At 56.7% G+C, this 139,127-nt stretch overlaps 4 protein-coding genes and 1 long non-coding RNA gene across 20 annotated transcripts in view; 2 read left to right on the top strand and 3 right to left on the bottom strand.

Moving 5' to 3' along the window:
* Positions 1 to 457, bottom strand: part of SEMA6B (semaphorin 6B) — a 25,954-nt gene extending 25,497 nt beyond the window's left edge. The window contains exon 1 of the mRNA XM_082735256.1: positions 306 to 457. The gene's annotated coding sequence lies outside the window, so the exon portion shown is untranslated. The remainder of the gene's footprint in view (positions 1 to 305) is intronic.
* Positions 458 to 38,910: 38,453 nt separating this feature from the next.
* TNFAIP8L1 (TNF alpha induced protein 8 like 1) lies at positions 38,911 to 53,599 on the top strand. Of its 4 annotated transcripts, none has more exons than XM_082735473.1 (2): positions 38,911 to 39,015; positions 51,461 to 53,599. In XM_082735473.1, exon 2 carries the CDS (start codon positions 51,466 to 51,468, stop codon positions 52,024 to 52,026), a length of 561 nt encoding a protein of 186 aa, XP_082591599.1. In that variant the 5' UTR covers positions 38,911 to 39,015; positions 51,461 to 51,465; the 3' UTR covers positions 52,027 to 53,599. The 4 variants fall into 4 exon arrangements, with proteins under 4 accessions (XP_082591599.1, XP_082591598.1, XP_082591600.1 ...); XM_082735472.1 differs by having other exon boundaries at positions 38,912 to 39,015; positions 51,458 to 52,867; XM_082735474.1 differs by lacking the exon at positions 38,911 to 39,015 and adding an exon at positions 40,201 to 40,282 and having other exon boundaries at positions 51,458 to 53,599.
* A 1,548-nt stretch (positions 53,600 to 55,147) lies between these two features.
* Positions 55,148 to 66,331, bottom strand: MYDGF (myeloid derived growth factor). The gene is made up of 6 exons (XM_082735443.1): positions 66,067 to 66,331; positions 64,949 to 64,999; positions 59,196 to 59,257; positions 57,752 to 57,833; positions 56,867 to 56,939; positions 55,148 to 55,622 (listed from the first exon to the last, which is right to left on the bottom strand). The coding sequence occupies exons 1-6, from the start codon at positions 66,238 to 66,240 to the stop codon at positions 55,543 to 55,545; spliced, it is 522 nt and encodes a 173-aa protein (XP_082591569.1). The 5' UTR covers positions 66,241 to 66,331; the 3' UTR covers positions 55,148 to 55,542.
* Positions 66,332 to 72,000: 5,669 nt separating this feature from the next.
* Positions 72,001 to 110,979, bottom strand: DPP9 (dipeptidyl peptidase 9). 13 transcript variants are annotated; one of them, XR_014312945.1, is made up of 24 exons: positions 110,793 to 110,959; positions 109,777 to 109,829; positions 109,079 to 109,107; positions 107,491 to 107,581; positions 103,535 to 103,788; positions 99,285 to 99,397; positions 97,860 to 98,033; positions 97,610 to 97,778; positions 96,737 to 96,850; positions 93,963 to 94,091; positions 92,809 to 92,870; positions 91,078 to 91,178; positions 89,444 to 89,621; positions 89,110 to 89,272; positions 85,487 to 85,566; positions 82,494 to 82,646; positions 81,921 to 82,056; positions 80,148 to 80,293; positions 79,049 to 79,195; positions 77,630 to 77,782; positions 77,377 to 77,511; positions 76,835 to 76,977; positions 75,229 to 75,340; positions 72,001 to 72,896 (listed from the first exon to the last, which is right to left on the bottom strand). XR_014312945.1 is itself a non-coding variant. In XM_082735284.1 (24 exons), exons 5-24 carry the CDS (start codon positions 107,544 to 107,546, stop codon positions 72,804 to 72,806), a joined length of 2,676 nt encoding a protein of 891 aa, XP_082591410.1. In that variant the 5' UTR covers positions 107,547 to 107,581; positions 109,079 to 109,107; positions 109,777 to 109,829; positions 110,068 to 110,186; positions 110,793 to 110,913; the 3' UTR covers positions 72,001 to 72,803. The 13 variants fall into 13 exon arrangements, 7 of the variants coding, with proteins under 7 accessions (XP_082591410.1, XP_082591409.1, XP_082591408.1 ...); XR_014312946.1 differs by lacking the exon at positions 109,079 to 109,107 and adding an exon at positions 110,068 to 110,186 and having other exon boundaries at positions 110,793 to 110,947; XM_082735284.1 differs by lacking the exon at positions 77,377 to 77,511 and adding an exon at positions 110,068 to 110,186 and having other exon boundaries at positions 110,793 to 110,913.
* Positions 106,182 to 108,305, top strand: LOC309867119. The gene is made up of 2 exons (XR_014312987.1): positions 106,182 to 106,311; positions 107,765 to 108,305. It is a non-coding gene; the product is annotated as an uncharacterized lncRNA (long non-coding RNA).
* Positions 110,980 to 139,127: the final 28,148 nt, after the last annotated feature.

Genomic DNA, 139,127 nt, shown 5'->3' with positions numbered 1-139,127 from the left:
CCAAATCCAGCCCCTTCAAAGCGCTGCTCCTGGACCCCCCACTACACCGTTCCACACAGTGCCCCCCCCCCAAATCCAGCCCCCTCCCCAGCTGCGTCGCTGACAGATCCTCCCGCGACAGCGCTCCACAAACCCCCTCGCGGGCCAAATCCATCCCCCTCCCGGCGGCGAGGCCCTCAGGCCCCCATCCTAGTGCCCGACCGGGCCGCCCCAGCGGACGATTCAGCCCCCCAGCTGCGTGCCGACAGACACCCCGGGACTGCGCCGCCCCCAGCCCCCTCCCGCAGACGCCCCGGGGCGCTTACCTCGGAGCCGCCGCGCCGCGAGTGCGCGGGAGGGAGCGCGAGGGCGGGAGGGCGCGGGCGGGGGGGGGCTCCGTGCGCGCACCTGTCCCGGCCGGGCCGGCTCAGCCGGGCATCCCGCGCGGGGAGGGGGCTGGGGGCGCGCGCTCTCCCCGCCCCCGGCCCGCGGCGCCTCGCTGGGGGAAGGGGCTCAGCCCCGGCCCCCGGCGCGCTGGCGTCGGCTCCGGGGGGGGCGCTGCGCGGCGGCCGGACCCGGGGCGCGCCGCGGCCGCATCTCCTCCGCCCGCCGCGGCCGCCGCTGCGACTCGCGGCTCCGCCACCTCCGCCCCCCCTCGGGCACCGGCCCCCCCCAACCCCACCGAAGCCGGGCCGGAGCCACGCAAAACCCGGCCCGGAATTACAGCGGCGCGGAACGGAAGGAGGAGCTGGGTGGGCGGCAGGAGGCGCTGGAGGCGGAGGTGGGGGTGGCAGAGCGACCCAAGAGGAGGCACCCTGCTTTTGTCTACGTGGGGGCCTAATTGGGCCGCCCCCCCCGACTTTCTGGTCTCCTGCACGCTGACCAGACTCGCATCCCCAGGGTCCATCCCCAAGCGGACCCAAGGGGTGATGGAGATGATGCGGCGTCATGAACCCCTGGGTCCACATGGCCCCTTTCATCTATGAGGTCATTGATTCAATCCACGATCATTATGTTTAACAACACTCAATGGACACGTGAGGAAATTGAGCATAGGAAGGCGCCTTGTCCAAGGTCACTCAGTTAGAAATGGTGGGATTTGAACCTAGGAGAAAAGGCTGCAGAGATCATCCCCACGAGCAGGCGGTCCTCCGTCCGGTGCCCATATGGCTTGGTCCAGAAAGGCGCTCCCAGAGGGCTGCAGGCCTTCCTGAGCCAGTGGAGAGCACTCCTGTCACCTCTCTTTGGTGCTCCAAGACAGCCCGGTCTTCAGGCTTGGGAGACCTCCCTGTATCCCCCTGGCCCTCTGTGACCTTAGGACAAGACGCCCTAGGCAAGACAACGTCTCAGGGCCTCAGTAACATTCTCTGTCCAAAGCACCTCCCAGCGTGTGTGTGACGTGGATGCGTATGTCTTCCCCTCTGGACTGTGGGCTGTCCCGGTCCCTCTGGCATCTTCAGTATACAGTAAGTGCTTAACAAATGTTTTATTATTATGTATTTATCTGGCGACCTTTCTTGTACACACACTGCATGCCGGGCGTCTTCTCAATATATCCGTTCATCCGTTCCTCATGGAAGACCCCCCGCACCCAAGCTGGGACACTGAGGCACAGAGAGGTCGAGGAGCCTGCCTTGATCGCAGAGGGATGGGAAGAAAGCATGAGCCCTCTTACTGCTGGTTGCTGAGCACCTTTTAGGCAGGCCTTACCCACTATGTCCCATGCATGTTTCCAGCAGGCTGGGGGGCTCAGACAGGGCACGCGGCTTTCCACTGGCCATGCTTGCCGCGGGAAAGTGGGGGTCAGACTTTGAACCCTCCTCCTCAGGATACACAGGCTCCTGGGCAACCTGCAGCCTCCCCGGCTTCCGTGGAGACAACCCAATTCTTCCAGGCCCCAGGCATCAGCCAAGGGCCAGCATGAGACCACAGACATCCGCAGGCAGCCAGGCCTTCCTGCCAGTGGTTTTTCCCTGACCGGCTTTCCGGCTGCACCACTGTCCCAGGCAAATCAGCCAGCACCTGCTCTCTACCAGCCCTTACCCCCGTGTGCTGCCCAGCTGGGAAGACGGACGCCTGCCTGACCAGGGAGGGGGTCCAGGCTCTCAGGTGGGCGCCCAGGCTCTGAGCCCTCTTCTCACCGCCACACCGGTTCTCATGCTGTGCCCACCCCTCTGGCAAGCCCTCCCTTGCCCGTGGCCTTGGCCAGACTGAACTCCTTGGCGATCTATGCTTTCGACATTTATTGGACACTCATTGGATGCCAGGTCTTGGGCTGAGCAGTCAAACAGTCAGACTGACTCCCTGCCTAGAGAAGAACTAGGGCTGGAGAATGCAAGGTCCAGGTACAGGCTGAGCTAGATGGGGGCCCCGGGATGAGTGAGGACCACGGGGAGGTGTCCTGGGGGCCATAGAAGGACCACAGATAGATCTGGCAAAGCACATGGGGTGCGGGGCGGTGGGGTGGGAAGGTTATACTGGGCAGGGGCCTGCTTGGGACAAAGGCCCTGAGGGAGGCCCCACCCCCGCAGGCTGCCTCAGCTGCCACCCAGGCTTGGGAGGACATGAATGGGTCTTTCATGCCCTGGACCACGGCAAGGTCAGGCCGGGCTGCTCCCTTCCCCCAAGCCCTGGGCTCCTGACTGTCTGAGCTCTGACCTGGAGGAGGGTGGCAGGAAGTTCACAGTTTGCCCTCGGGGGGAGCTGGGGAGGCCCAGGGAGGGGAAGAGCCTCGCCCGAGGTCACCAGCGCCAGCAACACCCTCCTAATTGTCTTAGTCTGAGCAAAGCCTGCCCCTCTAGGCCTCAGTTTCCCCTCCTAAGCGGCCAGGTTGAGCAACGCGGCGCTCTCCTCCTGCTCCGACTCTGGCGCAATCCAGTGCGGGTTTTGTGGGCGCCCGCGTCCGCCGACACCTTCCCTGCGCGGCCGGGCTGCGGCCCCGGGTCCGAGGGGGCCGAGGGAGACCCGGAGGGGCCCAGGAGGCCTTGGGGGCCGCGGGATGGGCTGAGGCTGAGCCTGGCCTGCTGCCTGCGGGGAAGGGAAATCCCGCCCCGCTGCCTGCGAGCCCCCTCTGAGCCCTCCCCGCTTCGGCGCCCTGCTGTGTGACTCCAGCCGGTCTCTGCCCCTCTCTGAGCAGCCCTGGAGCGGGGCCGAAGGGCAGCGTCTCTGAGAGGTCGCCTGCGTCCCGTAGCCCCCCTGGCGGGTCCCAGCCTGGTTTTCCCTAACCGTGCGGGCCCTCTGCTAAGCCCAGGTTAGGGGGGTCGTCGCTGCCGGGTCGCGCCCCTAGCCCGGACTCGGGCCTGGGAATCCCCCGGGGGCTCAGAAAGGGCAGCTGCGATTGGCTGAAGCTGCGTGTGACGTCAGGGCCTCCCCCGACACCCCCTCCCCCCAGAGGCACGTGGGGGTGGCCGCGGCAGGGGAGGGGCCCGGGGTCCGGGTTGATTCGGGGTGTCCCCCCAGCCTGAGGCGGCAGCTGGGCAGCGCAGACGCGATTCTCCTCGGACAGATTTTTCCCTAGTCCCATATCCCCCTCCAGCCCCCCCAGAACGGCAGCTGCTCAGGCGGCAGATGCGCCGGCTAAATCCGCCCAGCTGGTCCCTCCGCAGAGCTAACCGCCTAGAACCCATTGTGGGTGGGTAGGGGTGTGTGTGTGTGTGTGTGTGCGCGCGCGCGCGCGCGTCACTGCACGCGCGCGCGCGCCTGGGGGCGGGGGCATGGTTCTGCCCCCGCCCTGCCCCTTATCCTTTGACCCCTGCCTCTTCACAGGGCGGGGTGGCGTGGGGCTCCGCTTCTGGACCCTTCCCCAAGTTCACATACCCTCCGACAGCTCTTGAAGGATTTGGGAGACCTAGTGACCAGAGAGGGTGTGGCCCTTTCCAGAGCACCCCTGGGCACAGCACCCCTGGGCTTTCGGTCCAGAAAATGCCCCATGCCCGTGCATGCATTAATGACAATGACAAACTACCGTTATCCGGCGCCTACTGTGTGCAGGTCCAGGATTCTACAGCACGGGTACTATTCCATTTTCAGGGGTGGAAACGGGCCCGGAGAGAAATGGCTTGCTGGCTCACATAGCCGGGAAATGGAGCTGGAATTTGAACCCGATGCTTTTAATAATTTCCAGGGGCTCAGGGACCCCTCAGCTTTCGGAAGGCTCGTAAGGCCAGTGACTTGCAGTCACTCACTTGAGTGAGTGGGGTCTTGATGGCCACCCCCTGCCCTGTGTTTGGGCCCCTCTGAGCCTGGCGCAGACTCTCCCTCCTTTGCTTCTTCAGCCCCCTTGGGTGCCACTCTCATCTGGAAGTACTGAGCATGGGGGGGGGGTCTTCCTGGAGGAAGAGGAAGTGTCTCCACTCTGAAATGTTGGGGGTGTAGCTGTCAAGGGCTTGAGGCTGCTTCAAATGTGTAGTTCTGCCTCTGGGCCTTTGCACTTGCCATTCTCCCCATCTGCAATATTGTCTCCAATATGACCTACGCTCCACCCTTCGGGTCTCAGTGCAATTGTCACCTCCACAGTGACAGCTGTGCCATTCCTGTCTGTCCTCTTACCCTGCTTTGGTTTGATTCATTTTATTTGTCACAACCAAATATGGCACATTGTTTCCCCCACAGCACTGTTTTGTTCCATGTTGAATCTCCATTGCCTAGAATAGTGCCTGGCACCCAGTAGGCACTCCATAAATGCTTGCTATTCAGAAATCTCAGGGATATGGGCGTGAATAGAGGGCTGCAGGGCAGAGGGCAGCCATGGAGAAGGCGCATATGGTAGTTCTGTCTTGGTGTATATATGAGAGCCTGGACCCAGGCTCTTCACCAAAAGTGACTTCACTTCACCCAAAAGTGACCTCCCAGACCCCACCTCCTTCTTTCTGCCTTTCCCCACACCAACCTCCTCCCTCCTCCCTGTTCCTCCAAAAGTCCTTCCTGCCTCAGGACCTTTGCACAGGCTGTGTGCTGGCTGGTGGAGATACTCTTCCCCCAGATCTCTGAGTAGTCCTGTCCCTCACCTCATCCCTCGCCTCCTTAGGTCTCATTTTTTTTTAAAATATTTTATTTATTTATTTGACAGAGAGAGATCACAAGCAGGCAGAGAGGCAGGCAGAGAGAGGAGGAAGCAGACTCCCTGCTGAGCAGAGAGCCCGATGCGGGACTCGATCCCAGGACCCTGAGATCATGACCTGAGCTGAAGGCAGCGGCTTAACCCACTGAGCCACCCAGGCGCCCCTTAGGTCTCATTTTAATGTTTGCCCCAACATGTCCCCATCTAAATAACCGCCACTCTTGGAGGGTCTGGGGGGCTCAGCTGGTAGAACATGTGACTCTTGATTGGGGGGGTCGTGAGTTTGAGCCCTATGTTGGATGTAGACATTACTGAAAAAATAAATCAATAAAATAAAATGGAAATCCCACTGAAGGGGGCGACCGTAAAAATTAATAATAATAAAAATCACCACCCTTTTCTCTGTTGTGATAGCTTTGCTGTACTTTTTACCGGTGGCATTTTTTTTTTTTTTATCATTTATTTGACTTTCTTCCAACCCTACCCACACTCCCTGCCAGTTAGCTGTGCCAGGGAAGGGCTGGAGTCTGCCTTGGTCTCCGCTTGGTCCCTGAGGGTTAGGACAGGGCCTGGCACATAGTAGACACTCAGCAAGCCTGTTGAGCAGATGAATGAATGAAGGCACCTGTGCGCTCTCTGGTGTCTGTCCTTGTCACATGAAGGGAGGAACCGAGGTTCAGTAGGGAATCCAGTGTCAGAAGCAAAATAGGGCAAGAGGAGGTCACCCCTTAAGCAGGGGAGGGGCACCCAGTGAAATAATAACTAAAGGAGCCCTAATTAAGCTCCTACAGTGTACACTCTAGGCTCCAGGCCCTTTGCACGTTTTCAGCCAGAACAGGGATTTGAACCCAGGGCCCCTGGTCTCAGAGCTTGTCCAGATCCCCCTCCCCTACAGAGGTTGTGTGCAAGGCCCCAGGCGCACATTAGGCCCTGAGCCAGGCAGTTAGTGGGGAGTGGCTGAGGACTGCCCAGCCTGACACCCTCTTTCCAGCCCCTCAGACCAGGGGCTGGGCTCACTGTGTCCGGCAGGAGCTAAAAGCGTCCTCCATGGGCCCAGGAAACATTAGAGAGAAGCAGTAGGATTTGCAGCCTGATGTGTGAGGAAACTAGAGCATTTACAGCCACTTTCTCAGCTCCTCCCCGCAAAGGCCCAGGTTGTCCCAGAACCCCCTCCTCCAAGTGCAGACCAGGCAAGGGACCCCCTGGTCCCCAGAAGTGAGAAGTGTATAGGGAGGGCTCCAGGAACCTTTGAGCCCCCTGGGGTCTGTCCTTGGACATGGATAGGAAACAGAGGCACAGAGAGGGCTCAAGTCCATGGTTCCTTGAGGGGAGGGGGGGGAAGTGTCCCATTATCCCTGTTTAAAACCTGCCCTCCCGGGGCTTTCTGGCCCGGCCCGGTGAACACACAGAGCTCCCTCCGTATGGCTTCTGCCCTGCTCCTTGCTCTGCGTGGGAAGATCCTCGTGTGCCTGGCTGGCGTTTGTTTCTCCCAAAGACATTCTCTGAGCATTTGGGGGAGCTAGGGCAGCTCTTCCCACCCTGTTTTCTTTCCTCTAAAATTGTCTCGTTAATCTATTTTTTAATCAATAATAAAGTAGTGACCTGCCCTTCATTTGGAGCAAGCAAGCCGGGGGTGGGATGGCTGTACTCTCTGCAGGAAATCCCAACGCCCACTACAACGTGTATGAACCTGGGGGCTGGTCTGCTCAGGAAATAGCCCAGACCCAGAAGGGGACATCCCGTGGGACCCCACTCCCGGTCCCCAGAGGAGTGCCGTCCACACAGACAGAGAGTAGACGGCAGGAGCCGGGCTGGGGCAGGGGGGGGGGAGCCCGTGCTTCGTGGGGACGGAGTCTCTGTTTGGGGAGGTGGAAAGTTCTGGAAAGAGACAGACGGAGGGGGGTGGCTGCCTGACAATACGGATGCGCTTAGAGCTGAATGTCATGGAATGGAACACTTACAAATGGTTAAAGCAATAAATATTACATCATGTACAGTTTACCACAATAAAAATAAAAGGAAAATCAAAACTGTTATGGAGAAAAAAACCAGACGGCGACAGTGGAGGGTGTGTGTGTGAATGACTTCAACTGGTGGCAATTCGGTCATTGTCACCAGGGCTCTCGACTCAGGTGACACTGACGTCAGCGTGTGGGGGTGCCAGTGGGTGGGCGCTGAGCTCACGCTCCTCTCCTATTCTTCTCCAACTTCTCATGGCTTTGTGCCCCCGCCCCCGGGGGGCTCCTCTGCTCTGGCCACGGGGCCTCCACAGTCTTCAGGAAACAGAGCTGAGCCCACAGGCCTTGCCCCGCGCGGATCTATTTCTTGAGGTAACGCTACCGAGCACCTACTCTGCACCAGGCTCTCCTGGGCGGTGCTAGGGGTACAGTAGGGACCAAGACAGAGCCAAGTCCTGTCCTGGCAGAGCGTGGGGCTCAGGGCAGGACGAAAATCAGTTGTTTAACAAGTATTTACCGAGCACCTACTGGACGCCCAGCTTCATGCAGTCACTGGGGGGCTCAGCAACGACCCGATCAGGGGAGTCTCTGGCCTTATGCAGCTGACGTTCCAATGGGCTTGACAGATGTGAAGCTGTATTAACACGTGAAACCTACTCTGGGCCAGATGATGCTAAAGGAAAGAAGATGGGGAGTGCTGGGGTGGGAGGGACTTGAGACAGGTGGTCAGGGAAAGCCTCATGGAGGAGGTGACATCTGAGCGGAGTCTCGAAGGAGGTGAGGGGAAAACCCGTGTAGGTGTGTGGAGGAAGGGGGTTCCATGTGGGAGGAATAGCCAGTGCAAAGTCTCTGGGGCAGGACCGTGCCTGACCTGCTGGGGGAGGCATGTGGCTGGAGCAGCCTGACCTTGAGCCAGAGAGGGGGAAAGGAGCAGGGAAGGGCGGGGGTGGGGGTGGGGCCAGGTGGTGCAAGGCACTGTGTCCCTAAGGGACCACTTTTCCCCTGCCTCAGGGTCTTTGCCCGTGCAGTTTCCTCCTCCTGCTTGCTGCCTCCCTTCTTCCCAGACGCACCCCACTAACCTCTCCTTTCCCAGCATAATTGTCTCAGCTTGAACCCTACCCACGCCAGACTGCAAGCCCCAGGGTCTTAGTCAAAGCTCTTGGGCTTGGTCACAGCACCGACACCGCCCAGCACAGAACCCCGCACAAAGTAGGCACTCAGTAAAGACAACGAGGTCCTAGGTAAGGTCCAGACAAGCTTCAGGGAAGCCTCTTTTTTTCTTTAAGATTTTATTTATTTATGTGACAGACAGAGATCACAAGTAGGCAGAGAGGCAGGCAGAGAGAGAGAGGGGGGAAGCAGGCTCCCCGCTGAGCAGAGAGCCTGATGCGGGGCTTGATCCCAGGACCCTGGGATCATGACCTGAGCCGAAGGCAGAGGTTTTAACCCACTGAGCCCCCCAGGCGCCCCGGGACGCCTCTTTGCATCCAGGGTTCCACAAAGCAATGGGCCAGTTCTCATATCATCCCTGCCCTGGAACTGCCCTGAGGCCAGTGGCTCCCCTTGTCCGGCCTCGGTTTCCCCTTCCAGAAGATTCCAATAGGCCGCAGTGGAGGTGGAGGTAAGAAGGTGACTCCCATGATGCCAGCGTGCGGTAGGGGGCAGGAGACCCCCGCCACGACCTCCGGCTTCCCTGGTGCTGCCCACTCCCCGACTTCCAGTTCCCCCGCTACTGGGGATGGTGGTGGAGAGGGGTGGGAATAAATACTCCTGTCACTTACATAAAACCTGCACAATTAGCATAATGACTGCGGGAGTCTGGAGAACCTGGCAAGGGAAATACTAACTTTAATGACGAACAAGGCAGGCAACCTCCCCATGGGAACAGCTTGTCCTAAGTCCACCCCCTTCTACAAATGGAGAAATTGAGGCCCACGAGGGTGAGGTCTAGCAGATCTCTGCCTTCTCAGGGCACCCGTGGACACAAAATAAGAAAACACATGAATGACTAAAATATCTCAGATTATTGTAAAAACTGGGCTCGGGGGAAGAATGCCTAGGACCCTGGGATCAGGACCTGAGCCAAAGACAGACGCTTAGCCACTGGGACACCAGGCGCCCAAGTGAGATGATCTGATTTAACTTTATAAAAGGTCCCTCTGGCTGTGTTTTGGAGACGTACACAGGGCAGGCATGGCCCCCAGGGGTCCAGGGAGGAGATGACAGGCACTAGTCTAAGGGAGCAACCCAGGGGCCTGGACCAGGCAGGGGCCATGGAAATGGAGAGAAATAGGAGAGGTATTTTGGATGCTAACACAAGGGACTTGGGGAGTGAAAGAAGAAAGAAGCCAAAAGGACCCCCAACGCTCTCCCTTCCCCAGCCTGGCTCCTCACCACCCCCCATCTCTCCCATTCTCTTTTGCGGTCAGCTCATATCACCTCCACCAGAAAGCCCTCCTGACTGCCCCGGCCGAGTTGAACTGCCTGCTTTGGCCCTGCCATGTGTTCCCTAAGAGAAGGAAGGAAGATGTCAGGCTTCTCGGATCTGAAGATTCTGATCTGACAACCTCATCATCCCCACTTCTGGGCTGAGAATCCTACCTGCACCTCCCAGCGACCAGGGGCCCAATGATGCTCCTCTTTTCTCAGTGGCGGTGGGGGCGGCGGGGGTGGTGATGGGGAGTTTGAGCCCATTAGGGAAACCAAGGCACCATTAGCTGCTTCCCTGCGCTGCTTTTCCAGTAGGGGTCCTGGGGCTTGGGGGCTTTGGCCCAGCTGCTGGAGCGGGAGCTGGACCAGGAGAGATCCGGAGTGGGAGACAGGCAAGCCCGGGAGGGGCTAGGAAAGTGTCTATTTTTCCTCCTGCGGCTGTATTTATAGATTCCCTTTGATGTCCCAGCGGTTGGCTGACCTGGTTCTCCGCTGCTGCTGCAGGAGGAAGACAGGTTCTTGGGGCTGCTTCTTGGAGCTGGGTGGTGGGGTGAGGGTGTGTGGGGGGGTGCCTGGGTGTGGAGAGCCTAGGTGTGCAGGGACTGGGCTCCTGGGCTTGAGAGGAGGAAGGCCGGGAGCCAGACTCCGTTTCCCTGTTTGCAAAACCGGGCTGTCAGTGTAGCATCCTCAGAAAGTTGAAAACCTGACTGATTACGTAAGAACGTGTTAAGGGTTGATTAACTCATCGTTCAGGGCACCAGTTAAATGGTCAAGCCGGTTCTAAGAGCGTTTGAGGAACGGCATATTTATCAGGGTTTTTCCTTTTAGAGATCATTAGAATAAGATTAGCTCAGATCCCAGCTGGCAAATGTCCTCCATGCCCCCAAATCCTGAGCGGGGCTCTCTTTTCTGCAATCTGCAAGTTCACGGTCACTTCCCAGGGCCTGGGTTCTCACCAGAGGCAAAGGAGCAGAGGTTTATTCCTGCGGAGCAAAGCTGCCCTGTAGAAGTTTCCGTGATGAGGGACGTGCTCGAAATCCAAGCTTGCCCCCACTCGGCCCCATCCACGGGAGCCAGCAGCCGTGGGGGCTCTCCAGCACTTACCCATTGGCTAGTGTGAGCGAGGACTTGGACTTGCAATTTCACTGTAGTTGACTTCCGTTGACATTGCACAGTCATCCGTGGCCAGTGACAGCACAGTGGGCAGTGCAGCGGGAAGAAAGTGATCTGTGGGGACCATTTTAGACAATACTCCCGTGGGACATCGAGAACACCTCCTGTTCTCCCCAAGCTTTCTGTATGTTTTCTTAACAGGTATAGATCGCGATGGTGGTAAGACGGCAGTGATCATCATAGCCCTGCTCATGGAGCTGCCCCCGGGGGAGAGGCGTCACTCCCCAGGCCCCCAAGAAGTGTCTTGTTGACCCCAGTGGGTCCCAGCTTTACAGCCTGGTGACTTTGGGCCAATGGCTTAGCGTCTCTGGACCTCAGTCTCTGCTTCGGCTCCAAGGGACTACTATCAAGGGTTCCCATGGCCTCACTGGATTTGGGGGAGAATTTGATGCGCGAATCCATCTCAGGAAGGTTCGAGGCTTGGAAATACGTGCTACTGGTAATCCTGGGTTGGCTTATTTCACCTCCGCCTCTGTTTTCACATCTGTGAAATGGGGGTCAACGGGACTGGAGAGCTCAGAATCCTGCCATAAGACAGAGCTCATTCATAGAAAGGCTGTAAATGGGGCTTTGGGCCCCCGGTTAGCACTGAGGAGGTGGTTATTACGGCTAATGGGGACAGCGACAGGAGAGGGGGGCCAGCTTCCCAAGGGCACACAGCCAGGCAGGGAGCTGAAGCGGGGTCTTTCCCGCTGCGGTTGGGAGCAGCGCCAGGCCTCTCCACAGGGTCAAGAGGGACGGCGTCGGGCCTCTGAGGACCCGGCGCCCAGGCTCCAGGGTTAAGCCCATACGGCAGCTGAACTTCCGTGCTTCTACTCCTCTGAAATCCCTGGGAAGCGAGGCATCGGATGTCCCGGAACAGGCTCCTGCTCTTGACAGGCCGTACACATGGAGGGACAGCTGGCGAGGACAGGCGGGCCAGGCAGGAGGGGCCCCTGGGAAGGGGGCAGCTTGGCCAGGAATAGAGGTCAAAAGCTGCCCTAGCGAAGCCACCTCCAGACAAGGGCCACGAGCCTCCTCTCCACAATCCTCCAGACCCCCTGTTCTCTCATCAACACTTGGCGAGTATTTATGGAGCGCACGTGCCTCTGCTGAGCCCGCTCCTGAGCCACCGTGCAACTGAAGCTCAGACAGCCATGGTCCCTCGTCCAGGTCCCACGGCAGAAAGCAGGGCAAAGCTGGGGCTGTAAGCCAAGGGGCTCTTGCTCCTGCCTCAGGGCCTTTGCACCTGCTGTCCTCACGGCCTCCCTTGAGCCCTCCCAATTAGCCTTTAGCCCCGTTTAGATGATAGCTCCCGTGAGCAACCTTCCCCAATCCACTGGCTTCTGAAGCCCTCCATCGCAGTCGTTTGACCCTCCAACCCACCAACCATCTCCCCCACTAGACTATGACCCCTTCCGGCTGGGGCTCTGTTCCCTGCCGCCAGAACAGGCTCGAACACAATAGGTACTTGTTGAATACTAAGATGTGGGGATGACAGAACGGAGTCAGAACTTCTACCCGCCCCTATTTCAAAATCAGTCCCTTGATGGGTAGGGAGGAGTCAGAGGTCTGCCCTGGGATTTGAAGGGGATATGCACGGATAGAGTCCTCCTGTCACTGCCTGATGTAGCCCTGGACTGGGTGCTCCAGATGGGAGGGGGTGTCTCTGTAGGGGTTTGCTGGGTAATGGGGCGGCACAGGGCGCCCCCGGAGGAGGGAAACCTCAGACGCACTGGATGTTCCAGTCGCAAAATATGTAGGGAGGGGAAGGGGCTCCGAGTGAGAGGGGCCTCGGGGAGGGGCGGGTGCTCGGAGGGGAGGGGGCTCCGAGTGGGCAGGGGCTCAGGGAGGGGAGGGGCTCCGGGAGGCTGACGGTGGAGCGCCTGCCTCCGTTCTGTTTTACCCTGGGGCCCCTGGACTCCCGGGTTAGGAGCGTGGCCTGTCACCGGGTTTCGCGTCCGTCCAGAAACCTGACCTCGTCCCCAGGGCTCAGGGTCTCCTCCCGGCCCGCACCCCACCCCCCTCCTCTCTTCTTGGGCCCTCCAGGCTCCCTCCGATCTCTTCCCCCACCTCCCCAGTCAGCTGTGTTCGTATTTATAGCGGTGAGGGCCCATGTCGCTTTACTTCCGAAAGGGATTGTGTCCCTTACCCCTGCCTTCAGAACCCCCACACCTGTTCCCGGCACGAGCCTCGCGGCCAGGGGGAGGGAGCGGCCTGTGGGACGCGGAGCCGCGGTGGGACAGGGGCACAGGCCGCCTCCCCGCTCTCTCCGAGGCCCCGCCCCCCTCGGAGCCCCCTTCTCCGAGTCTCCGCCGCCCCGAGGCCCCGTCTGATCTCAAGACCCCCTCCCTGCACACCAACCCCGAGCCGCGTTCCCAGGCCCCCAAGGCCCCCGGCCCCGCCCGCCCCGGCTCTCCTCTGCCCTGCCCATTGTCCCGGCTCCCGGTGCTGGGGGCTGGGCGGGCAGGGGGCTTGCGCGCAGGGGGCTGGAGCCCGCCCGCTGCCCACCGGTCTCTGGGCAACGCTGGCAAAGCCCGAGCGATGCTGGCCCTTCCAGCCGGGACACAGAGGCGGCGCGGTTCCCCGGGAGGGGCCACAGCTGGGGAAGGGGGTCCCAGGCAGCAGGCGGGTCTCGCGGCCCCGGGTTGGAGAGAGGTTAGTGGGCGCAGCCATGGGAAACCTTCTCCCTGCGCTGTCCCCCCAAGCCTTTTACCAGACCCCACAAAGGGTGCTGGGCACGCCGGGTTCCCCGCGTCCCCCACAACCTCACCGCTGGGTTCGTCAGCGAAGCCCACAGCGCCCCTGGGGAAACCGGCCCGGGAGCATTTTGGGGACAGGGCCTAGGGCTGGAGCCCCAGCTCTGCATTTAGGTAAGGCTGGGACTGGTCCGACTGTGTGCGGAGGCCTCCCGGCTCACCCCCTTCTCCTCCACCTGAACCACCTGAACCGTAGGGATCACCCCGAGCCCCTGAGGTGGGAAGACCCCCCAACTCTGAACCTGTCCGGATAATCCCTTGAGAGTGGGATCCCCGCCCCCCACCAATCCTGGGCCACAACTCCTCTGGGTACTGGGGGGCTGTGGGCTCCAGGCCAGTGTGGCGAGGGCAGCTTCTCCGTGGGAAGAAGGGACCCAGCTGTCCCCTCCACCTGTCCGGGCAGCCACCAATGTATGTGCTCCTGCCAGGACCCACCTTCCCATTGGGTCCCAACAGCCCCACTGGGGCGGATTTGGAGGGAGGCTGGGAGACAGAGGAGGGACAGTGGGCTGGTTTAGACAGACAACTCAGAATTTCTCAATAAAGAGCAGAAAAGTGGAGTGGTCACTGGAGAGGAATGTGGGATCAACAAAAAGGTTTTAGAAAGACGCCAAGTGTCTTGAACAGTGTAAACGCTCACCAAACGGACACTGCTAAATGTACTTTTATTAGATAATAATTAAAATCATTATCCTAATGACGGTTATTACCAGTTCCTGATGCTTTGGGCAAATCCCAAACAGCTCCAAAGTCTGTCATTCCCCTCAGCCCACAAAGGAAGGGCTAAAAGTAACAGCAGGCGCCAAAGGCTCGGAGCCCAGGGTCTAGACCCAAGGGTGTCCATGCGGAGGCGGCGTTTCTATTTTCATGCCTTGGTGGCAAAGCCCAGGAGGCTGCAGATTCTTGCCTCTCAGGCAAGTGTGGCGAGGAGCCTCTCCAGGGAGGATGAAAGCTGGAACCAGCTTCTAGAAGCTGCTCAAGCAGGGATGGCCCCCGATCAAACCAAGGTGGGGAGTTGGGAGTCCCCCCAGCCTGGGTTCCCCCAGTGACCAGTTTACAGGTTATTCTGGGAGGGGCTACATACCAGACGTGGGTCTGAATGCTGGTGCTTTTCTGCCATTGCACATTTATTGAGTGCCTGCTGTATGCCAGGCCTGTATGTGGGGCTCTGGGAACTCACTGAGGCTGTGCCAGATATTAATGAAAGAATCTCCCAAATACACTTGCAACAGTGCAAACGTCCTGGGGCCACAGGCCCTGAACAAGCCCGTTGTTTTCTTGTCTCAGAGCCTCATTTACCCCATCTGTGAGATGAAAATAATCAGACCCTCAGAGAAGCTACCTCTCCAGGTCACAGGCGCGCATGCGTGCTTTCAGCCACCTGTGTCGTCATTCTAGCACGCTCCAACGTCGACTTCTTTATTAGGCTCTACTCCCCTCCCCTGCCCCCATCCAGGGGTCAGCTCGGCTAGGACAGGCGTGTGCTGTAACTGCTGGGCCTGGCATGCAGTCGATGCTCAATCAGGACTTGCCAACTGCATAAATAATAAGCATTATAGAACACTGAATATACGCCAGGCTCTGTGTTAAGCATTTTGTAAATATATATATATATATATATATATTTTTTTTTAATATTCTATATTTTTAAAATATTTTTTTATTTATTTGACAGACAGAGATCACAAGTAGGCAGAGAGGCAGGCAGAGAGAGACGGAGAAGCAGGCTCCCCACCGAGCAGAGAGCCCTATGCAGGGCTCGATTCCAGGACCCTGAGATCATGACCTGAGCTGAAGGCAGAGGCTTCCACCCCCTGAGCCACCCAGGTGCCCCTAAGATTTTATTTTTAAGTCATCTCTACACCCAACGTGGGGCTCGAACTCACCACCCTGAGATCGGAAGTCGCGTGCTCTTCTGATGGAGCCGTACAATCCCACGCTGCGCTGCCTCTCTGCTTGGATCTTGGGGGCTGGGGGGCTGTCTGCGTGTGCACATGTCTGTGTGCATCTCTGTGTGCTCTTGGTGTAACCGAGTGTATGAAGATCAGACACACCCGGGCTCACATAGGCCGTGGATGAAGCCCTGTGTGTGCAGGTCAGTGGGTGCCCCAGTCCCCGGGGCCTGGAGAGGGGAGAACAGGTAGGAACAAGGTCCAGCCCTCAGACCTTTTTTTTCCCTCTCCTAGAGCAGGGGGCCCCCCTCCCACCTGCCGTGGGCTGGCCCCCCGCCCAGTTGCCGACCTCGAGAACCCGAGTCCCCCCGGGGAAGCAGGCAATCAATTAGAATTGGCAGCAAGGCCTAAGTAAAAGGCTTCCTTTAATGAGGAGGCTTGAAGAGCTGCTGCGGGCTGCAGCCGCTGGGCTGGGCCAGGCTGGGCCCAGGCCCCGGGGTCTGGGCTGGGGGCAAGGGCACCACAGAAACAAGACACACCGCTCTGCCCTCCCAGGGGCCTCACAGTCCAATGGGAGTGACAGGACACCAGGGGACCCGCACAGGGTGTTAACAGCTGCGATGGGAATGAACTAATGCAAGGGCAGCAGCGGCAACCAGAGGGGGTCATCAGATATCAGGGCAGGCTTCCTGGAGGAGGTGATCCACAGACTGAGACCTGAAGGATGCATAGAAGTGAGTCCTGAAGGGGGAAGGGAGAGAGAATACTGTGGCACAGTTAGGAGCTATTCCACGCGTTCTGGTTGTCTTAAGCAGTGTAACCAGCCTCTGACAACAAGCTAATGCTCCTCGGGAGATGTCCGCATCCCAATCCCAGGGGACCTGTGGATACAGCTTACCCTCCGTGGCCAAAGGAGCCTAAGCTGCAGGTAGAATTAAGGCTGCAAATCAGTCGGGGTTAAAATGAAGAGATTATCTTGGATTATCCGTAAGAGCCCAGTGTAATCGCAGGGTTTCTTATAAAAGGGAAGCAAAGGAATGCGAGAAAGGCCCCATGGGCTGGGAAGGCAGCGAAAGGGGGAGGAAGGGCACCAGCCCAGGACCGCTGGCCTTCAGAACCCCGGGGGTCGCCTTGACAGGGTGGCCTCCCTGAAGCCTCGAGGGGACCAGCCCCGCCTGCACCTGGGCTTTCACCGGCGGACACCGATGCCAGACTTCTGGCCACAGACCTTGAAAACACTCCCTGTGCCTTGTTTGAAGCCAGAACTTTGAGGCAAACCTTGGGGGTCCTTGGCTTGTTGCTGTGCAGCCCCAGTGTCTGCCCCTGTCCTCCTGTGGCCGAACCTCCGCGTGTCTGAATCTTCCTTCCCTTTCTCCGACAAAGACCCCACTCCTGGGATGTGGGGTCCGCCCTAAGTCCGGGATGACTCCGTCTCAGGGTCCTCCCCTAGGGATTACACAGATTATGGCTGCAAGGAGCCTATTCCCAGATAAGACCTTATTCTGAGGTTCCAGGTACAGAGGTAACGAACATGTATTGGATTTTTGTCTGTGTCCCCCTGCGAGATCTCAACTCCAGGAGAGGAACTCTGCCCGTCTTGGATCTCGCAGCGTCTCCTGTGGCCAGAGTACTGCTTGGCACACAGTAGGTACTCAGTAAGTGTCCATTCATTTGGCAAGCGATTATGGAGCGCCTACTGTGTACAGGGCCTGCTGGGCACTGGGACTGGTCCTAGGGAGTAGGTGACTGGACCTTGATCTTTCCAAACCTTCTCTGGAAAAGGAGAAAATGTCCAGTTCTTCATTGTTGCAAGGACCCAAGGCAAAGAGATCTAGGCATGGGGAGAGTTTGATCTCTGGTTTTTCTCTACATAAACCTGGGTACCAGAAGCCCTAACGGGGGCCTGGAGGCAGAGGGAGAGGGGATGCTGGTGGACACGGTCCTCCTGTAGGAGGAACGAGCCCCTCTGGGGGGATGAGATGGCGGATATCTGTCCCACCCAGGCCTGAACTGAGAGGGGGAGGCCACATTTATGATACTCTTACTGTTTGCAAACTCCTGGACATTTTCCCTGCTTCTCTCCAATACCCCACTCAGAGCCTGTGTGGGAGGGTGATGGCGGTGGGGGGTGGGATCCAAGGTCTACAGATAGGGAGGGATGTTGAGGGGTACAGGTCCATTGTCCCAGAAAACAGGAACTGAGTACCTACTATGTGCCAGGCCCTGTGATGGGAGTTCTGGGTTCACTGCAGTGGCTGAGACTGTCTGGTGGCCCTGTCTCCATGGGGCGGGCTTCCAGTCCTAGAGGAGTGATGGACTTAACACCAGGGATTTATAAGTTAGGATGATGAAGGTCATGATGGGGGACCTCCAGGTACTTTGGGGATGCAGGCAAAGCACCTGACCCAGTATGGAGATCAGGGAAAGCTGCCCAGAGCAGAGAGAACATGGTGCAGGGAGGGGGCACAGCATGTACAAAGGGCCTGGGGTGAGAACCAGAGAAAAGAGTCTTTGTAAGAACTGAAGAAAGGACTATAGCAGACATGTTGGTAAGGGTCCACTCATGCAGGGTGTCTGATTTATGATTCTAAAGTCTTTTGGGGAGGTTCATATTTGCCTTGAAAATCTTCTTCTATCCTTTGACTTTTAAGCTTATTTGCATCATTTCTTTTTAACACTTTATTATGTAAAATTTCAAACATATATAAAAGTAGAGAAAATACTACAAGAATCCCCAGCTACTCATAATCGATGTCAAATTTATCAATTCATGACTGATCCTCTTTTACCTCTTTTGGTATTATTTTGATGAAAATTCTAAACACCACGTAATTTTTCCATATGCAGATCAGTTTGTATCTCTAAAAGATAAGGACACTTGGTTAACAATTTAACAATACTTCCATAGAAGACTCAAATAGCCCATCAGTCTTTGAATTTCCAATTATGTAAGAAATGTTACAGTTCTTCCCCTACAGGTTAAAGCAGAATCCGCATAAGGTCCACACTCACAATTGGTTGGTTTGCCTTTAATTCTATAGATTCTATAGATTCTCATCCATCTCTTTCCTTTTTCTCTGCAGTTTACTTGTCGATAACGTAGCATCCTGTTTTAGGTGCGTGTCTTCAAAAACACATGAAATGGATTTTGTTTATTGCTGTTCCTATGTGTCCAATCTGAGAGTCTGTGCCTTTCAAGTGCTAAGTTTAGTCCACTTACATTTATTGCATTTACAGACATATGTGGATGTATTTTCATCACCTCCTTCAGCAGTCTTTTCTGTTCAATGTGACTTTTTCCTGTTGCTTCCTTTTTATCTCCTCTCCAACCTTCTGTTGAATTCGCTGAATTTTCTTTGCTTCCTTTTATATTCCTTCAAGCGTTTTGGAAATTATTCATTCTCTTCCTGTCCTTCAGACAGTCTCCCTTGTACCTTTCAAGCTTCATACTTAGCTTAGCATAGCAGAAGGTTGATCAATGACTTTTTGTATCTGCCAACAAGACCAGACCTTGGGTTTGTGCACCAGCCCCCGCACGCACCTGCCTCCATTCTCCATGCCACTCTTGAGTCCCATCAGGACTCCCCCAGGGATAGAGAGGAGAGTGGGGGACCCACGTGGGACATCACTGCCTGCAGGGATGGCGGAAGAAGTGGAGATGGATTCCAGAGGCCCTAACTCTTTGTGTGACTTCAGACAGGTCCTGATTTGGGCCTCAGTTTCTCCATCCGTGGGAAAGCATTATGTGTCCCTCCAGTGCTGACATCTGGGTTTTGAGAACCGCCCCCACCCCCGCCGCCACTGTCTTCTTTGTTCCCGCCAGCCAGGCAAGAGACTGTGCAGGCAACTAGAGTGTAGGACTGTGATGAGGGGCTTCAGGAGCTGAAGGAGAATGCTAATGTCATTATTTACTTCGCTGAGCTAAATAATCTTGGGAATTGCTCATCGGGGCCTGATAATTCGATTGGATTTCATGCACAATTAGGCCTTCAGAGCTGAGGCATTCGTACTCAAGTTCAGGGAAGAAGCCAGTCTCCCTGCCAGAGAGGCTCAAGGTGAGGGCGCAGCAGCGGGGTCCCCCAGACCCAGGAAAGGGTCAGATGTGCAGGCCGGCGGGGGGCCTGGCTGTCCCAAAGTCAGCGGGTCCAGCCCCAGTGTTGGAGTTGGCGACTGATCAGGTTCAACTTGTCACCACTCATTTATTACTTGATTTGTATTTGGAGATTTATATTTTTTTAAACCAAGTCCAGACAATAATATCCTATTAAGGCCACTTCAGTCAAGGAATAGAGTTAATGTTTTGTCATTTTTATCTGAGGTGTGCGTTTTTCTTCTCAGCATGAAAAAATTCAGAATGATCAACGTATTTATTGTTTTAAAGATTATTTATTTATTTATTTATTTATTTGACACAGAGAGAGGGAGACAGCGAGAGAGGGAACACAAACAGGGGGAGTGGGAGAGGGAGAAGCAGGCTTTCTGCTGGGAAGGAAGCCGAACGCGGGGCTCGATCCCAGAACCCTGGGATCATGACCTGAGCCAAAGGCAGTCGCTCAACAACAGAGCCACCCAAGAGCCCCTGGAATGATCAATTTAAAATCTAAGTCAGATCCATTCCTGCTCTGCCCATAGCCCTCCAGTGCTCCCACCTGCCTGGGGATAAAAGCTCAAGTCCCCCTTCCCCCGTGGCCCCTAGGGCCCTCTAGGACCTGCCCTTGTCCCCTCCCTGTCCACCCCTCCGCCTTCTCGCCCCCCTCACTCACTCTCCTCCAGCCACATGGGCCTCTTTGCTGTTCCTCCAACATCGCAGGCCTGATGCTGCCCCAGGACCTTTGCAGAGGGTGTTCCCTCTGCCTGGAATGCCCTTCTCCTATCTTTGCTTCTTCCTAGTGATTGGTCACCTACCCACACGTTAGCGCCTCTGCTCCGAGTGCCTCTCCTGTGCAGCCTTAACCCTCCCACCCAAATCAGAGCCTCCTCTCCCTTTCCCCTCTAGACAACCCTCCCCAAGCAACTCCAGCGTCCTTCCGCTCCCAGCCGGGCCTCCAGGGCTGGAGAGTGGTCTCTGCGGGAACCTCCTGAGCTCGAGGACCTGCCTGGGCAACCAAAGTAACTTCTGAGAGGACACAGAACAGCAAACCAAACGCATGTGATGTGCACGTCGTCACTGAGTCTCTAAGGTGGACCACAGTCTCCTGGATCTGCGCACGTCTCTCTCCAGCTCCCCTTATCTGTGTGGGTCTCTGAACCTCGGTGTCTCTCTGTGTCTGCCTCTCTCTCCCCTCGGTCTCTGTCCTTCCCACGGAGCAGCACCTGCTTCATTCACTGCCTCCTCTCCCACCTCCCTCCCCTTCTTCTTCTTGTCCCCCTCCCTGCCCCCTCCTCCCCCTCTCTGCCCTCCCCCCCCTCCGGCCCTCCCCCACTCCACTGTGGGCCCCCTGACCCTTCTCTCACTGGTTGTGGGTTGGGGATTGTCTGACCTTCCTCCAGAAGCACCCCCTTCCTCTCTCGTGAACTCTCTCTCCTCTCTCCGCTGACATTCTATTTTAGTCTTTGTTAGCAGGGATCTCAGAGGTGCTGGGCACCCTTCCCCAGCACTGCCCATCTCTGAGCTCCACATTCCCCTTCTCTACTGAGGTGGGGCCCCCTCTATTTCCGGGGCCCTCCATCTGCTCCCCGCCTCCCCAGGTACTCAACTTAGAGCTGGGAGGCGGAATTGAAATGTATCCTGTGGCCTCACCTTCTCCTTTTCTGGGGGAGTGGGGGTGGAGAGATCAGAGAGGGAAGGGAGCCTCCCTAAGGTCACACAGCAACTGGCCTGAAATGCCCTGCAGCCTCAGGTGCTAGTCCCAGGGGCCCGGCTTGCTGTATGACCCCCGCTGATTCAGCTTTCTCATCTGCTTGGGGACAGCGAGAGTGCCACCTCACTGGGTGACAAACAAGCCAGTGCAGGGAAGGTGACTAGGTGTATGAAAAGATGGGGTCGTGGGGACCACTATGGATGGGGACATTCCCAGGAAGGGTGATTGGGGGTGCATAGGGTGGGTGCAGGCAGAAGGGAGTGTGGACTGTGGGGGCTGGGGAAGTCAAGAGCACTGGGTTGCCTAGCAACAAGGCTGAAGCCGGCAGCCAGGATCAAGACCACTGATGTCCCAGGATCTGGGGTGGGGTGGGCACCCAGGATTCTGCTGGGAGGGGCTGACATAATCAAAGTGTGTGTGTGTGTGTGTGTGTGTGTGTGTGTGTGTGTGTAAACTCATTTGTCCCATTACCATTATTGAGCACCTACTGTGTGCCAGGTGATGAACACCAGAGTGAACAAAACAGACAAAAGTGTCTGTCCTCATGGAACTAACATTCCAGACGGGGAGAGGGAGGATTAGCAAGGTCAAGTGGTGAGCTGTGCTGTGGACAAGACAAAGCAGGGTGGGAGGGAGGGGAATTTTTATTTTAGACAGAGAGTGGTAAGGGAGGGCCTCTCTGAGGAGGTGATGTTTGAACACGGACCTGGAGGAGATGAAGGAGGGAACCATGCAGAGATACAAAGCAAGAGTGTTCTAGGCAGAGAGCAGACTTAATGCAAAGGCTGAGACAGGACTCTTTCTGGGTGATGAGGGATGCCTACACACACACACACACACACACACACACGCACACACACACACGCACACACACATTTTTACAAGCCACAGGATAATATTCTAAATCAAAACTCCTCTATCACTTTTAACAGTTGTGTAGAACTCCATGGCATGGGCATGAAGTGATATCCTTAATAAGCTCCAGTTCTAGAATGACCCTCCAAGGACCCCCATCTCCTGCTTTATCACACCCTTGTGTAATCTCCTCCGACTGGTGCAAGTGAGCCAATGATTCATTTCTAAACAATGAAGTACAGCAAAAGTGATGGAAAGTTACTTCTGAAATGAAATGGGTTATGTACGAGTGTAACTTCTGCTTCGCTGTTTCTCTCCTTCCCTCTCCCTGACTCTCTCTCTCCTTGGCTCTTCTTACCTGCTTGCCCGGATGGAGAAGGCCACCTGGCAAGAAACCGTATGCTGCCAGCATGCATGGGGCCGACAAGAAGCTGAGCCTGCCCCAGTTGTGCCTTCCGATGAGACCGCAACCCGGTTTCTCCTGAAATGTGGTCTTGTGAGACTCCGAAGCAGGACAGTCAGCTAAGCCACGCCTGGTTGTGGACTTGCAGAAACCATGAGTAGGAGGAACGTGTGGTGCTTAAAGCCTCTCACTGTGGGGTCATTTCTTACGCAGCCAGAGATGATTAAGACAAACAGGAAGGATTTCCTCCTTGGCATCTGTTTCGAGAAGGGGTGGGAAAGAGGTGGAGGGAAAGGCGGAGGCAGAGGCTTATGGGTGGGGACAGGCGGGAGGTGGCTGTCTGGGACTCAGAGATGGGGTAGTTTGGGCTTGGCTCGCAGGAGCCGCAGGCAGTTGTGGGATGGGAGGAGCCTGGGATTTGGATTGGCCACTCTGAGCGGGGCTGTGTGGGGATTGAGCTGTTGGGGTGAGAGCAGGACTAGAGAGGTGAGAGCCCGGGTCGGGGACCCCAGAAAGCCCTGTCTCAGCAGCCCTGACTCTGTGATTCCACTCCACATTTAACATCTGCTTCACCCTCCAACTACCCCCAGATCATCCTGCCCCACTCCCTCTGCCACCCGTGAAAGAGAATGGGATTGTATTTTTATAACTTCTTGTTTTTCCCCAAACTGAGTCCCATGTGCACTGGGCTAAATTTAAAATCGGATGGATGCAGGGTGATCCCGTTCACCGCCACTCCCCTTGGAACAGAATAAACGCCTCCATTCAGGTGTGGCATCTCCCAGGGTGCTGGGTGAGAGGTGCTTTCTGGCTGAGGAGCGCCAGGACTGAGTCTGGAAAATTCACACTTGGACCCCAGGGGCCTCCTCCTTGAAGCCTGACCCTGGTCAGCCTGCTCTGGAACTGCCTGATTGTGTATTCGTCACCTCTGTGGGGGTTTGCTTTTGCTGTCCCCTCTGCCTGGCACAACTTCCCCACGAGTCGCTAGGGCTGCCTCTCACCCTTCAGTCCCAGCTCCAGCATCACCGTCTCTGGGAATCCCTCTCTGACCACCTCAGCTCAGAAAGCTTCCCACTCACTTTCTATGCCCTCATTGTACATTTTCTTTATACACTTGTCATCTCCTGGAATCCTCCTAGGCTCATGACGTTGAGTCATTAAGTACAATTATAGGAACTGGACGTTGCCTGCCCATCCCTTTCAACATCTCGGTCACCCTCCCCAGATAATTCATTTACCACTCAGCAAACACTTTTTAAGTGGCTACTGCACTAGACCGTGTATCCGATGATTCCCAACCCTGCGTGTATATTAGAATCAGCTGGGGAGCTTTTCATTCCAACCACCACCTTCCACCCTGCCCACCCCCTACAATGTGGGAGATTCTGAATTACTCCATCTGGAGCTGGAGGCTGGTCCCAATGTTCCACCCCAGGGTAGAAGTTTCCAGGCTTCCTCATACCTCACAGCGCTCTGCTCACTGCTGCCACCAAGGTCTTTGCGCAACCTGGGCCTCTGCCCAAAACATCCTCCCACTTCTGCCCCACCTGTGTAAATCCTCCATTTATTTTTAATGTTTGAAAAAAGAAAAAAGGCGCAAAGATGAATTTAGCAAACACCTGTGTATCTTCCAGGCAGGACTGACAATGAAAGGTTAACACTTGTCTTAATTTGCGGCGGGTCCTTTTCATCTTGTAAGAAGGAAACAAGCCATCCGAACTAAGGAGGAGTCTCCTTTGAGCCCCGCTTCCTTGTACACAGTCCTATAAGCTCACGTGTGTGCGCTCTCACACATGCGGCCATGAACAGTGAATAGGCTTGTTTTGTGTATTAAAAATATGCATTAACGTACTCATATGGTGAATAGAATTCTGCAACTTGATTTTTTTTTCCTCCTCAAAAAAAATTTTTTAGAAGATCTTATTTATTTATTTAGAGAGAGCGCGTGAACAGGGGGAGAGACAGAGGAAGGGGGGCAGAGAGAATCTGAAAGCTTAGCGTGGAGCCCGTTGTAGGGCTCAATCACTGGACCCTGAGATCATGACCTGAGTCAAAAAAATCAAGAGTCACACACTTAAGTGATGGTGCCACCCAGGCTTGGCATTTTATTTCTGACTGGCTGGGATCCCACGGAAGCTCTCCCAGATACAGCTCTGTGACCTTGAGAACGTGACTTAACCTCTCTGTGCCTCAGTTCCCTCGTCTAATATAGGGTTACCTACTGCTGAATTACAAACCACTCCTGAACTTAACAGTTCAAAAAGACAAACCTGGTTTGTTTGGCTGGCTCTGCTGGTAGAGCCAGTGACTCTTGATCTCTGGGTTGTGGGTTCGAGCCCCACGCTGGGCACAGAGATAACTTAAAGATTTTATTTATTTATTTGACAGGCAGAGATGACAGGTAGGCAGAGAGGCAGGCAGGGAGAGAGGAGGGAGCAGGCTCCCCGCTGAGCAAAGAGCCCCCAGGACCCTGAGATCATGACCTAAACCTAAGGCAGATCTTAACCTACTGAGCCACCCAGGCGCCCAGAGATGACTTAAAAATAAAATCTTTTAAAAAACAAAATAAATGGGGCTCCTGGGTGGCTCAGTGGGTTAAAGCCTCTGCTTTCGGCTCAAGTCATGATCTCAGGGTTCTCGGATCGAGCCCCACATGGGCTCTCTGCTCAGCAGGGAGCCTGCTTCTCTTCCTCTCTCTGCCTGCCTCTCTGCCTACCTGTGATCTCTGTCTGTCCAATAAATTAAAAAATAATAATAAATTAAAAAAAAAATAAAAACCAAAAACAAAATAAATGAAACAGCAAATCCTTTGCAGCCTGGGGGGCGGACCTTCCAGAGTGGTCCGCCCAAATGTCTTTTGGGGGGCGGGGCCTCTTCATCACCTGGTGGCTGGCTCTGCCCCCCCTCCCATCTAGGGGTCTAGGAACAAGAGAGCGACTGCGGTGCCATCATGGCCTAGCCTTCGGAGACACTCACTGTCACTTCTGCCTTGCTGTGTCCATTAAAGCAAGCCGCCAAGCCCAGCGTGCCCTCAAGGAGAGGGGAATTAGGTTCTGTCTCTTGAAGAAACTGTGAGGAATTCACGGACCTATTTTCAAGTTGCTGCAGGCAGAAAACACAGACATTAATCCTCCCTGCAGTTTCGAGTGGCTTTCTAAGAGATGTTCTATGCCATCATGTCTAAAATGCTTAGCATGGTGCCTGGCCCATAGTAGGTGCTCAGGGAAGGTCAGATGTTATCACTGTATAGATCTAATTAGTTCATCATTGATTACCTTGTTCCTTCATGTGAACGTGCCTTCTTATTTTCCCGTTCTCCTCTTGATGGGCTTTTAGGTTAATTCCTGGTGTTAGTAGTCCAAACAGTGCTGCCGAGAACAGCCTTTACACATCCCTCTAGGTGCTTGGCAAAGTATTTCCCTAAGGACGATGACTAAAGATGGATTCTCTGGGGTATTGGTTGTGTGCAGTCAGTAAGGATGAAATGCCCCCCTCCCACCATCTCCATCCGTCCCCCAAATAGCAGCTCACCAGAGTTCATGCCTCAGGGCCTTTGCACGTACTATTGTTCAGTCCACTCTTCCTACAGATATCCACGTGACTCTCTACTCAGCTCCTTCACCTCCCTGCTGGAACGTCACCTCCTCAGGATGCCTTCTATAAACACTCTGTCCCTCTGCTAACCTGTTCCCTGTTTGTCAGGGAACTTACCACCTGTCATTGTAGTATGTTCTTTTTTAGATTGTTTATTATGTGCCTTCCCCCACCGGAGCGGCGATTCCGCGAGGACAGGGACTTCGGTCGGTTGTCTGCTCTGCTGCCTCCCCGGCGCCCGGAACAGCGCTGGTTCACAGGAGGCATCAAGCAGACACTGCTGAGTGGACATCAGGCTTGGATGTGGCTCTCTGGGGTCCTGAGACTTCTTCTGGACTTCTTCCTGGAGACTTCTTCTTCCCACGGACTCCATCCCGCACACCCCTAAGCTAACATCAAGTCTCCAGGTGAGAACCCACTTCCTTGCTCTTTCCAGCTTCTAGAAGTTTCCTGCATTCCTTGGCCGCTGGTCTTCTTCTCCATCTTCAAAGCCAGCGAGGGCTGGTCAAGTCCTTCTCAAACTGCGTTGGTGCGGTCCCGTGTTTCTTCTGTCGTCCCTCTTGTTCCAACCCTTGTGACGGCAGCGAGCCCCCCCGACTAACCCAGGACCACCTGTCCATCCAGGACTCTTAATTCCATCCCGTCTGCAGAGTCCTTTTTTGCCATAGCAAGGTGACATAGGCACAGGCTCTGGGGATTAGATAGAGGCATCATTGGCGGGGGGGATCATTATTCTGCCAACTCTAAGAAGACGCAGACATGGATGCCTTCACTCATGCTGCGAACACTTATGGAGCGCCTCCTGTATGCCAAGCCGTTCAAGGTGCGGGGGACCCAGCAGGGAACAAGGTAGACCATCACTCTGGCCTTCACGGAGCCCAAACTCTAGTGGGAGACATGGGCAGGAAACACGATCAGGGAGGCAGAGTGTCTGGTGTTGGCTGGCAGGGAGGGTCTGCCTGAGAGGGTGACATCTCAGCTCCCGGCCCTAGAATCTCGTGGCCAGCCTTGCGCAGAGTCCCGCATGGCCCTTGTCACACGCAGCGTGACTTCCGGGGGTGCTCGGCAGGGTATGAAATAACCTCGAAGTCCATCTGCAAAGACGCCACTTAAATGTCATCTGCGTCTTTCTCCAGTCTCAGCTGGGTCTGGGCGGGGGTGGGGCCCCCAGCACCTGCCAGCCCAGCCACGTGCCGCGGGACCCGTTGCTGCCGCCGGCCGCAACCAGCGAGACTCGGAGTCAACTGTATTTTCAGTCACCTCCTGTCTATGATCAGGAGGCTGATTTTTCTTTCACCTCTATGACTAAAAAAAAAAAAAGAAAGAAAGAAAGAAAAAAAAAGGGGAGGGTTTTAGAAACCAGTACATGTACTGATGTTCTAAATGGGTGAATGGGTTCCAGGGAAAATACGAATTAAGCCATCATGGATATAGGGAAATGTGAGATGGAAGAAACCATTGGCACAGGTCTGGGAAATGGGGCTTGTCCATTTTACAGATGGGGAAACTGATGCCCTGGAAAGGGAAGGACTTCCCGTGACCCCACCCCCGCATCCCCCCACCCCCGCACAGGCGGGCGGAAGCTCATTCTCCAGGAGGCGAGGAGAGATGGAGACCAGAAAGTATTCTGTCTTCTCTACTCTTCCTAATCTGTGGACAGGAGTCTCCCGCAACCTCCTCACCCTCAGTTAATGAGAAGATGATGCTCTATTGATGCTTTCTGGGAAACTGCCTCCCAGGCAGATGGCACAGCTCATGCAAAGGCCCTGGGGCAGAACCTGCCTGTCGTGATGGAGGAACAGTGAGGAGACCCGTGTGGCTGGAGCAGAGTGAGCGAGGGGGAGAGAGGGAGGAGGGGAGGGGAGGGAGGGGCGCAGCACATGGTGCAGGGCCTTGGGGACTGCGGGGAAGGACTTAGGCTTTTACCCCAAAGAAGGAAGGAGCTCTGGAGTGCCTTGGGCAGAAGAGGGCAGGACCTGACTTGGGCGCTCACAGTGTCCTCTGGTGGCCACCACGAGGGTGGCCATTGACGGGGAGGACAATGGCTGAAGGGAGACCAGTCCAGCTCTGTCTCACTTGCTGTGTGTCCCCAGGCAAGGGAGTTCCCTCTCTGTGGGCTCAGTTTTCTTATCTGGTAAAGAAGAACCTTAACAAGGCCTTCCTCCAGGGGCCCTGAGCAGGACTCCGAGATAATATGCAGAAGGTGCTTATTGCCCCAGATTCTGGCTGGGCGCGGGGCTGCTGAGTTATTATTTTATGGTGTCAGTGTTGTGCTCACACACACCCTCCTCAAGGTGGCAGGATGAGGTCAGCCGCACCCCCAGCTCAGGCCCCAGTGAAGTCACTCAGAGGGGTGGGTGTGAGGATGGTGATAGAAATAGATTTCCCACCTGTGCCCTGTGCCTCCAGGAGAGGGGAGGATGCGCGAACAATGGGAAGGTCACAGGTCCCAGTCTGACAGGTGCCATCCCCAGCACACCTCGCTGCCCAGGAGCTCCCTCCTACAGGAAGCCCTCCCAGATTGCCTTGACCCTTTGGGGTTTTGCAGGCAGCTGTTGTGAGGACGATCTCAGGCAAATAGTGAGGACCCCAGAGAGGCTGCCCAGACCAAGCTATGAGAGGGAAAGATGGTCAGAGAGGACAACAGGAGTGGCCTCCAAGGGGAAGGAACCTGCTGAGCTGGACAGGAAGTCTGGCATGCATGGGTCTGAATTCTGGCTCAGACTCTCTCTTGCTTTGTGACTCTGGAGAAGTCTTTTCTGGGCTCCATTTTCTCAGCCACAAAGTGGGGAAACAAGTCTCCTTAAGGTGCTTAACAAGTATTTAGTGAGAGGAAGATAGATCCAATCCCGGGGCCTCCCAGGCCAGTGGAGGAGATGGACGCGTCATGGGGTTTCTAGAATACAGGCTGATCATGGATGACGGGCACCAGGGGCTCTGAGAACCCCAGAGGAGGCCCTGATTCTGCCTGTGGGGGGGCAGTGGATGAGGGAGAAGCTACCTTCTCAGATGACCCCTGGGGAGTAAATGGTTCCCCAGGAAGGGGGGAGGGGGGAGGGGGGAGGGGGAGGGGCCAGGAGGTAAGGAAGAGGGGCTGTGGGCAGGCTCAGCCAGGACAAAGATCTGAAGGGGAGCGGGGAAACGCTCCTCTGGGTGACAGGGTTCTGGAACGCACCACTCCCTGGAGGAGAGCGCCCAATGCCATTGTCCAGGGTCACTGGGCAGATCACACCAGAAACCCTTCCAGAGCGGCCTGGCTCACAGCAGCAGTCCCGGTTTCTAGGCTGTGAGGTTGCGGAGGGCGGAGACCGTCCTCAGCTGCACCCCCAGCCGGCACAGCCCCCAGCACACAGTGGGTGCTCATTTTCCAGGTGACAAAGTTGTGGCTCAGAGACTGCAAGTCATTTGTCTAGAGGAACACAGCAGGCAACGGGCAGAGCAGGGATTTGAACCCATCTAGTCAAGTCTTATTGACGGAATAAGTGATTAGGGACTTGTAGGAGGGCTCGACAGCCACTAGAACTCCTTGGTGCCTGCTTTTTGTGTTGGGATTGGGACTCGGGTCCTGATTTTCATAGTCCCTGTGGATTCTCCAACCCAAATTCCATCTCTCGCCTGCCCACCAGCTCCAACCAACTCAGTCATTATGAGCTAATCGCTGTTTTCATACCTCTAAGCCTTTGCCTGTGCGATTCCCTCTTTCTCAAACACTCTTGTTGCCAAACTACTGTCTCCCGGAAAACTCCTATTCAGCCATCAAAGCCCAATGTCCCTCTTCCAGTACTACTGGGACCCTCACAGGTAAACTCCTTCTCCCTTCAGCTTCCTGAGCTCTGGGACCTCCCTTTGCTGGAAGCATCTGTGTAGAGCTCTGTTTCCCCAAGACCTGAGGCCCAGCTCTGGGGATGAGGCTGCACTGGGTCCTCCATCTCCCAGCACAAAACTGGGCACTTAAAGGGATGGGGACCGCCTTTTAGGTTTTTATTCTGGAGGTCTGTGAGGCTGTGGAACTTTTCTTGATGCATAGCCCCTGCGTTCCACACACACAACCCCTGCATACCTGTTGTGAAGGGCTATGGAGGAGACGTCTTTGCTGGATTCACAAGTACCAGAAGCTAGAAAGTCTGGGGGCTTCAGGCACAGCTTGATCAAAGAGTCTCAGAACTCACTCTCAGTCTATGACTTAGCTCTGTTGCTGCCCCGTGTTGGCTTCTGTTCAAGGGGACCCACCTGCCTGACTGGCCCTTGGCAGATCTCCCCCTGGTGTTGCCCATATCTGGAGTCCTTTCCTATAATTCCAAAATCAAGCCGCAGGGCTGGCTCCCCTTGGTTCGCACTGAGTCACAGGGAAGCAGGTGCTCCCAGGGGCCCCTATCTTCATGGCTCTTGCAAACACTTCCAATGCTCTGCATCGGGGCTCTCTCTGTGCTCAGAGCCTATGTGCCTGGGAGCAGCCCTCCGCCAATCTGCTAGAGAGTTGGAGGAACACCCCAGCTTCCTTGCTCTTGGACTTGGACTGGAGCAGTGCTGGAGCGCACTCTACAGTGTCTCCTCGAGGACCTCAGCAAGACTGAACCACAGGTGCCCTCGGCGACAGGTGCCCTGCCTGTGACACCCCACCTACTGGCCGCCTTCCCTCCCTGGCTAGCTTTTCAATCTCCTCCTGGAGCTAAGCAGATCTTGAGGCAAGCTTTTGGTTGCAAATAGTTCATCTGGGAGGTTGCAGTGGTTTTAAAATATGCCCACAAACCTTGCGACATTCCTCCTTTCAAAAAGTGAAGTCTAATTCCCGTCTTCTGGCATGTGGGCTGGACGGAGTGACTCACTTCTAACAAACAGAATGTGGCGGAAGTGACAGTGTGTGACTTCTGAGATGGAGTCATCCGGGCATATGCCTTCTCCTTGCGCTCTGGCGCTCTCTCCCACTCCTGGCCCATTCTGGGGCAGGCCAGCCACCATGTTTGAAGGACACTCAAGCGGCCCATGGGGAGGCCCATGTGGCAAAGGGCTGAGCCCCCAGCCCCCGTCAGCAGCCAGGTGTGGGAGCCAGCGGGGAAGCACAGCATAGACACGGTTGGGTCCATGCTCGCCAGCCGTCCCACACATCCCAAGGGGACACACAGGCCACATCCAGCCTCGTGTACTCCCCACAGTAGAGACATTTAGGAGCGCCTGGCATTTAAAAGGTTTAGATAAAGGGACACTGCCAAGAACAGCAGTGGGGATAGAATAGCACCATTTCCCTGAGCATCGAGAGCGAGTTTTCTATCCCACCCTGGTGCCTCCCACTCCCACCTTCAAGCAGGCCACTGTCCCTCAGCCCCAGGGGGGATGCCAGGCACGAGGAGGCTAGAGACACCTTCCACCTGCCATGCCAAGGGCTCTGGCCACATCATCTTTCCTTCCATTGCACACACCGTTCTACTTCACCGCAGGACCTTTGCACATCCCCCCGCCCCACCCAGATCTCTCCTGCTTCACTCCCCCTTGTTGAACCCACACATCTGATGAATCTCAGCTTTAGCGCTGCCTTCCCTCCACACCTGTCTCCTCATCCCCGCCCACGTCGGCTCTCCCTGTCAAAAGCCCTTGCCGTTCCTCGTTCTTCGTCTTTTTCCTCGCTTTGGGCATAATTTTAGATTTATGGAGAAGTCACACAGGCAGCACAAAGAGCTCTCTGCTCTTCACCCAGCTTCCCCTAATGTTAGAACCTTACACAACCACAGTACATTTGTCCAGATTAAGAAACCAACCCCGGGCACGATCTTGAACTGAGATTCCAGAGCTCATGGGGATTTCTCCCATTTCCCACTAAAACCCCAGCACGAGGGGTGCTTGCATGGACCGAGCCCTCACTGCCTTTGGGATCATTATCATCGTAATGATTATAAGATCATTACATACAATCGTATTGATTACATGCTACAGCATTATAATTTGTAAATGATTGCAGCGGTCCTGTTTCGTGGCCCCACCATGAAGGTGGTGAATTTTGTCCATTTGGCTCCCTGGTGAGGCAAAGCGTGTGCTCAGTAAACCTGTGTAGAATGCATGAAGGCCCCCAAAGGTGCCTAGGGTGGGAGAGCCAGGAGCCCCAGCTTCTTTTTCGGGGTTCTCATTGACACCTGGTGACTTTTTTTTTTTTAAAGATTTTATTTATTTATTTGACAGATAGAGATCACAAGTAGGCAGAGAGGCAGGCAGAGAGAGAGAGGAAGGGAAGCAGGCTCCTTATCGACCAGCAAGCCCGATGTGGGGCTCGATCCCAGGACCCTGGGATCATGATCTGAGCCCAAGGCAGAGGCTTTAACCCACTGAGCCACCCAGGCGCCCCCCCGGTGACTTTCTATAGGGTACAGAAACAGTCCTCATGGGTGGACCCAGCCAGTCCCCTGATTCTGCACAATTCAGCGTGGAAGGGACCTCAATAGCCCCGGCTGATGGAGAGAAGGAACAGACGGACAGACAGAGTGCCTCAGCCCAAGCCGGAAATGGTTCTGGGTGTGTGTGCTGGGGAGCGGAACCCGGTCCTTCACGGAGCCGTCTTGCCACCAAGTTGAGGAGGGCGAGGTGGGTTCTGCTGGCAGAGGATATGGAGGAGCCGAAAGTGTGCCAGTGCCTCCTTGAGAACCTACGAGAACACTTTGTCGGTGTTGCGGGGGAGGGGAGGTCAGGCACAGGGCACCCCGCTCAGGTCTAGGGGAGCCTGTTGGAACCGCTGCAGATTTTGGAGCAGACGCTGGTCTGAGCAAGGGGCTGGGACCTTGGGGGTTTCCCAGCCTCTTCCTGAGTGGGATCAGTCTGGGCTCCGGGGCAGGGCAGCTCCTTCGGTGGGGGAGAGGGTGGTGACACAGCCCTGGAGGGAAGTAGTGGCCTGAGGGACCTGCCTGCAGAGACAAGGCTGCGGGTTCCCAGGGGGCCCGGTGTGAGGAGGGAGGTGGGGGAGTCACAGCTCAACACCAGCCTTGTCCCCAACTCTGACCTTGACCCTTCTTTGCCCGTAACTTGTCCTCAACTCCGGCCATCTCCCCAGACTGCCGGCTCCCCTATCTTCCCAATGAACCCCCACGACTGTCTCCACCCCCGCTACCTCTCCCAGGGAAAGGCTCCTCAGCCAGGTCATCCACACTGGGGCTCCGCCTGCTGTCCACTCTTCTCAGAACGCCAACACTTCCTGCCCCATCCTATGGGGTACAGTTGGGGCAGGGAGTCACAGGGTACCCCCTCTTTCCCTACAGCCCCTCCTCCCTGGCCTAGCGGCTCCAGTCTGGCCCACTGCTGTCCACTCCACACTGGCTACTAGATGAATTTCCCAATACCTGAATCTCTCTCGGACTCTAACACCCTCCAAGGCTCCCCACTGCCCTCAGGATGAAGTCCGGGATTTTATCCCAGACTTTGATGTCCCGAGGGTCCCTATGGTCTGATCAGGACACACATACTTTGCCTCCAAAACTTTCCAACCCCAGTACCCTTGCTCAGGAGACTTCCCTTTCTGGGGAGCCTTCCGTCCATCAATGTCTTTACGCCTCCTCCCCGCAGCCTGGCCGCTCTGGGCCAGAGCTAAACCCCTCCCCCAAACAATAATTGCTGTCCTGACGCTGGGCGCGCCCTACAGGTTAAACACTTTCCTGCAACCTCTCTGCCAACCTCTGCAACTGCCCCCAGAAGACGGATATCGTGGGTCTGACTTACAGACGAGGAAACAGAGGCTCAGAGAGGACCTGCGATTCGCCCGCAGTCTGCAAGGCAAGACTAAAACGGGCCTTCCTTCCCACCTCTCCCCCGTGGCGAACTCCCGCTCTTAAAAGTATCAGCCTCCCCCGATCCCCAGTGGCGTCAGGTGACCAGTATGGGCTCCCCCAGCTGCCTGTGTGCTCCCCGTCACAGCCGTGTCGCTGCTGCCTGGCCTGTGGCGGAGGCGCCCGGGGTGTGCACGCGTGCTGGGGGGCTCCGCGGAGCAGCCACGCGGTGTCCCCTGAGTTTTACCAACGTCTGAACCTGACGCTGCGACCGCACCCATCTTCCAGATGAAGCCCCCGAGGCCCCGAGGGCTGAAGGTTCCCCCCGCCGGGAATGACGGAGGGGCTCTCGACCCGCAGAGGCAGCGGCGGCTCAGGCCGCCCGCTTCAGGACCGCACGCACCTGCCCGCACCCGCCGTGGGTCTCCGCACCCGCGCGCCTCCCACGCGCCGGCGGCTGCCACTTGCAGATCTGGCGGCCCAGGCGCTCCTCCGCTCGGCTGCCGGCGAGGGGGCGACGCAGGCAGAGGGCTGGGATTCCTGCGGCAGCCTCCAGCCCCGCCTTCCTTCTGCCTCGGGGGAGCGGGCGCCGTGACCCCGCGCCTAGGCTGAGCCCGAGACCCGGGAGGAAGGCAGCCCCCGCCGCTAAGTGCCCTCGGGAAGGGTCCCAGAGACCCCCAGGCTTGGGCCGCGGTGGGGGAACGGGCAAGGGTCGCCCCCTCTTGCCCTGCCCTCCTAGGCCTGCCCACTCCGTGGGAGGGGGTCTTGCCAGGCTGGGGGCACGGATGGATCGCGGCAGGTGGGGGTAGCCTGGGCTTGGGGCGTGGGGGGCGGGGCTCCTGGTCCCCGGGTCCGGTCTCCCAAGGCACCTGGAGTCGTTGCAGAAGCCGCCAGGGGGGCGAGGAAGGCCTCCAGGAGGTTCCAGGAGCGCGGGCTCCCCCCACTCATCTCCCACGCCCTGCCACCGCGGTCCCATTGCGCAGACGCGAGACCGAGGCCCAGAGAAGCGCTTCGCTTGTTCTGGGTCACACAGCCCAGCGGGGCGTGAGTCCTGGTCTCGGGGTGCAGGTGATTCTGGTTGCGTCTAGGGAGACTTGGACCTGAGGACCCTGCCCCTGCACGCGGATGTCGCGCGCTCCGGCCACCCGTTCCCGGGAAAGGGACGGTTCGGCGGCCAGAACTGCGCGCAGAACACGCCCCCTGGCGGTCAAGGCCGGAATCTGCGCAGCCGAGACCCGGCTCCGGGACCGGCGACCGAGCGCCTCACCCCCGCTGAGCCCCTCTCCCTCCGGAGCCCGCAGCTCCGGGCGGAGCTCCGACACCCGCTGAGTGCCCGCGATCCCGGCTGAGGCCCCAGCCCCGGATGTAGCCCTTTATCCCGGGTCGAGCCTCAATTCCGAGTGGAGTCCCTGACTCCAGATAGAGCCCTTTAGTCTCTACTGGCACAGCCCCTGCTGGGGAGACCTCAGGGCTGTTGGGGCCACCCAGAGGAGCTGTACATATTACAGAAAGTTCAGACTGCCCCCGGTTCTGATCCCACTTCTGCCACGACCTGGGACAGGTCACTTGCTTCCTCTGAGCCTCAGTTTCATCATCTGTGAAATGGGATTCTTGTATCACCGGCTGGATTTGAGGTTTTGGTGAAGTGATCTATGAAGAGTGCTCAACAGGGGCGCCTGGGTGGCTCAGTCGTTAAGCATCTGCCTTGGGCTCGGGTCATGATCCCAGGGTCCTGGGATCCAGCCCCACATTGGTCTTCTGGCTCAGCGGGGAGCCTGTTTCTCCTCCTCCTACTCCCCCTGCTTGTGTTTCCTCTCTTGCTGTCTCTCTCTCTCTCTGTGTCAAATAAATAAATAAATAAAATCTTTTTTTTTTTTTTTTTAAGTGATCAGGGCTCCTGGGTGGCTCAGTGGGTTAAGCCTCTGCCTTCAGCTCAGGTCATGATCCCAGGGTCCTGGGACCAAGCCCCGCATCAGGCTCTCTGCTCAGCAGGGAGCCTGCTCCCCCCCCCTCTCTGCCTGCCTCTCTGCCTTCTTGTGATCTTTCTGTCAAATAAATAAATAAAATCTTTTTTAAAAAGTGATCAATAAAACCCAGCTCTAATAATGTTATTACCAGGTGTGCTGTGAGGCACTTGGGAAAAAAAAAAATAGCTTTAGGGGCCCCTGGCTGGCTCAGCAGGTAGAGTGTGCAACTCTTGATCTCAGGGTTGTGAGTTTGAGTCCCACTTGGGATATAGAGATTACTTAAAAATAAAATCTTTTAAAAAAATTTAAAGGGGCACATGGGTGGCTCAGTTGGTTAAGCATTGGACTCGGTCTCAGCTCAGGTCTTGATCTCAGGGTCCTGAGTTTGCCCACATTGGGCTCTGCACTGGGCATGGAGCCTACTTTTTAAAAAAATGAAAAATAAAATAAAATAAACCCAGATTTATGAAAAACACGTGTAATTCATATACCACACAATTCACCCATTTAAAACATACAATTCAGGGCACCTGGGGGGCTCAGTGGGTTAAGCTTCTGCCTTTGGCTCAGGATATGCTCTCAGGATCCTGGGATCGAGTCCCGCATCAGGCTCTCTGCTCAGCAGGGAGCCTGCTTCCCCCCACCTCTCTGTCTGCCTCTTTGCCTACTTGTGATCTCTCTGTCAAATAAATAAAATCTTTAAAAAAAAATAAAACATACAATTTGGCGACTTGGGTATATTACATTATTCATTTTCTCAAACTGTGATAAACATATACCATAATGTTTACCATTATAATCATTTTTTAAAAGATTTTATTTATTTATTTGAGAGAGAAAGTGAGAGAGAGCATGAGAGGGTAGAAGGTCAGAGGGAGAAGCCAACTCCCTGAGGAGCTGGAAGCCGGATGCAGGACTTGATTCTGGGACTCTGGGATCATGACCCCAGCCGAAGGCAGTGGCTTAATCAACTGAGCCACTCAGGTGTACCATTATAATCACTTCTATGTTTACAACTCAGGGGGCGTTAAGCACGCTAACATTGTTGCAAACATCCTCACCACCAACCTCAACACAACTCTGTCTGCATGAAACACTGACTAAGGATTCTCCTTTCCCCAGGCCCCTGGTCACCTCTTTTCCACATTCTGTCTACAGAGTCCCCTTTTCTAGGTCCCTCAAGAAAGTGGAATCAGACAATACTTGTCCTCTTATGACTGGTGACTTAAGCTCATGTTTGCAAGGTTCATCCAGGTGGTTTGAATCAGAACTTCCCTCCTTTGGCAGCTGAATTATATTCAGTGTGTGGATGGACCACGTTTTGTTCATCTGTTTCTCTGTTGATGGACATTCGCATTGTCCCCCCCCCCCCCCGCCTTCGGCTGCTGTGGGCAATGCTGTTATAGACATTGTGCAAATATCCGTCCAAGTCCCTGCTTTCAACCTCTCCGGGTTGGTACCTAGGAGGGGAATTGCAGGGTCACATAGTAAATTTTCCTTTCGGAGGACCCACCAAACTTCTCCACATTGGCTGCACCTTCTTATGATCCCACGGACAATGTACAACTGGTCCAATGTCTTCGCATCCCTGTGGGCACTTTTGTCCTCTCTGCGGACCCGTAGGCCTTCCTGTTCCCATGTCAAAGATTCAGACGACTGAGGCTCAGAGAGGCGAACACTGGCGGGGAGATCAGGAAAAAGCTGGTTTTGAACCCAGCTTGGGTCACAGTCCACCCATGCCCACCCTGCACTCACGGAAACAGTCTGCTGTGGTTTGATGAGATGCTAGAAACAGTTCCCCCTGCCTCTTTGGCCTCATTAGCTACCCTGACCCAAAGAAGGGTTCCTCACAGTTTGGGGCGGAGGCATGAAGAGATGGATCTCTAACAGTGGGTCTCAAAGGGCTAATTCTTCCCCCTAGGGGACACTTAGCAATGATTAGAGACTTTTTTTTTTTTTTTAAGATTTTATTCATCTATCAGCAGAGGGAGAGGGAGACATTGTTGGGACCAGGGGGGGAGGGGTGGGGGGCTGCTGGCATCCAGTAGGTGGGGGGCCAGATATACTGCTCAACACCCCGCAGGGCCCAGGATGTGCCCCACAGCCAGAATGCAGGATCTGGATGGCAATCGCGCAGAGGATAGCAGCCCTGGACTAAGAAGAGGGCAGGACTTGGCTGAAGGCGAGTACTGGGACCAGTACTCCGGGGTTTGAATCCTGGCCCTGCCACCCATGTTTGTGTGTCCTCAGCCAAGTCACTGCCCCTCTCTGGGCCTCAGTTTCCCTCTCCGAAATGAGATAAAGGGACATTTCATTTCTCTTTGCCTCAGGAGCAGAACTCTGTGCTGAGGCTGTGGGTGTCCCAAGTGCACACAGGAGGAATGCCACAAACACTTGTCTGGTCTGCTCTGGCCTCCCTGGGCCCCAGCTAAAACTGGGACCTAGAGCTGGTTGCAGGGAGGAAACCGAGCAGCAGGGGAGCTGGGAGCCGCTCCTGGGCCCAGTTCCCAGGACTCACAGCTGCATCCTCCTGGGGGGGGGCCCAGCTGGCCCAGTCACCTCACCCGCTGGCGGCCAGGAGGCTCCTGCGTGTTCTGCCGGCTCATTCCCACGGAAATCGAGGCTGGATCTGCGCGTCCCCCGGTGGGGGGGGGGGGGGGGAGTTGTCCAGGGTCTGTCCACCCAGCGACCGCCTCAAACCTCACCTGAGGATTTACCTGAGCTCAGGGAGATTTATCTTCAACCTGGCGTCAGCTCAGCCCATCGAGGGCTGCAGGACTCTGCATTTTTTAAGGGGCTCTCAGGTGATTCTGATATAAAGGGTTCCTAGGGGCTGTGCTTTAGGATACGTGCTTCGGCCCCAGTTTCTAACACGCAGGTGGGTAAAGTGAGTCCTCGAGGGAGGAAGGGGCTTGCCGGGGCGAGTTGGTCTGTTTTCCTTTCGGGCTCTCTGTCTTTCTCCCTGCCTCCCTCCCCACCGGGTCTCTCTCTGTTTTTGATTCTGGATCTCCTTCCTCCCCTTTCTTTGGCAAACCACCCCCCTCGCCAGCCGCTCAACTCCGCATCCGGCCGGTTTCACGATTCCGGAGGAATCCCCCGGAGCCGTTCGGCCCCGCCCCAGACACCGCCCCCTTCCTGATAACTTGCTTTCATTGGGCTCTTCGTACACCGCCCGCACTGCCATTGGCTGATTCCACACCCTCGGCCCGCCCCCCCCGTCGTGGGCCTTTCCGCGAGGGCGGGGACGGAGCGGGGCCGCCGCGGTGGGCGGGGCTATGGGAGGGCGTGACCGAGCTTCCCCGCCCGCCCCGTCCAGTCCCTTCTCAGTCCTCCCGCACGAGTCCCGCGGCAGCCCCAACGGCCCCTCAGAGGCGGCTGTACGGAGCCCCAACGGTCGGACCGACGGACAGGCCCCGGAGAGCAGGTGAGGGAGCGATGCCGGGGCGCCTCCCTATCTCGGCGCACCTCGGGGGCCACCTGGACGCCCCGTCTCTCTCGCCCCCACGCGCTTGCACTCCCTGCCTACCCCCTGCCTATCGGTATCCCTGCCTGAGTTTCCCCCTGTTTCTCCCTTTCGCTCTGGGTCCCGTCACTCCTGCTGTATGGGTTAGGGGAACACAGATCGGGTCTGAACTGCCCTCCCAAGCGTGGGGCTGTGCTCTGGGACCAGCGTCCCCGCACCCCCATGGGGACTCTGATGGACTCTGCCCCTTTCGCTGTGCAGGGTGCCAGGTGCTAGGGCCGGATTCCCAGATTCCAAAGTCGGGAGGGCATTTCAGGTAGTGGGCAGCCTGGCCGAACAAAGGTGCGGTGATGGGAGTGTGTGTGGCTTCTGGCTAGTGCAGGCAGCCGGCAGAGCCATGGCCAGGCCCACCCAGACTGGCCACCTGGGAGCTTCCCAGTGGCCTGAAGCCTTGGCCTCAGTTTTGTCAGCTGTGAACTGGGACTGTAGCTGCCGAGGTAATTGGCAGGTGGCCTGACCTAGATCTGCGAGCATCACCGCCTCCTCTATCCTGGGGGGCTCTCCTGGAGGAGGGACAGCCCCAGCTGTAAATGGGCCTCCAAGGTTGCTTCCGGGGCATATCTGAGGCCAGCTGCCGGAGCTGGATGCCCTGCGGAGGCCCACGGAGAAGTGCGGGCAGTTCAGCCTAGTGGTCGTGGAGTTCAGACCCTGGAATCAGACCGATAGGCTCCTGTTCTGCCACTCCCCATGCTACCCAGCACAAGCGATTGGATTCTCTGAGCCTCAGTTTCCCGTCTGTAGAATGGGAAGGGGCCCAAATCCCTGGGGAAGAGGGCTGCTTCCAGGGTCAGTGCAGGAATGTGGGCCCTGCATGTCTCCTTCTGGTCCTCTCTCTCTCCCCTTCACTCACTCTGCTCCAACCAGACCAACCTCCACGTTCCTCCAAACTCCAGACGCGGTCCTGCCCTGGGGCCTCTGCGTGGGCTGTTCCTTCAACTGCCCTGCCAGGTCCATGGGCACCGACTTTAAAACATAACAAGTTGCCTAGATGGGCTGGGCCAAGAGACTGCCAGGCGAGGGCTGGGCAGCTGGGAGGAGCAGAGCGGGGCGGCCCTGGGACGCGGTACCTATGGAAACCAGAACAAAGACTTGTCGCCCCAGCCACACAAACACCTGGGCTGTGCTTCTCCCACTTGGCAGGCCTGGTGGCCCGGGATGCTGGTAGTAGGTGAGTGCCCAGACCACTGGGGGGCTGCTAGTGGAGGGCTTGAACCCCTCTCTGATGAGAGTGGGAGGTCCCTAACTGAATAGATGAGTCAGACAGGTGCAGATTGGGAGCCCTATGGGGTCCCCTGCTGCTGCATGGCCTTGGGCAGCTCAGATGCTCTCTGAACCTGTTTCCTCATCTGAGGCCTGGGTAGGACAGGGGCCTTTTGGTTGCTTGGTGATCTGATATGGTGGGTTTAAGAGGCTTCGGTGTCCCTGTCTGTCGAATGGGGCCAGGAGACAGTGCCTGAGGACAAAGCTCCAGCTGTTGTGGCCGAAATGTCCCCGCCCAGAGTCAGAGGCTGAGTAATGGCTGAGGCTCGTCCAGGTACAGCCCCAGGTATTAGAGACTTAGGGGAAGGGGTCTACAATCCCAGGTGTTAGAGACGGAGGTGGTTGTCCACGGCCCCCTGTGTTAGAGACAGGGGGTTGTCCATAGCGCCAGGTGTTAGAGATTGGGGGCTGTCCACTACCCCTGGTATTAGAGATGTAGAGGCAGGGGTCCATAGCTCCAGGTGTTAGAGACATAGAGGGGGCCGGGTCCATGGCCCCAGGTGTTAGAGACTGGGGGAGTGGGCTGTCGACGGCCCCCGGTGTAAGAGACTTAGATGTGGGGGTCCACAGCCCCAGGTGTTAGAGATGTAGGGGGGGCAGGATTGGGCCACTTACACAGCATGTGCACCTCCCCTGGGCAGCCCTTACCCCCACCCCTCCCCCACCAGATAACTCTCTGGGATCCCCCACCTGAGCTTTCCCGGAAGTTCCTCTGTCCCTGTCCTTGGGATCATCTAACACTGTTCTCCAGACCTCAACTTCCATTTCTGTCCAATGGGGTAGTGGAAGTTGGGGAGCATTTACCTGGGAGAGCCCCCACTCCACAGGAGGTTACCCAGCACTCCTATGTGACCTTGGGTTATCTCTGTCTCTCTCTGGGCCTCAGTTTCCCTGGCTGGACTGTGGGGCCTTTGGAGGAGCTCTCAGATCCTAGACCCCTCTAGAGCTGGGAGGTCATTTATTCACTCAACAGATTCTGAGCCCCTCTGTGAGCCGAAGCCTGGTACAGGGCGCCCACGGACATGGCACTGGCCAAGGCCAAGTCAGTGTCGTCCCTCACTTGGCTCACAGATGGGACTTGGGAAACACAGGTGATCATCCAGAAATCTCATTCCGCTTCCCTGTAACTGCATGAACTCAATGGAGACAGAGGGATGTGGAAGTTAGTTTAAATGGGGGATCTGAGAGGGACCCCTGAGAAGGGGACATCTGAGCTGAGGCCTGAATCCTAAGAAAAAAACAGCCACGTGGAGACCTGAGAGAAGGGCCTTCCAGTTAGAGGACGCGGCCCATGCAAAGGCCCTAGGGCAGGCCTGGACCGGGAGTGTTGGAGGGACAGTGAGGAGACCCATGGGACTGGAACAGAGCGAGTGAGGGGAAGAGGGGGGGGGAAGGGGGTGAGGTCATGGTCCTGTGGACTATGGGAAGAACTGGGGCTTTTACCTCCAAAAGGGGAGCTGTGGAGGGCTGTGGGCAGAGGAAGTGGGTCCCGAATCTGGCGATCACCGGCGCCCTCTGGTGGCCTCTTTGGGGAGGACGGATGGGGAGGCGAGAGAGTTTGAGCCCGAAGGAGGGCCCAGGGTTCAGGGAACTAGGATTCAGGCAGCAGAGAGGGGAGAGGTGGGTGGAGCTGGGACTCCCCTAGGGGCTGCAGACACACTGGTGCCCCATGCGGGCCTCCTCCACTTGCTGTGAAACATCTTTTGCTGGGCCTGAGCCGCGGCCTGGCCTGGTCTTTTCTGTAGGGGGTGGGCTGTGCTCTCCTGTCATTCCTGCTCGGTGCCCAAGCTCTGCTTCCGTGGAAGTCTGACCATCACTGGCAGTGTCCTGGCTCCCCCGGCCACCCGGCAGGTGGCCAGACCCGGCTTATCCTTGGGGGGGCCCTGCCAGGGCTCTGGAGAACCTGTTTGAGAACCACTGAGGCCCCCAAGCCCCTCAGATGAGCAGATTTCTCTCTTCCTTTTGCCATATCCAAATTGGGCATCAACTGTGAGTTCTGAGCGGTGATTGGTAACAGCCCGACACCGCGGGGCCCTGGTGTCTCATGCGGCACAAGGACAGTGGGGGCATTTGCTGCTGTGGACAGAGGCCCTCCTGGGCCACCGCAGCCGGGGCTTGGAGAGGTGAGATGGAGAGGCCGGCCCGGCCCTGCTGAGCTGGTCCATCAATTATTGATGCCCTTTGTGTGGGACATGAAGAATTCATGCGGCAGGGATGGGCTCCCCGTGGCCCCGGGGCCTGCTGTCCTGGCCCAGCCCGGCTCATGAGAGCCCCTGCTTGCGGTTTTTTTTATGGCTGGGTTGTTAAACACAACCATTATTAAAAATGACAGACTATGAGCTTACATTGTATTTAAAATGAGGGTATAGAATAGTATTTGGCAATAAAAAGGAGGGAAGCGTTGACATGCGCAGCCCCGCGGACAGACCCCGAGCCCACAACAGGCAGGGAGGGAACCAGACAGGAGGCCACACAGGGAGTGAGTCCATGCGTGTGACACGTCCAGACCAGGCTCCTCCACGGACGGGAAGGGGGTTCATGGGGGCCGGGGGCTGGGGAGTGACCGCTGGTGGGGGCAGGGTTGATTTTTGGGGTGGCGGAATGTTCTGGAGCTAGATAATGACGATAGTTGCACGACTCTGTGTATATATGTAAAAACCACTGAGTTGTACACTTTAAAGGATGTGTTTTATGGTGTGTGCATCATAGGTTGATAAAAGTCATAAAAAAGCAAATGTTATAGTCAAAAATCATAACTTCCTACTTACTCTACCGTATCTTACTACGATCTGTACTCTTGAGGTCGTTTTTGTCTCTCGGATGTGGCTGGTGGAAATGGCGAGCAGCTCTTCCCAGTTCCACCTTTGCTGACATCAAGTTGGAAGCTTGAAATTGGCCCCTGCGGGGGGAGCACGTACACCATGGAAATTGGCAACTACTACACATCGGGGTTTGCTTTATTGTCCTGTTGATGGTCTAGACCAGGGGCTGGCATACTTTTTCTATGAAGGCCCGAGAATAAATGCTTTCAGCTCTGTTAAGCCACACAATCTCTGTCCCGTCTACCCAAGGCTGCCCTTTTGGTGCAGAAACGGCCCTAGATGGTATAGAAGGATTGGCTGCGGCCATGTGCCAATAAAACTTTATTTACAAAAACGAGCAGTGGGCCATGGTTTGCCAGCTCCTGGCAGAACTCAAGAAAGTGATGAAGAGAATGCCAGGGATGAGAATTAAATTCAACAGTGTGTCGGGTCCACAGTGGTTTCCTTGTGAAAAGCACAAGAGACTTGAGGAGACGCTCTCCGGCCCCGGGGTCGCCTGCCATCTGGCTCGGCACGGACTGTTGCTCTCGTTGCTGATGAATGCAGTTTTCGTTCCCCTTGTTTCACGTTTGTCTGGATTGTTCCCATAAAGGAGAATGTCAGGTGACACCCCATGCCCAGAACTGCACATGTTTGTCAACCGCATCTGAAAGCCCAACGATCCATCCCAGTTTGGCGAAACTTACGGAGAGCATTTTGCGAGAATCGATTTGGCCGTGGGACTCAACCCGGGGTTGCAGTGTGCTCAGTCCCAGTGGGATGGGGGAGGGCCGGGAGGAGTCTCCCCACTCCCAACCTCCAGGGCCTCCCAGCAAGCAGGGCCCGGGCAGCTTTCCAACCTCATTTCCCGCCCGTATTACCTGTGCTTCGGTTTGCATTCATTCATCAGTTAGTCATTCAACAATCCTCTGATGACGATCCACTGCCTGCCCAGGGCTCGGTACTGGGGACCCTGCCAGGACTAAGACAGACCCATTACCCACCCTCATGGCCTCGAGCCTAGCATAGGAACCCTGAGTCATGAATCCAGTACAATGAACTGTCACAAATAAGCAGGGTGAGGTAGAGACCGGGGGTGAATGATTCGGGAAAGCCTCTCTGAGCAGCGGGACCCTTATGCTGAGAACGCCCCCCGCTCCCCAGCCCTGGGAGAGGCACAGCGTGTGCACGGAGGGGATGCGTGAGGCTGGAGCCCACTGAGCAATGGAGAGACAGAGGGGGTTGTGGCTGTAACGGGATAGACACTGGCCTGGGTTTGGAAACTGAAGGGACTGGAGGGAACAGGGTCCACTGGGAGGACGCCATTCCCCGGTGTGTGCCCCTCACCTCTCGGGAGGCTCAGGGACAGTCCTGCCTCCTGTCTTTGCCTCTGCAGGTAAGCGATGTTAGAGCAGCCCAGAGGTTCAAGATCAGGGTCCATGGCCAGTTTGCAGGGTGTTTGGGAGCTGGAGTGCCCACACTGGGGAACAGGACAAAGGTCCGAGTCCAGAAGGCCTTTGCCTGGGGTTGGCAGGAGAGGTATGGGCTGGACTCCACAGCTCTGGGGAAGAATGTGGACCAAGGACTCTGAACATGGACACCCATTTCATAGATGGGAAAGCTGCCCCCAAGGCCATGGGGCCTGTCTGGGGTCCTTGTGGGGAGATATCAGGGCTGTGGGAGGACCCAGACAGTGGCCTTCACTATCGTCACCGCTCCTCTAATCCACCAGGCACAGTCCTGCCCCAGGGCCTTTGCAACAGCTGTTTCCTCTGCCGGGCTCACCTTTCCGTCAGACCTTGTCTTTCCATTCCCAGCTTTGGCAGCTCCACCGCAGAGAGGCCTTCCTGACCGTCCTGGCCAAGGTCACCTGCGGTCCCCGGCCACCACTTCCCTGTCCTCCTTGGCTCTTATCTCTCCCTGAGATTTTCCTGTTTGTATTTGTGTTCACTGGTTACTGGTGTCTCCTCCTTTCAGCAAGGTCCCCCTCTTAGGGGACTATTTTGGAAATTTGGAGGGCTTTCTTTTTGCTTGCGGTGCTAACAGGACATTCTGGCTTTGGGGGGCAGGGAGCAGGGACACGAGGCATCCAGCCGTGTGCCTTGAGTAGCCCCCTGACGCTCACAGCTTCCTCATGTTCTGCTGGAACCAGACCGTTAAGTGGGCTTTTGCAAGGTTTTAGTCCTCAGTGACTGTCCCCGAATTGCAGCTCCTGGGTAAATTTAGGGTAGGGTGGAGCTCTTTTTGAGAGGAATCTGTAGCTACAAGTTCACTGCCGTGCCCCGTAGGCAGATCTCCGAGAGATGTGCTCTATCCTCAAGCGTGGAGGGCCTGAGTTTCAAAGGTGGGCAATTCTTGTTGGGCAGCCCTGCGGTGGTAGCTGCCTACTGTGTGCCCGGCAAGGCAGAAGCGACTTACAAACCTTAACTCGTGTGACCCTTTTATTTCTCTTTGTACTACACTATGGGCCAAATGCTGATTTTTCTTTTCTTTTTAATTATGGCTTTTTATTTTTTAAATTTTTTTTTATTTTTTAAGATTTTATTTATTGATTTGACAGAGAGAGAGAGAGACAGCGAGAGAGAGAACACAAGCAGATGGATGGGAGAGGGAGAAGCAGGCTTTCCGCAGAGCAGAGAGCCCGATGTGGGATTCGATCCCAGGACCCCAGGATCGTGACCTGAACCGGAGGCAGGTGCCCAATGACTGAACCACCCAGGCACCCCCAAACCCTGATTTGTCAAATGTTCAATTTATTTAACATTTTAAATATGAGGCATAAAACATACATAGTAAGGGGCAGAGAGCTATAAAATATATATACTTGGTTTTTATGGTTTTTTTTTTTTTTAAGATTTTATTTATTTATTTGTCAGAGAGACCATAGGCAGAGCGGCAGGCAGAGGCAGAGGGAGATGCAGGCTTCCCACCAAGGAAGGAGCCCAATGTGAGACTCGATCCCAGGATGTTGGGATCATGACCTGAGCCAAAGGCAGCTGCTTAACTGACTGAGCCACCCAGGTGTCCCTAAAATATATACACTTAATATATATAGTAAGTGTTCAGTTTGATGAGGTATAACCCACATACCATAAAATTCACCACTTTAAAGTGCTCAACTTCCAGAACATTCCCTCTCCCCAAAAAGAAACCCCATCCCCATCAATAGTCACACATACCCCTGCCCCACTGACCATTGTCTGCCTTCAGCTCCTGTCCCCACAAGCCCCCTTCCGGTCCACGGAGGAGCCTGGTCTGGGCGTGTCACATGCGTGGACTCACACCCCACGTGGCCCTCTATGTCTGGTTCCCTCCCTACGTGTTGTGAGTTTGCGATCCATCCCCGGGGCTGCACATGGGGGCGTCTTGCTCCTTCTCGTGGCTGAGGGACATGCACGTAGGGGGTGCACATGCTGTGTGTGTCCCTTCACCCATTGAGGGACACGTGATTGGCCCCACTGTTTGGCTGTATGAATCATGCTGCTGTGCACGGGCGCGTGCAAGCTTGCGTGTTTCATATGTTCTCATTGCTTTTGGGGAGCTACCTAGGAGCGGAATTGCTGGGTCGCTTGGTAAGGCTGTGTTTGTTTGAGGAGCAGCCAAAATGTGGGTTTTCACAGCAGCCGCCCCATTTCCCACTGCCCCAGTTTCTCATGACGGCCTGTTGCTGTAGTCACAGCCCCCCCACCGGCAGGGGGGTGGGAGGCGGTGACAATTTTGACAGGCATCTTCCTAGCAGCCAGTGAGGTTGAGCAACTTTCCAGCTGCTGGTTGGCCATTGATGTTTCTTCTTTAGAGTAAGACTAGATTTTTTTTTTATTGAGATATAAATTCACATGCCATAACCCATCCCTGGAAAGTGTACACTTAGATGCGTGTTAACAAAATCACAGAGTTTTATGACCATCAAGCTTGATGGCTTTTTAAAGACCATCTGTAAAGACCCAGATGGAGGTCCTAGACCCTTCCCCAATCAGTCTGACTCAGAATACCACCTTTAGGGGCACCCGGGTGGCTCAGTAGGCTAAAGCCTCTGCCTTCAGCTCGGGTCATGATCTCAGGGTCCTGGGATGGAGCCCCACATTGGGCTCTCTGCTCAGCAGGGAGCCTGCTGACCCCTGCCCCCTCCTGCCTCTCTGCCTACTTGTGATCTCTGTCTGTCAAATAAATAAATAAATCTTAAAAAAAAAAGAATACCACCTTTATACCATCAGTTTATGTTTTTAAAGATTTAATTTTTTAAAGATTTTATTTATTTTTGAGAGAGAGAGAGAGAAAGGGTATGCATGAGTTTCGGGGAGGGGCAGAGGGAGAAGGAGAAGCAGGCTCCCGCTGAGAAAGGAGCCCAATGCAGGGCTTGATCCCAGGACCCTGAACTGAAGGTAGATGCTTAACTGACTGAGCCAGCCAGGCGCCCCCTATTTTGTTTTTAAGCTGGCAGGTACAGGTAGGCAGTGGTGTCTGCAGACTCCATTCCAGGGAAACGGGGGACCTGAATTATTTTGTAATAAGGTGGCCAGCATCTTAAAAGCTGGAGTCCCCCAGAAGGCAGGGACGAGATCTCATTTGGTCGTCCCGATATCCCCAGTGCCTGGCACACAGTTGGTGCTCCCTAAATGCTCGCTGGCGACTGAATGAGTGTTCAGCCGAGCCCTCCATCCTCTAGCAGGCTTATTTAGCTTTAACAAAAATGGAATGCTCGGGCCCTTGGTGGCCAGACCAGGCACACTGACCATCTGGCCCTGGAGCCCCTCGGTAGTTCCTGGGAAGGCATTGCCCCAGAAGGGCCGAAATGGCTCAGCCTGGCCGCCTCCTGGCTTGCCCGCCCGCGGACCTGGGGGAGTGTGCAGGAAGGAAGGAAGGCCGGGGTTTATTTTCGTCCGTGGCCTGCTCCCCTGGGATTGTAGTCATCTCCTTGTCTGCCTGCTTGGATCGGGGGTTTCTAGCAGAACAATGGGTCAGGGAGAAGGGGTCACGCAGCTGGGCTGGCCCAGGTGTGAGCAGGTCTGGGGGCTGGCTGGAGGGGTTAGGAGTGTGGAGGCCCGGATGGAGTCTGCAGCTGCCTCCGCCCACCCCCTTTTCCTTCTGAGCTTAGAAGGAAGGTCCTGCTCGGGGCCCAACTCCCCTCCAGAACCAACACGCTCAACCAGCACGTGCAGATTGGACCAGAGAGGGGCAGAGCCCCTCCACCCTGCCCCCGAGGGTCACACAGCAACCGATAGGCAGCAAGGCCTGGGCTCCAGAGCCCTTGGGCTCCAGGGTGCCTGGGCCTCCTCCCTGGACTCAGGGAAAGTCCTTTCCCTCTCTGAGCCTGTTTGTCCATCAGTAAGCTGGGGAGACTGAACCCAAGGCCTTAGGGGTCCCTTCTCATTTCTGATGTTTGCGGATGTCCTTTCCTTCATGCATTCAGTAAACACGTATGGGGTACCTGCTGTGTACCAGGCCCTGGGCTGAGCACGGGAGGCACTGTGTGAACAAGGGAGCCCTGGCCCCTGGCTGCACTGTCAGGCCAGGGAGACGAACTGTGAAATCAAGGTGTGCAAGGCCAAAATGGGAGCATGCCTGGGGTGCTATGGGAGGCTTCCAGGAGGAGGTGACTCTGACACTGAGACTTAGCTGAGCAGTTTACAGGATGAGTAACAGGGAGAGGAGTGGTCCCGGTGCAGGGAATGGAATAGAACATTCTAGAGAAACCAGTGGGAGGGCATCTGGGAGGCACAGGTACTCCTTTGGCAGCCTGAAGCTGCTGGGGTCCTTTTCCCAGAGAATGTCACAGATAAGTGGGGCTACACCTTCAGGGAGCTGAATGGCAGAATTCTAGCCAGTGGCATCCAGCCCCTGGCCCAGGGGAAGCTCACAGCCTGGGGTGGGCATTGGGGTTGGCCACAATCTTCTGCCCTAGGACAGAGTTAGTTCAGTCTTTCCCATTTTACAGATGGGAAACTGAGGCACAAGGCAGTTATGTTGCTTGACTACACAGTCAGATCTGGGAGCAGGTCCTAAATAGTGGGGCTAGATTTGTCAGTAAAACAGCTCCTGGCCCTTGAAAACTCGAGGTGATCTGCAGGCACCAAGTGGGGAAGGTGGAAAAGAGTAGGCCTGCAGAGGCGGTCATTTGCTGTATTGCTGTGTGGCCTCGAGGAAGTGGCTAAGCCTCTCTGAGCCTATGTAATTTCTTCAGCAAACTGGCAACCAGCCTACTGCCTGGTGGAAATGATGAAACGGGGCCCACCACGTGGTGCTGAGTCTGCAGCGCCCCCCCCCCCCCCCCCGCTCTGGCCCAGGCCTGCGTAACCCCACATGCTGGGGATGCTGTGGGGGGCAGGGAAGGCAGTCCTGCCATTCCCTGTGCCCACCCTGACCTCTGAGGGCAGGCGAGGGGGCAGCCCAGGGGGTGGGACTTCTCTCGGGGTGTGAGCTCACACAAAGACGGGCTTTGTGGGGGCTCTGGGGGCTGAGCAAGCACCCCCGCAGCCTCCCTGGTCTGGCCGCCTGGGGCCAGGGTGGAAGTGCATTTCTATCACTGGGACACTGGGTGAGGGCTGGGGGTGGGTCTCCGGCTCGCCTCATTCATTTTTCTGGAGTCTCCAAAGACACAGCGGGTAAGGAAGCAAGCCCCTCTCCTCCCCTGTTGGTTGGGGTGAGGCTGGCCAGCTGGGGAGTGAAGGCAGGCGGGGTGGGGCAGGGCAGTGTTGGGGGAGTCCCTGGGGCACTGCGTGGCCCAGAGGAGGTGCCTTACCATCAGTGTGGTTGTTCGGGGATGGCTTCCAAGCTGAGCTGAGGGATGAAACTTCAAGAAGGCGGGGGCCTGGGAGCCAGGGCTCCAGGGGCATGAATAGGAGTTCACTGGGGAGGGTACGGCACCTGAGGCGTGGGACCGGGTCTCGGGAGCCATGGGAGCTGCTGGCTGGTCCTCGGAAGGGAAGGGTCATGCCCAGATATGCAGGTTGGGAAGAACTCTGGCCCGCCCTCGGCTTCAGAGCTCAGGGCATCTGGAAGTCAGCCATGGGGACAGGTGTGAGGAACAAACAGAGATTATAGTCAGAGGCCTGGTCACTGTGCCCTAAGAGCTGGCCTGCCATTCTTCTTGGCCATTGTCCCGGCCCTTTCCTGAGTGGAAGTGGTCTCAAGTCAGTGTGTCTAGATCAGAGGTGTCACTAGAACAATGTGTTTCTAGAAACCTCACACATGGCCCTCACCCCTGGTCCCAGAGCCCAGGCTGCTGTCCACCTGACTCATTCCTCACTGGAGGAGGGCCTCAGGGCTGTCTGCTGTAAACATGCCAGGACAGTAAGGCTGGGGAATTGGTAGTAACTGGGCTCCTCCACCCTAAACAGCCCAGGGCTTGGGGCCTGGGGCCCCCATCCTACTGAACTGCAGGATAGGGTGGGGAATGACAAGCTGGACTGGGGGAGAGGGGATGGAATCGGCCTGTGATAACTCACCTTGAGCCTCTCCTCAGCCCACAGGGAGGATATGTTGGGTCTGTGGACTGGAGAACATCCTGTCCAGATTTCACCATTATACATTCACTCTTTTGACTTTACCCTTCCTTCCTCCTCCTCCCTCCCTCTTGTCCTTCCTTCCTTTATTTTTATTTATTTTTAGATTTTATTTATTTGAGAGAGAGAGCACAAGCAGGGGGAGTGGCAGAGGAAGAAGCAGACTCCCCAAAGAGTAGGGAGCCCTATGCGGGGCTCGATCCCAGGACTCTGTGATCATGACCCAAGCCAAAGGCAGACACCTAACCAACAGAGCCACCCAGGTGCCCCTCTTTCTCTTTTTAGAAACGAATTCCCTTAGATCCCTTAGTGTCCTCTGGGTCCCCATCTTTTCAGTGTGACTGTTTTCAAGGGCTTTTCTGTGTAGTATCCTGCCTGTTCTTGTGCTCTATGCTCTAGCTCCTCTGGGCTGCAGAGTGTGAGGTCTGCCGTCCCTCTGCCCACCTTCTCACCAGTCCCTCCCTCCTCCAGGAGGCCTGCCTGCATCCCTGCCTCTCAGGGGAGCCCCCACAATGGCATCTTGTAGCTCCTGAGGGTGGGAAGGGCCACGTGTCCCTGACTTGCCTCCACCCCGCACCCAGCCCTGGCGCCCAGCAGGTGCTTCTGGCTGGTGTGCCAAACCGCAGGCTCCCGTGGGTGGGGCTCCCTGGGGCTGGGCCGCCCGCATGCGCCCATTTCACAGACCAGCACACCATGGCAGCAAACACAAGGGGCCTACCGGGAAGGTCCTGGAAGGGCTGGGGGCCATGGGGACTGACATCCGTGTGCCTCTCCTCCCAGCAGGGCCGATGGACGCCTTCAGCACCAAGAGCCTGGCCCTGCAGGCCCAGAAGAAGCTCCTGAGCAAGATGGCGTCCAAGGCCACAGTGGCCGTGTTCATCGATGACACGAGCAGCGAGGTGCTGGACGAGCTGTACCGCGCCACCAAGGAGTTCACCCGCAGCCGCAAGGAGGCCCAGAAGGTGCTCAAGAACCTGGTCAAGGTGGCGGTGAAGCTGGGCGTGTTGCTGCGCGGCGGCCGGCTGGGCGGTGAGGAGCTGGCGCTGCTGCAGCGCTTCCGCCAGAGGGCGCGCTGCGCGGCCATGACCGCCGTCAGCTTCCGCCAGGTGGAGTTCACCTTTGACCGGCGCGTGCTGGCCGCCGCCCTGCACGAGTGCCGGGACCTGCTGCACCAGGCCGTGGGCGCGCACCTGACCGCCAAGTCCCACGGCCGCATCAACCACGTCTTCGGCCACTTGGCCGACTGCGACTTCCTGGCGGCGCTCTACGGCCCCGCCGAGCCCTACCGCTCGCACCTGCGCCGCATCTGCGAGGGCCTCACCAGGATGCTGGACGAGGGCAGCATATGACCTATGACCTCAGCGCTGGGTTTCCTGCGGGGCGACGCCAGAACCTCCTTTCTCCCATCCAGTTCTGGCCAAACCGCCCCTTTGGAGAGGATGCTAATCTGTGGGAGGCAGTGGCTTTAAGGACTCTTGTCGCCTCCCCATCCACCCCGTCTCGGTCTCCTGGGTAGAAAAGCTCAGCCGGCCAGCCTGCGGCCTCCCCGGGCACCCCAAGACTGCTGCCTGCCGTAACCACCTGACCTGACCTGACCGGCGCCACCCCTCCAGCCACCAAAGGCCCCAGAAGTTGGCACTTGTCACTTAATGACATGAAGGGTCGTGGGGAACCAGAAGGAAGTGTTACAGGGTGAGTTACATCTCCCCACATTCTTTGAAGTTGTAGCCCCCAGGACCTTTGAATGGGACCTTCCTGAGGAATAGGGTCATTGCAGATATCATTAGTCAAGATGAGGTCACACTGGTATATGGCTGGGCCCCCCGTCCTTGTAGGAAGGGGAACTTTTGAAACTGGGGGGGCCGCCTGGAACGGCCCAGCTGACACCCGGATCACAGGCTTCTGGCCTCCAGAACAAGAGGGAACACCTTTCCGTTGCTGCCACAGCTGGGCCGGGGGGCCCTCGGTTCCAGCAGCCCCAGGAGCCCAGGAGACTGTTGAGGGGGGTCTGCTGTCAGCAAGGATGCCTTGATGGGGCTGGAATCGCAGCCCAGACTCCCACGTGGGAGGGGAAAGTGCATGTCCCTGACTCGGGGCTCCAGGGTAAAGCCATCTGTGACGCATGCCCATTTGAAGACGATTATCTCACATGTTTGGCAGACCAGTGGCAGCTGTGACCAGACCTCATAGGCAACGCTCAACGGATTTGGGCTTTGGCGACACCAAGAGGATGCAGTGATGCTCCGCTCAGGGTGCAGATGGACGGGGGGTTGGGGGGTGAGGGGGCGTGGGAGTGTAGCGGCGTCCTAGCGGGCAGAAGGTGCACCCTGGCAGGCCTGGGGAGGGGGGACGAGGCCTGCACACCTGAGAAGACCGGTGTGGTGGGCCCCATCCGGCATTAAGGAAAGTGCACGTAACCATCTAGACGTGCGATTTTCCCCCGACACTTGCCTGAGCCCGCACTGGCCGTGGGTGCGCTGCGTCAACCTCGCCCCTCCGCCCGCCAGTCCCCACCACGCCCTTCCATCTCCCCCTGGCCCCCTGCCCGGGCTAACAGAGCACCATTGCTCCAGGTGCGCCACAGCCTTTCTCTGGTTGGGTGTCTGCTTCCCTGAGAAAGCCAAGGTTCTCCCGCCGGGACCCAGCTGTTCCCACCCCTACCCCACCCCCTAAGGCAAACTGGTACTCCCATCTTCCGTTCGAGACCAAACGTGTGTCCTGAGCACCCGAGAAGCCCCAGCAGAAGGCAAGCCTTTGTCCTGGGCTTTGCACCCTGAATGCATCCACGTGCACACTGCTTTGTGACTGGTGCCCCGCGGGGCTGTCCGGCCTGTCCTCTTTGTAAAATTTTGAGGTTTAATTTAGAAAAACCAAAGAGCACTACAGAACTGTTTCAATAAAAGCACGCAACTGTTTGCATTATGTGGGACTAGCGAGTAAATTGCTGTTGCTAACAGCTTGCTTTTGCCCTCCAAGGGCTCCTGCTTTTCAAACCGAGCACGTGTGTAACGTCACACGCGTCACAGGCCCGAGGTCCTTGCTGAGAGGTTCAAGGTCCACTCCCTGGGGCCTGGGAGGGAGGAAGTGTGGGCCTGCAGAGCTTGGCTCCGTGCACGCAAACAAGGGAGGGTTTGGCTTAGCTCAGTGAACAAAGACCCCAAGGCCAGGGTGGGTTCCCTTTTGAGTCCAGCGGAAAGATCTAGAAAGATGCCTGCAAATGGCTGGTGGGGGCGAGGATGACTAGTTTGCATCCGGATGTCCTGCCGTGTCCCAGGACCCAGGAGCCACCGCTATGCAACCTCGAGGAGTCCCCAGGATTCAGAAGCGGTCAGTGATTCCAGGCTGACCATGGACACATCTGTCCCTCCTGCCGGGGTCAGGCCCACAGGACTTGCAGGGATCCCAGGGGCCATGTCACTCCTGCCAGTTTCCTGCTGCCTTGTTTCTGCAGGTGGCCCTGGGCAGCCCGCCATCTACAGGGTGCTGTGATGACACACCCTTCGGTATTCCGTCCACTGAACCCCAAAACCGGAGTGACAGACCCTCCCTGAGGTCCCCATACCTGCCAGACCTCAAAGTACATCCGTTCTTGAGTGGGGCGAACCCCCTGTGGACGCATGTGCCCTTGAGCTGGACAGTGAGTGATGGGGGGGTCTTCCTCCCGAGTATCTCCGGGGCTGTGGGGGCCCCTGCCGCTGCCACACGCTGTGATCACCGCTGTCCGTCACGCTCCCGTGCACGTCTACGGGACACAGTCCCACTCTGCTCCCCGCAGGTGTGCGAACTGGGGCAGGAACCCTCACACCTGCTTCTCTGGCAAGTGGGGTCATGCCGCGCCCAGGTCCTCGTGTTGGCATGAAGGAGGCGGCCAGGCGAGTGAAAGGGGAGGGGCCCCTCCGGCGATCCCAAGTTGAGATTCCGATGAGCCAGGATTCCGATTCGCAGCCCACGGCTTCTTTTCCGTCCGTTTGCTTGTGAGAAGGCTTGGTCGGAGGGCAGGCGGAGGGGCAAGCTGGGGTCAGGCTCCCAGGCCCCGCTGCTGGGGGGGCAGGACCTTCTGAGCGGCTGGGGCATCTCGGGGTTTTATCTGTTTGCCCGTGGGTGTTTGTGGTTGCTGCTGTTTTAAGTTGCGACCCGCAATCCGACTTCAGAAAGAGAAAGCCAAGCAGCCGGGTGCAGGAGAGGTCTGTCCCCCGCACTCCCCGCCCCCCATGGGGGGTGACCTGCGGGGTGGGGCTGGGGCTGCCCCATGAGCTCGGGGAGATCCAGGTTCACAGCCAACCGCCTTGGGACCCCGTGCATTTGCGCCTTCAGAGGCATCGTGCCTGGAGATTCCAGGGGCCTGTGGCGACATCCGTCACCGTCCCCAGCAGGGCACGCGGCTGCGGATGGCCAGACCCTGCTGCTGCCTCCGGGCCCCGGCCCCAAGCACGCAGACAGGCTGGCACCAGTGCCAGTTGCCACGGTGGCTGCTTTTCAACCATCTGATTTATTTAAATATGAAGAACATTTCATTTCTCCCCAGTTAGCCTGGAAGAAGGTCCCCTGGGAAAACTGTAAGAAAACAGCTGGTTCGGGCTCAGGGCAGCTGGATCGCTGTCCCTGGGAGTGATCCAGAGCCCGGCCTGACCCATGGAGAGACCCGCACCGGCTTCCGGAAAGCCGCGATTCCCCGGGGGACCCCTTCACGTTCCCCAGTGCCTTTTTTGATAAGAAAGACGGGCAGAGGGTCCCAGACCCCCGCTCCATGTTCAGAGGACATCACCCAACAGCCCCCCTAGAGAACCAGTAATGCGCCAGCTCTCCCAGAGCCCAGCTCCTTCAGCAGAAACGAGGAAAAGCCGCCCCCCCGATGGGGCTCCTGGTCACAGCTCACTGCGGGATGCCTTGGCCACAATCACCAGCTTGGACAGCTCGGCCTTGAACGCCCCGGGCCTGTGGGACACTGCAAGAGAAGCACGTGGTTGGGCCCCACCACTCCAGACACTTTGCATCCTGGGCGGGGTAGGAGCACAGCCCCCGGAAGTGAACTCGACATGGAAAGGCCCCCAGCCCTGAAAGTCTTATGGGTGAGGAACCAAAGAAAGGAGAGAGAGGCTGGTGGGCTAGTCCTGAGGGCAGCAGGAGGCCTCAGGAACATTCAGGGTGGGAAGAGCCATGGTCATTTCTGCCACAGCCAGGATGGATGGGGGTCGGGGGCGGGCTGCGTCACCTCCCGCTGGCACTGGTGAACTTGTCTAAGGCCCAGTGGTGCCTTTCAAGCAGGACCTGGGACTGTGGCCTCCACCGGCTCGTCCCCAGTGGCTCAGCCCTGCCCTTCTGCTGTGCACCCAGAGGTCAACGTTCTGCTGGCCGCCCCGTCTCCTGTCCTGGACCTCTACCCGGAACTGGCCCACACCCTCCAGGACCTGCAGGTGGGGCAGGGCTCCTTCCAGACCCAAGGCCCCTCCTCTGAAAGCCCCACTCTCCGCGCCCCCCGCCACTCCCATGTCTGGTGATCCCCACAACCGTAAGGATCCTTCTCCTCACCTCTGGTGTCCCTCGGGACACTCAGGGCTCCCTACGACACGGTTCTACTCCCGCGTCCTTCGTCATCATCGCTCACCCCCGTGTTCTCACGCACGGAGCCCCAACTCCGGAGCTTCCCTCCCCTCTTTCTGCTCAGCATCTGCCCCCGAGGGCTGAACACAGCTCAGGACACCCAGGGGCCCCCCCGCCAGACCTTAGGGGTTCCTAACCCCACTGCCCAGGCATCGAAGCTGTTCCTAGTCACAGAACCCAGGACAGGTTGTGGGGATGTCGCAGGGGTCCCCTTCTGCGCAGCAATCTCACTGAACGTCCTCAAAGGCCCCAGTAGATTTTCAGGCCCCAAGTAGGGCTCGGCCTGTCCCATGAGCTAAGGCTGGTTTTTACGTTTACGTAGTGTCAGCCGAAATCAAAGGAAAATGGTGTTTTGTGATCTGTAATTCACATTTCCGTGTTCTTAAGTCGAGTTTTATTAGGACGCAGCCATGCCCGTTCGGTGCCCTGTGGCTCATGGCTCCGCTCACCCGGGTTGAGTGGTCTCCGCAGAGCCCTTTACAGAAACGGGGTGCAGACACTGGGCCGTCACCTGTTCCTCTGATGGGGGTGCTGCCCCCCCTTCTGTGCCTGAACCCGGGCTCCATCTCCACAAACCACCTTACGTACCTGCCGTCTTGGTCACTTCAAATTCCTCGCTTTTCAGGGGGACGTCGCTTTCTCGCTCAAATGCAGCCTTCGACTGAAAGAGCAAACGGAAGCGTCCCCACCGGGAAGGCAGGCCGCTCCTCCGGCTCCTCCCGCTCCCGAGGGCAGTGCGGGCTAAAGCGCTAGCGCGGGGCTCTGACGCTCTGACTGCAGGGCGGCGGGCACCGCTCTCTTAAGCACGTGAGAGAAGCCTGCAGGGGCGGCAGTTAGTCCGCTTAAGAGATGGTCAAGCGGCTTCAAACTTGTGCCTTTGCTGCCGATCGGAGGAAGGTACTTTCCCCTTCGGTGAACAGAGGCAAACCCGGAAGTGGCACAGCCTCCCCACTGCAACTGCACAAATCAGACTCTTTCTCTCTTTCTCTGGGCTCAGTGAGTTTCCCGGCCCGCGGGAGCTCGGGGGTGCAGCGAGCAGCGCTCCGCGGTGGGACAGCTGAGAGCGGCCCGCTCCGTGCGCCCCGTGTGCCACCAACCACAAGGCACCGGAGCCGCGGCGCACCAGGCCCTCCCCACATGGGCAAGCAGGCTGCCCCTGCCTCGGGTGCTCCTGACCTTGCTGTCCCCTCAAGGGTCTGGGCCCCTCCCTGCTGGCATCTCCGGGGCCGCGCCAGCAGGGGCACTGGCAGGAGATGGCGGGGGAGGGGTGCTAGGAGAGGGGCCAGGCGGCCGGTTCCCGCAGAGGGTCTCTAGGGGTCAGCAGGGTCCCACTCTGGGCCCCGCGCCCCGTCCCTGGCACGTCCGGGCCCGGGGGTCTGCGTGGTGTCCCACACCTCACGGCCCGTGCCTGTCCCCGCACTGCCCCGCAGCCCCGGCGGGACGCCCCGGGCCGCGGCCCCGCGCGGTACTCACATAGGCCATGCCGTACTCGATCTCCGCGCCCCGCACCTCTGCCCTGAACTGTGTGAAGTATAAGTAGGACTTGCCCTGGGGCCTGCAAAGGAAGGGCAGGCAAGGGGGTCAGCCCCGGCCTCCTCAACATCATCTCTTCGTTCCTGTTTACTAGAACATTCTTTTGGCTCATTTACTGACAAGTCTGGTTCTCCTTCTGGGTCCGAGCTGTTTTACGACAGAACAAGCGCTTTTTCATCGAGCGCCAGGAACCAGGGCGTGGCGACATCCCGGGCAACAAGCAGCACAGGAGTTAACTGGGCAGAGGAGGGAGCGAGCAGAGGGCAGGGGTCCCGGCGGGTGCAAACGGGGGCATTTCTAGAACAACCAGGTCAGCATGGCCAGAGCAGAGAGGAGCTGCAAGGGGGGATGCGGGCAGCGAGGGGGCCACAGGGTAGAGCCCCGCGTCGCCGCGGACAGGGATGGGGTGAGGGGCAGCGGTGCGGGGGCCAGGAGAGTCCTGCTGGGGGCGCGTCAGCAGGGAGGCGGGGGAGGTCCGGGGAGCCTCCCGCACCCTCCACGCCCCAGCAGCTGCGCCAGGCCTGCTCCGCTGCCGTGTGAAGCTGGAACAACAGCCCGTTCAGCAGGTCCTCTCGCCAAGCGGGCGGCCCCCCAGTCAGGGGGCCCAGTTAACTCCCAGTTATCTTCTGGGGCCGAGCGTATCCACAGGCCTCTGTGGCTCGGCGCCGGTGCCCACGCGCCATCATCAGGATGGCCCCGGAGAACTCCTCTGCCTGCTGCCAACAGGGGCCGGTCCACAGAGTGGGTGAGACCGTCTCCAGCACCGCCTAGAAGCTCCTGCTTCAGACAGCAGCAGGCAGGGGACTGTGGGGTGCTACCCGCAAGCAGAACTCGAACACGGGTGTTCTGCCCCGGCCCTCCATGGGATCTGCGCCCCTCTGCCGACCCCCAGGGGGCAGGGCTAGGGCGCGGACGTCTGTGAGTCCCCCGGCATTCATGCACTGCACCAGCCCTACAAGCATCGCGGGCAGAACCGGATCCAGGCCCCAGAGACCCGGGGGGCAGGGCCAGGATGTTATGCCTCTCCGGCACCCGCCCCCACAGGCCTGAGCACCCCGTTCCCGCTGTCCCTTCTCAGGGCCACCGCTCACTCATGTCGTAGCACAGGGCAGGGAGACAGAGGGGGACGGTGTGGGGAAGCCTGGCCCCAGCCTCCCCCCCCCCCGGGCCCCGTGTCCACGAGCTTCCCTGGGGGGCCGTCCCCAGCAGGGTCACCACGCCTCTCCTGCCTGCACGTGGGTGACCACTGCCCCCAGTCCACGCCCCGCAGGGGTGACAGCTCCCGCACCTAGAGTCACCGCAGGCACCCACGCTCTGCAGCCCCAGAGAGGCGCCTCCTGCAGGGGAGACAGACATACACCCCCCACAAGGGCCCCAGGCTCACCTCCAGATGGTGCAGGTGAAGTGCTGGTGGTCCTCACTGGTCCCCAGGCTCATCTGCCACTTCTGGGGAGAGAGGAAAGACACAGGTCAGTCCAGGACGCCCTCCAGTTCTGCAAAGGCAGCCAACCTTCCCTGGGCCTCCCGGCTGCCGCCTGGCTCGGGGGCAGGCGGACGCCTCCGGGCGAGACCACAGGGGTGGGCACGTGTCCTCAGGCGCCTGTCCACACCCACAGGAGATGCAGCACTGAGCACTGAGCCGGACTGTCAGCTACGGGCCGGGGTGGGCTCAGCAACGGTCACAAGCGTCCCATTCTCAGTGGCAGCCATCAATGACCGGGGAGGCCATCGGTGGGGGGGGAGCCGGAGGCACAAATCTGTGCCTTGGGCTCACTTTTGCTATGAACCTAAAACGGCTCTAAAAAATAAAGCCTATCAAAAAAAACAAACCCTAAAGTAAAAGGAGACCCTATATCCATGCTTGCTGGATCGGGACCAAGTCCTCGGAGCAGACACGAGACTGCAGTGCTCACCGGGTGGGACCCGGTGACTTGGGGCACCAGGAAGCTTTCTACGTGATCTTCTTTTGGAAGGGTGTGAAAGTGTTAGCTTTTTTAAAAAAAATCAAGAAAGATTAAGAGTCAGACACTCAGCTGACTGAGCAACCCCAGCGTCCCTGAAAATTCGAATTTTTAAATGACTCTCAAACATACCACTACCAGCTTTTTCGGATTTTCATGGCGCCTGCAAACCTGGCGGGTGGACACGGGCAGTCCCTGTGGGCTCTGGGGTGCCGAAGGCGCCTGTATGTTTTGCTAGTAAAATGGGAGTTTGCGGTCCCCTGCCTGGAGTACTAAGATACTGGTACTCCTGGTGCAACATCAGTTTCTTCGCGAACAAAACAGACCATTTTTAGGTTCATCATGACTGGAATAAACAGTCCCCCAGATGCCGTCTGCCCACAGCAGGGAAACGGGAACCAGGGACTCTGGCTCGGCAAAGGGACGGCTGCCGGCCACACCTACGGACGTGGCGATTTTTCTCCCTCCTATCTAAAAACACCTGTCTGTGGCTCAAAAGCCTGTGAGCACCTGCAAATGGTTTTTAAATATTTTATTTATTTATTTATTTGAGAGACAGAGATCACAACTAGGCAGAGAGGCAGGCAGAGAGAGAGAGGAGAAAGCAGGCTCCCCAGGAGCGGAGAGCCCGATGTGGGGCTCGATCCCAGGACCCTGGGATCCTGACCTGAGTCAAAGGCAGAGGCTTTAACCCACTGAGCCACCCAGGTGCCCCTGGAAACGGTTTAATGCAATGAAATAGATCCGAGAGGTTTTCCACGGCTCTGAAAAAGCTCTTGAAGAAGAGACAAATGTTGAAACACTGGTTAAAAAATTACAAATGCAAACAAATTTAAAACCCAGAGTTTCTTAGCAAGAGGGTCGACATCCCTCTGAGCGGCCTCCCGGTTCCGTGAGCCTCGCCGCCGTCTCGGGGCTGCAGGGCGCGGTGCGCAGATGGTGAGGCTCGGGTTTGGGCGTGGAGTCATTCCTGCGAGTGTGTGTTCCGGGGACAGCCTGAGCCCCTGGGGAAGTCAGCCCAGGAGTGGCCGGGGATGACAGATGACACTTAATTGGCGGTTGTGATTAGTTTTTATTAAGATATAAACGACATATGGAGAAATGCACCCCTTTTGGTGACAGTTCTAGAAGCTCCGACAAATGCTTCCAGCTCTGTATCCACCATTAATGAAGACAGACCAGATCTGTGTCCCTGGGTCCCCGCCCCTTCCCTCTGCAGTTAACTCACTCCCACAAATCCTTGGTAACTGCTGGCCCCATCTCAGAGTTGTGCCTCTGCAAGACCGTCCCCAGCCGAACTGGGCAGTGCGCAGTCTGGCGTGGTTTCACTTAGCGTGGGACAGTGGAGAATCTTCCACACCACCGGCCGTGTCCACAGGTCCTTTATTCAATAGCTCGACTGAGAAATATGGACACGCTACACAATTCACCCTCGTATGGTGAACGATTCTGCGTTTTCTAGCATGTGCAGAGATCTGCAACCATCCCCATGATCTAGAACATTCCATCACCCCAGAAAGAAGCTCTATCCCTTCCCCGCCCACCTGAGTCCCCTTCCCATTCGTGGATGGGCCTGTTCTGGACATGTCACACACGTGGGCTCAGGGTCTGTCCCCAGGGCAGTGTGTGGGTGCCGCGCCCCTGTATACAGCAGTGACACTCCCATGCGTGGTAGACAGATGGTGTGCCTCCGTTCACCCACGGACGGACACCACGGTTGTTTCCGCCTGTGGGCCACCGTGAATCCTGCTGCTGTGAAGGGTCGTGTACAGGGTTTTGCGTGGGTAAGTTTTCATTCCTGGAGGGCAGAGAGCTCACAGTGGGAGTGCGGGGTTCTATAGTGAGCGCACGTTGAACTCTGTAAGAGATGGCCTGTTTGTGTCCCCACCAAACACAGCCAAGCTCCCCGGCTAGACATCCTGTGCCTTCTGTCACCTGCCAGCACAGCCCTGGCCTCCCAGGTGACCCCCTGCCGAAGTCAACCATCACCGAAGGAGCAGGCGCGGGCTGTGCTCCCTCAGAGGCCCTAGCTCCACGCTCCGTGCACCCGGCGCCCCTGCACACCCCCAGCCCGGCCACGGGTCCTCCCGGGCACCAACCAGACGCTGGGGCTTCCTCTCTCTGATGAGGCCTCTGCAGGAACGCCCCCGGGGCCCTCCGCGGTGTCCCGCGAAAGCTACAGAACATCTAACCATGCCTGCACCTTTGCTGAGAATCTGGCCGCCATTCACTTGGGAGGCGGCCGCAGGACAGCCACCAAAGAGCCACCCCTCCGGCTCATGCAGCACCACCTGCCCAGGCGCTCGGCTCCCTGTGGTCCTGTCACCGCTCTAGATGGCCTGCAGCTGGGACAAGTCTGAGCCACGACACGTCTGCTCTGCGTAGAGCTGATTTCCTGCGGGATGTACCCCGTCTTCCAAAACGAATTCCAGCCGACTGCTGAAGTATAGTTTGTGAGCCAACCGCTACTCCAGGACAGGGCTCCGGTCTGCGGCGGCCCCGGCCAGTGTGTGTGAACTTGGCTCGCTCACCCGACGCGGCAGCGGGCTGTCCACATCTAAGAATTTAAGTTCAGTCGGAGGAGGCAGGGCAGGGGTCCACACACTTGATCTCTTCCAAGCTGCTGGTGACCCTGGGTCAGGAGCACAGAGCAGTGGATGGGGTCTGTTCCCCAGGGACCTCGGTCACTTCCCAGCTGGGGGAGCCTGGGTCTCTGTGAAACGGGGTAACACCAGAGCACCGCGGCCTCCTGGAGCGGTGGAGAGGGAGAAACGGGATGTGCGTGTGTGGCTTAGCACCGCACAGACGCCACGGGAGAGCCACTGCTTTGGGTCTGATGGGTTTTGGCTCACGATGAGGAGGAACATTCCACCACTTGGCTTCATCCCACAGTGGAGAAGACCATCTGGAGAAGCAGTGAGGCCTGGAGGTGAGGTGGGAAGGGGCGGACGATTGCAGGAAGCCTGGTGGCCGGGGGTCACCGCTTGTTTGCTGCATTTTGTTAACATAACGTCACCGGGAATCATTTACTTACAAACAAGACCTATCCGGAGCACCAGAAGTCGCTCTTGCCCAATGGGTTCCAACGAGGGGGAATTCTGTCCTTCACGGAACACTGGGCAATGTCTGGACATGTTTCTGGAAGTCAGGGCTGGGGGCTGGGGAGGCTGCTCGAGGCCCCGGTGCCTGGGAAAGCTCCCTCAGAGAGTGACCTGGCCCTGAATCCCAGACGTTAGCGGTGCTGTGGGGGGACAGAGCCGCCCCTGCCCATTTCAACATGCTGTCCCGAGGGGAAGGAGAGAGGGGCTGCGAACCGGCCTGCCGCGAGTGATGCGCACAAGAGCGGCTCCCAAGCAGCCCCCATCTCTCCAACTCTGCACTGTCAGCTGACACAGCGCTGCACACTGTTCCAGAACGACAGTACTTCCTAAAATCTGGTTGCCGGGGAGGAAAGAACAATTAGGGACAGAACGATGGAGGGGCGCCTGGGTGGCTCAGTCAGTTAAGCATCTGCCTTCAGATCAGGTCCTGATCCCAGGGTCCTGGGACTGAGCCCCGCATCGGGCTCCCTGCTCAAGGGGGAACCTGCTTCTCCCTCTGCCTCCTAACCCCGCTCGTGCTCTCTCTCTAAGAAATGGACAAAATCTCCAAAAAAAAGAGAAGATAGTTTTTACTGATTTTTATAGTGATGCTGAGTTCTTCCTTTTCATTTTTCTTTTATTCTTTCCAACGACATTGAGCAGAAAGTCTGTGTCTTCCCGAACACCTGCGGCTCTCCGGCCCGACAAGACCAAGCAGCGGCATGCAGACAGCACTCCAGGCCAACACTTTATTCTCGGGGTGCCTTCTGACAGCACGTCACTGCTAGTCTGTGGCTGCGGCCACTGCTGCACGCCAACCTCACCACCTTACAACCACTACCATTTCTTCTCTGCCGGTTCTGGAGGCCGGAAGTTCAAATCAAGGTGTCCCCAGGCTAGGCTCCCTCTGAGGGCCCTGGGGCAGGATCCTTTCTGCCTCTTCCAGTTTTTGGTGGCTCCAGGTGTCCCCTGGCTTGTGGCTGCGCCTCCGTCTTCACACGGCCTTTTCCTGTGTGTCTTCTCTTCTATCAAATCTCCCCTGAGTGTCTCTTGTCAGAGAAGCTGCCGTTGGATCTAGGCCCCCCTGTTTAAACCAGGATGATCTCTTCATTGCAAAATCCTGAATTTACTGTGCAAATATTTTTTTCTAATTAAAGTTACATCCATAGGTTCCAGGAATTAGGATGTGAATGTATATTTGGGGTGGGGGGTTATTCAAGTCACTACCCTGGGTGATAAATGACCACAAATTTAACAGCTTGACTGCACTCCCCACTGCTCAGCTCTCCGTCCCCGAGGCAAAGGGTGGCCACGGCGGGCCCTCTGCTCAGAGCCTCCCCGGACTGGACTCACGGTACCAGCAGACTGTACCCCTGACTGAGGCTCAGAGTCCTCTTCAAACTCATGTGCTTATGCTGGAATTGAGTTCCTGCAGAGGTAAAACTGCTGTTATGCCGCCTGCCAGGGGCTGCCCTCAGCTCCTAAGAGCCACCTGCCCTCCTGGCCCTGCGCTCCCCTCACAGCCAGCCATGGTGAGTCACTTTCTTCTTATGCTTCAGATCTCTTACTATTTCTCGGCTGCCAGCTGCTGGAGAAAACAGCCACCAAGAAATGGGGACCTCAGTCCTACATGGCAAGGAACTAAATTCTACCAACAGCTTGAACGAGCCTGTAGATAAGACCCCGCCGGCTGACAACTTGATTTGGGCTTTATGAAGCACCCAGCTGAGCTGACCGTGGCTTCTGACCTCCAGAATTATGAGATAATAAATGGGTGTTGTTTTAAGTTGCTAAGTCTGTCATGATTTGTCACGCAGCACAGAAGGCAAATAAAATACTCCTAAGAGAGGCTCATGGGCATGGCTTGTCCATATCTCCCAGGCCTATTTCTACCCAGACACTTGTTCACTCTGGAATTACAGGGGTGATCTGCCATCACTTGTTACCTTGAGCATTACCTTTATTGGTGAGACAAGCATAGTTCAATGAGTGTAAGTTAATTAAGGTATGACCCAATCCCACTGCTTCTTGGAGAGCATCTCTCCGTGACAGTGGATACTGCCGTACAAAAGCACGTGGAATTTTGAACAACTCACCTCGTTGGTCCCTCCTTGAGAAGCGTAGGTGAACGCACAAGTGTATTTGTCCTGGAAAATGGAAGGTGGAGAAAAGCTTGTTAGGAGGTGATCCTTAGTGCTTATGATGCAGGATGCCCTTCTGAGATCCAAAGTCAAGACAATCCGTCTTTTAAGCATCTGCACTAAGCGAAAGGAGGCAGCGCAAGATTCCTGGCTGATGTCCCAGGAGGCCCGCCCCACAAGTCCTCCCAGTGTCTACCGACATAGAACTCCCCTACCTGCCCCTCTGTTCGGGTGCTCCTGAGTCAGGACAAACAACTCAGGTGGCTTCTGGGGGATGAAGAACAGGAAAAGGGGTAGGGGGAGGTCCTACACCCTCCAAGCACCCACCCATCTAGACACATGGACTTTGGAAGCAGGTTGTGGACACCAGAAAACCCATCTCTGCCCTGTTGTGGGCATCAGACAAGGGAAAGCTTTTCTGAGCCTGTTTCCCTCAACCGTGAAATGGTCCTAGCAAATCAAACACTTGGCACAGTATCTGGCTATAAGGAAGTACTCAATGAACAGCATCAGTGGGCATCCCTTACAGACAGGGAACGCGGAGGTGGGAGGGGAAGGACTTCTCCAACAAGCTAGGGGGAGGGGGGGCTAGACCCAGGCCTGCAGACCTCCAGATGAGGTCTTGCCTCACCCCTCACTGAAAGAGAGGGAGGGCCTCGTGCAATGGAGAAAAAGAGCAACGTCCGTCCACTTCCTCCCTCGTCAGAGCTGCAGCGGGGCTGACCTTCGGCAGAGCCTGGAGGCGAACTGCCCCTCGGCCTCCTCTCTCCCCACCTCGGGGGCGGCTCAGCCCTCCAGTGGCCGGGGGATCGCCTGGTCTGGGAGCGAGGGCTGCCTGGGCACGCTGGGCATGGGAGAGGAAACAGGCACAGACGCTGGGGACCCACCCCCTCCGAGTCCCCGCACTCCAGGACTCCCGGCTCCTCTAAGCTCAGACGCGCCACAGTGGTGACCGCGCCCTCCAGACCCCCTTCTCAAGTCAGTCTCCGCCCCCCGAACGTCCGGGTCCCCTTCTCAGGACCCGCCCCCACGGGCGCCACCGCTCAAGCCCCCGGGGCGGCAGCGCTACGTACCCCCGGGCCGACGTTCTGGGAAAAGGAGTGCACGACGCCGCCGGGCCGCACGTCAAACGCTACCGTCGTGGGCTCGGACACCGCCTCCGCCGGCCTCAACGCAGCGGCCGCCAGCAGCAACGCAGCCCACAAGCTCGCGCCTCCGCCGTTCCTCCTTTCGCTGGGCGCCGCCATCTTGGGATCGGGTCCGCAGGGCTGGGGCGGCGACGGGACGCCGCGAGGGACACGTGGGGCATCCGCTCGAGGCCACGTCGGCGGCGTCGCAGCCACGTGACCTGGCGCGCCCCGCCTCCCCCCCCCCCCGGACCGGGCCTGCCATGTTGGGGCGGGGCTTGGACTTCTGGGAGGAGACCCTGGGGAGAGTGGGCCTGGAGACCAACCGTGCTGCAGACTGAGCCCACAGCTCTTCCACTTAGTAAATGTAGTAAGTTCCATCTGGAATGAGGGAAATGGACGATGACCTCAGTTGTTACCCCCAAGATCCCTGGGTGGATCTGAAAATTAGAGGAACCCTCGTTTAGGATGGAGTGGAGAGGCCGGCAGGGAAGGCTCTGCACCCTGTGAGTCCGTTACAGATCCAACAGGAAGGCCAGCCCCTTGCAAGTCCATAGTATGTTAACCACTACCTTACGGCCCTTGCAGGAGGAAGGGAATTTTCCCCTGCCCTGGCAACAACCCAGCCAATGAGAGACAGCCACAGCCCAGCCAATTAGAGGCAGCCAATGAAAGAGAATCACAGCACTGCTAATGAAACACAACCAGAGCCCAGCCAATGAAAGACAGCCACAGCCTAGCCAATGAGAGATAGTGACAGTACAGCCAATAAGAGACGGCCACAGCACAGCCAATGATAGGCAGCCACAGCCCAGCCCCGCCCAGCCCAGCCAATAAGAAGTCACCACTCCTGGCACTGAGGGCAGGGGATTTTTGATTATAATAGCCGCTCCCCACTTGCTCTTTCTTCCGTTTAAGAGTAGTCGTTTCTTTTGTTCTGCAGATTTGCCTCCTGTTTTCGCTGTAGCTCGCTGGTCGTGGGTTGCAATTCCTTACTATTCCTGAATAAACCTATTTTTACTGGTAAACTAACTGGCAGTTTTATTTTTTTAAGGTTAACAGATCTAACAGCTGGTGGGGGAAAGGATGATGAAAAACAGGATTTTTCTATAGGCTCAAAGTATTTCTCCCCAAGATGCTTATTAGTTATAAATGGAAAAATAGCCATTTTATAATGAAGACACCATCTTTAACCCAGTGTCACCAATGAGACTTCAACAACTGAAAAGACATTTTCAGCTGCAGCTCTAGACTTCCTGCCCCAAGTGCATGAATGACTTCAATCTAATTATAAGCAAATATCCTACAGGATCCCAAGCTGAGGGACATCCCGCAAGATAACAGGGCAGTACTCTTCGAAAACATCATGAAAGACGCTTGAGGTACCATCACAGAGTGAAGAGACCAAGACAAGAAAACACAGTATGGGATCCTGGATAGGGTCCTTGTCTGAGTTCAGTCTGTTGTAACAAAAGTACAGCAGACCGGGCAAACAAACACAGGTCTAATTTCTCATAGTTCTGGAAGCTGGGAGCTCAAGATCAAGGCGAGTATCTAGCAGGCATGGTGTTTATAGGCATCCCTATGCTCCTCTTTCCACTGTCCTCACGGGGTGGAAGGGATGGGAAGCCCTCTAGGGCCTCTCCCATGAAGGCACTCATCCCATTCGTGGGGGTCCACCCTCATGAGCTAACCCCTCCCAAAGGCCCCACCTCTCCATGCCATCACATTGGGTGTTAGCTTTCAACATACGTATTTTGGATGGACGTGTTCAGTCCGCAACAATCCTGGACCAGAAAAATGGCCTCTATGTAGTAGAAAATAGGATTGTATTGATGCTAATTTTCTAGCCAGAAAATTAGCATCAATACAATCCTATTATCTATTATCCTTAACCTGATTGCACCATGGTTATGTGGTGATGTGACCATTAGGGGAGGCTGGGTGAAGGGTCTCCAGGAGCTCCGCACTATTTCTGCAGCTTTTCTGTGAGCCTAAAATTGTTTCAAAATAAATTAAAAAGAAAATAATCCGTACATTGGGGGTTGTCAGGAAAATTAGCTGAGGAAATGCAGGTGAAATTTCTAAAAATAAGAATTCTTAATACAAGCTCCCTCCTGCCCAGACACATAACTTTTTTGTCACAAATTGCTTAAATTTTCAAGAATACAAGAATGATGAGGTCTGTAGTGTCTGGAATTAAGCTTGTTTTCTTAGTCCTTCGTTTTGTTTTGTTTTTTTTAAAAGATTTATTTATTTATTTGACACACAGAGAGAGATCACAAGTAGGCAGAGAGGCAGGCAGAGAGAGAGGCTAAAGCAAGCTCCCTGCTGAGCAGAGAGCCCGATGCGGGGCTCAATCCCAGGACCCTGAGATCATGACCTGAGCTGACGGCAGAGGTTTAACCCACTGAGCCACCCAGGTGCCCCTTTCCTCGTCCTTCTTGACTTGAAAAGATAGAATCCAGAAAGAAATTAGCAGAGGTAACCCCTAAGCATGGCTCTATCAAAAAACCTTTCAGGTTCTCAAATCCCTTTAACTCCCTCAGACACAGAATGAAGGTCAGTTTCAGGGAGGTCTGGAGGGTCTTCCAGCAGGCTAACGGCTCCGCAGCTAACACTAATTCCAATACTGATGTCCTTCGGGTATGGGCAGCCTGTCCTAAATTGGCCTATCTGCTCACATTAAGAAATTTCTTTCTCCTTGCAACTGCCTGCTCTGGACCCATTAGAAAATGGCTCCATAAACTGGATGATGACAGTCTTATTCTGTGTTTCACACAGCATGGTCCTGTTGGATGTCTTTCCCATTACCTCACCTGCTGTGTTTGACCTTCAGTCCATCACTCTGAAGGATTCAGTTAATGGCCAAGAGCTGTTACTAACAAGATACTTCAGTTGTGAGCTGTTTGAGTCTCCCACTGAAGATAGGGAGGGCTGTGTGTGCATGTTTTCTTTTCAGAAAGACTGAGCCCAAACCTCTTTTGTTTTTCCTTTTTTGCCTCAAAGGGAAAAAAAATCACAATGGAGAGATTAAAAGTAAAAAAAATACAACTGCAACAACAAACAAAAACCACAAACCATTATTCCAAAGACCCTGCTTTTTAATCATGACATGAAAACTAGCAGTCCTTAAGGAAACCATTCGGGGACACAAATATCCATGGACATCTCTCTCTCTCTGTATTCAGGGCACCATAAGCGGCATAGGTGTGGATATAACAGGATTGCACGGAGGAACTCCTTTCTTGAGAATAAACGGTTCTATATTATGACTGTGGTGTTGGTGACAGGAATCTATACAGGTGACAAAAAGGAACAGACACACAGTCACCAGTGAGCACATGCAAATGCTGGTAAAATCCATATAAGGTATGGAATCTAGTTAATTGCACTGCACTCATGTTGGTTTCCTGATATTGACAACGTACTGTGCTTAGGTAAGATGTAAGATGTAAGCTGCGTGAAGGGTCCGTGGGACTCTTTACTGTTCTGCAACCTCCTACATGTCCACAGTTTTTGTTTGTTTGTGCTGAAATACCATAAACATGTTGGCAGACAAAGGCCAAACTGGGAAGTCTCTGCATCCAATATGACACAGGCTTTTATGTCCATCACATATGGGTTCTTGCCAATTATGGAAGAGATGAGCTTTTCCAATAGGAAAGCATATGCACAAGCAGCCTCAAACAGTGCTGGGACCCCCCCCCCCCCGCCACTGACGGATCAGATTCCCCCACCAGTGGAGGAGAAAAGTGGCCCACAAAACAGTCTGGAAGAATCAAATGTCTCTACCTGCCACCTCTGAGACCTTGACCTCCTGCCAAAGGACACTTGTCCTTTTGTAGCTGCCCATTATCCATCCTCCTTCCTGTTGGCGCCCCACTTCCTTTTCCAGACCTCTTGTCAGGTAGGAAGGTGAATGACTGAAGCTATGCCAACAGGTGCTGTTTCATGGCAATCTGAATGCCGACTGAGTGAGGCAGAAGTAGAAGGTTCTCAGGAAGAGTTCCTGCTTGGAGACAAATGCAGGTTTCCAGCTGCCAAGGCTCCTGAAGCAAGCCCAGTGCCCTTTGCCACAGGTTTCTGTCCTTCTGTGATTTGTGACCAGTCCCCTCCTCCACTTTGTTGCACAGAGGTTTAAGAGAAAGGCATCTTATTCTCAGGACTGGGATTTTAGGGACGCCCGAGTGGCTCAATTGGTTAAGCAGTTGCCTTTGGCTCAGGTCATGATCCCAGCGTCCTGGGATCGAGTCCCACATCGGGCTCCTTGCTCAGCAGGAAGCCTGCTTCTCCCTCTGCCTCTGCCTGCCACTCTGTCTGCCTGTGCTCACTCTCTCTGAACAAAAAAAAAAAAAAAAAAAAAAAGGGTTAAAGGACTGGGATTTTAAACATTTCATTGGCTGAGCTCCCTACCCATAAAACACATTGAGATTGACATTGTTGTCTCCAATATGGATGACAAGGGACTGATTTCCTTCATATATGTAAAGAGAGTCCACAAATCAATGAATCCAATAGATCAAACGATCTATTGATCTATAGCAATGATTGCTAGTCAACAAGTGTCTCAAAACATGAAAACATCCCCACACATAAAAGAAAGGTGAGTTCAGATTACAGCGAGATACCATGTTTCACTCCTAAGATCTGTGAAGATAAAAATATCTGATAGCAGGTACTACTGGCGAAGGAGTGGGGAAGAGGCACACTTCACCCTTCTTGGAGTGGTTTACATTGAGGTGTTCTCTTTGGAAGGCAATCTGGCAGTACTCTGTCAAACTAAAGAGTATGCCTTTTGATAATTCTAGGAATTTACCCTATGAACTCAAACATATGCCCAAAACATGTGCAAGACTATTTGTTACAGTATCACCTATACTGGGGGTTGATCAATAACAGCCTGTGGGTTAGATCTGATCTGCTGCCTGGTTTTGTAAATAGTTTTATTGGCACCAGCCAAACACTCCTTTACAGATCATTGGAGGCTGCTTTTGAACTAGGAGGGCAGAGTTGAGTAGTTGTACCCCAGGCTGTCTGGCCCACAAGGCCTAAAATATTTACTCTCTGGCCTTTTGCAGAGTAAGTCCACTGACCCCTGATTTAAACAGAAAAGCCCAGAATAACTGATTATCCCTTAACATGTGCCTGGTAAAATAAATTCCGGCACATTCAGAGGGAGGAAGAGAATTCGGGTGTTAATAATAGAGACCTGGAGGTGATCGCCTCTCTGGAGGGAAGGCGTCTTTTCTCTGTGTATCCTTTTGTGCTACGCTTTAACTTGTTACGCCATTAAAAATAAAAGCAGGACTTCTCCAAGTCCGGGGAGGGTGAAGGTGCCAGGAGAGGCCATCCTGCTGTTGGGAACTCAGGTTACCAGTGTGCAGCCGGCCTCAGCTCTCCCTAGGTCTTGGCTGCTGGGACAGACGGGAATGGCCTGCCCTCCTGAGCCTCTGGTCAGATACTAGGTAAGTGAAGGCATCCGGGGCCGGGTAACGGGCCAGAAGGCTGTGCACCATGGCTGGAGCTGTTAGGAGGAAGCCTGTGGGCTGGACCGCCTGCCCAGGACATCCCGGGCTGGGTCCCTAGGGGGACAGAGCGGGGCTGCATCCCAGAACGGTCCTCCCTGGCACCCTCTGATGAGGGGCAGGCCATCTCCGGGACCTGGCGCCTCCCAGGACCCCGCGGGTGGGAGGAACCCCCAGTCCCAGCCCCAGGCTTGGAAGGAACCTCAGGCAGGCCTCGGCGTGTCCATCTGGAATCGTTTACTGAGTCCACTTCTTACGCGCATAATTATAAAAGAATAAGAATCGACAAAAATATTTTCTTTCCATAATATGTAGAGGTGGTTCGTTTCAGGTGGGTTTTTTTGTGTGTGTGTTGTTTTTGCTTCTTTTCTGTTTTTCTTTTCGCCCGCCCCGCAGAACGCTTGGCAGGGAGGAAGAGGCAGGAGTAAGGATAACCCTGAGGCGGGGAAGGGTCCACTGCCAAGGCCGAGCCCCGGGATCGGGCGGGACTGGCGCTTCAAAGCCCGCTGAACGCTCAGGGGCAGGCGGGCGGCTGCGGCCCGCTGCGCACGGCCCCCCGCCGCACTTGGAAGAAGGGTCGCCCCCGCCCCCACAGGTGCCGGCGGCTGGCTGGGACTCTGGGCCGGCGGCGGACCCCACGGCAGGTTTAGGCCCCCTTTGCTTTGTCTTTTAAATAATCATCAAAAAACGCCCCCCACCCCCCAACAAAACACACTCGGACGGGGCGGGTCTGGAAGGAAAGGCGAACGCATGCTTCTGTGCGGCCGCTGCCGGGCGGGGAGGAGGCCCGGCCCCGCCCAGTGTCCTCGGGGTCCCCGCCCCCCCGGGGTTCGCGGTGGAGTTGAGGCTCCAGCTCCCGGACGACATAGAGGGGAGGAGGATGGCCTGAGGAAGTGCTTCTTGGATGCGGGGCTCGTCTCTCCATCCTGACAGCCGAGAAGCAGCAGGCGAAAAACCCAGGAGCGTTACAAAAAGAAGAGGCGTGGGGGCAGCGAAGGCGGAGGCTGGGTTTGGGGGGCGGGGCTGCGGGGGCGGTGGGAGGGGCGCCGCGCCGGGGGGCGGGGCTGCGGGGGCCACTGGGGCCCTCCCGCTGGCTCCCGGGTGGCGGCAGCGGCAAAGCCATTGTGCTCTGAATGTGCGGCCGGCGGCGAGGGCTCAGAGGTGTTCCTGTAGAAAGTGCAGCAGTGTGACTTCGTAGTGCTCGCCGGACTCAGGGCAGCGAATGCTGTGTCTCTCGTTGGGGTAGATCTGGGTGGACAGAGAAGGCAGGGCTGGTGACACAGAGGGACCCTGCCCCAGGCGATCGCTGCGGGGCATCCTGCCCCTGCCCCCCACCAGTCCCCAGCTCAGGGCGGCTCCTGGGGGGGCTGTGGAAAGAGCAGGCACCCTGGACTGATGGACCTGGGTTCCATACTCCCTCTGCCCCTGCTTCCCCCAACTCGCTTGCTGTGCACTCTGGGCAAGTGACAACCTCCCCGACCACAGCCACCAGCCTGGAAAACCGGATGAAGACTGTGGACCTCTTGGCTGGCCAAGCTAGTCCCCGGAACACAGAGCCCGGGCATATTAGGAATGGTGCATCCAGGAGCCCACCTCTCTGCCCCAGGCTAGGAGCTGTCCCCGACCTGGGGAGGTACAGTGAACCCACCTCAGCGGGGAGTGGGGGGGGGCATCAAGTCTTTGAGACCCTTGGTGCTGTTCTTTGGAGCCACCTGCATTGGACCCAAAGGCCGAGGGAGGACCGCACCTGCCGTGCCCCACCTCCCATGGCAGGCCCTCCGCCCCAGGCTCTGCCAACTGTTTCCTGGGTCCTCCCTCACCACCTGAGGGGGCACCGTCCCCAGAGGGGAGCCCAGGACTTGATGCCAAGGGCCACCCCCAAGGAATCACCCAGTCCCCGAGACCTGGCTGAGCCAATGTCCAGGCTCAGTGATGGTGGGTGACAGTGACAGGAACTTTTTAGATCTTGCCTCTGACCCTTGTCTCAAGCTGGGTGGGACTGGCTGGTACCAGGGCCAGGGAGCCCGTTCCTCACCTCTCCCTGCCAGCAAGATGGGTTTGTGAACCAAACCATTCCTTCCCCTCCAGGCCCACAGCCACTGTTCCAGTTCGCTACTCTGGAATACAGCCAAGGGCCCAGAGGCCTCTCTTCCTCCTCCCTTGCCTCCTTTAATCCATCCCTAGAGGAAGTACAAATCTGATCATACTGCCCCCAGCTCAGACCTCTGCAAGGACTTGCCAGTCTGGCATCAAGACCCAGTCTCCTGGGTCCCGCTGGGTCCAGCCTCCCGAGCTTCACGCCTCCCGAACTCAGGCACCAGCACTGCCTGGGACAGAGACCCTTCACACCACCCTGGGTCTGGCTGCCTGGTTACTTCTTCCTCCTTCTGGCTGTGAGGAAAGGGAGAGGCTCTGTGTGGTTTCCTGCTGTGCTCTCAACCCTCAGGCCAGGGCCTGGTCTACAACAAAGGTGATGTGGGAACCAGGAGGACCCGGGACCATCAGCCTCCCAGACGTCTGTTCCAGGGTACCTGGGACCAAAGGGGGTTGGTTTGGGGTCTGCCCTACCTCCCTCACCCGCTGCCCTGCTCCGGCCTCAGCGGAGTGTCTCATGTCACCTCCAGCTCCTCACAGGGAGGCAGGGGCACAGGACTCCTGTTCCACCCTGCGTGCTAAATGCTCTCCCAAGAGAACCCACAGTTTCTCCATCTGTCAAACCGCAACATCGCACTCCCCTGAGGGCAGTGTGGGAGGCTTCTGAGAGGCAGACACACTGGCCCTGGCGCAGGTGATAAAATCTGCCCCTCTCACCTCTCCTGCTTGGCCAGCCCCTTTCCTGCCAGGGCGACTGAATATGGCTCACATCCCAGTGGGTCTCATGGGCCTCTGTCTGGAGAGGGCTACAAGGGAGCCACCAAGGTCCCCGCGTCTCACGGACCAGCCCCACCCAGCTACTGCAGAAGCCCCGCCCCTCACTCCAACCTCGGCTGTCTCCCAAGGTCCCATGTCTCATGGACAAGACCTTCCCCTATGGTGGAAGCCCCGCCCCTTGCCCAACCCCCCCCCCCACGCTGTGTCCTGGCCATCCCCTTGCCTTGGCCCCCAACTCCGTTCTGCTTCCTCCATCCACCCTGGTCTCCAGCCCCAGGGGAGGCCTCCGACACTTTGCCGTGCCAGGTGTTGAACCCCGGACCTCCCTTCCCTGGGCTGAGCTGGGTACCCCCTACTCTCCAGCGTCCTTCAAGGTCGCCTCCTTGGGGAGCTCCTCTCTGATCCCAGTGACCCTGAGATGCTCTCAGTGCTCTGTACCGTTCCTTCCAGGCAAATTTCTCAGGTTAAGGTAAAATGGTGTCGGCTAATTTCTGTAACACTGACCTTCCTCCACCAGACTGAGCTGGGAGCGGGGCAGGCGCTGGCCTGTCCCCTCAGTGTGCCCGGCGTTGAGGCACCACCAGTGACCAGTACATGATCGCTGACTACATGTGGGGACATGGGGGGGGAGCCCTGCCTTGGGGGGCGGCGCAGCGGCAGGTGACGCCGCCCCTCCCCACCTGCGGGCTCCTGGAGAGGCGCCACCTACCTGGAGCTGGTAAGGTTTTCCGGCCCGGATCAGCTGGGAGACGAGGAAGTTCGTGTGGAAAAAGTGCACGTTCTCATCCAGGAAGCCGTGCAGGATGAGCAGGCGGTTGGGCCTGGAAGACAAGGCTGGGTGAGGGTCTGAGGCAGGGCCCTTTGCTCGCGCCCAGCCCTAGCAGCAGGCGGGACCGCAGCTCTGCAGCGCGTGGTGGGCAGAACTGAAAGCCTCAAAGCTGGGGGTGTGGCAAGCAGGGCTGAAGACCCCCCCACTTCCTTCCAGGCAAGGAGCAGAGCGGCGTGGGAAGGTTTCTAGAACAGTGCCGCCCCACAGCACTGCAGGGCGATGGAATGTTCTAGACCTGCCCTACCCATTGCATTCACCACCATCATCACCACATGCAGCTACTGAGCACTGAAAATGTGGCAGGTGTGGCCAAGAGCCTGTCATTTAAAAAAATTAGATTTTTTTTTTCCCAGCGAGGACGGGGAGGGGCGGAGGGAGAGGGAGAGCGAGCCCCGAGTGGGCTCTCCGAGACCTCCCGAGCCTGGGGATCTTGACCTGAGCTGAAATCAAGAGTCGGACACTTAACCGACTGAGCCAGCCAGGCGCCCGAACAAGTTTGATTTTTAAACATAATTTATTGAGGGGAAATCTACAAAACTTCAAACTCCCTCATGTCCAACTGAATGCTTCCGGGGCATTTAGTGGATTCACAATGTTGGGGAGCAGCAGGTCTATTCAGCTCCAGCAGAGACCCCCGACCTTAGCGGTCTCCCCCGACCCCCTGCCAACCAGACAGTCCGCGTCTGTCCCATTGGGAGTTACTCTGTCAGTGGCTGTGAACCCACGTGAACTGACATTCCGGGGGCACATGGGGGCTCCTGGCTCCCGGACTGGACGGCACAGGCCCAGAGCTCTGGGTTTTCGAGCTCAGCTGTCCCCAGGCGTCTCCGGAGAGCCTGGGCCGCACTCCAGCCCACGGAAAGCGGCCTCACTGGGAGAGGGGGAGAGGGGCCCAGGCGGCGCCGGCCTGCACGGAGAGCCCAGCACGGAGGGCAGGGGCCCAGGGAAGTGGTTCACCAGACGGAGCCACACCAGACGGCGGCAATACCATGCTTCCCTTCAGAGAAAGAGGCCGATGGCGAAGCATGACATGGTATATGCCTCAGCCAGTCCCACGGCCCCAGATGACCATGGGGACCCGTGTCCCGAGCCACTGCATGTCAAAGTCCACAAAACAGGCCGATCTGGTTCAAGACCAGGCAACAGCCCCACAGCTCGCCCCGTGCTTGGGGAGTGAGGGAGGCCTGCGTGTGCAAAGCAGCACGACTCTAGACCCTTCTTTCCATCATTCTGAGGGCAGGCCCGAGCCTCCTCCCTCCCAGGGCACCCTGGGCGCCAGCCTGCTTCCGTGAGCAGCAGTGACACGGGGAGGGCTCACGGGGGTGTGAGGCGGCCGCAGAGAGGGAGGCCTAGGGCCCGCCAGAGAACAGCTAGGATGTGGGAGACGCCGCGGCCGGTCTGCCCCAGCAAGGGCAGGGGCCAGAGAGGGGCGGCAGGAGGAATGGGGGCCTTGGCGCCCGCCAGGCTGGGGCGGTGGGGGCCTTACTCGTTGGGCAGCTTCTCCACGTGCAGAGCTACAGAACCCGCCTCGTAGCCCAGCTGGTTGTTCTCCGGGACGTCCATGTAGCGCTCGGTGTAGCCTGTGTCGTAGGCCATCCACACCGTGACCGGGGCGCCTGCGATGGCCACCTGAGGGCCACAGTGGACAGAGCGGGGTCAGGGAGCCAGAGACAGAGAGAGAAGCAGAGGGAGAGGACAGGAGAGGAGAGAGAGAGAGACACACACACGGGTCAGGTCTCAGGAGCCCTCGCTCGCCTGCCGGCGGTCCCGGGGCCTCCCCCGAAGGACGTGAGGAGTGGGCATGCACACGGGGGGCTGGCGGGGAGGGGCCCTCAGACTGTGCGTCCCCCGCGGATCGTGCGTTGCCGAGGGAGTGCGGGTGAGCTGAACGAGTGCGCTCAGGCCGGGATCGGCCCCTCCCTGGTCCCACTGCCTTCCTGCCTCCTCCTCCTCATCGCCGCCCCGCGGTGCCCGGACAGTGCTGCCGGCCTGGGCCCCTCCCCCGACGCTCTTCACACCGTGCCCCACCTCTGCCCATCCGAGGCCGGGGTCCCGGGCTCAGCCTCCCACAGAGAGCTGCTGGCGGGGTTTTGTGCAGCCGGACGCCATCCTGGGGTCAGCAGTGGCGGGCAATGAGGAGGGGGGCTCGGCCCCATGGGGCTGCTGCGGGGAGAAACAGCCACGTGGCAAGGCCCCTGCCGAGACGCCTCTCCGGGGGGGCGGGCTCCGAGGGGGCACAGGCGGGTGCCCGCAACCAGGAGGGGGACGGGGCGGGACCCACCTTGAACACTTGGGGCTTATGGATCAGCCCCATGAGCGAGAGGAAGCCTCCGTACGACCACCCGTGGATGGCAACTCGGCTCAGGTCGATGAAGCCGTACTTCTCGGCCACAAACTGCAAGCCCTCCACCTGGTCCTCGATCTCCACCTGGCCCTGGGGGACGAGGCCGGGCACCTCTCAGAGGCCTCCTTCCGGGTGTGTGCCCTGCTGTCCCACCTCTGGCCCGTGTGGACCAGCAGCAGCTCCAGAAGCTACTCCTTTCTCCAGACCCTGTTCCAGCCTGCTCTCGGGGATGGGGCGGGGGTCAGAGGGGCCCGGCTTCAGTCCTGCCCTGCCACCTCCTGGCTGACCCGGAGAGGGTCCCATCTCCCCTTCTGGGCCTCAGTTTCCTCATCCCAAAGCTAGGACGTCAACGCGAATAGGACCACTTTGCAGTGGGCGCGAGGAGGAAACGAGGTGGTGACCGTCCTGCACTCGGAGGCCTTGGACATGCTAAGGCTAGACGGACAGCGGCTGTCATCACCGTCGTCATCCTCATCACCATGACCGCCATCCTCACCGCTGTCACCACCCTCCACCACTGTCTCCATCCTCACCCCCGCCCCCACCGTCGTTCCCACCATCACCGCTGTCTCCATCACAATCCCCAGTATTCCCACCGTGAGCACCGGCGGCCCCACCCTCCTCGCCTCCGCCACCGACACCACCATCGTCTCCATCCTCACCACCATCACCACCATTCCCCTCAACGCTACTGTCTCCATTTTCCTCACACCATCATTCCCATCATGCCCACCGTCTTCTCATCACCCCCACCACCATCTCCATCCTCACCACCACCATCATCATCACCACCACCATCACCATATCATCATCATCACCATCATCATCACCATCATCACCACCATGACCATCATCATCACCACCACCATCACCATATCATCATCATCACCATCATCATCACCATCATCACCACCATCACCATCATCACCATCACCGCCACCACCACCATATCATCATCATCACCATCATCATCACCATCACCACCATCACCATTATCATCATCATCACCATCACCATCACCGCCACCACCACCATCACCACCATCACCACCACTTCTATATCCACCAGTCCCCGGCTGGTCCAGCCACTGGGACTTCCTGCTGACGGGGCCTACACTGCTATGTTTGGCTCATCTGGGCCTCAGGCACCGGGACGGGTGCGTCTCTGTCTCCCCATGGGGTGCGGCTCAAAGCACAGCATCAGAGTGGACATTCTCCTTGGTTCCAAAAGGCTTCCCAACTAATCCTGGCATCCTGGCTGGGACTGCCCCGAGGAGGTGTTCCAGAGCTGTCCCCGGGCCCCAGGGCTCCCCTCACCACACAGGGAAGGCCCCGAGAAACTGTGAAGACATGTTACCATTTGGTTTTTCAGGGCCCCTTCGAACCGAAGCCCTCGCTGACACGAGCCCCTGCCATCGATCACAACCACGGCGTAGCCCAGGGACGCCAGCGTGTTGAGCCGCAAATACTTGATTCCTTTGAAGGAGTTATTCACCAGCTGCACCTGGGAGGGGAGAGCGGGCAGGGGCCGTGGAGCTTTAGGGTGAGTGGCAAGGACTCCAGGGTGACAAGCCAGGCAGGAAGGGCTGCATGGGCCAGAGGGCACGGGGCCGGGGCTGGGGTCTCACAGCCTCATCAGGGCTGCCACGCTTTGCTGTGAAGGCTGTGGACGGCCCCAGAAAGCTTCTAGCCACAGGGGAGTAGAAGCCCAGGTGGGGGCCCCTCCACCGAGCCTGCGCTCAAGACGGACCCCTTCCCCAGCCCTTCCCTGGGCTCAGTCCCTGATTTTTTTCAGCCCCGTTCTGCCTCCCCTCTATCTGTAGCTTTCTCCAAAAACAGACAAACCCCGATGCTGTTCTCAGGCTAACTTGACGTAAAACAGTCTCTCACTTTGGCACTACTGATGTTTGCTGCCTTATCAGCCCTTGGCCTGGGGGGGGCCGTGTCGCCTACTGCGGGGCACGGACCGTCCCAGGCCCCCACCATAGCTCTGATGACTACACCTGTCCCTGGGGATCCCCAAATGTTCCCTGGGGGACAGCACACCCCCAGCTGAGGAACCACCATCTCACACAGACCCAAATGCCAGTCTGCCTGCCTGGACCTGTCTCGTCCCCTTCTCAGAGAACAGGGCCCAGGGTCCATGGTCACCTCTGTCCCCAAGTATGTGACCAGGGGTGACAGTGGGTCACTGCGGGGCAGGTGGGCCAGACAGACACCTGGGGACTGGGGGGGGTTCCCAGAGGGACAAGGGAGCACCAGCAGGTGAAAAGGGAAGGGAGCTACGGGAGAAGGTGGGGTGCACAGACGCCCAGAGGCAGGGGAGCGAGGGCCCCCAAGGACCCTGTGTGGTCAGTGGGGCTGCGGCCCCTCACACGAACCCTCCTTCTGGCCTGGCTGGCACCTGAGTCCTGGCACGAAGGAGGGGGGCTGTGGGCGGCAGGGCTGACACCAACCTGGGGGCCTCCGTACACAAAGAGGACCGTGGGGTGCTTCTTCCCAGGCTGCACAGCGTGGGGCTTGTAGATCATGCCGTAGAGCCGCACGTCTGACCGCGTGTGGAAATGGAAGATTTCTGGGGGCACGTAATCCGGGGGGCAGCCTGCGGAGACAGAGTGGCTGTGGCTTCGAGGGCCGGAGGGCACCAGGGAGACACAGGTGGCAGAAACCCACACTCTGCGGCCCCCCGGCCCTTGGCTGTGGTGGGGGATGGGGGGCACCCCATCTTCTGTGCTTCGTGATGGTTTAAATCAGAATCCGAGGGCCCCAAAGGACTCTGGGCAGGCTGTGGTCCCCCACGACACTTGCTGATCTGATCTCCAATGGGGGTGGCCACGCCTCTGGGGTCTGAGCGACAGCCAGTGCTATTGTCTGCTTCTGACTGTCCCCTTCAGTGCTGCCAAGCGACCCTGGTTTTCTGATCACGACAGTGAGGCCATTATCCTTCTTCATGATTACCTTGACAGTTTATTTCGGTAAACAGAGAAAGTCAACTAAACAGAAATACGTCAACGGTCATGGAGGCTGAAGACAGCAAGTGCTTTCTGTAAAGGCTCAGACGATGAGTACTTCTGTCTCTGTGTCTTAACTACGCGGCTTGGCTGTCACAGCCCTAGCGTGGTTATGGACAGTCCCTAAATGCCCGGGAGTGGATGGGCTTGGGGCGCAGGCCATGTTTGCCCACTTCTCATGGAGGTGAGCTACACACATGGCAAGACCGGCAATTTCCAGACGTGGCACCTCATTCCACCTGCCCAGAAGCCCAGGGCTGGGCACCAGGACGCAGGACTTCCCACTGTTGTCCCCCTTGCCGTGCTGGGCGTCCTGGTAATAAGACTCACCCTTCCCTCAGTGTCCTCTCTAACCCCCGGCCCAACACCCGGCTCGGGGTTCCTGTGCGGTCCCATTCTGCGGTAACATGGGGAGATTCAGACTGAGTGAGCTACTGGCTGGAGCCTTCTCACTGGGTCCCGGAGGGTGACGACCTAACAAGACGCCTCCCGGCCCACAAAACATCCCACAAACGCCAGGGATCCTTGCTTCCTACAATGTTCTAGTAATCTAACAAGTGGCCAATCTGGGGTCAGGGAAGGGTGTCCCTTTTAGTGTGTGATCCCCGTGGGCTAGGCGCTGTCCAGAGTGTCTGGTTTTCATCCTACAGACTGCCTGCCGTGGGACCGTTTCAAAGAGAAGGGCCACATTTGAGGGAGACTGACTACAGTTCTGCAGCCAGCAAACAATCTGGGGTCACCTAAACAGAGTTTGGGCCATCCCTTAAGCTCCTGGGCAAATGGGTAAGTTGCCTCCTGTCCCCCAAGGCCGAAGGCCGCGCTCTTGCCCAACCCCCAGCTCCTTGCAAAGGCATCGGGACGTGTGCCCTGCGCAGACACCCTTGGAGACAGCAGCCCGAGGGGATGAGGATGCCCCACACGGGGACCCCCAGGTCTGGCAGCTGGTCGCTCTGTGCCATGTTAACCACAGTGCACAAAGTAGAGACTGGCCCAAGTGGCAGGGCGCACAGGACAGGTGGGGTCACTGGTAATGGTCAGTGAGGAGCTCTCAGGGCCCCTGGGCCCCTTGCTGCCTCGAAGCTGCCGGAACAGCCCTCCCTCGCCAGGGTCACTTCACAGGGCTGCATCCCATTTTACAGACAGGCAAGCGGAGGCTCCCGGGGATGGCCGGGACAGGGAGACTTGGCCAGGGTCCCCAGGGATGTGGGGGCTACTCACTGGCCGCCTCCATCATGCTGGCCCAGAAGTGGGGCTGCTTGTGCAGAGGGTCGTCGTCCGGACCGCTGAGCTTATAGACGTGCACGCAGGGCGGGGTGCCCACGCTGCTGTAGTGGCTGATGAACATGTCGAAGTTCTGTAGGCAGGACGGGGCGCTGAGCACCGCAACACGCGCGTCCTTCCCGACCCCCCCGGCCGCTTTGGCTCCCCCTGCCCCCATCAGCCGCCAACCTATTTACTGTCTTTTCCCTGTGCCCTCACTCCTTTAAACTTCGAAACTTCCCCTCACATGAGGTGGGCGCTAGTACCATCGCCCCCATTTCACAGATATGCCAACTGAGGAATCTGTCCCCTGGCCGGGGACCCCCAACACCCAGACCCCAGTGGTAACTGACAGACCCAGGCTCATATCCAGATCCTTCTGACGCCAGAGCCTGCTCATGGTGCTGGTTCTACAACACCTGGACCGGAAGCAGCCCTGGGCATGGTCACTGCCTGATAATCTAGAACGTTCTGACAGGCTAAGGATGGGTGCCAGAGTGGTGCCCTCAGGCACATCGAGGGAGGGCCCACCTGGCTCATGGAGCAGCTGTGGGAGAAGCCGGGAGTGGTGAGGCGCACGATCTCGCCCGCGGTCTCGTAGCTGACCACGTAGAGGTGGTGCTCCAGGGGCGTGTCCTTCGTACCTTGGAAGTACACCAGCTTCGTCTGCTCGTTGACCCAGATCTGTGGGGGCACAGGGGCTCCTCGTGAAGCAGCCCCAGTCCGGGCCTCGGACTTCCCGTGCCTTTGCCGCTGCGGGGGCTGGGGCAGGGACGCAGGCCCTTCTCCTGCCCCCACAGGGAGGGCCCCGAGCTCTGTGGCGGGGACATTTGTTCTCTCCCCAGTGGGCTGTAGCACACCGGCCGGAGAGGAGCTCGCTGGGAGAGAAGCGCCTCTCGGACCTGGAGGGGAAGGGGCTGACTGTGCGTCCCCAGGTAGACTTGAAATTGGAACCGCGACCCCAGACAGCCCCTTCTGGGCACGCCCAGAGCTGCAAGGGCGGAGCAGAGGGCACAGTGACTAGGACAGAGGCGGAGAGAGGGGCTGGCCTGTGCCCTAGGGCCCATCTGTCCCCGGAGCCCTGGTCCCCAAGGGGTCAGCCCACCCCTCTGACCCAGGCGCTCGGGGCTAAGAAGCAGCACCTGCCTCCTGGGTGAACCCGCCTCAGACCCCGGTGTGATGTTTAGGTGCGGAGGCCTCGGGGAGAGCGGGAAGGAATCCTGCTCTGGGGATCGGAAGAGCCACTTACGGCCTCTCTGGGGCTAACCTGGCAACACGGGGGCCAAACAGTTAATGGTGTGTTCTCTGAGGCAGAAACTCTGCTCTGGGGACCTGCCCCCGAGGGCTCCGCCTGGGGATGACTTCAAGGAGGAGGACAGACACGCTGTGTTCTTAACGTTAAAAAAGGAAGATGACTTGAATGTCCAAAATGACAGATGGGTTTCAAAATGATGGCACACTTCTCTGCAGCCACATAAAATCATATTTTCTTAAAGAAAACAAAAACACCCCAACTCCTCCAGATCCTCTAAAACGATGTCCTGTGGAGGGGCGTGCGGCTGTCGGAGCAATGTGCCACTCGCGATCTTGGGGTTGTGTGTTCGAGTCCATGCCAGGAGCAGAGATGGCTTAAGTAAGTCTTTAAAGAACAAAACAGGGACGCCTGGGTGGCTCAGTTGGTTGAGCGGCTGCCTTCAGCTCAGGTCGTGATCCCAGCGTCCTGGGATGGAGTCCCACATCGGGCTCCTTGCTCGCCAGGGAGCCTGCTTCTCCCTCTGCCTCTAGCCTGCCACTCTGTCTGCCTGTGCTTGCACTCTGTTTCTTTTTTTTTTCTAACAAATAAATAAAAATCTTTAAAAATAAATAAATAAATAAATAAATAAAAAGAACAAAACAAAAAACCCTAGTGTCTCGTGGACATGTGCGCACACACAAACGCTCCGCGGGGGTTTTCGCCCTGGTCGGCCACCTCCGAGGGGACAAAGCTTCAGGAGCCTGGGTGGGGCGGGGAGTGAGAGGGTCCCTCATGTCGGGTTACTTAGAACGGTTCAGTTTGTGCAACAGACACTGATGTATGCTTTGTTGCCGTCCCTTTCAAATGAACGCAGGTTTTCTAGAAACAGAGCATGTCTCTGGAAAACCCCCAGCCACGCGCAGTCACCGGCCAGTTTGTCCCCAGGACCAGGGGAGAAGATGCACATAGGGACGGGGGCGCGCCCCGGGCGCCTGGATCCCCCCCACCCCGGAGGCCCCCAAATAGTGCGGACGGCTCAGACCCACGCCCTGCCGGTGCGCACAGCCTCTGGAGGGGATGTGAGTGGCCCGCCTTTCCCTCTGTAACCTTGAATATGCTGTTGTGGTGTCAGCGAGATGTCCGTTAACAATAAAAATAATAAAAAAAAAAGCTGCCATAGCTTTTTTTTTCTAACCACGTGGGTAAAAACCCAGGCATGCAAGGCCCGCAGGGCTACGGGGCGGCAAAGGGGAAAGTTCCAGCTGGCAGGTCTGCCAGACGCTATGCTGGGGGCTTTGGGTTACTTTAAAGCAGGGTCCTCATCAGAGCGGTCCTGCCCCCTCCTCCCGGGGACATGTAGCAACATCCGGGGACATCTGTGGCTGTCACAGCTGGGATGAATGGGGCTGGGGAGGCTCTTGCCGCCCCATAGCAAGAATCCACTAGAGCAGAGCGAACGAGGAGGCAACCTTCAACCCTTTAACTAACCTCCAACTCGCCTCACATACGGGAGGGGAGTGTGAGATCGGACACCTGCTTCTGGTCTGAGCCAGGCGTGCCACCTGGACCTACCGCTGTCCCTCCTCATGGGCTCACTCAAGTGTGTACTGACCACTACTTCCCCTGCACGAGCAGCTCTGGGACGCACGCATGACTGGACGCATGCTAACGTCTCTCATGTCTGTCTTTGGTCCAGGAGGCATTTATGCTGGTGTGAGGTAGGGATCCGGGAAGTCTGATTAAGAGCTCACGCCATAAAATTTGGAATTTTGTAGAATTGGACCCTGGTGAAGAAGCTCTCGTCAGAGGCAAGTCTTGCCGTGTTTTTATGCTCGTTCACTTGGGCGAGTGGAAGGTACACCACTTGTCTCTGCAGCTGTGTCTTTGTCCCCAAACCTCCCAAGGACAGACACTGGGGCAGGGCCCGCTGGATGCCACAGGACAATCCCACAGTAGGCAAAGTGTCTCATCAACTGCTCTCCCAGGGAGAGGTGATTTCATGGAGCAGGAGAAGGCTACAGGAATGCAGCAGGTGCACAGAGGAGCCCCCACGTCCTGGACTGGGCTTGTCTCCAGCTGGCCAGAGCCCTGTGGCCCTGGGCGTGCTGGAGCAGTGGACGGAGCTGAGTGGAGCACAGCAGGAGGCAGGCGCAGCCAGGAGGGAAGAGAGAAGCCACAGGCACACGGGTCTGCAGGGAAGCTGGAGCGAGCGTACGCAAGTGTCTATGCATGTGTGCATACAAGCGTGCGTGCGGGGCAGGTCGGGAGGGTTGCAAAGAGATTCTGGTACCTTGGAGCCGTGCCTTGCCAAAACCTCCCATTCACCGCTAGTCAGCGCGATCTCCTCCTTGATGGGGCATTTAAATTCATCTGGAAGTAAGGAAAGGAAGAGATGAAGGGGGCCCCAGGCAGGCGTGAAGGGGACTCAAAGGCCCTGAGGCTAAATTCCACTTGAGCGAACTTGTCCCAGAGCCCCGTGCAAGCCGGGCCAGGTGGGAGACGAGAGTGAGCTGCCTGAGCCCCAGCCACGGGACAGAGCAGAGACCCGCCACGGAGGCTGTGTGCAGGTTCTGGCCTCTCCCAGGGAAAACCAGACAGCTGTGTTCATATTGGAAGCACGGGTATTAGAACCCCGCAGAGGCCAAACCATCAACTTCAGGGCTTGCGACCTGTGACCTCTCAGCACAAGTCTGAACTGTGGAAAACCAGATCCTGGTTAAAACCACTATGGCTGGGACACCTGGGTGGCTCAGTTGGTTGAGCAGCTGCCTTCACCTCGGGTCATGATCCCAGCATCCTGGGATCGAGTCCCACATCGGGCTCCTTGCTTGGCAGGGAGTCTGCTTCTCCCTCTGCCTGTGTTCGCTCTCTCTCCCTCTCTCTCTCTGACAAAAAAAAAAAAAACCCACTATGGCTGAGGGGCGCCTGGGTGGCTCAGTGGGTTAAGCGTCTGCCTTCGGCTCAGGTCATGATCTCAGGGTCCTGGGATTGGGTCCCGCATCCGGCTCCCTGCTTCTCCCTCTGCTGCTCCCCGCTTGTGCACACGCACTTTCTCTAACAAATTTTAAAAATCTTTAAAAACAAACAAATAAAAAAAACCCACTTTGGCTAATCAAAGTCTCGGCTGAGTTCTTACGACATACTTTTTGGATTTTTGGGGGTAGATCTCAGTTTTGAATTTCCGCCAGGTAAATAATTACGGGAAGCCTGCTGGCACACAGTCCACATTTATTGAGACAGTTTCCGAGTGATGGCTGTTTCATTCTGGACAGCTGGGTCTGGGAGGGAGAAAAGGCTCCACCTGTGTCCCTCACTCCCATGGAGGCCAGACACGGCCGACTGGTCACTCGTCCAGATCTTTTGTTTTAACCTGGAAAGCTCCGCCAGTTTGCGTGTCGCCCTCGCACAGAGGCCCCGCTCCTCTTCTCTGTATCGGTCCAGCTCTAGCACGCGCTGCTGCGGAGGGCGCGCATGCAAATCCTATCGGTGGTGCCTACAGAAGGGGCAGGGGCAGCAGAGCCGCAGGGCACTACCGTTAAGAGCCCTGCTTCTGCTCCGTCCTCCTGCCCCACTGGGAGGACCCGGGGCGCTCCCCGCTTGCAGCCACGGTCCCTCAGTCCTCTGGGTACAAGCTGGCACCTTTCTGTGGAGGGGCTGCCGACCATGCCCACTCGGCACCCCCCACCCCCCCTTCTCTCTCTCTCAAGGGGCCCTCCGCTGCAAAGGACACCCCGTGTGGCCCGGACACACCGCTCCTGCTGGTGCTGTTCCCGCGTCTTGCCGGTCCTCCAGGCTCCTGACCCTCCTCCGCCCCCAGGCCCACCCATGGCACCTCTAACGAACTCATGCCTTTTGGTCCAAAGTGACCAAGGTCTCGCCTACTCGGCCGTCCAGTTGGCACCTGGCAGGCCTGAGCCACATGCCAGGAAGTGCAAGCGGGGAGGGCAGGTGGGAAACTGGGGCGCCCACCACAGAGGCCGGAGGGGCACCTGCCACGAGCCCCAGCCCGCGGCCACAGAGGCTGTGACGAGGCTGTGCCCAGTGAGGTCTCCCGAAGTAAGATCAGGTGGTCCGGCCAAGTCAGACAGACAAATGGGAAAGCACAATACCGGAGAGCCACAGAGAAAGCCGCCTTGGAGATGGCCTAGCCAGCCTGTGCTGACTGCAGTACACCCCAGGTGACGGCGGTGGCAACACCCAGAGAGGGCAGTCGCTCTTCTGTCCCTGTCTTACTCGACCCCCATCAGCTTGTGGCTTTGCCTGTTCCTGCCCCTGGCTCGGCTCCCCTGACACCTCGCGCTCTCCGTGCCCTGGGCGGCACTGCCTCAGGCTTGTCGGCGGGGCTGCCTCTGAACTGGGGGCTCCCCTGGGGAGATCTGGCCCCGGGGGACACAGGGCGATGTCTGGGGACATCTGGGGCTGTCACAATCCTGGGTGCTCCTGGCACTGAGTGGGTGGGGGTCAGGGAGTACTGCTCAGAGCCCGGGACGCCCCCACTGAGGACAAGCTGGCCCGGGGTCCGTAGCACTCGTGGGGGAGAGCCTGAGGGGCCCTGGGCTAGCTCACCGCCCACACTGCTTCCCCGCCCAGACCTGGCCTTTTGCTGCTCCATCCTGTCCCAAGGCCGAGACGCCGTCTGTGTGAGGACGCCCACACGCCTACTGCACATGCATCTGCTCCCCAGAACTTCAGGCATGTGGACCCGCCCGCGCAGCACAGCCACTTCTGGGCACTGCCACGTGAACATGTCCAAACCCCAACTAGACGTTTCTCTCGGAAAACTGCCCCCCCGGTCTCCCTATCTTACGCGGCCCCTCCCCATCCCTCCAGGCACCCGCGCCTTTCCCCCTTCTCTCTCCGGCCGATCCACCACCGCACCACAGGGACTCGGAGGTCGGAGTTCATCCAGCATCAAAGCCACCTGCGTCAGTCCAGCCTGCTGCCATGACCCATCCCTGTCACCTCCCCTTGCCCCTCAGCTGTACCCCACAAGGCAACCCTAGTGATGGCTTTAAATTGATATAAGATCAATGGTAAAAGCCCAAGTCCTCCCTGAGGACCCGACCCCGCACCAGCTGCCCCGTCTCCTCTCTGCCCTCCCCTCCTCCGTCTCTCCCCCTCACTCACTCTGCTCCAGCCACAACAGTCTCCTCTCAGCTCTTCCAACACGGCAGGCAGCTACTGCCCCAGGACCTTTGCACAGGCTGTGCCCTCAACCTGGAATGATCTGTGGGGCTGCCTCTGCCCCCTGTTCTAGGTCTCTGCTTCATAACACTATCCACAGATGTCCCCTGACCTCCCATCCTAGAAAGAAGGCCCCTCACTCTCCAGCCTCTTGTCCTGGGGCATCTGCCACCACGCTCATTACTCTCCATTGTTTTTGGATTCTTGCCCATGTCTTCCACTAGAGAGCTCTGTAAGAGCAGGGATTTTCCTTTCTCTCTGAGTAATCACACCCCTGGCACCTAGAGCAGGGGTTGGCCACATTCCCTATAAAGGGCCAGACAGCCAACATTTTCAGCTTTGCAAGCTAGATGTCACACTGCTGTCACACTACTCAACTCTGTCATTGTGGCATGAAATCAGCCACAGACACTCTGTAAAAGAATGAGCGTGACCATGTGCCAATAAAACTTTATTTACAAAAGTAAATGGGGGGCCGGATTTGATCCGTGGCAGTGGTGGGCTAACCCCTGGTGCGTAGCAGGTGCTACACAGATAACACTGACTGAATGAACGGTTGCCTCTAGTAACCTCGCCAGGCAGTAAGGGATGTTCGGGAAAGGCGGGCTTTTTCCTCATCCTGCCCCTCCCTCATGGAACTGGTCACAGGGTGGGGTCAGTGAGTAAGCAGTGCCCTGAGCCCCAGACAGCTGCCTGGGTGATCGGTGGTGTTAGTCAGGCTTTGCTCACCTTCCCCAGGGCTGAGAGGCTCACTCCAGTCGTAGCCACTGGGCTTTAAGATGGCGGTGACCTTGTACAAGTGGCAGAAGCCAGTCTTGCACTCGTTGGCACGAATGAAGCAGAGCTCATCCTCTCCCTCGGACTGGGGGAAGGGATAGAAGATGTCATGGACCTGTCCGGGAAGGAGAGAGAAGAGGCATGAAAAGGTGAGGCTCTGAGGGTTGGCTGGTCTCGTGTAGAGGACAAGCCCGGCCCCCCAGAGACCCCGGCCTGCCCCAGCCTTGCCCCACTGGGGATCTGGGGCCCCGGGCGGGGTGCACACCCGGCAGCTCCCCACCCTTACGTTGATCCACACATCGGTGACCTCCTCATACACGACGTGCGGCTGGACGTTCCTGGGCACTGCTCTGGCGAAGGCCAACCGCTCCTCCGCATTCTCGGTAACGGGGATGAACAGGGCCGGGGGCAGCAGGACGAGCTGAAGCCGCTGCTGGGGCCGGTCCAGGAACATAGCCCAGGCGCTGAGAGCAAGAGGGAGAGACGGTGAAGGCCTCAGGGCCCAGCAGGGGGAAGCTGGGTGACAGACGCCTCCCCCCCAAAACTTATGTGGGCCCAGAGCCGTTCCTCCGTATTGTGCCCTTGATCTAGTGAGCCCGCAGCACACAAAGGTTTCCTGCCAGCACATGCCCTCAGGGGAGCCCGGGGGGTGACAGGGCCCTATAACCCGAGTATTCTGGAAACATGCCGTGTCATCAGACCTTAGAGCAGCATTTCAAAAACGTGTGCCCATTTCTGCCACATACGTGGTTCTTTACTGCCCATTTTGCTCCGAACGAACAATGTTCTTTCGTTCTTTCTCTTTGGGAGAAATAAATTGTTTATTCTGTTGAATAACATGAATCTTTAAGGACCTGAGATGGAAGCGAACGGCAACTTAAAAAAAATCCTGTTGGTTGGGGTTCGGGCAGCTGGCTGGCTCAGCCGGTGGAGAGGGCAGCTCTTCATCTCGGGGTCAGGACTTCGAGCCCGTGCTGGTGTAGACTGCTTAAAAAAATCTGGTTTGGGAGCTCCTTTGTCATTATGTTCTATCCTCAGAACAGCTGCTTTGCTGGGGCGGGGCACCTGGGTGGCCCAGTGGGTTAAGCCTCTGCCTCCGGCTCAGGTCATGGTTTCAGGGTCCTGGGATCAAGCCCAGCAACGGGCTCCCTGCTCAGCGGGGAGCCTGCTTCCCCTCTCTCTCTGCCTGCCTCTCTGCCTACTTGTGATCTCCCTGTCAAATAAATAAATAAAATCTTTAAAAAAGAAAAAAAAAGTGGCTTTGGAAGAGACTTTGAAAAACCGTTTTCTGTGCTCTTTCCAACTGTAAATGGACAGGTCTGCAACGGCGGCTTGTTAGTCCCGCAGGTGGGAAACCTGGACCCCGGTGTGGAAAATCAGCAACAGAGACCACGCCAGCGAAGGATGCCACGGGCACGTGCGCGGCCACGGGCACGCCCACGAGAGCCTGCAGCCTGCCACGGGCGCGGAGCCTCCGTCCAGGCTCTGAGCCGCACGTGTGGCCGGAGGAGCGCGCTCTGTCTGGCAAAGGGCCACCGGGCGGACGGCTCCGCTGGGCCACGCGCTTCCTCGGGCACCGGCCAGCCTCACCGACCGAGCGTGAAAGCCGCAGCAGACGATCCGTACACAAAGGAGTGTGGCCACGTGCCCAGAAAACCTGATTTATGGGCACTGAAACGTGCCGTTCGTATCCCCTTCGTGTGCGATGAAATGCTCTCCGCCTTCGGATTTTTTTTTAACCCTGTTCATTCAGAAGCACGAAAGCTGTTCTCCACTCACGCGCCGAAAACCAGGCGCGGGGCAGATGGGGCCGCGGGCAGCGGTCTGCGGCCCTGTTTAGAGAGGCGTGTCCTCGCCATGGCAGGACAGTCACCACGTGGCGGCAGGGAGAGCCCTCTGTGCCCTGCTGGCGACACTCACTACTTGCCGTCCCGGGTCCACCCGGCCCTGGCGATGTACTCCACCCTGGGGAAGAGCGTGCTGAACGGCTGCACCAGCTCCTTCTCCTGCGTGGCCACGATCTAAAGGGCAAGCAGAGTCGGGTCACACTCTGACCTGCCCACACGCTGCCCAGATGGACGCGGGCGCTTCCGGAGCGGACACGGTGTCCCCCGAACCCCTGTGCTGGAGTCCTGACTCCTGGCACCTCCGAATGGGGCCGGCTTCCGAAAGAGGGTGGTTGCCGCGGTCATCGGTCTAAGTGGTACCGGAATAGGGTGGCCCCAATCCCAAAAAAGGGGTGGTCTTTGTTTTAAGTGGGAGGTATGGGCTCCGGGCCGCACAGGCAGCGATGGCTCCTGCAGGGAGAAGGCGGCCGTCTACAAGGCAAGGAGGGAGGCTGGGAACATCCTCTCCCTCATCGCCTCAGGAGGAGCCAGCCCCGCCCACATCACCCTATCAGACTTTCAGCCTCCAGAGCTGGGAGACCATGCCCTTTTGTTAAGCCCCCAGGACGCGGTACTCGGTTAACCACAGCCAGTGGGCTGGAACCAAAGGGGCTCTGGTCTGGACTGTGACCGCAGAGCCAGGCAGCCCTGGGTGACAGGGACCTGCAGATGTTGCAGCTTCCTGGGGGCTCGGGGTGGGGGTGGGGGACATGACCTCCAGACGGCCTAGGGGAGAAAGACAGGCAGGGCCTTGGCGTGGCCCCTGCCCCTGCAACTTCCCAGCGCCTGGTCCCCAGGGGGCACCAACCATGCCCACCTCAGGACCCAGCTCGCTTGCCGGGCCAGGCACCCCTGCAAGAGCTGGGAGAGGTTCCACCAAGCCAGCTGGTGTCAGGTGTGTGTCCCATCTGCCATAATGTTCAGAGGAAGGGTTGGGTTAGGGCCGCATCATTCCAAAACCAAATCATGAAAATAAGGGTAGCTTCCAGTTTGTTCTGAAACCTCACACGAGAAGTCATTCTGACAGGGCACCTGGTAGGTTAAGTGGCTGCCTTCAGCTCAGGTCACGATCCCAGGGTCCTGGGATCAAGCCGCGCTTCAGGCTCTCTGCTCAGCGGGAATCCTGCTTCCCCCTCTCTCTCTGCCTGCCTCTCTGCCTACTTGTGATCTCTGTCAAATAAATAAATAAAATCTTTAAAAAAACCAAACAGAAGTCATTCTGACAAAAGTGTTCAAGAGTGTCCTCAGCTTGTCTACGTGCTCTAAACACCAGCGTGGGGATGTTTCTCTTTCCAGGCCCCTCATCCTTCACAGTCATGGCCTCTCCCGCCCTCCAGACTGTGGGGTCCTGACCAAGTGCTCCCTGGGTGATGCAAACACTTGTCCCGACCCCAGGTGACAGAGAGAAGCACACGGAGCACTGACAGGCCCCATCGAGTTCTACGTGAGGATCTGCCCAAACGCTGGGGGGTGGGTAGGGGAGTGGCCCGGGTCAGCTCGAGTCCCCCAGATGACCACCCAACGGAGCTCTCTGTTCTGGAAACCCTCACGGGATCTTCTGCTCAAAGAAGCTCATCAGCAGGGCCGCCTCGAGTGGAGACAGGGGAGGCCGGGCTCACCGCTCCTGAGACGGAGGCTCAGTTGGCCACGGAGAGTACCTGCCCTTGGAAAGGGGGTAGTGGCCTTGCTGATGCCGCCCAACTGTCCCCCGACCCCTCCTCTCCTCAACCCAGAAGCTTCTCCTGGGCACCCTGTCCACTCTCACCTTGCCCCGGCCATCAGTCTGAAACTCGGCCAGCTTCAAGGCGATCTTGGGATTCTTGCTGCCTACAGAAATGAGAGGGAGGTGAGCCCGCCAGGCGTCGCCCGCGAGGGCTCAGAGCAGGTATCTGGCGAGGAGGTGCAGGGCGGTGCCCCAGCAAGGCCACAAAGCCCATGTGGAAGGGAGGGGTAGAGGGGACTGGGTGTCCAAAGGTCCCTATGTGGGTGTGTGAGTCACCCCTCTCGTCCAGGCACAAAGTCCCTCAGGCAGTCCCCTCTGACTTTGGACCTGGACCTTGTTCCCGACAGCACTGTGACAACTGTCTTTCCCACTTAAGAACATGAGCCTGTGCAGGGGTGGGGAAGGCGGGTCGTGCGGAGACAGGGACATAAGGAGTGCACCTCCCTGCCTCGGAGAGCTTGACAGTTGGTGGCCGAGACAGGACACAATCACAACAGAACCATCAATGACGCAGTGATGTGGCCTGTCCCCCACGAGCGGTCGGGAGGCAGGTGACTGACGGGTTGGGATGACCAAACGGCACTTTCCAGAGGTGCGCTGGGGCCAGGCTCCAGCTGTTTCTGCGGCCAGTCCCAAGTCTGGCCTGCATGGCCCCAGCACCTGGCCGGGGGCATCTGAGTGTCTGCTCTCCCGTCGGCCCCGTGGTGGGAGGGGGCGCGGGAAGCTGCTGACTCCCACTTACGGCAGGGGTTGCAGACGCCACTGGAAGGCTCTCTTGGGCACGACACGTAACAAGTGCTTGCCGCATGCTTCCGGGGAGATCAAAACCAACCTGAACCTGGCCCCGTGTATGTGCTGTGTGCAAATCACTACGTATTTTTAAAGAATTCAAAGAATGTTTAAGGGGTAGGATGTTTGCTGGAGAAATCGGGACTTTTGGCCTCTTGAGAAACGGGGCAGACTCGAATCTGTGTTCTCACGATGTGACAAGGGTCTGACACGACCTTGGACAGGGCCTGCACCCCCCCCCCCCACTCCCCAGTCTCCTGAGCACCGAGGCAAAGAGCAGGTACCATCTATCGTGGCCCTGGTCCCGCCATCATTCTCGACCCGGCCGGCTTCTCTGGGTCCCGTGGGGCATCCCGGTTGGGGCACGCCTCCTTTGCGAGGCTCAGACCGCTGCCCCGCGCCCTCACCTGTCCTGGGGTATCGGTAGGAGTCTGTCTTCCTTTCTTCTAGCGCGGGTGAAGGGACGTGGATGATCTCCACCTCGGACTCATCAACCTCCTCGTACAGGATCCGGAGCGTCTTGCCGCCGTCTGAACCTGGGAAGGGGTAGCAGAGGCTGCCGGGGGTGCCCCGCACCGTGGCTGCCGCCCCCCGCCCTACTCCTCCACCTTTGGGCCACTCAGCTCCACCACGGCAGGGCCCAGACCAAGACCATGAGTTTTAGGTCTAGGACCCTGGGTGCCTGGCTTACTAGACCGTAACTCGTCACGTCTCCTCCAGGAGCCCGTTTCCTGGCCCTGACAAAGGGGATGACAAGGGAGCGGGTACGGGTACCAGCACACAGTGGCGTGGCAGGTGGCCCTACAGGGGTCTTAAAGGCTGAACCACGTCTGCACTGAAGTCCTGCACTGGGAGCCACCAGAACCTCAGAATGGGGCTGGACTGGGGGACAGGGCTTTGGAGAGGCGACCAAGTTAAGATGAGGTCGTCAGGATGGCCCCGAACCAAGAGGACTGGTGACATGGTAACAAGGGATGAGGCCACAGTCACGCACACAGAGGGACCAGCATGTAGGGACGCAGGGAGAAGACGCCGTGTGCTCGCCAAGCAGGGCGGCCTCGAGAGAAGCCGGCCCTGCCCACGCCCTGACCCCCAGCCCCCGCCTCCAGGACCGGGACAGTAAAGGCTGTTGCTGAGCTGGCCCGGCTGTGGGGCTTTGCTCCGGCAGCCCACGCAGGGCAGCACGGGGGGCACAGCTCCAGAAGGCTTAGGATAAAAACCATGACAAGAAGCGCATGAATCACCGGATGGTGACAGCTCAGACTGGAATGCGGGCCTGGGTGCTGACATCACGGGGAGGGGGCCCATGGCCATTCCTTCCGTGGCTTTGGCAAATGGGTCCCTGTCTACAGTTTCCGGGACCCTCACCTACAACTCCCAACAGATGGACCAGCGACGCCTCCAGAACCAGTGGCCCGGCCCCACCCAGTGGAGCCCCAGAGGGGTTGCAGGACTGGCCTGAGGCCGTGTGGTTTGGGAACAGCAGCTCAAAGCCAGGGTCCAGGACTTCTTTGTCCGCTCCGCAGGGAGGATTCCTGGCCCTCAAACTCAGGCACTCTTGTGCTGCCGTGGCCTAAGAAAAGCCCTGTTCCTCCATGTAAGAGAGAACGGGGGTCACCGTGGCTGTGGGGTCTGGCAGAGGGACACGCCGGGGGTTGCTGATGGCTGTAGCATTTGGGGGGCTCCCTCAAAAACGTTCTTGAGCTCCGCCAGCAGAGCAGTGAGGGGACCTGTGAGACCTTCGAGGCCAGTGGATCTCAGCTAGGAGCCGTCCTGCATGGTTGTCGCAGAACGCTGAACTCGAGTGACATGTCAGGTAGAGGCCAGGGACACTGCTTAACACGCCACAGTGGCCCGGACGGCCCTGGTGACAGGAGCGCGAGGGAGAGAGCCTGCTCTCAGCAAGCGCCCTTGTCTCACTGCCCAGGAGAAAGCAGTACCAGGCTTCCGGCCCGCAGGGAGTCAGGCTGAATGACCAAGCGCAGGGCCCTTGTTCCAGAGGCACGGGCCACAGAGGCGTGTGACGACCGCGGGCCGGGCGGAAGGAGAGGGCATGGCGTTGGCCCCAATAGCGGCGAGCCCACCTGGCTCCCTGTGGTCTCTGCACACCTCTGGTGCCTCTCTGACGCCAGCAACCCCCCCCTTTTCCTGGGAGCCGACTTCAATTTGCATGGTGGTGGCTGCTTTCCAGCATGGGATTCAGTGTCTTGCTTCTACTGACGCTTAGGACTGTGAAGTCTTCCTTTTCAGTCAGCGTAAGGAAGAGGTGAGCTGAACCCAGGGCAGCAGAGTGTGGCGGACAGGGCTGTCACGGCCGCGCGCCCCGCTGAACCTCCCTGAGGCTCCAAGGCCACGGAGAAGTCAACCAGCAGCACACCCGGGTCTGACGCTACTGGCACACATCCCAGAAACAGGTCCCCCACCCTCAGAAGACCAGTCCTGCTTGACTGAATACCAGTAGCGAGACAGCCCCACAGTGCGTGGACAGAGAAAGACAGACACTAGGACCCGGGATCTGGCTTCCTCCAGAAGCTGCTGGCAAAACCCATCAAGACTGAGGCCGTGTGCAGCCTGGGCTCAGCTCTCTGACTGCCGGACCTCTCTCACTGGCAGGATCTGGGATCCTCGGCGCAGCTGACATCGGGGGCCAGATCGGTCTCGGTGGGCACGGCTGACCTGGCCACTGTAGGACGCTGAGCAGCAGCCCCGGCCCCTCTCTACTCGAAACCCACAGCCCCCGGGCAGGACAATGACAAACGTCCCCAGACGCCACCCAGCGTCTCCTGGGAGAACTATGCCTGGTTAAGAACCACTGAGAACCTCCCAGAAGGTCAGGAGAGATATATCAAGATGTTCATTGTGGCGCTGTTTAGAACACAAAGCAAAATAAAAACCAAAACCTCGAAACAACCGAAGGGTCTGTCCATGTAGAACTAATTTAAACCTACGGTGACCCATCCATGCCCCAGGGACAGTTACCATCATGCTCGTCCCCCGTGTGCAGACTGCACTGACCCCCGAATTCAAATGTCAAATCCTATCCCAAGGTGATGAGCCACTTGGGGCCATGGGGTCCAATCGGACCTAGGATGCTAACACTGCTAGGAAAGCAGCTAAGGTTTGTTCTAGGCGACAAGAGCAGAGAACAGACAAGCAGGCAGACAGGGAAGTAGGTGCCTACCCTCCCAGGAGGCCGCAGGGCACCACCAGTAGCCAGTGAACCGGTCGAATTCTTCCTGGATGACAAAGGTGGCCACGCCTGCAGACCTGGGGTCATCGAGGACGCTTGGCGAGCCTGCACGGGGAGGGAGCCACATGGGGTAAGAACATAGGGCAGAGCAGGCCTTTGCCCCCAAGCCCCCAAGCACTGTGGATGTCTGGGGCCGGAACATCCTACAGGTGAGGGCGTCAGGCGCACTGAGGGGTTGACCTACATCCCCAGCCCCCATCCGCTCCATTCCAGAAGCATCCTCAACCAGCTGGGACAGCAAACGTTGTCTCTGGATGTGACCAGTGTCCAAGCTGCCTGGGCTGAGCAGCTTCGGTTTAGAGAGAGGGCGCTGGGGCTGTGGGGGCAGGGTGGGGGCCATGTGACTGGAGGCCACAGCCAGCGCAGAGCCCCACACATGTGTGCTGGAGGATGCGGTCACTCCTGGGGAGCAGGAGGTGAGGGGAAAATCCAGGGAGCACGTGAGGTCTGAGCCGGACCGGGCGGTGTCAAACGGGAGGGAGGAGGCAGGAGGGCCCACATGAGCAGAGAGGCAGAACAAGTGCCTGGTGGGGGCCACAGGCCACTGGGACTGACTGCTGCAGAGGAAGCCACAAGCCAAGCAGGTGGCTTCCCGTGGGGCCAGAGCGGGCTGCAGCAGGACCACACAGGAGGGCGAACTGGGCCGGCAGGGTCCATGCTGCTTGGGGCACGGGGTTGATGGGTGGGAACGGGGGCCGCTCTAGGAGCTGTGCCAGTGGCCATGACGGCCATCCACACGGGTGCTCTGGGTCCCCGCCACCTCCCCAACCCTGGCCCGGAGCGCGCCCCCTGTCCTGGCCTCACCTCTGTGGCAGAAGGTCAGCCGCCGCTCCTCGCCTGTCTCGATGTTGGCCACCCACAGGTCATTGCTGTTGATGAAGGAGAAGAAGGCGGGGTCGGCAGGGCAGATCTTGGGGTCCATCCGGGGCCCGGTGCATTGGGTCTTGATTTCCAGGGGCTTCATGGGGGACACCTGGGGACACAGAGGCCTGGCTCAGGGGAACAGGAGGTCGCCCAGCCCCCGACCCGCCCACGGCCAGTGGCCAGGGCTCACCATGAACCCGTTCTTGCCCCCGTCCCGGCAGTGGAAGAGGCTGTTGCTGGCCTGGAAGAGGAAGAGGCCGCTCTCGCCGTGGAAGTCGTAGGAAGTGATGCCAAAGACCCCCAGGCGCTTCCGCTCCCGAAGGAGCTCCTCCTCCCGAGAGTAGACCCCGTGGTGGGGCGTGGCCTGGGGACACACAGGGACAGCGCTGCGTCAGCCAGGGACCCCAGCATCCTGGCCGCAGATCCTCCGGCCTGGACATTCCTGGGAGGAGTCTGCCAATCTGCCTGCGGTTCATGCCAGAGAGGGCCCAAGCCCGGAGGCCACGAGGGCACGCAGCAGGCGTGGGGGGACGAGGCAAACTGACTTCTGGGCGCACTGGAGACTTCCTCCTCTCTGGTCCCATCTCTAGGATTCCTCAGCCCATGTCTGTCCCCAGAGCCTCTCCAAGACAGACAGAGCTCTCCCCACCCACCGGCACGGAGGGCCACCCAAGGGGTACTGTTTCCTGGTCTCCAGTGCCAAGCCCGCAGACGCACTCCCTCCTGCCCCCACCACCATCCTGTCCACCAGAACTTGCCCACCAGAACTGAGCCCACCCACCGGCACCCGTTCCTGCTCTCTGCATGCGGGGAGCCAGGCAAATCCAGGACCACCGGCCCGCCCATATGCCTAAACCTGGGAGGCCTAGGGAGATAGACTACTGCGGACACCAAGCAGCCTCCCTGAGAATTCTGAACACGATGGGGAGGTGCGAGGAACGCTGACACCCAGAAAGGCGTCTCTGAAAAGCAGAAGCCAGAGCACAACGCAGCCCGTCCTTGGTCGGCCTGGGGCGGACCAGGGACAGCAGGAGTAAGAGCTGCCATATGGGCGCAGGGAAACCCAAACTACGCCTCCGCCCGCTCCCCAGCAAGGAAACCCAGACTGCGCCTCCGCCGCCCCCCACCACGGGCCGCTGCGCTGCTTTCCCAACCAGAAAGAAGTCAACCTCCCCGGACACAAAGCGGGCCGCGGCACTCCCCAGCCATCTCCCCAGCCCCCCAAGCCAGCCGACTGCGGATGATGTTAATTATTAGCCCAGTTAAAGGACCTCAGTCTTTGGTGAGGCCTCGAAAAGGAAGAGATGCTTCTGGTAAGAGCTCTTATGGGAGCACCCACTCTGGGCCTGCGGAGTGCCGGGAGGAGTCTGCCCCGGCCATCGGGCAGCCCCCCTCCCCACTGCCAGGCAGACTGTCCCCCACAAGGCCCGTGGAAATGACCGGGCCACACAAGCACCATTTCCGTCACCGTGCACTGTGGCCTCGGGAACCAGCCTGATGGACACGTGACTCACGCTGCGCCCGCCCGGGCTCTCCTCTAGGTCACAAGGACACGAGAGGCCTCTCTTCCTTCTCAGGGACTCCCCGAGCTGTTCCTGAGTCCAGGGCGGCTCACCTGGAAGTGATCCAGCATCTGCTTCCAGGACAGGAGCAGCAGGGCCTCTTTCCGGACCTTCCTGGGTATCTCTGAGTAGAGGAGCGAGTTCTCGCGGCTGCCATAAGGCATCCCTTAGGGAGGGGTGGGGGGAGAAAAACCAGAATGGGGGACCTTGCCCAGGACAAGAAGAGGGTCTTGGGCCAGGGCCCTGGTTCCCCATGGCTGGGCCTGGCTGGTTCTGCTTCGACCTCCTCTGGCGCGTCCCGGAGGCACAGCCCTCCCCGTGGACCTTCCGACCCCGGGTGTGAGTATGTTCGTGACAGTGACGGGTCTTCTGCGCGACAGTGACAGAGACGTCTGCGCGAGGACCCAGTGCAGAGTTACTGAGGCAGCAGTGTGCAAGAGAACGGAAGCAAGCCCCGGGCACCCCAGCTCTTGAGGGCGAGGCTGTGGTCTTGGGTGTCCTCCTCCGCGAAAGGCTTTTGCGGGGGCCGAGAGCCGGCGCAGGGTAGAGGGACAGCACGTGCGCACCGGGGAGCTGGGAAACGGGCGTCTGACCAGCGTCTCTCTCCTCGGCCGCGGGGCAGGGCGCTCTCCGGGGGGCACCGAGCAGCCCCTCCAGCCCCACCCACGCCTCGTCGGGAGCACCTCGGTGGGGAAAACCACAGATGTCCCCACACAGCACCCACGGAGCTGACCCGACCTCGGACACGAGGACAGGAGCCGCCTAGCCAAGACTCTACAGGAATGCAGCGAGCGGGGAACGACGCCGTCCCACGGTGCCCGAGGTGCGTCACTCGGGAGAGGCCTGGACCTACGTTGCCAGTAAATGGCCACGTCTCGAGGTCCTCCCTCTCTCGGGTGTGTTGTTGACACAGGTGCTGTCGTATCCCTAGTGGCAAATAAAAGCTGGTAGCGTCGCTGACTCGAGGAGATGACAGAGGACGGAGGCTCTCGTTCATGGCCAACAGCAGACTGAGGGAGCAGGCCCCGAGCCTCTCCGGGAGGAAGGCCACGTGAGGCCAGCCTCACTTCCGGACCGCCACCTCGCCCACGCTCTCACGCTCCCGACTGGGGGCCAGGGAGGCCCCAGGCTCGGTGCCCCCAGGGCCAGAGCCGGACTGATGACATCGGCTCCCATGACGTGAGCTCGACGGGCAGCTCCTCCGCGACAAGCCACGTGGCGTCCCCACTCCTGACACTACTGGCACGTGAAGTAGAATCGGAGAAAGAACGTATTGAAGGGAAAATACAAGATCAATACAACTTCCTTTGGAAACCGATTCAGGGAAGATGCAGAGGTTACGCAGACGTGTGGGGGGGCGATGCTTAGGGTCCCCTGTCGAGGGGCCCCGGACACCGGATGGTCCCCTTTCCCCATCCCCAGCTGGAGACGCAGGTGCGTGACCCACCCGTCCAGGCCACCCACGAGGCGTCCTTCCCTCTCCAGTTCGCACGACTCGTGGGGACGAGAATCACGTGCTGCGTGACCCCGTTTGTGTGCATTGCCCAGAACAGGCAACTCCGGGGAGACAGGACGTGGATTCATGGTTGCAGGAGAGAGGCAGGCAGAGGGGAGCGCTGCCTCATGGGTCCTGAGTCTCTTTCTGGGGTGATGGAATGTTCTGGAATTAGGCAGAGGTGACGTATGAGAAACCACTGAGTGGTCCACTTTTAAAAGAGTGAGCTTTCGGCCCCATGAATCAGACCTCATGAGAGAGAGTGGTCCCGGAGCGGGGTGCAAGCCAGGGAGGCAGCAGCTGGCAGTCAGCAACCAGCAGCAGGAGCTCTGGACACCCCCTGCCCCCGGGGCTCTCAGGGAGAGCCAGAGCTGTCCAAACAGGAAGCCAACAGTGCAGCCTTGCCAAGGACATCGGAGCCGCCGCCTCTGTCCAGCGGCTGAGTAAGTGATGGCACCAAATGGCACATGTGAGCGAATTCCGTGTGTCGTATCGGTGACACTGGGTGCACAAAGCTCGGGTCTGACTTCTGCTGGCCCTGCCCGACAGGGTCTCGGCCCCCAACATCCACCGGGGTGGCAGGTGGCCCGGGGCCACACAAGCACCATTTCCGTCACCGTGCACTGTGGCCTCGGGAACCAGCCTGATGGACACGTGACTCACGCTGCGCCCGGGCTCTCCTCTAGGTCACAAGGACACGAGAGGCCTCTCTTCCTTCTCAGGGACTCCCCGAGCTGTTCCTGAGTCCTCTGTCCTACACGAGACACCATGTGCAGGGGGACTGGTTGACCCACATGGAGCAGGGGAGCCACCACCATCCCATCTTCCTGGCGACAGAAGTCCTCTGTTCACGTCCTTAGCGTTGGACTTCATCGCACACATCTGGGAGAGCCTTTCGAGAGCCCGGGCCGGCTGGCTCCCCGCAGAACGGCGAGCTGGTGCCTGCTGAGAAGGCAGGGGCTGCCAGGGGCAGCACAGGGGGCAAGCTGCGTGTCTCAGGGCACCCTGAAGGCACTGAGGGACACAGACGGGTGACCAATGTCACCTAAAAGAGGCAGGATGGCTCCGAGATGTCCTAGGAAGGTTCTGGGGTCTCAGCCAAGCCCACAGCAGTCTCGAGCTGCCCACACCCAGTGTGGCGGCCTCCCGCAGTCTGCAGGGACCCACTCACCCCAACACCCACCCCCCCCCAACCACGGACTGCAGACAGTCTGCTCTACGCTGAACCCATCGGTTCCCGCCGCCGACGTTCGGAAGGAGCTCATCCGTCTCTGCTGGCGGCTGCAGCCCAGCAGGAGGCAAGCGGGCAGCAAGGAGCGTGTGTGGGGAGGAGCACGTGCCGAGCAGATGCCCGGGCCCCACGCGGCTCCAAGGTTCTCGGGGCCAGGACACAAGGCCCGGGGTGGGGGCTCTCTGGAACCCGCCGTGTCCTTCCTATGAGGTGCCCCCGGTGGCTCAAACTGGCTCCGGGGGCTGCTGTCCCTTTCAGCGGCGCTGCGGGTGGCTGGACAACGGCCCCCAGCGCTCTGGTCTCGTCGCCAGAGCCTGTGATTACGTTACGTCCTGCGGCGAGAGGGACCCCGCAGACGGGATGAAGCAGAGGGTCCGAGCTGGGGAGAGCGGCCTGGACAACCCAGTTGGGCCTGATATGGGGTCACGAGTCCCCAGAAGGGAGCTGGGGGGGTTTCAGAGCCCAGCGGCCAAGAACAGCAGTGCAGCCACGGGCCAAGGAGCACGGGAGCCTCCAGAGCTCAGAGGAGGCAAGGAGCCGATTGTCCCCCAGCCCCTGGAGGGAGCACAGTGTGGCCTTCCACACGCCTTGATTTGGGCCCCGACAAACTGATTTTGGGCTCCCGGTCTCCAGCACAGAAGCAGCAGCCACTGCAGCCCACAAGACCTGGCCCCGTGTGACCCCGGGAGCCACGCCCCCTCAGGTAACAACGTGGGAAGCCCGCTCCATCGGCGGCTCCCAGGCCAGAGTGGGCAAGCCCTTTCCTGTAACACGCGCGTCTTCGACTCTGGGGGCCACACAACGCCCAGAGAGCCACCACACACTGAGCCCTGTTCTAGATCCCTCCTTTCCAAACTCTGTGCCCGCCGGGCCACCGTGTGGCCTCCACACGCCTCCCCACGAAGAGGGGCTGCATCCACTCTGGGAAGGGGAGAGCCGGGCAGCACCCACGCGGTCACTACTGGCGTCCTCGGCCGGGGTTGGCCCCGGGCGGAGGACAGCCTGCATTCACGACCGCGTGCCACCCCTCACCCAAACCCTGCCGGGAACCAGGCTGGCGCGAGGCCTCCCTGGTGCCCTGAAGCTCTTACCCAGCTGGCAGGGAACACAAACCCGCCAATGATCACAGGCGGCGTGCGAAGGGCCGCAGCCGGGGCACACACCCGACAAGGGTGTCAGCGGCCAGGGCACATGCCCAACGAGGATGTCACTAGCAGTCTGTGTGCTTGTGCCAGTATATAGGGCGGGGTGGCAACCGCGTGGCCAGCCACCCTCTGTTATTAGCTCGCGGCACGCACAGTACACAACCACGACACCCTTCTTTGAGCCTCAGGGCCCCTCGTAGCACCCCGGCCCATGGCGAGTGCACACTGGACTTACTGGTGACCCCACCGCTAGGAGTCGTTCACTGGCCCGGCCCAGCCGGCCGGAACCGGAGACAACCTCAGGGGCGCAGAGCCACATGCAAGGCCTAACCGCAGCGCTGCTGCAACCGGGGGCCGGCCCTGCTCCGCTCCCCTCACACCTGGCCCTGCGGGCGCGCTGCACCAGATCGTCACCGTAAACGGAGAGCTTACCTAGGTAGTAGAGGCGGTGGGAGTGCGGGCTCGACTCGTCTGTCTTCTGCACGAACTGGAAGTCATGCGGGGCCTTGCTGACGGCGAGGCCCGAGTTCTTGCGGCTGCCGCGGATGATGCTCCGGAGCCCGTCCCACGAGTGCTTCTGCACCTGGAAGCGGGATGCCGGGTCGCCCGTCTCGACCGCGTCACCCCGCTCGGACACCGGTGCCCCGGTGGCCATCCTCTCTGTCCCCTCGGAGTTCAGCGAGAAGCTAGAAGCAGGAGGGGCAGGGTGGGAAGAGGGTGATGCACAAGTTTCGATGACAAGCTGGCCCCTCGCCAGACACTCCTGGCCGCCGCCCAAGACAAGCCCCCACCCGTGTACCCCTTGCCCAGCCCCCATAAATATGTCCCGAATTACTGTCTCTTTCCAGCGACCACAAACGCTTCTAAGATCCAAGCCGTGGTCACCTCTGATTTTAAGAGACCCAAACATTCAATGCAAATCTGATCTCATCACTTAAAGTTCTTCCTTAGTTTTACCACGACCCCTGGGGTAAAAACCAGTCCTTGTCATAGGCTTCAAGGCTCTCTGCCCTCTGGCCCCTGCCAGCCTCTCAAACCTCAACCCCCTTTATCAGTCCTCCCGCCAAATACAGCCTTGCCTCTGTGCCGCAAACAGGGCAGATCCCTTCCTACCCCCAGGGCCTTTGCATGTGGCACTTCTGCGCAAAACACTTTTCTCCTCTCTTTGCTTGACTAACTTCTAATCAGATCTCAGGGTAAACATCTCTTGGGTCCTCAGAAACCTTTGAGAACCACCTGTGCCAAAGCTGGTCTCTCCAATCGTCTTTCACACATCGCACCCCAACTCTGTTACCCCTGCCCTCAGGGCATTTGTCATAATGGTTGGTTGTTGATCTCTTGTCCCATTCGCAGGAGTGTCCCCAAAGTCCGCACGAGGGCCTGACTCCCAGCAGGCATTCCACAGAGGGCCGTGGAAGGACTCTCTTGCATTAAGCCTGCTGGGAAACACTCACGTGCAGAGGACTGAGCATAAAGAATTGACCGGTAAAGCTCGTCACCCGCGCCATCCCACTGGGGGTCCGGCACGGCAAACTCTCGTGCCCCGCCGGAGGGGCTCAGGGCAACAGGTGGCTGTGAGCAGGGAATATGCGAACCAGGTGAGGGCGTGGGCGTCCTGGCCTCTCTCCTCCAGCTCCCCGAGCGGCTGCGGCCGAGGCGCGCTCGCTCCCTTCTCCCACCCTTGCTGCTGAGCACATTTCTTGACCGGACTGGCCTGGCCAGGCAAATATTTGTCTTAGGGAAATCTAAACACAGCCGGTGACCCGGTTCTGGAAGAGCTGGGTCTCCAGTGAGGCCAAAGTGACCAGGGCAGCCTCCCTTTCCTCCGCGGCCACAGAATGGTCGAAAGCCTTGCTGGATGCTGGGTCTCCTCGTGTTCCAGGATTAGCAGCTTTGCTTGGCGGGCAGAGTTTGGGGTTCCCTGGCCGGAAGTGGGAGTTGCTACTTCCAGACCCCGGGCAGGGACAGCACAAGCCAAGGGCTTTTAGAGAGGCCCCAGGCAGAGCTGTGTCCCCCTTCACACGGGTGCCCGCCAGTTCCCAGAAGGCCTCGCCCCCTGCCAGGAAGAGTCCGCCACTGCCCCCCACCAACCCCAGACCAAAGTCACCATCACAGGAGAAAGACCCCTGTCTGCTACCACGAGAGGGAGCAGGAGAGAGACACTTCTAAGCATGGCCTCTGTGGGCCGATCTTCAGAGTCCCCTTTCCAGGCCGACCCTGTATCAGAGAAGAGCCAGAAACGCCTCCCTCGCTCCATCCTCCGTGACCCGGCCAGGGCTGGGGTGGGGGCAGCAGAGCAAGCCAGGCCTTCTTGCCCCCCAGCCACGAAAAAGCACATTCAGTCCAGTACTTCCTACGGTGGCTTTGAAGACACAGATCACAGGTCATAGGAGCTTTCAGGGCCCTCGGGTCAAATAAGGAGAGCCAGGAAAGACAGGAGACTCCCCGAGGATCAAATTTGGTGCTAGGGCGGTGCTGGGCACGGGGAGTGCTAGGCAGGGGCCAGGACGGGCTGAGCACTCCAGAACCCACACGGCCCCAAGCGCTATTGGCAGCAAGCCCGGAAAACCGGGCCAGGGGACTCCTTTCACCGGCCCGGCCCCCCACCCCACCCCCGAAACTGCTGCCACAATCCAAGCCTTGCTCACAGCAGAAAAACAGATCACGACCTCCAGGGCTCCCACAGGGGACCCCACAAGCTAAGGGCCTGGCAGGGGCACTCACACAATCACAGGGCTAATCTCCATAGCAAAGAACAATTTAAAAAAAAAAGATCTTGCCTCCGATCACTGCAGAGAGCCCAGCGAGCAAGAATATGATCCAGGAGATGAGAAATGAAATGAAACATCGGGAGAAACTTCTAGGAATCTTCTAGCTGCGGCCAGGCGGCCTGAGCTCCCAGACAGGCCAAGGCTTGGTGCTACGCCCGGGGCCTCCACTGACCTCCCTCCTCCCCAGAAGCAGAGAGAGACTGCCGAGGAGGCGGGGGACGAGGAAGAGGTTAAGTAACCGCGGCCCTTCCTAGGCCGGCCTGTGCCGGGCTTCTCCACTCAAGAGTTTACACAGCTGGGGAAATGAAAGTGGATTCCAAGCCACTCGGGCCGGTCCGCCTCGCTTCCTTCTGTGGGTCAGCGGGACACCAGCACGCAGCCCGGGAGCTCTGGTGCGGGACGGTCAAGGCCCCAGGGGAGTTCAGAGACCTATCAGCCGTAAGTGGGCACTCCAAGAGCCAGGACGGCACCGCCCTCCCCACCCCAGCACGGCCCCAGGGCAGCCACCGGAGACCCAGGCGGGGCCAGAGACCAGGGAAGCAGTTGGAAAGCAAGAAGGAACTGCGCACTCTGTGCTGGGAGCATTCAGCTGACCGCAGAGTGATGCGACAGGAAGGAAGGCGGGCGACCCAGCTCGGGAGGAAATGCCCGAGCAGCCCTGGGACGCGCGCTGAGCCCCCGCAGGTGGGGGTTCCCCGGAAACAGCAGGCCATCCTCTGCCCTACCAGGGTTGCCCTGGGCACCACGTCAGCCCTCCACAGTCACAACCAGCCGTACAGACTCCGCATGCAGCCCGGCCTGTACCCGCCAGGGACCTGCTGCACTCGACAATGGGGACTCGGGTCTCCAATGCTAACTGACCTCCTGACGTGTCTACTACTCACTGGACACTGGGAGCCTGCGTCTGGGGAACGAATCGCTGTACTCAGCATCACCCCTGTCTTCCAGAACCTCTCAAATTCCCTTCCTGCCTCATGGCTTGTACTTGCTAAAAGGAAATGAATCCAGGAGTGGCAGAGACCGACGGTGAGGCAGGCCCGCTCCACAGACTTGCGACGGTCTTCCTCTCTCGCAAGGCCCCAGGCACGGGATTCACCAAGTGCCCGAGCCTCACGGGTCCAACTATAATTACTTCCGACTACAACCTTGACGACTGAGCTCAGGGGTCATGCCACATTTGGGAGGCCGCAAAGTAGGCTCAGGTCAAATGACCTGCCCAACGTCACCCCCACAAGGAAGCAGAAGGGACCCCACGGCTATTGGACCCAAAACCCACATCCTAACCACCAGGCCACTGGTTCTCAGCTGGGGCTGATCCCGCCCGAGGAGGCACCAGGCAATGTCTGGGGTGCTAACGTCGAGGGGGCCAGGGCCAGGGGTGCTGCTCCACCTCCTACAGAGAAAGACTTGGGCCCTGTGACAGCAGTGACCGGCTGAGAAACCCTACAGCAGCCCACATGGCCTCCTCAAGCAAAACAGCCAGAGGCTTGGGGACACGCAGAAAGGAAGGGGCGGCAGGGCATGATGGGTATCCTCCCAGACCTATGACATCGTCAGAAATTTGGGAACCTCTGAAATGTGCTCAAAGATCAGGGCTTCCGAGGCCATACTCCTTACCTTCTCCAACCTTGTGTGTTCTCGTGGTCCAGGCGGAGCTTCTTAACCTTCCGCATCAACCACCCGGCTGACCTCAGGAGGGTGGGGGAGCCTACGGGAAGAGAGTCCCAGGGCGGTAACTCCAGGCAGTCTGGGAACGCACACTCTCGGCCCTCCTCCCCTGCCCATTTCTCTCGGGACACCCAATGCCAAGGGCATCCTGATAAGGCCCTGCCCAGAAATTCTAGAAGGCGCCTGGCATTTGCCAGAAACCAGCATCTTTTCTGCCACGCAGGTGCAGTCCTCCCAAGGCCAGCAGTCCCTGAGAAGAGGCCAGTTTCAAATGACGCCAGGGACGGCATCCTTGGTGCTCACCAGAAACCGACTCATCCCTCGTTCCCCGCTGTGGCCACTCTCTGACGGCCTTCCCGACCTCAGCTCCTTCCTTTGCCCTGGACCACAATCTCCAGCCATGCTGGCCTCGCTCTCCCCTACGTACTCGGACCCTTTCTCACCTTAGAGCCTTTGTTCTTGCCAGTCCTGCTGCCTGCGGTGCCCTCCCCTGCTTTCTCGACCACCTGCCCCTCCTCTCCTCCATGCCTCAGTCTCGCCCCTTCCAAGGTCTTTCCTGGTACCCGATCTAAAGTCACTAACCCACAGGGTGCCTGGGTGGCTCAGTGGGTTAAACCTCTGCCTTCGGCTCAGGTCATGATCCCAGAGTCCCAGGATCGAGCCCCACATCGGGCTCTCCGCTCAGCAGAGCCTGCTTCCTCTCTCTCCCCACTTGTAATCTCTATCTGTCAAATAAATAAATAAAATCTTTAAAAAATAATAAATGAAGTCGCTAACCCAACACACACAACACCTGGTCCTCAGTGTGCCAAGGATGGGGGAAAAGTTGAGTAAGATCCTCAGGCCGTCACTAGGCACTCGCATAAGTCTCTGATGGGTCAGATGTTACGACCGCGGCACCTGTGGGCCACCTCCTCGCTCCCTCCCACTTAGTTCACGGATCTCAATGATGCAACACCCTAGGACCTCAGCAAGTCAAATGATTACGGAATACAGAGTCTCTCAGGGGTCAACTGATTCCCCTAACCTAATTCCCCTATTCCACAAACAGGGCCAGTTCTGCTCCCAGGAGCCATTTCCAGGCGTCACGACCAGGAGGCACGGTACCAGCTCGTCGGCCAGGGAGGGTAAGCGTCACAGGGCATACAGGACACTCGCCTCCACTCCCCACTGCAAAGATGGCTGTGGGTGCTGAGGCTGAACCCCGGCTCCAGCTGAGTGAGCACTCTTCACCGGGATGTCAGCTCCAGGGCTGGGGGGTGTAGGGAGCAGGCCTACGTCGGTCCTGTCTCCTCTACTTCTCTGAGCCCAGCACCATGCCTGGCACACACGAAGCATTTTTGGCCAAATTATCGAGACCCTGTCCTTCCCCGAATGCTGTCTGAAGTCAAAGGGAGCCCTGGTTTGGTCAGCAACCAAGCCCCTTCTCGAGGAGGAGCCAGGCCCCCCGGTAGGCAGCTGCCCTGATGCTTCAAGAAGAAAGCAGCACATGGCCCCGGGACAGAGGCTGGAGGGGACAGATGAAGCCAAATGTCACCTTAAGCAGCACTGGTCTCACTCGCAGTCCTGTGGCGAAAAGAGGGGTTGCTATTGTCAAAGATTGGGGTTCAAAGCCTGGCTCTACAACTTCTGGTCTCTGTGACCTTGAGATGCTGCTTAACCTTTCAGTTAATTTAGGTTAAGTTTAACCTCTGGGTTAAATTGTGTCTCAATTTCCCCAGCTACTGAAGACATTACCTATGCCAAGGGCTGCTGTCAGAATTAGGTGCTCAAGTAAAATCCTAGATGTGGCAGAATCGAGATGTCAGCTAATCCCGTCAACGAAACAGGTCGCTGAAAATCCCAACACGGGGAGAACTGGACCAAAGCTCCTTTTAGAGCCAAGATCCCAGCAGCACGCCCGGGGTTAGGTGTGTGTGGGGGGGAGGGGGGGCAGAGCCACACCTCCACCCGATCTGGCTGCCGTCAGCATTCCCCCGATTCTCCCACAATCTTCCAGGGGGTTCTTCCTGGGTAGCCGCTGGAAGGAGATGCTAGATGGAAAGAAAAGTCTCCAGCCAGGGCCCACAAAAACCACAGCCACTGGCCTGGGTCCCAGCCAACCGCCTAGGAGGGCAATGACCTCAGGGTTGTAGAAAACCACTTCCTGCAGCCTTCTGTATCCTGGAGCACGAAAATGAATCCCACCAGCCCACATACCCGCCATCACGGTCACCCCACCCCAGCACAACTGACCTTCTAGAGGGTCCAGAAAGCCTCCATTTCAGCTGCAGGCGTGGGACTCAGACCTGGACGGAACCAACGGGTCATTAATGCAGCAGGTTAATGGAGGGGCGGGCTATCAACTCGCTCTCCCTGCAGCCGGGAGTCCTGACCCGCGGCCCAATCCTCTCTACCTGAACAGGCTCTAGAGATGCCTCGGGACCCGGCAGTGCTGTCTGCGGGCCCGAGCTGCCCGGGAGAAAAGACCTCCCACCTGGCCCAATTTTCCCGGGAATCAGCCAGGGACTACACCGCAGTGCACACCTCCAGGGCTTCAGTCCCAGCTCCTGGAAAGCGCGTTGGTTCTTGCCACCGAGACAAGTGACTCCCTCACGGCGGGGCGGGCGGGGGGCCAAGGGAACGGGGCCCTTCTGACGGTTCCGCTGCAGCAAGGATGGGGAAGGGTCAAGGCTGGTCTAAAGCTGCGTGGGAAGACGGTGGGCGGCGGGACCCGGCCGGGGGGGAGGCTGAGAGAAGGGGCTGGCTGGCCCCGGTCGGGGTGTGGGCTGGGGGAGGCCACGCGCTGGGGCGGGGTGCGGCGGGGCGGGCAGGAAGCAGGTCCAGGAGGCGGCCTCCGCTCCCTTACCGGGAACGTGTGTTTGCTTGGGGAGGGGACCTCCAGAACCCGCGGGCAAGGAGCGCGCGGCGGGTGCGGCCACGCCCGGCAGGGACCGCGGCCGGTGGCTTGGGCAGCGACCCGACGAGCGCGGAGGCTGGGTCGGGGAGGGACGGAGAGGTGGCCCGGCCGCCGCAGCAGGCGGGAGGGGAAGAAGGGCTGACGAGGGCCCCGCGCTGAGGGGAAACCGAGGCGGGGGCTGTTAGAACGGGGAGTCGGGTCCGCGGCAGGGCCGGGGTGCGGGGAGGCCGGGGCGGAGGGCACCCGAGAGGCGGGTCAATGGCGGGTCCACGGTCAGGGCTGAGGGGGGGGCCGGTCGATGGCGGGTTCGGGGTCGCGGCCGAGGCCGGACGGGCGCGCGTGCGCTGCTCACCGGGCTCGGGGCCGGCGCGGAGTGGCGGCCGGGCTGGGCAGGGCGTCCCGGGGCCGGAGGGGCCTCACACTAGAGGCTCCATGCCCGGGACTGCGGCCCCGGAAGTGGCGGGCGCGGGGGACAGCAGCAGCGGCGGACTCGGGGGAGCCGGCGGCTCGGGCCCCTTTGACCCGGAAGTTGAGCTGCCCAGGCGGCGGCCTACAATTGGCCCGCGCCCGGGCGGTACCAAGGGGCCCACGGCGCTAGGGGGGGATGCGCCTGTTCGGTTCTTGCGGGCAGAGGCTTGGAATTTCCCTGGGGCGGCATCTTCCGGCGCGGGGAGGGACGCTGAAGAGGGACACCCCCATGCAACTTGGTATCATCCAGCCAGACCCATAATACTTATACTAATAGCGTCTGGAAAAGATATAGCCCGCCGGAGCGTTGGTGGTATAGTGGTTAGCATAGCTGCCTTCCAAGCAGTTGACCCGGGTTCGATTCCCGGCCAACGCAAACAAAAGGGTTGAGTTTTTTTTTTACTTTTACCATAACTTATTTAAATTTTGTTACTAAAAGCGCCCAATCGGAGCTTTTCTTTTTTTTTTTCCAATTACCCTGAAGTAACTTTTAAAACGACGGGAGAAATCTAAAAACCACGGGTCAGGAATAATCGGTGCCACTTTACGATGCTACAGCGAGCGAAAACGCAAGTGTGTTCCCGCCCGGGATCGAACCGGGGACCTTTCGCGTGTGAGGCGAACGTGATAACCGCTACACTACGGAAACCGGCGAAGGGAAGGGCCCCGGGGGCTTTCATAGAGCGCGCGGTTTGGAGGATTCCGGCTCTTCCCCAGCTCCGGGCTCTCGGGCTGGGGCGGTGCGCGCTGGGTCTGTCCGAGCTGCCCTCGGAGCGCCGCGCGGAACGCAGCGCTGGCTTGTCAGCATCTCCGACCAGCTCTGCTTTTGGGTTTTGTTTGTTTGTGTTTGTTTTTGTTTTTTTGTTTTTTGTTGTTGTTTGCTTTTTTTCAGCTAGGAGGAGGACCGAGGATAAAGGCAAGACTTTAGGGTCACATCGCTGAATAATCTGCCCCCAGCCCTCCACCCCAAGACCGGGATTAGAGTGCGGGGAGCGAGGCAGTGGCTTCAGCTTCAGCCAAAAAAACCCTCAAGAATCAAGGTAAATGATGTTTGAATGCACGATACCAAGAGACCCTATGAGTGGCCGCATAATTCCGTAAGGAACAATATATCAAAACTAGAACTCGAGACAGGTTTTGGCACTGCCTTGCCGAGAAGTCCTAATGGGGTCCGAGGCAAGTGCAAGAACGTGTGCCCCTCTGTATCTGCTCTCGTGCATTCTTGAAAGGCGATTCCCCCTTCCCCCCAAAAGCATCTTCTGGGAAATACTGAAACTTAAAAGTAGGTGCTTTATGATTCAAAACATGAAGAACTTTTCGTCATGTCACTTTTCTGCGTTTAATGGAACAAACACATGGATCCCATTTGCAACATTTACTTCTGGGGAAAGATTAACCATTGGAAGTCACGTAAGACAGTTTTTCGGGATGCCTCAGAGCCTGGTAGGGCAAGCACTGTCCTGGCCACAGAGCACAAAGACCCTTCTATATTCTTTTCCTGCTGCTGCTGTGACTTAAGACCACAGACAGTGGTTGCAAAAAACCACAAGCTTATTACATATGGTTCTGGAAACGGGAGTCTAAACCCTGATCTGGAGTGACTAGAACCCAGATGTGGGCACGGCTGGCGGCGGGAGGCTCCAGGGACAATGGCTTAGCTGGACTTTCCCAGCCTCTGGAGCCCTGATGGCCCCAATCCTCTGTTTCTGTTGGTGCCCCGCCTTCTTTAATTTGGAACTTCTTGCCTCTCTCTTGTATGTGACTCCATGAAGTCCCCCCCCCCGCCACATATGCAAAATAAGCTTCCCATCTTGAGATTCTTACTGCGTTTGCAAGGTCTCTTTTGCCGTGTGGGGGAGCCTAGTCACACAGGTTCTGGGGGTTAAGATGTGGCCTTTGCAGAGGATTATTCTTCTCTCCTTATTGGACATTGTTCCCTAACATCCTTTTTGATGGCAGTATAGTAGTTCATTCATTCATTCATTCATTCATTCAACAATGATTTACTGACCACCTACTATGCGAAGGGGGCAGCGCAGCAGTCCCAGCTGTCCTGGGGATGGTGATGAGGGGGCTAATTTGAGGGAAACTTAGAACCTCCTTATGCTGCCCTGCCCACAGCTTCCAACCCTCCTCTCCAGATGCCTCCTCTGCCTCCCCTTCCCTCCCTCGTTGCCCAGTCTGGGCCTTGGCCCTCTTCCCTCCACACCCGCACCCCTCCCAGGCCACCTTGTCCTCTTTCAGAGTTCAAACCTGGTGGACACCCATAGTCCTGACTCCCCCCGGGGCCTCCCCTGAGCTCCAAACTGGGGTCCAGCTGACCCTCAGTGTCTCCATGCAGGGCGTGGAGGGGGGGGTGTCATGGCTGTCCCAAACTTATCATGGTCCAAACTGAACTCCCTGACTTTCTGGAACCTGCTTGCTATGGACTGAACATGGTGCCCCCCCCAATCCCTATGTTGAAACCGACCCCCAAGGTGATGGTATTGGGGAGGTGGGGTCTTGGGGAAGGGTTAGGCCATGGGGATAGAGTCCCCATGAATGGCATGAGTGCCCTCATGAGAGAGGCTCCAGAGGGCTCCCTGCCCCTTCTGCCCTGTGAGCCCACGGGGAGAGGACAGTGGTCATTGCCCAGGAAGAGACCCTCACCAGACATGGAACCTGCCGGCGCCAATCTAAGACGTTGCTCCTTCCTCCATCCCCCGAATGAGCTGAGGACAGGTGGTCTCCTTCTTTCCAGATGCTCAGCAGAACCTGGGAGCTGCCCCGGCCTCCTTGCTTCCCCACCCATATCCAATCACTCAACAAATCCAGTTAGGGCTGCTTTCAAACCACACTCAAAATCAGATCACGGCTTCCCCTGGACGGCCATCTCCCTGGTCCACCCAACCATCATTGTCCTGTACCCCTCCCTTCTGTCCTGTGCCCTGGCTCATGACCTCGCCCTCACAGTCCATCCTCCCTGTGGCGGCCACCTGTGAGCGCCCGTGAGCACCTGAGTCAGGTCCTGTCCTCCTCTGCCCACAGCCCACCAGGGCTCCCACCTTCCTGCAGTAAAAGTGGACATCGTCGCTGAGGCCCACCCAGCCCCTGCAGGAAGACCTGTGCTGGTCGCCTTTCTGCGCTCACTTCTTTCCCCTTCACCCAGCCTGCTCCAGCCACATAGGCCTCCTCACTGGTTCCTCCAACTGCCAGGCAGGGCCCTGCCCCACGACCTTTGCACAGGCTGTGCCCTCTAGCACAGGCATTTTCAGAGCTCACTACCTCTCCTCCTTCAATTCTTGATTTCAATGTTACCCCCTCGGAGGAAACTTCCCTGAGTTCCCCCCAACTCAGCACCCACAAATTGAGTGTCTGTCACTTCATCGTGTTCTTTCGGTGGCTTATTTATCTCTGAAAAAAATCACATTTGTGGATTTGTTTGCTTGTCTGTCTTCTGTCTCCTCCACTGGAATATGAACTCCACCAGGTTTTGCGGGCTTTGCTTGCTTGTTGCTTTGTTCGAATCTGTTTTGGTACGTATGTGTCACTGTGGGGTCAGCAAAAAAGTTTCTCGAAATTATGAGCACATAAGGGTTGGCCAGAGTAGAGAAGACCTGGGAATGGGAATGAAGTAATACAGGTGGGCTTCCCGGTGGAGGGGAAGTAGCTCAGAAAACATGTCATCTCCCCCGTGAACCCCATCAAGGTCTGAGAGCTCATTCATCTGCCAAAACAAAACCAAACAAAACACAAACAAACGAAAACTTTAAAATGATTTCTTGGGTCATTCAAACCCACGTGGGGCAACTGATGTGTTGGGTGACATCCCATCGCCCCTCCTCTCAGCCTGGGTTTGCCAGCAGGGTCAGAGAGGTGCCCCGGCTGAAAAGGACGCTACTTCCTTCTTTCCACCAGGTGTCAGCAGGAACACGACTGCCAGACATCATCCAGCGTCCTCTGCCTCCCAACACGGCCCCTCCCGCTGCCCTAACCACCCTCCCTTCCAGCCCCGCTCTGAGCCCCAGACCTCAGCATCTCCAAGTCAGACACTCCACTCCCCCAACACACACACCCAACACACATTTGCTGGAGTGTCCCTGTCCCCAAGCAGGTCACCGCGGCAGGCAGGATTGCTGGCCTGTCCTACCAGGCGTCTACCCATTCCGGAGGTTGGAGAGGGGAAGTGGAAGGAGAAAATAGAGAAAAGAAGCGGAGAGGGATTCAGTATTTCTAGTCTGGGAAAAGTCTGTTGCAAAGGCTGGCGTCAGATCCCTTTGGATGTCTGAGAATAACACACACGAAGTAACAGAAATAGATACTAGGAAACATCCTAAGGAAATGTCACACTTTAAACTCATTTACACTGCCAGCCACCCCATGCTACGGGCACTCCCAGCAGCACCATCGCTCTTTTAATGTTGAGGAAACAGGCACAGAGAGGTTAAGTAACTTGCCCAAGATCGCACAGCTTGTAATAATGAGTCGAGATCCAGAGGCCCCATCCTGAGACTAAGCCATCTTCTACAAAGACGAAGTTCAAGGTAATCAGATACCTGAAAAGAAAAGCCTGTCGAATCTGAACCAGCCATTAGAAGATCTGCTCTGAGCCTCGTCAGGGTCGTGCATATATTAAGACAGAGTGGTCTGGTGGGTTTCCAGGCAAAAGAACAGAGACAGCCCAAATGTGCCCCCACAGTTTCATGAACGAGGAGGCGCTCTGTCTTCTTGATGAAGTCCCAGAACCTTAAGTCAGGTTTGGTGTGGTGAGGAGGTTCGGAGCCGACGACTAAAGAAAGAATTCTTAAGACGTCATTTGGGCAAACACATTTTGCAAAAGCCCCTTAGTCTGGGGTCCTGGTGTAGAGCAATAAAGGCCTAGGTATGAGCAGTGAAGGTGTCCTAGGTCCATTTGCCCTGTTTCCTGCAGAGATCTAACTGATAGATCCCACTGAGGCCATGCAGTGTTACAGGAGCTCAGTCCTTTCCTAAGTTTTGCAATCCAAATTTTTTCCAGTGGGTTAAAAGGCACCCCAAGGTAGAGTCCTTGGGAACTGAGGAAGCCTACTGAGGCCATGCTTCCAGAAAAGTAATGAAGGTCCATTACCAAATCTCCCCTGACTCCTGGGTAGCGTCCCACGCAGGATATGTCAGAGGTTCCTGTGTGTCAAAAGCGACCAGAGGCATCCCTCAAGATATCGCTATTGATCACCGTCATGCCTTAAAAGGCCCTGGAGGGGTGCCGGCGTCCCTCCACTTCCCCATCGCATCCTAGGCTACAGATGGGTGCCTGGTGAATGGACTAGGAAATTGTGCCATGCCAAGCCATTGTCTATCCTGAAGACTGCATACTGTTTTGCCATATTAACCCATGGAAATACTAGAAAAGTTTGGCAAGGGGAAATTACCCAATTTCATAGCTTTAGGCGGTTTGCAGATGACACTGACGAGAAACAGTAAAGACTGAAATCCATCATGGTCTAAGCGACATTCCAACACATGTGGTCCTTGCAGCCAACTTCCCTAGGAAACGGTCCCCGGTTGCATTTTAATTCAATCGGGTACTGGTTTCGGCCGGCTCCCAGTGGAGGTCCCGCGGCCAGAAGTGGCTAGACCGGGCATGTGGAGGGGATCACATTAGATCAATCAGGAGGAAACCTCACACGGGAGTCTTAAGATTGGCAGCCGTCCTGGTGACTTAGGTGGCTGTCCCGTGCCCAAGAGAGACAACTTTCTATAAGAACAGGAATAAAGTGAGGCCATCAAGTTTCTGGGTCTTATTGCCATTCCGGCCAGGGTACTAGCTTACAGCCAAAAGGCAGACGCTCTCCTCCCTGTGGAGTAGCCACGGGCTAGAGGATTACAGCCTGAGCAATTGACATGCAAGTGTTCCAATAAGACCATACTCCTTGAAAAAGCCCTGGAATGAGAGTACAGGAAAAGGAGAGAAAGTACTCACCAATTTGCACCGAAGCTCAGAGTCCAAATGTAAAGACTCACAAATCTCCTGGCTGGCTCGCCAAAAATGATGAAGTCCCAGAACCTTAAGTCAGGTTCGGTGTGGTGAGGAGGTTCGGAGCCGACGACTAAAGAAAGAATTCTTAAGACGTCATTGGTGCAAAATGGTGGTTTATTAAAGCACGGGGACAGAACCCGTGGGCAGGAAGAGCTGCTGCCCCGGGTTGTGAAGGTGGGCATGTTATATACCCCACGGTTGGGGGGAGGTGGTGAAGGAATGGGGGATTTCGACAGAGTTCTCACATGCTAGGGAGGGTCTACAAGGTGCCGGGGGGGAGTCTTTGACATTATGGCTTGATTAATGTCGTCCCTAGGTCAAGCACTAACATCAAGATAATGGGGGATTCTTGGTGGGGCATTATGATCTGGCTATCATTTACATTCCTTTCTACCCCAGTCTCCTCCAGTTTATGGTGGGAGGGGGACATTAGGGCTTCAGGAACCAAGAGTTATTCGCCTCTGGAAATTTGTGCTATTGATAAGGTAACCTCCCTGTTCAGGTCTCTAGGACATCTTGTAGGGCAAGGGAGATTCCTGTTCTGCAGGATTGTGATCCCTGCAAGTTAACTATTTATTGTTTTATGGCAGTCAGGGGTGCCTGAGGAATGCTACACACATGGAGGGGAGCGGGTGAAGAGGGGGTGCAAGGCGCCAGCTTTTGCTTTGTCCTCAGCCAGCCTCCTGCTCCCTCATCATTCTGAGCTGGGGCAATGTGGGGAGTTGTGTGTCCTAACCTGCCACGGACGGAGATCACTGCCCGAAAAGGATACAGATAGAAACACGTCCGGGCCTATGCACAGAATATCCCCGGACGGAATCTGTAAAATGCCGGCAGAACGGCTGGCTGTGGCCTTTGGGGGAGCACGGGGGTTGGGAGCGGGGCTGTTGAGGGGTGGGGGGCTGCTGGGGACCAACTTTCCACTCACACACTTTTATTCAAGTTGAGTTTCTATTTCAAACATACAGAAAAGCATGTAGGGCAATAGAATAATGGCTTTCGAACAACATCCTCTTTTTTTTTTTTTTTTTTTTTTTAAACAACACATTTAGATAAAGAATGCTCCCCAGCATACAATTTGGCAGCGCTAGGGAGATTAACACCACATGCCTCTGGCTGTTCGTGGCTTCGGGCCGTCCCCGGACCAGATCAGCTTGCGCAGAAGTGAAGTTCAAGGGAACCGAGGTAACTTAAAATAAATGCCACCGGACCTTTCCAAATGGGTGGGAGAAAAGCTTCTCCTACACTCTTTGGTCCTGTCAAATTACGATAAACCAAGTGTTAATTTCATAACAAAAACCCAGTAAAAATGCTAAGAATATAGACTATATGCTTCGAGTTGTTTAAAGATTTTTTTTAAAAGATTTTATTTATTTATTTGACAGACAGAGATCACAAGTAGGCAGAGAGGCAGGCAGAGAGAGAGAGAGGGGGAAGCAGGCTCCCCGCTGAGCAGAGAGCCCGATGCGGGGCTCGATCCTGACCTGAGCTGAAGGCAGCGGCCCAACCCACTGAGCCACCCAGGTGCCCCCTAAAGATTTTTTATTTATTTGACAGACAGATCACAAGTAGACAGAGAGAGAGGAGGAGGCAGACTCCCCACCGAGCAGAGAGCCCGGTGTGAGGCTCGATCCCAGGACCCTGGGATCATGACCTGAGCCGAAGGCAGAGGCTTCAACCACTGAGCCACCCAAGCACCCCAGCTTTGACTTGTTTAAAAGACATATTGAGCCATTTCTGAGAGAGTCAACTCCCTCTGTGAGCTGGCACTTTTTCAATGAAAGATTAGTAAAGAAACAATGATAGTTAGCAGATTAATTAAATAATGGTGGTTAAGGGGCCGGGTCCCGAAGGAGGTGTTTCAGTCCCTCCTTTATCAGATCTGACCCGATGGGAGTCGAGAGTCCCGTGATGCCCATTTCACGGATGGGGAGAGTAAGGCTCAGCCGCCCACGTGACTGAAGCAGCAGTTCATAAACAACCTCACTCGCCTGACCCCCACCGCCACCCCTGCCATTGCACTTTTTCAATAAGAGGAGTTTTTGCTATTGACAAACACTTTAAATTATTTGTTTCTTCAGCGTCGGAACGGCAGTCATCCTGTTTATTCTCCAGATCCCCCTGGTGCTGCTTTGACTCCCCCAGGAGCTTTGCAGTAGCTGAGAATTTCCACTCCACTTCACAGTGGCAATCTTCATCGATTTATGAAATGATGCCTTTTGTCTGCAATCCATCACATTTCCTGCCACCTCCGGGGGTCCCTTAAATCCCGCCTCGCGCACCATCCCTGTAGGTAATAACCTGCTGGGCACTGGGCACTCTTCCAATGGCTACCATCGTCCCACAGCACTGTGAGGTGGGACTACCGATCCCATTTGACAGGTAGAGAAACCGAGGCCCAAAGAGATGAGTCATGTGGTTGGCCAGCAGGGAGTGGGGGGGATTTTAACCCTGGCATTCTGATTCCAGAACTCACCTTCTTTCTGGACTGTGAACCCAGTGCCCGTAAATATAGAAACCAGTCACGAAATGGCGACAAAGCAGGCTTGTTATTTCTGCGGTGGGGATACAGGGACGGTAGGCAGAGAGGCAGAAGCCCTGAGCGGTGGGCAGGGGCTGCTGAGGGGAGAGACTGGAGGACTCCCGGGGGGTGAGACTTTCCTCCCTGCCTCCTTCCTTCCATCGCCGCCCCTCACCCCCTGCATCTCGAGGCGACTGCATCGTTCCGGGATGTTCTTACTTCTGTACGATGAAACCAGCGCAGTCTGAAGGCTAAATGTGGGGAGAGGTCGGAGGTCAGCGCGGGAGTGACGGAGACACTTGAGAAAGATCCTCAGTCCCCACGTCTGTCTCTCCGCGTCCCACCCCCACGAATCTGCTAGAATTTCCCCAAGACTGGGTTTCTCGTTCATTCTCTCTTGAGGAGCCTGGTAACCTCAACCTCACTGTGTAAGCCTGGGCAGGTGGCTTTCCCTCCCTGAGCCTCAACTTCCTCATCTGTGAAATGGGGTTGATAATAGCGCCATCTCCTGGAGGGTAACGGGAGGGACGACATAAACGAAGGGCAAACCGTGCGGCTTGGCACATCGTAGATGCTCAATCCAGAGTGTCCGTGGCCATTTTTATTTGGCCCCCTGGCTCCACTGCACGCTCTCCGTGCACCAGATCTACTCATCGCCCAGCTCACTCCCGGAGGGTCCATAACAAAAAAAGAGCACTGGTGAGCCAACAAGCACAGCGTGTCTGCAGCCACTTGCGAGATCAGGCAAGACAGGTCTTCCCCTGACCTTGGTTCTCTCATCTGAGTAACAGGGGTCACAGCCTGTGGTGCTCAGGAAAGACATTAATTCTATGAATGAATGAACTCCCTTCTAGAAACTTCTCTCCTTTTGAGGAAATAAAGCGGACTTGCCCAAGAGAACCCCGCTTTTGCTCTCTGCTCCCTCCGTCCCCCCCCCCGACACCTGTGACAACCCTCGTGCTGGTCCCTTGACAACGGCCCACATGCACAGCTCTGCAAATCAGGGAGCCCCGCGTGTTATCCCCGTCAGGTCCCCCTTGCAGAGCCCCAGCTCTGTCAGCAGGACTCTGAAGCATCTGGAATACATCCCCAAACCCCACCACAAAACTTGACCTTGAATTTGGGGCAGAGTGAGGAGACAGAGTGGGAGAGGAAGGCAGGGTGACCGGAGGGTGGCATGGCACTGGTGGGTATCTCGGGTCACTGGGGAGGGGTCAGTTTGAGCAGGGGACACGGGGGACACCAGATCCTGGTTCTGGGTTACATAACCTCTTCCTCAATGGCAAGACGGGCTCATGGGTCTTTCTGCTCTTTCATGCCCTCTGCTGGCGGGGTGGGGTGGGGGGGACCGGAGCCCTCCAGAGCAGACCCGGGCTCTACAGAGGGGGAGTGAGGAAGCAGGGGTGGAGGAGGCTGAGAGGAAGCAGGGTGAGGGTCTGTTTATTGGCTCTAGTCCCTGTCTCCCGGCTGAATTAGACCAAATGACAGTAGCCCGCCCTTAAGGACAGCAGGCTCCTCGGGGCATTGTCTCCAGAGCGAGCTGGCGGCAGCAGGAAGTGGGCCGAGGGCTGGGGGGGCCCCTCTCAATAAAGGAGCCTCCCCAGCTAGCCAGGCGGGAAGGCAGGGTTGCTGCGGGCCTGGGCTGAACAGAGCTCCAATGAATTCAGCTCCACGAAAACCAATTAAAGCCCAACAGGAAACCAATGGGAGACCCAGGAGGAAGAGGGGGAGGAGTCCCCCACTGGGAGCACATGGAGAGAGACCTGTGTGCAGAGACACACGATGGCGGCATCTGGAACCCCCCAAAACCCAGAAGGGACAAAGTTCTGTCCTTGTCCACGCCCTGCCCCCAGGGCTCCCACCAACTCCTGATTAGGAAGACCGGGAAGCCAAGGAGACCCAGAGGGTGACAGGGCCCCTTAGGGATAAGAAGTCTGAGGGACAGCTGCGAGGCACCCCCTTGCCCTGTGCCGCGTGGCCACCCAGAGTGCTGAACAAGTGGCTGCGTCTCCTTGATCAACAAGGGTCAGCTGGCCTGTCCCTCGGTCAGCAACTCCTCAGGGGTCCACTCCTCCAGGCAGCAGGTGGGGAGGGAGAAGGACCCTCCCTGAGGAAAGCAGGCCAGGCCTCCGGGAAGCCTTCCAGGAATGCTACAGGCCCCAGGCTGGGGATGCCCCCATGCCCAAGTGCATTCCCCTCCTGCTCCCTTCTCTGACTCCCCCAGCCCCGTTGGGCGCTCCCTCCCCTCCCTGAGCCCCACCTCTGACACCTCCTTTCCTTTGGCCTCTTCTCTTCTCTGAGCATACTCAGACTCCCCTTTCCCCTGCTTTTCCCCCTCCCCCTTTCACCTGTGGGGGTCCCCTGACCCCCCTCTTGAGACCTCTTGGGCCCCCCCATCCCTTGGACTTGGGCCTGGAAGTCCTCAATGGGGCCTGGCTTGAGAGGCTGCATGATTCTTACCCAGCCCGGTTTCTGGGGTTGGGGGGGAGGGGCAGGAAAGATTTCCCATCCAGCTGTCCTTCTCAGCACCAGAGCAGGGGGTTTGTGGGCCCACAGTCAACATTTCCTGGGTGACATGGGATGAGAACCACAATTTGGGACCAGTCTGAGGCTGTCAGCTGTGGGGAGGTACACCTGGGGATCTGGTGCACAGAGGTGGGGAGCATAGCTTGTGTGAGCGTGTGTGTGTGTGTGTGTGTGTGTGTGTGTGTGTGTGTGTGTGCCCACTCACAGGAGCTGCCATCTGCACACACACACACACACACACACACTTTTGCTCACAGCATTGGTGGCTAGGGAGACCCAGAGACTCAATGAGAGACAGACAGATTTGGGGAAAAGTTGAGAGCTGATGCCTGTGTAACAAGAAGACAGCCCTGTGAACATGCTGCAGGAGGGAGAAGCAGGTGCAAAGGCCCTGAGGCAGAAACAAGCTGGCTGGTGGGACATGAGCCAAGTGATGGCAATGCTGAGTGGGGGAGGCCTGAGACGTGCCTGAGCTGCGGAGTGGCCACAGGGCTTAAGAAAGCGCATTCTGGAGCCATGCTATGTGCCTTCCAAGTCAGCTGGCTGAATTGGGCCTCAAGTGACTTTCATGCTGCATGCCTTATTTTGCCCACCTATAAAATGGGTATAAAAGAGTATCTGTTTCCAAAGGACTGCAGGAGGGAAAAGGAGTCAACAGAAACAAACTCCCGGGGCCAGATCCGGGAGCTGGTGTACAGTGAACGCTCCCCCCATGTTCGCTGCTGGCGCTGTCGCCACTAGCGTTACAGGTTTGACTTTCTCCACGATGGGACTCATGACAAAATTGTAGGTGAGAGAGGACAGAGGCAGATTTCCCATTGGAAAGACTTCCCTGGAGCTCTCTGGGGAGCCCGGAATGTTCCGTGCGAGCAGCTGGATGGTGTTACACGGTCCACACATACCTATGAAACTCACTGAACTGAACACAGGAGACTGGTCTGCTTCACCCTGTGCGGACAGTGTCTCAATCAAAAATAAAGAAACGCCAGAAAATTCTCCCCGCAGGGTGAGGGAGGGGCAGCACAGCAAGGAGGTTTCTTTGAACCCTGATATCGTTGCCTTTCCTGGCCATCTCTGTGCCCCCATCCTGAGCTGGGCCGGGGGTCCGAAGTGTCAGAAACCCATAGCACAGAGGCCTGGAAGCCTGAAACCCTGAAGGCTGGCTCTTTCCCTGGCCGTGTCAGCCATGACCGAGGCCAGCTGTGTGTCATCGGGGCCAGGAGACGCAGGCACAGGTACGAGGGGGCCGCCTTCCTGCCTTTGTGAGTCTAAAAAGGGATCCTTATGTCGTGGGTTCAGCGTGTTCAGGGAACCCCCACGTGTGACCTGGGTTGGGACTAGGGTCTTTGCGATGTCATTAGTTAAGATGAGGTCATTTGTATGTGAGGGAAGAAATTCCTCTGACTTTAACCCCCTGAGTTCGGGGTGCTCTGTTACAGTGGCTACATACCAACTCAGTAAGACAAACCGCAGAAAGCACTTGGCACTGAGGACACCGCTGTTCGGCTGGTGAAGCCGCTGGCTGTCATTTGACATTTTTTTAAGAAGATTTTATTTACTTCTTTGTCAGAGAGAGAGCATGAGAGGACGAACAGGAGAAGCCTCAGGCAGAAGGAGAACCAGATGTCCCCGCCGAGCCGAGAGCCGGAAGCGGGTCCTGATCCAGAGGATCCTGGGGTCATGACCTGAACCAAAGGCAGATGCTTAACCCACTGAGCCACCCAGGCCGAGATCATTTGACATCTTAAACATACATTTTAGCTATCATCATTATCATCGATAATGGAAGAAAACAGCAGCCACTCATCATCTCACTCCCCACTGGTAACTTTTGGGGAATGTCCTTTTAGATTAAAAAAAAGAAAAAAGAAAGAAAAGAAACATGTATTTGGGCACCACGTATGGGCTATTTAAACAAACCAGTTGTGAAAAGACCTTGATGAGCCCTGATGGGTTATTAAGTGGTTATTGCTAGGTTTGGGGGTTTTTTAGAGTAGTTGTGATGTTGGCATTATGCTTTTTAAGAAGAGTCCTTATTTTTGGAGACTATTGAAATATTTCTGACTGAGGTGCCATGTCTGGAATGAGCCACAAAACAGGGCCTTGAGGATGGGGGTCCGGGGACTCACTGTTCTGCTTTTCTTCCCTTTGTGTGTGTTTTGAAAACTCCCATAATCCATTGATTATAAAACCTTATGACCGGGGCGCCTGGGTGGCTCAGTGGGTTAAGCCTCTGCCTTTGGCTCAGCTCATGGTCCCAGAGTCCTGGGATCGAGCCCTGCATCGGGCTCTCTGCTGAGCAGGGAGCCTGCTTCCCCTTCTCTCTCTGCCTGCCTCTCTGCCTACTTGTGATCTCTATCTGTTAAATAAGTTTTTTAAAAATTTTAAAAATTAAAAAAAAAAAATCCTTATGACCCAGCCATTCTACTCCTGCGTATTTGCCTCAGAGAAAAGGGAATGTGTATTCATGTAAAGGCTTATTTTGCATTAATGTTCATAGAAGCTTTGTTTAGCATCAACTGCTACATAATTATGTATGTGGTCTTTATCCCAGGTCCCTGAGGCATAACCTCTAAAACCCGATGTCTCCCCAGTGACAGGAGAGTCTGGTTTTCACCCCAGGGCTGGGCCACACCCAAGGCTGGGGGCTGCTCCTGCAGGAAGCACTGACCGTTCAGTAAGATGTCAGCCTGACCTGGGGGGGACGGTTGGGGCTGCTGCAGACTGAGCAAATGTCACGGCCAATGACTGCATCCGTCAGACAGATGACATGAAACACCAGTAGAAACACTGGATGTCTGGGCACCTGGGTGGCTCAGTGGATTAGAGGTCTGCCTTCAGCTCAGGTCATGATCCCAGGGTCCTGGGATCGAGCCCCGTATCGGGGTCCCTGCTCAACAAGGAGTCAGTTTCTCCCTCTCCCTCTGCTCCTCCCCCCGTCTGTTTTCTCTCTCTCTCTCTCTCCTTCGAATAAAACCTTAAACAATAACAACAACAAACCTCTTGACGCCGTAGATTTGCAGTTATCCTGGGTGGTTAGTGTCGTAATACCGCGCGCGCACACACACACACACACACACACACACACAACTAGAAATGACCCAGATGTTATCCCAGGTGATATGGTATCACCTGTGGTATGTCCACGCAACGGAGTACTACTAACCAATAGAAAGGAACCCACTCTCATAGTTATGCTGAGCCTCTAAGACAGACAAAAAAGTGCATACAATAAAATTCCATTCATAGAGAATCCCGCAGGCCCCCACTCCCAGGAGGTCCCCAGAGGAGTCCCGTCCACACAGGCAGAGAGGAGATGGTGGGAGCCAGGCCTGGGGCAGGGGTGAGGATTCGGTGCTTCCTAGGGACAGAGTTTCCGTGTGGGGAGATGGAAAGTTCTGGAGACGGCGGGTGGGGGTGGTTGCAGGATGGTGTGAGTGTGCTTCACGCTGCTGAGCTGTGCACTTAAAAATGATCAAAATAGGTCTGGGTGGCTCAGTTGGTGAAGCTGCTGCCTTCAGCTCAGGTCATGATCCCAGGGTGCTGGGATTGAGTCCCGCATTGTGTTCCTTGCTCAGCAGGAAGCCTGCTTCTTCCTTCGACTCTGCCTGCTTGTGTGAGCTCTCTCTCTCTCTCTGAAAATAAATAAATAAATAAAATCTTAAAAAAAAAAAAAAAGATCAAAATAGGGGTACCTGAATGGCTTAGTCGTTAAGCATCTGCCTTTGGCTGGGGTCATCATCCCAAAGTCCTGGGATTGACCCCACATCGGGATTCCTGCTCAGCAGGAAGCCTGCTTCTCCCTCTCCTACTCCCCCTGCTTGTGCTCCCTCTCTCTCTGTGTGTCTCTCTCTGTCAAATAAATAAATAAAATCTTTTCAAAAAATGATTAAAATAGTTAATTTTATGTATTTTGCCACACTTTTTTATTTTTTAAGATTTTGTTAATTTATTTAAGAGAGGGAGAATGAGAGGGGTAAGGTCAGAGGGAGAAGCAGACTCCCCCACTGAGCTGGGAGCCCGATGCAGGACTCGATGCAAGACTCTGGGATCATGACCTGAGCTAAAGGCAATCACTTAACCAACTGAGCCACCCAGGCGCCCTTGCCACAAGTTTTTAAAATGGAAACAAAGGGGCACCTGGGTGGCTCAGAGGCTTAAGCCTTTGCCTTCAGCTCAGGTCATGGTCTTAGGGTCCTGGGATTGAGCCCTGCATCAGGCTCTCTGCTCAGCGGGGAGCCTGCTTCTCCTGCTCTCTGCCTACTTGTGATTTCTATCAAATAAATAAATAAATAAAATCTTAAAAAAAATAAAATAAAATGGAAAAGAAAAGCCATGATTTTAAATAGATAGACCAGAAAAACAACCACGGCAAAGACTGGCTTGGCTGTAAGGTGTCACCAGAAATATTGTACCCAAAGCAGTGGGCCTTTTTCTTCGTGGTTAAGTTTCAGAACCTGGGTGGGACACACATTGGTAGTTGTTGGTCTCATCTTAGCAAAAGGCCTGACTCCCCTAGAGGCCCTTGAGGTCATGACAGTGGCTGGTTCTAAATTCTGCCTGGAAATAGTTAGTTCTTAAAAGATGTTCTCCAGGCCTGACATGCAACCTCCAGTGACTCGATGAGCACTCGAGAAAGACCTTGGAGTGGCCAAAGAGAACTGTGGCAGGGGGATTAGAAAGCCACTGTCCCCAGGACCCAGAGGTCCCCTTCCAGGAACACTGTATTAACCATGTCTTTTAACTTCTGATGCTCCAACATCTGGGGCCTTGCTGACGGTGGAGATCGGCCCCTTCTTGTCCCAGGGCCAGCCTGTTCCCAGAGACAGTAAAGGACCTGCCTTGAGTAGGCTTTTCAAAGACAAATCCTGGTCTCCTGGGGGGCTCAGTCCTTAACATCTGCCCTCTGCTCAGGTCACAATCCCAGAGCCCTGGGATCAAACCTCGCTCTGGGCTCCTGCTTTGCAGGAAGTCTGCTTCTCCCTCTCCCACTGCGCCTGCTTGTGTTCCTTCTCTTGCTATGTCTCTCTCTGTCAAATAAATTAATTAAATTAAACAACAACAACAGCCAATCCAGAGCCCATGCCCCCAGCACCTCCCCTGCGGGGCTTTCACACTCCGGGTCACTGTCTCTTGCCCAGTCCCCTTGGACCGGTGCCACACAACTAGGAACAGCTGTTCCATCCTAGAGACCATTGAAGTTATCCCAACTCACCCATCCTAAACATGCTAACCCTGCCTTACCCTTTTCTTACTGTGGAAACCACCATCAAGCCTCTTGCCTGAGTTGATGCCAAATCTCAGACGTGTCTGAATAGAGGACAGCCTAGGACAGGCCCCCACGTCTCCTGACTGTCCTGCTGCTTCCCAGTTGGGTGGCCCTGTGTGGTATGGAGAGCCCCCGCCTTTCGGAAACCCTAACAGACTCTCTCTCCAAGGGCAGTCCTCTCCTAGTCTGTTGGCTGTCATGTGCCTTAGATTTTGTTTTAATATACTATATTTAAAAACCCATTTACTCTTTTAAAAAAGATTTTATTTATTTATTTGACAGACAGAGATCACAAGTAGGCAGAGAGGCAGGGGAAAGCAGGATCCCCACCGAGCAGAGAGCCCGATGAGGGGCACAATCCCAGGACCCTGAGATCATAACCTGAGCTGAAGGCAGTGGCTTAACCCACTGAGTCACCCAGGTACCCCCATTCACTTTTTATAAAATTTTGGTAAAATACATGTAAAATGTATTTCTCGCCATAACCCTAAACTTCACGCCGCCAGGTAACCATCCCCAGCACCCATCGCCGGATCTTTTTCATCTTCCCAAACAGAAACTCTGTCCCCAGGAAACTCGAACTCTCCATTCCCACCCTCCCTCTGGCCAATCAAAACAGTGTGTTTTGAAACATGCGCGCTGCAGAATTCTCCCACGCTCGCGTGCAGCCGTGGTACCTAGGATGTCCTTAGGGCATCATTCAAAAGCCACCAATATGTTCCCTAATAGGAAACTGGCTCAATCAATGATACATCCGTAATCTAGAATGCCAGGGGAAAGAAATGTAGGATCTGTGAAATAGGGCACTGGAGGTTCTCACTGAATGGGTCTGGAAAAAATCTCCAAGATGGAATGCTAAGTAAAAAAAGAAAGAAAAAAAAAAAAAAAGCAGGACACTTAGGTGGCTCAGTCGGTTAGCATCTGCCTTTGGTTCAGGTCATTATCACAGGGTCATGGGATCGAGCCCCCATCCATCAGGCTCCCTACTCAGCGGGGAGCCTGCTTCTCCCTCTCCCTCTGCCTGCAGCTCCCCCTTGTGCACTCTCTCTGTATCACAGAAATAAATAAAATGTTTAAACAAACAAACCAAAAAAAGCAGGGTACAGACCTCACAGAGGCATAAAGCAGGTGCACAGCATGTTACCTTTTCTGTAAAAGGGTGGAAATACTGTATCATATTTTGAAACTTGCTAAGAGAGTCGATTTTAAAAGTTCTCATCACAAGGGGGAAACTTTGTAACTATGTGAGGGGAGGCTGTTAGCTACAGTTACTGTGGTTATCATGTTGCAATGTATACAAACATAGAATCTTAGATTGTACACTTTATATCGATACAATATTATTTAAATGTTAATATATTTATAAAATATATTTATGAAATATATATTTATATTAATACAATGTTATAAGTTAATTATATCTCAGTAAAAGTGGGGGGAAGCAAAGGGTATTATACATACACATACCCCCCAAAAGGATACTTATTCTTACTATTATTACTTACTTATTACTATTTAGTAATTAGTAATTACTAAAATAGTAATTACTATTACTATTACTTACTTGCTTATTCTTACTATATTCTTACTCCTCAGTAAGAATATATCTTTCTAGGGGTGCCTGGGTGTCTCTCTCAGCAGAGCATGTGACTCTTGGTCTTGGGGTTGTGAGTTCAAGCCCCATGTCGGGCATAGAGCTTAGCAGAGTCTGCTTCTCTCCCTCTGGCCCTCCCTGTGCTGTCTCTCTCTCTCTCTTTCTCTCAAATAAATAAGTAAATTTTTAAAAAAACGTTTTCTAAGAGAAAAGAAAAAGCGCTAATCTGTGGACTTGGGCAAATGGGAAAGAACTTTAAGGCTTGTCACACATGGTTCATCTCTGTACATTTTTCTATGTGTAGGTACATTATACATTTTATATAAAATTCTTTGTTACAGGGCACCTGGGTGGCTCAGTTGGTTGAGCGGCTGCCTTCGGCTCGGGTCGTGGTCCTGGAGTCCTGGGATCGAGTCCCGCATCGGGCTTCCTGCTCCGCGGGGAGTCTGCTTCTCCCTCTGACCTCTCTCCTCTCATGCTTGCTCTCTCTCTCTCTCTCAAATAAATAAGTAAAATCCTTAAAAAGAATTAAAAGAATTTTTTTGTTACAGATTATGTACATATATGTATATATTATGTTATATATATTATTTGTATATATAATATATACATATATAGTATATAATCTGTAACAAAGAATTTTTAACATATAATATATAACTATATCTTACATATTATGTATTTTATATAGTTATATATATTATATAGAATATATATATAGTATAATACATAGTAAGTAGCATCCGTATGTATCACATAATACACACACACACACACACACACACACACGCCAAAGCATAGATTTGCATATGTATATTTGCCCCAATAAGACTAACATCTAGAAAACCAAAGAAACCAGTAGCCGTGGTCCCACTGGGAGAGGCATCTGGGTGACCAGGGAGACACTTTTCAACATAAACTCTTGTGTCTCTGGAATTTGGCTCCAAATGCCTGAATGCCTTCTGCAACAATAGAGCCTATTTTTAAAAAGTAAAAGCGGTAGATTTACAGGCTCTGATCTGGAGTGATGTGGGAGATGGGGTCGTTGAAAAATCGGTGAAATGACGTTTAGTACATCTTTGTAAACTTAGTAAAGCAAGTCTGGAGGAGGGGCGGGCAGGGAGGAGGGAGAGACAGAGAGAGGGGTCCAGCCCCAATTCTCAGAAAGTGTCCGCCACACTGTTCGCTGAGGCCGGATGTCTAGAAAGTTCCTGGCATGGGTGGAGAGAGGGGCCCGCACTCCTTAATGAGCGCTTTAAACAATAAGAGCATACGGTGACCTTATGGCTAATCTCTCCCCTCTATGTTCCAAATCTTTGCTAATGAACATGCATTGCTTCTGTGAACTGTGTTTACAGGGATCCTAGGGTCCCCGGCAAGTGTCCCCAGGTGACACAGATCAGGCTGCAGTGAACTGCGTGTGCGAGCTTCCGTTCTCCTGAGGAGACGCCGACCGTTTATTGACGGTCTGTGCCTTTCCTTGGGGATACGTCTATTCCAATCATTGGCTTTTTAAACTCTTTCTTCCTTGAATTATTCTTTTTGTTAGCTCTGGTAGAGCTCCCAATCCCCCTGCCTGGCAAGGAGTTGTTCTCCCCACTTCCCAGACGAGGAAGCAGGCTCAGCATCTTGGCCAGAGTCACAGAACAAGACAAGTCATAACCAGGTTGGCGTAACCCTGGCGACAGGACAGAGGTGGCAGGGCGCCGGGGTGGGTGGATGGAGGGGCTTGTATCGCAGCTCAGTGCAGAAGGAAGTGCCCTGGGGAATCGGAGAAAAATAGAGAGGGAGATGGGGAATCTCTCTGGGGAGTCAGAGGCTGGTGCAGAGGGCAGACCCCTCCCCAGACCGGCCTTACCCCCACCGATCCCCTAACATCCACCAAGTGCACACACACAGGCACGCACCCACATGTTAACTCATGGGCCACACTGGACACAGGCAAAGTTTTGCGTGCAAAGGCTGGCACACACAGGCCCCCACAGGCACACGCAAACACGCCCAGCCACATGCAAGCGTCCACACTCTGCTTCTGAGTCTTCTAAAAATCAAAGCTTTGGTCAGATTCTAGCTCAGGCAACTGTCTCCTTCTGGCTGGGCCCCCAGGGCACTTGTGTGTGCATGTGTGTGTGCGTGTGTGTGTGTGTATGCACGCGCATGAGAGAGAGAGACAGAGACAGAAACGTGGAGATGGTGTAAGACCACAGGACAGAGAAATCCAGGGACAGTGACAGACGGCAGCAGGCGGACAAGGGGGAGATGGAGAGAATAGGACGCCCTCCCCCTGTTCGCTGGCTGAGCAGGCCTCCTACTGCAGTCCTCAAAATAGGCCCTTGAGATGAGGACTGTTTTGACTGAATTTTCCAGAAGAGAAGGTGGAGGCTTGGAGAAGCCAAGCCCAACTCTTAGTGCCGTGACCGGGATCCCACTGCAAGTCGGAGGCTGGGGTCTAGACCAGTAGCTCCGCTGCGCTGGGCTGCACACCTTTGTCTTGCTTTCACTCACGTGGTCTCACGTAACAAGCCAGGTCACCAGCTTCTCCGGGGACAACAATCCAGCAGACAAGGCCGGGCGGGGTTTGCTTTCCTGCCAGGGGCCGGCTATGTGGCCGGGCGCTGCTGTGTGTGTCGTTTGCGATGGTCGCATCTGTTTCTGCACGTGCCTGCGTGTTTGTGACTGTGAGTCTGTGTGCCTCCCGGTGACACGTGGCCCCTGACTGTGGGTGTGAGTGTGTGTGAGGGTGAACGCACAGCCCACACATGTTGGTATGTGGTGGCCCCATCCTGGGGGGCATTTTTGCAGCCTGTGAGGGTGCAGGGGACTGTTTATTTATTTGGGGGGAGCTTGCCCTGGTAGTTCCCCGTGTCCCTGTGTTGTGCAGGGAAAATACAGTTTGCACCATGGTGTGGCAGGATCACTTGTGCCCGCGCGGTGTGTGAAGACTCTGTGCCGATCTCCTGGTGCGTGGCCATGTTGGAGAGATTTGTGATGATGTGTGTGCACGTGACTAGGTGTGCCCAGGTGTGCATGAGCATGGACATGTGGATCTGTGAGCCTGTCCCCAGGTGTGCGCCCCCATGTGCCCTTGCGATGTGTCTGAGCACGTGTGTGGACACGTGTGCCAGCGCTGCTGTCTGTGCGTGCGTGTCCTGTGAGCGTGCATGAGGCCGTAAGTACATAAGCCCATGTCTGTGTAAATATGCGTGTTTGTGTGTACATGTGCCTGTGGCTGAGGGAGTGTGCGTGCGGACATACGCTGCACACGTGTCTCCTGGGCTTGGGTGTGAATACGTGTGCGCATGCGTCTGTAAGTGGGCGTGTGTTGGTGCATCTGTGGCGGTCTGCATGTATGCACGTCTGTGTGGACATGAGTGTGGACTCTGACTGCAGGTGTGTGCATGGCTGAGCTTGTGCCACTGTGTGTTGCATCGCTGGGCCATCCTGTGCAAAGACCTTTGTCCTTGGCCTTGGGCACTCTTCCTGCTATGACTGTGTCCGAGGCCTTCTGCCAGCCTGTTGTGGCTCTGAGGGCACACCCATGTCCCAGGGACCTGGGGGGATGTCCCAGGAACCCCCTGAGCAGCAGAAGGGTGCCTGTGCCCACGGGCACGTGTAGCTCCGGGGTGACTCTGAGTGGGAATGTGGGGGTGGTGCTCTCTGAGGTGTGCAAGTGTGTGTGCAAGGGGTCCAGTCCAGTCTCCTAGCCCCTCCCGAACAACCCAGTGCATTTTCCCAGGACACTCCAGGCCTGCAAGGGAGGTGGATGCTCCTCCCACTTTACCCGCCCCCCTCCCCCTCCTCCTCCTCCTTCCCCCTCCTCCCCGCCCCCTTCTCCCATCCCCCTCCTCTCCCCTCTCTCCTTCTCCCCCCTCTCTTCCCACTCCCAGCTCTGGGAGGAAAGCAGTGAGGAGAAGTGGCTGCAGGCTGCCATCAGCTCCAACAGGCTTAAGTGGCCCATTTCCTGGGCTGCCTGGCACCCTCCGAAGACACCATTAGGGTAATGAGCTCTCAGCCCCTCCCAGCCCCAGTGCCTGGCAACCAAGGAGGGGGTGTCCCAAGCCCACTGGGCTGCTTCCCTTCCGTCTGCACTTCAACTTGGGGGGGTGGGGGGGGGACAGGGAGCAGGGAGCCAGGAGGGAGAGCTGCAGAGATGCACACAGGGTCAGCTGGGGCAAGAGAGACTGAGAGACACAGAGAGACAGAGACACAGAGAGACAGAGACACAGAAGGACAAAGATGGAGAGACAGAGACAGACCAGAAGTCCAGCGAGGAGGGGAAGGGGAATGAGACAGAAAGGGAAACATGGTAGACGAAGAAGAGACCATAAGTGGGACAGGCACAGAGTCAGGGAGGGCCGGCACATGGAGACAACCGCATGTCCGTGCACACACACACACACACACACACACACCCCAACAAGGTGGAAGACACCCTCTTTCATATGTTTTTCCAAGATTTTATTTTATTTTTTTAAAGATTTTATTTATTTATTTGACAGAGAGAGATCACAAGTAGGCAGAGAGACAAGCAGAGAGAGGGGAGGAAGCAGGCTCCCCGATGAGCAGAGAGCCCGATGTGGGGCTCGATCCCAGGACCCTGAGATCATGACCCGAGCCGAAGGCAGTGGCTTAACCCACTGAGCCACCCGGGTGCCCCCAAGATCTTCTTTTTAAGTGATCTCTACACCCAACATGGGGCTCAAACCTACACCCCCGGGATCAAGAGTTGTGTGCTCTGCCGACTGAGCCAGCCGGGGCCCCAAGACACTGGCTTTATAACCCAGTCTCGGAAATGACAATCATCACCACTGTGTGACCACATGTATGGGTCACACAGACTGACCCTGAAACAGGGAGGGAGAAGCCTACCCGAGGTGTACATATCAAGAGGTGGGGGTCATTGCGTCCATGTTGGAGGTCAGCTTCACACCCACTGAACTGGATTTGAGTTCCCTCCTCTGAGGCACGGGCTCACCAGCATCCACAGCACAGCAAACACATGCTCATCGTCCAGGGTCCCCCCATTAAAAAAAAAAAATTATTTTTCTATTTATTTGAGAGAAAGAGAGAACACGTGAGCTGGGAGAGGGCAGAGGAGGAGGCAGAAATAATCAGCAGGCTCCCAGCTGAGCGTGGAGCCCGATGCAGGGCATGATTTTAGGACCCTGAGATCATGACCTGAGCCAAGGACGCTTAACCGACTGCGCCACCCAGGGCCCCCCCCCTGGTCTCTTCATTTTGAGCCAGCTCTCCAGGGGTCCACAGATGGATACTTGCATTCTTTAGGGATTTTTTTGGTTACAGGGGAAAGGTACTCAATTCAAGCTGCCTTGAAAAAGATATGTAATAAAGGGGCCTTGCTGGTTCGTGGAAGTGTGAAGTACAGGTTTAATCTCACGAGCTTCAGACACGGCTGGATCCAGGTGCTCAAACATGATCATCTCTATCTACTCTAAGATCTGATATGATTTAATTAATTCAATCCTCAAAACAGTGCCATGGGATATGTGACAAAACCAAACACAGAAACTTAGGTATGTATATTTTCCAAGAACCCACAACCCTGAAGCAGCAGAGGGAAAGATTTGATCCTAGGCAATGTGGCTCTAAATTGAGTGCATTTAAACACTATAGTATAATGCCTCAAACCCAGAGAAACCTCCAGAAAAAAAAAAAAAAAAAAAAAAAAAAGGACCAAGCAATGTCTATGGTTGTTGGACCATGTTGGAGCCCCTAAGGACTCTCCAAGTGAAAACCACTTCAACGTCAAGGCAAGCACACTTGATAATGTTAAAACAAGCTCTGGGAATACTGAAAACTTTCCGAGGCATGCAGCCACAGGAAAGCTGTAAAAAGATACCTGTGCTCTGAGATGTGGAAGACATTGGTGTAGAGGCCATGGGCCAAGAGAACTTTGAGCACGGGGCTGACTCAGGGGCTCCAGACTGCACTGCCTGGACTCAAACCTTGGCTCATCTGCCTCCTGGCTGTGTGACTCTAGGAGAGCAACTTACCCTTTCTGGGCCTCAGTTTTCTCACCTGTAAAATGGGAAGGATAATAGCACATTGCATTGATTCTGAGTCTCACGTTTTTTTTTAACATCAGTGAGAGCAAGGTCTGCTCTATAATCAGTAGCACATCAAGGCTTCACTGGAATGTTATTATTTTGGGGGGGGTATCTGGTTTCAGATGGGGGGCCTGTTATTTAAGATGCTCCTCCCTCTCAGGACCACAGGGCTGGACATGTGATCCAGTCTGGCCAATCATAGCATTCCATCCAGTCGGCCACAGGGATGGATTCAGGGATGGGCAGGTGATCCAGGCTGAACCAATCAGATACTTCCCTGGGACTCTCCTGTTGGATCTAATGCCCACGGGCAGTAGATAGAGCTTGCCTTGACTAATGTTCTGACATTTTGTTTTCATCTGGTGTGAGTTTCATTTCTAGAGAACCTCCCCCTTCCCCCACCCCCTAAGTTAACCACCGAAGATTCCCGTTCTTCTCCTGGCTGACTTACACTTTCCTGCTCCCCATGAAGTCAGACAGGGGCCCTGAGATTTGCTCTGACCAATTAATGTGAGCTGAAGTGACATGTACTCCTGCAGGTGGAAACTTTCACAGCCAAGGGACAACTTGTCACATTGTCTCTTTCCTTAGCTACAGTGACCAGCAAGCAAATTTGAGATCATGCTGACTCCACCAACCTGTACGTGTAGGAGGGATACACATTTAGTCCTCAGCCAAACCCCATCAGAGGGACGAGCACAAGCAAGAGATGCATCTTGGGATTTTGAGCCACTGAAATCGGGGCTATGCAACCTTAGCCTCCCCTAACGGATACAGCCCTCAGCTTCTGAGATCTCATTGTTTCCACCAGAGACATAACCAGAGATTTCACACAACCTGGTCCAGTGTGACATAGCCAAACTATTCGTAGGTCCACAACTAGGACAGTAGAGTTAATCTGTGTCCCCCATGACCTTGACAACACCAGCCACTGTGTGCTCTTCATTCAGAAATTCAGAGACCGAGTTGAGGGCTGGAAAAAAGCGTCGTCCATGACACAATCTCCCTGATGTCTGTACATCTCTCCGTCCTTTCTCAGAGCTGGCTCTTCCCAGACCAGAGATATTTTAAAGCTCTGCCTCTCAACCATTTTGCCGATGACTCATTTTTATTCCTATTCTAGTAGCAATCCTGCACCCAGAGAAATGTTCTCCCTTTCCCTCCTACACCTTTCCCCTCCCCCCCAGGCACCAGCAGGAAAAGAGCTTCCTTGTGTAGGCAAGCCCTCTGTCTCTGATGGACTCAGTTTACCTCACTGTAATTCAAAAGTCGTTTTTTTGTCGTTGTTTTGGTTTGTTTTTTGTTTGTTTGTTTGTTTTTGAGGCCCATTCCAGCTCATCTGTCCCACTTGGCTCCAGAATTACTGTGTTTCACTTTGGTCAAGCTGGGAACCTGATGTTATGGGAATCATTTTCTTTAAACTAAACTCTCTGCTTCATTCTGTGTAAAGCAGCCATCTGCGCAGACCTCACCTGCCTTACTCACTGGCTAAGATTCTGCGGGTTGCAAGTGACAGAAAACCCATCTCAAACAGGTTTCACTGGTCAACCACGGTCAACCACAAAAGCAGCAAAAATGATTCCTCTGCCCTTCCTTTTGTTGCCCACAGGAAAATGGTACCTGGGCCCTCACGCCTCTGTTCTTACCGTATCACTATGCTCAGCAAGAAATATATCATGGATGTGACAGAAACACAGCCTCTGCAGAGAGTATTGCATGACTATATTCCATCAACAGAACAGGACTGTGTCCAGAGCTCAGCTGCAAGGGATTCTGGGAACTGTAGTTTCTAGCCTTCTGGCCACAGCAGGGCAGCAAGTAGAAGGAGGTTCCGGAGGTTCCGGCCCATCAGCCTCCACACAAGGCCCCCGACAAGTGGGTGTGACCAGCTTAGACCTTCCAGCCCAGCTCAGTTGCCCTTTGAATGCACCTGCATGAATGAGCCCAGGCACAAATCACTCACCCAAACCACAGAATCATGGCAAATAATAAGTTGTTGTTGTTGTTGTTTAAGTCCTTAAGTTTTGGAGGTGGCTTGTTACACAGCAGTAGGTAACTGATACATTACTGGCTTATTGAAAGAAGGCCTTTGAATAAACTAACTGACTGGTCCTTTTAAGCAAGCAGACACAGGCTTCATAGAGGCTGAAGATGCTTAAACTGTTTCTCTCTCTCTTTCTCTGTCGCTCTTTCTCTTTCCTTCTGTCTCCGTCTCTGTCTCTGGCCCTCCCTGCCTCTTCCCTCTGCACCTCTGTGTCTCTGCCCCCCTCCCTCCCTCTGCCCCCTGTAAGCTTGGGACCCTGGGGTTTGGAGAGAACCCCCACTGAGGCAGGTGGTCAGACAACCTGATACCCAGGGGGGATTAGCTGCCCTGCCCCTCACTCCCCCATGCCCCAAAGGGATTTGATGCCTCTGCCTTTTTCACTCCACCTTGATTAAATTTCCTCGTCTTCACCTGTGAAGTCCCACGCATTCACCGTTCACCGCAGCTGGTCCTGGGCTTACTCTGTACACGTCCCCGTCCCCTCCAGGTCCTCCTGGGTCACCAGACAGCCACATGCCTCATAACACCGCTGCACCTGCCTGGGTCTCAGGATCTGAGCTTCTCAGCCCCCCACCCCCCACTCCGGAACACACACACACACACACACACACACACACACACAGCACCTGGATCTCCCTTCTCCACCTGGGAGACTTGGGGCCTCCACCATGTTCTCAGTTAAAATCATACTTTTAAAAAAATCATAGGTTGTCTGCTTACATTGTGTCCCTTTTGCTCCTACTTGTTTGGAGGAGACACAAACGTGTGAAATTCGGGTTTCTCATCCCCAGATTTTTTTTTACCTTCCACTTTTTAAATAATTATAGGCTCCACAGGAAGTTGCAAAAATAGCACAGCCGTCCCTTGTGCCCCCCCCCCAGCTTCCCCCCTGGTAGCGTCATTGCATAACTCGAGCACATCCTCAAAATCAGGATCGCTACAATACCGTCAACCACACCACGGGCTTTCATCTTCCCATTTTTACTTCACGCTCCCCTCGTGCACACACACCTAAGTACGTGGTATATATGCACATACATGACCCACTCGTGTACCCATGAAGATACACCTGGGTCCAAGCCCATGAGTCACTCACACGCAGCGTTGCGTGCCCGTATATGTATGAGCAGGTTCAAACGCACGCACAAGCGTGCGCAGTCATATCCTCTGAGGCGGATGAGCGGGTGCACACCGCTAATCACACATGTGTCTGGAAAGCGGCCCTCAAACACACGTGGGACTCATCACATGTGTCCACACCCAGCTTTGAACACCTCTATAAAAGTCACACACAGGTGCTGACATCCGTGCATCGCACACACACACGCACACACACACACACACACACACAGACCTACAATCACTTACACACACATTTGGACACCCCCACGTATATGCACACACACGGCCATACCATGCACACACGCACCCACGCACGCAGCTTCACACATACACTAACGCAGGCTGGAAAAATCCACGCAGTGAGTTATGTTAATATCATCTGTGCCCCCCCCCCCCGCATCCTACTGGTCACCATGGTTTCAGGAGGATGCTGCTTTCATTTGCCAGTTGTTCCGTCCCTCCCCTGCCCTCTCTCTCTCTCTGACTCTCCCCTCCCCTGCTCTTCCCTCCTCTTCCCTGCCCTCCCCTTCTCTCTGTCTGTCTCTCAGTGATTGAAGAAAACTTTTGCTGCCTTGCTCTAAGTTGTTCTGGCTTTGAATTGAATAGGTATAGAAATACAGTGTAAGTTCTGGAAGGGAAGAGAAATAAAGCTGTACGGCAGCCCAAAAGGGTCACCCGTACAGGCTCCTCTTCAGGCTCTACCCTTACTCTGGTGTTGGAGAAAGAAATCCAGTGCCTGGGGTGGAGGTGGAGGGTTGGACGTGGGACTGCTCTCCCAGGCCCCTAAGCAGGTTGTCAGGGACCCCTTGCCCCTCTCCCTGCCTGTCGCTCTGCGGTACTTCTGATACTCTCCTGTTTTCCCTTTAGCCCAGCCTCTCAGCCACTTCCCACCTGGTCTCTTGATCCCTCCTCAGCACCCTCTCCACTAAGAGATGGTTCTGTGTATCCAAATCTGACCTCACGCTCCACCCCTCTAAACCCAGCCCTTCTGAAAGCTCACCACCATCTGTCTCACCTCACCAGCCAGAATCTTGGGAGTCCCCTGAATGCTTCCTCTGCTTCCATCCCAAGTCCCACTTC

The sequence above is a fragment of the Mustela nivalis genome (assembly GCF_964662115.1).
Source record: "Mustela nivalis genome assembly, chromosome: 1".
In the NCBI taxonomy this organism is placed as follows: Eukaryota; Metazoa; Chordata; class Mammalia; order Carnivora; family Mustelidae; genus Mustela; species Mustela nivalis.
Note: the sequence above shows the minus strand (reverse complement) of the source record. Positions and strands in the feature narration are given on the sequence as shown.

Bases quoted from the DNA above. Each gene is read 5' to 3' on its own strand.
- DPP9 (XM_082735278.1), bottom strand. From the start codon at position 105,950: ATGTTTCATTTCATTTCTCATCTCCTGGATCATATTCTTGCTCGCTGG. The intron at 89,622-91,077 runs GTGAGTGTCGCC...TCTTGCTCTCAG, and splicing joins TGGACCCGGGACGGCAAGTA to CGCCTGGGCTATGTTCCTGG. The intron at 76,978-77,629 runs GTGGGTCCCGCC...TGTGGCCCTCAG, and splicing joins ATAAGCCCCAAGTGTTCAAG to GTGGCCATCGCAGGCGCCCC.
- MYDGF (XM_082735443.1), bottom strand. From the start codon at position 66,240: ATGGCGGCGCCCAGCGAAAGGAGGAACGGCGGAGGCGCGAGCTTGTGG. The intron at 57,834-59,195 runs GTGAGCCTGGGG...CTTCCTTTGCAG, and splicing joins TTCACCTGCACCATCTGGAG to GCCCCAGGGCAAGTCCTACT. The intron at 56,940-57,751 runs GTGAGTACCGCG...TTGCTCTTTCAG, and splicing joins TCGAGTACGGCATGGCCTAT to TCGAAGGCTGCATTTGAGCG.